This window comes from Phyllobates terribilis, unplaced genomic scaffold, assembly GCF_046119375.1.
Source record: "Phyllobates terribilis strain yellow unplaced genomic scaffold, ASM4611937v1 Scaffold_2__4_contigs__length_985480577, whole genome shotgun sequence".
Classification (NCBI taxonomy): Eukaryota; Metazoa; Chordata; class Amphibia; order Anura; family Dendrobatidae; genus Phyllobates; species Phyllobates terribilis.
The window spans coordinates 667,513,605-667,657,783 of NW_027362762.1; the positions used below are offsets into that span (position 1 = coordinate 667,513,605).

Here is a 144,179-nt window from a genome sequence, read left to right on the forward strand (position 1 = left end):
CAGTGGAATAAAAAGACAATATCAATGCCCCTGGGAAAAGTGGTGGAGGTCGCAGTAGCTTAACAAGACGGTTTTAATGCCCCTTGGAAGAGACGTGGAGGTTGCAGTAGCTTAACAAGACGGTTTTAATGCCCCTTGGAAGAATGGTGGAGGTCGCAGTGGAATAAAAAGACAATATCAATGCCCCTGGGAAAAGTGGTGGAGGTCGCAGTAGCTTAACAAGACGGTTTTAATGCCCCTTGGAAGAGACGTGGAGTTCGCAGTGGAATAAAAAGACAATATCAATGCCCCTTGGAAAAGTGGTGGAGGTCGCAGTAGCTTAATAAGACGGTTTTAATGCCCCTTGGAAGAATGGTGGAGGTCACAGTAGCTTAACAAGACGGTTTTAATGCCCCTTGGAAGAGATGTGGAGGTCGCAGTAGCTTAACAAGACGGTTTTAATGCCCCTTAGAAGAGAGGTGGAGGTTGCAGTAGCTTAACAAGACGGTTTTAATGCCCCTTGGAATAGACGTGGAGGTCGCAGTAGCTTAACAAGACGGTTTTAATGCCCCTGGGGAAAGTGGTTGAGGTCGCAGTAGCTTAACAAGACAGTTTTAATGCCCCTTGTAAGAGACATGGAGGTTGCAGTAGCTTAACAAGATGGTTTTAATGCCCCTTGGAAGAATGGTGGATGTCGCAGTGGAATAAAAATACCATATCAATGCCCCTGGGAAAAGTGGTGGAGGTCGCAGTAGCTTAACAAGACGGTTTTAATACCCCTGGGGAAAGTGGTGGAGGTCGCAGTAGCTTAACAAGACGGTTTTCATGCCCCTTGGAAGAGACGTGGAGGTTGCAGTAGCTTAACAAGACGGTTTTAATGCCCCTTGGAAGAATGGTGGAGGTCACAGTAGCTTAACAAGACGGTTTTAATGCCCCTTGGAAGAGATGTGGAGGTCGCAGTAGCTTAACAAGACTGTTTTAATGCCCCTTGGAAGAGACGTGGAGGTTGCAGTAGCTTACCAAGACGGTTTTAATGCCCCTGGGGAAAGTGGTTGAGGTCGCAGTAGCTTAGCAAGACGGTTTTAATGCCCCTGGGGAAAGTGGTGGAGGTCGCAGTAGCTTAACAAGACGGTTTTAATGCCCCTTAGAAGAGAGGTGGAGGTTGCAGTAGCTTAACAAGACGGTTTTAATGCCCCTTGGAATAGACGTGGAGGTCGCAGTAGCTTAACAAGACGGTTTTAATGCCCCTGGGGAAAGTGGTTGAGGTCGCAGTAGCTTAACAAGACAGTTTTAATGCCCCTTGGAAGAGACATGGAGGTTGCAGTAGCTTAACAAGACGGTTTAAATGCCCCTTGGAAGAGCCATGCAGTACAGCATCTTAAAAACATTATTCCCATTATTGGCGAGTGGGTCTCCCATAGTCTTTGCCTATACCGTCCAAGCAAAAGCTGCCAAAAATTAGGACGGTGGAATTTGCAATGCTGGCAACATGCACGTATACCCATGTGTGGGTGTGAAGCGGTGCATGGGAATACACCTCCCGAAATAACACAGTGGATTTGACTTTATGTTACTCTGCTGTCATTTGGTGGTGATGAGAAGTCTGGCCCAATCCAGACCTTATTCATTTTGATAAGGGTCAGCTTGTCAGCATTGTCAGTTGACAGGAGAGTGCGCTTATCTGTTATAATTCCCCCAGCGGCACTAAAAACACGCTCCGATAACACGCTAGCGGCAGGGCAGGCCAGGACCTCCAAGGCGTACAGAGCGAGTTCTTTCCAAGTGTCCAGCTTGGATACTCAATAATTAAAAGGCACAGAGGAATCACGGAGGACGCTGGTACGGTCAGCAAGATACTCCCTCACCATCTTTTGAAACTTTCCACTCCTTGTTAGAGTACCCCGCGCCTCAGGGCCTGTAAGCTGGGAGGGTCTCAGAAAACTGTCCCAGAACATTGACAGTGTTCCCCTGCCTCTGCTGGATTGGAGTTGCCTCTCTCTCGCCTGTACGCCTTGGTTGGGCAACGAACTGTGACCTCTGCCGCTAGCATGTTCAGATGGGAATTTTTTTAACAGTTCTGCAGCAAGGGCCTTCTGGTACTGCCCCATTTTTGTAGACCTCTCCACCTCAGGAATAAGAGAGTGAAAGTTCTCCTTGTAGCGGGGGTCTAAAAGTGTCACCAACCAGTAACGACTGTCACCCAACATTTTGACAACACGAGGGTCACGGTTAAGGCAGCGTAACATAAAGTCAGCCATGAGTGCCAGACTGGTAACGGGCAAGACTTCCGTGTCCTCACCAAGATGAATGAAACTAACGTGCACGCGTACCCACGTTTTGCCCAGTTCCACCCATTTTGGCGGAACTGCTCAAAAGTAGTGTGAAAACTACAAAAGTCGCAAGATTTTTGCACAACTGCACATTGTGCAACAATTTTGCAACTTTTCAAAGTGTTTTACACTAAAAAACTGGCATAAACACTTTGATGTATTGGTGCCTTAGTATCTGTGTTTGCCATTGTATACCAATAATTTTAATCTATTACATGTCTATTTTGGTGTAGTTAGCTCAGGGTTAAAATAATATTTAGGGGAGTTATATCTATTTTTTATGTGCATTTCTGTTAGTTTTATACAGTTCTATGAAGAAAATTAGCCTCAATTTGTTTGCATGTTAAAGTTTTTGTTAAGTTTTTCATGCAACATCTTAGGGTAGAATCATATGGCTATATAACTCTAACGAGGATCGTAACGTAATGATCTGACTGTCCGTAGGCGCTCTCAATCCAACCATGACAGCTGCATAGAAATACATGCCGTAATGCTTGGGTCATGAGAGCCAATGGCCACTCCAAGCATTACGTTACAATCCTCATCAGAGTTATACGACCATCATACGATAAAAACGCATATAAAAAACGCACTAAGATGCAATAAAAAATAAGGTAACTAAATTTACCTGATAGGTTCTGATGCTGCAGATTTTTCTGCACTATTCCTGCCCTCACCAATTACTCATCCTGGGAATGTCGCCTGGTGATTGTACAGTCATGGCCAAAAGTATTGAGAATGAGACAAATAGTAATTTTTCCAAAGTTTACTGCTTCATTTTTTGTAATGGCAATTTGCATATACTCCTGAATGTCAAAGAGTGATCAGTTTAACAGCAATTACTGTACTTGCAAAGTCGATATTTGCCCAGAAAATGAACTTTAACCCCCAAAACACATTTCAACATCATTGCAGTCCTGCCTTAAAAGGAGCAGCTAACATCGTTTTAGTGATTGATCCATTAACACAGGTGTGGGTGTTGATGAGGACAGGGCTGGCGATCAGTCATGATTAAGTAAGAATGACATCACTGGACACTTTAAAAGGAGGCTGGTTCTTGGTATCATTGTTTCTCTTCAGTTAACCATGGTTATCTCTAAAGAAACACGTGCAGCCATCATTGCACTGCACAAAAATGGCCTAACAGGAAAAAGTATCGCAGCTACAAAGATTGCACCTCAGTCAAGAACTTCATCAAGAAATTCAAGGAGAGAGCTTCCACTGGTATCAAAAAGGCTCCAGGGCGCCCAAGAAAGACCAGCAAGCGCCAGGACCGTATCTTAAAACTGTTTCAGCTGCGGGATCGGACTACCAGCAGTGCCGAGCTTGCTCAGGAATGGCAGCAGGCTGGTGTGAGTGCTTCTGCACGCACTGTGAGGCGGAGACTCTTTGAGCAAGGGCTGGTTTCAAGGAGGGCAGCAAAGAAGCCACTTCTCTCCAGAAAAAACATCAGGGACCGACTGATATTCTGCAAAAGGTACAAGGAGTGGACTGCTGAGGACTGGGGCAAAGTCATTTTCTCTGATGAATCCCCTTTTCGATTGTTTGGGACATCTGGAAAACAGCTTATTCGGAGAAGAAGAGGTGAGCGCTACCACCAGTCTTGTCTCATGCCAACTGTAAAGCATCCTGAAACCATTCATGTGTGGGGTTGCTTCTCAGCCAAGGGAATCGGCTCACTCACAGTCTTGCCTAAAAACACAGCCATGAATAAAGAATGGTACCAGAATGTCCTCCAAGAGCAACTTCTCCCAACCGTCCAAGAGCAGTTTGGCGCCCAACAATGCCTTTTCCAGCATGATGGAGCACCTTGCCATAAAGCAAAGGTGATAACTAAATGGCTAATGGAACAAAACATAGAGATTTTGGGTCCATGGCCTGGAAACTCCCCAGATCTTAATCCCATTGAGAACTTGTGGTCAATCATCAAGAGACGGGTGGACAAACAAAAACCAACAAATTCTGGCAAAATGCAAGCATTGATTATGCAAGAAGGACTGCTATCAGTCAGGATTTGGTCCAAAAGTTGATTGAGAGCATGCCAGGGAGAATTACAGAGGTCTTGAAGAAGAAGGGGCAACACTACAAATATTGACTTGCTGCATTAACTCATTCTAACTGTCAATATAACCTATTGGTACTCATAATATGATTGCAATTATATTTCTGTATATGATATAAACATCAGACAAACACTAATAAAAACCAGAGGCCAGCAGATCATGTGAAAATATAATTTTGGTGTCATTCTCAAAACTTTTGGCCATGACTGTACTGCAACCGCTGCACAGCTTCCACAGGCTGGATTTAGAAGCTTATCAGATGGGAAGGACTTAAAGACTTTACTCATAATTGCAGAAAGGTCTTTGAGATTTCCCACCCTTTCCCCTTCCCTCAGATGCTTCACCTGCTCTGACTCACTCAGGTCACAATCAACATCAAGATATAAAGGAAACCAAATCCAAAAAAATAATAAAAATAAAATGTATTTGTGAACGTGGAATAAAACCCTCTCTTGACATAATCATATTAAAAATGAAAAACTTTAATCAAGACATAAGTATCCCATCACCACATTTACCCCTAATACCTGATGTGTATATCCACTTTTGAGATACTGTACTTTGCAGACTATATTAATCAACTATTTATGATATTTTTCTATTGAGTTGTAAAGTGCTGCGAAATATGTTGGTGCTATAGAAATAAAAATGATAATATTATTATCTCCTTCACAACCTCTGACGTACCTATACGTCATGGTCGGGAAGGGGTTCCCGACCTTTGACGTATAGGTACGTCATGGCAATCGTGTGGGGCACAAGAGCTGTGCCCACGTGATTGCCACCGGGAGCTCGGCTTATGTGATAACCGAGCCCCGGCTGTCACTGCCAGGAGTGGTGTCCACACCGCCCTGGGCCATTTACACACTTGGTCAAAATTGTTGGTACCCCTCGTCTAATGAAAGAAAAACCCACAATGGTCACAGAAATAACTTGAATCTGACAAAAGTAATAATGAATTAAAAATCTATGAAAATGAACAAATGAAAGTCAGACATTGCTTTTCAATTCCGCTTCCACAGAATTAAAAAAAAAATTAAACTCATGAAATAGGCCTGGACAGAAATGATGGAACCCCTGAAAATAATGTGACAAAAGGGCTATTTTAAATCAAGTTGTGTCCACTAATTAGCATCACAGGTGTCTACAATCTTGTAATCAGTCAGTGGATCTGTATATAGGGCTACAGAAACTCACTGTGCTGTTTGGTGACATAGTGTGTACCACACTCAACATGGACCAGAGGAAGCAAAGGAAAGAGTTGTCTCAGGAGATTAGAAAGAAAATTATTGAGAAGCATATTAAAGGTAAAGGTTATAAGACCATCTCCAAGCAGCTTGATGTTCCTGTGATACAGTTGCACATATTATTCAGAAATTTAAGATCCATGGGACTGTAGCCAACCTCACTGGACGTGGCCTCAGGAGGAAAATTGATGACAAATAAAAGAGACGGATAATACGAATGGTAACAAAAGAGCCCAGGATAATTTCTAAAGAGATTAAAGGTGAACTTCAAGCTCAAGGAACATCAGTGTCAGATCGCACCATCCGTCGTTGTTTGATCCAAAGTGGACTTCATGGGAGACGACCAAAGAGAACACCATCGTTGAAAAAAAATCATAAAAAAGCCAGACTGGAATTTGCCAAACTACATGTTGACAAGCCACAAAGCTTCTGGGAGAATGTCCTATGGATAGAGGAGACGAAAATGGAAGCTTTTGGCAAGGCACATCAGCTCTATGTTCACAGACGGAAAAATGAAGCATATGTAGAAAAGAACATTGTCCCTACTGTGAAACATGGAGGAGGCTCTGTTATGTTCTGGGGCTGCTTTGCTGCATCTAGCACAGGGTATCTTGAATCTGTGCAGGGTACAATGAAATCTCAAGACTATCAAGGGATTCTAGAGAGAAGTGTGCTGTCCTGTGTCAGAAAGCTTGGTCTCAGACGCAGGTAATGGGTCTTGCAACAGGATAATGACCCAAAACACACAGCTAAAAACACCCAAGAATGGCTAAGAGGAAAACATTGGACTATTCTGAATGGCCTTCTAAGAACCCTGACCTAAATGCTATTGAGCATCTTTGGAAAGAGCTGAAACATGCAGTCTGGAAAAGGCAACCTTCAAACACGAGACAACTAGATCAGTTTGCTCATGAGGAGTGGGACAAATTTTCTGTCGAGAGGTGCAGAAGTCTCATTGACAGTTACAGAAATCATTTGATTGCCTCAAAAGGTTGATCAACAAAATATTAAGTTAAGAGTACCATCATTTCTGTCCAGTCCTATTTCATGAGTTAAATTTTTTTTTAAATTCTGTGGAAGCAGAGTTGAAAAGCAATGTCTGACTTTCACTTGTTCATTTTCATAGATTTTTAATTTATTATTACTTTTTTCAGATTCAAGTTATTTCTGTGACCATTGTGGGTTTTTCTTTCTTTCTTTAAACGAGGGGTACCAACAATTTTGACCACGTGTGTATCTCCCTAAATGCAGCGATCGATTTCAATCTCAACATTCAGAAGGCTGGGATATGGAGGGGGCCTGTGACGTCAAGCCTGTTAGACCATCCCCTGAGCATGGTCTAAAAGGCTTCTGTCAGTGCAGCACTGACAGGTATAAAGAATTGCAATGCATTATATCAGTGATCAGAGTAATAAAAGTCACATAAATGAACCAAGTAAAAAAGTTAAAAAAAAAGTTAAAACAATGTAAATAAATAAAAAAACAACACCACAAGATAAAGAACAAAAATATGAAAAACAACAAACCAATAAATACAAATATTTTTGTAAAAAAAGTTACACATATTTGGTATCGCTGCGTCTGGAACAACCCGACCTACAAAATTATCACACTAGTTAACCTCTTCAGTGAACACTGTAAAAAAATTAATTAAAAAACGGGGCATTAAACAATGCTGTTTCATCATACCGCTGAAAAAAAAAGTGGAAAAAAACGCAAAGTTAAATGGAAAGAAATATGGTAAAAAGGTTTTATTGTGTAAAATCGCCAAAACATAAAAAGATATAGATGTGGTATCGCTGTAAATTGTACTGACCTGAAGAATAAAGCTGCATTATCAATTTTACTGCTCGCAGAACGACATAAAAAAAAACAATTCCTGAATTTTGTTCATTCTGCCACCCAAAAATGAGAATAGAAAGCGATCAAAAAATGTTATATGCCTGAAAATAGAATAAATTAAAACTTCAACTCGTCCCGCAAAAAAGAAGCCCTCACATGACTCTGTCAGCAGAAATATAGAAAAATTATAGCTCTCAAAATATGGCAATCCAAAAACTTTTTTCTGCAAAAAAAAGCGTCTTCTAGTGTATGACAGCAGCCAAACATATAAACCCGATATAAATCTGGTATCACAGTAATTGCACCGACCTGAAGAATAAAGTCGTCTAATCACTATTGCACGAGAATCGGCGTAAAAAATAAATAAAACCAATTCTTGACCTCCTGTTGATTTGTTCATTCTGCCTCCCAAAGATCGCAGTTAGGCTCAGCTCACATTTATCCTGCGCTCCACACTGAACGCTTACACTGGGGTTTCCATGTAAATCTCTGAAATAAGAGATTCAGACAGAAGATTCCCTATAATGAGGCGGATGGAGGCACTGTGGACTCTGACTGGCCTATGATCCAGCATTGTCCATCTTTTTAAGCGTGCATAAAAGCACGGTCCGCCACAGTTTTTTGTACCTCTAAAAAGAAGGAAACCACCAAACAGAGGCCAGATGGAGTCCATAGTAATTCTGCTGCCTCATTATAGTGAATAAATCCTTCAGGGGTTTCATCTGAATCACATCATTCAGAGACTTGGATGGAAACCCTGATACAAGTGCTCAGCGTAGAGCAGAGGATACACTTGATCCAAAATGTTATGTAAAATGTTCCCAATAAAAGCTTCAACTCAATCCGCAAAAAAAACAAGTCCACACTCAAGTCCGTCATGTGTTATTGGAAGTATATATGGGGCTTCCACGTTACTGGTAGAAAAAAGGCTCCGGAAAAACGCTATGGATCCTCACCCCCCAAAAGAAGTCCAGCGAATTCTCCACTCCCAAATTCTAATGCCTCCCTCACTTCTAAGCCCCACAGTGTGTCTCAGCCACATGTTTGGCATTTCTGTAGCGATGAGAGCCTGCCTAATTTACGGGGTCCTTGTCTCCAGAAGCACAAGATGGGCACTAGAATGTATAGGCACTACAATGTATGGGCACAATATGGGCTACAATAGCAGATTTGCAATTTTCACTCAGCAATATCCACTGCTGCTTGTTTCTGGAAAACACCCATGGAGTCAAAATCATCACTACATCTGTAGATAAATTCCCAGAGGGGTGTAATTTCCAAAATGGGGTCACTTGAGGAGGGATTCTGCTCATCGGGTTATTTAGGGACGTCGTATATGGAGTGCGCAAACTACTCTACGATAATTTGTTCTCCAAGAGTCAACTAGAGCTCCTTCCCTCTCAAGTCTCGCCGTGTGGCTAAACAGTACTGTACAGCCACATATTGGGTATTGCCACGTTCAGCAGAAATTGCGTGACAAATTTTTGTGCCAATTTTACCCATTTCCCAGTGTAAAAATGTAAAATCTGGGGCTAAAACAAAATTTTTGTGGTAAAAATGTAATCATTTTTTTTCTTCACTGCCCAATGGCATAAAATTCTGAGACACACCGGTGGTGTCAATATGATCACTGGACCCTTTGATGAATTCATTGAGAGGTGTAGTTTTTAAAATAGGGTCATTTATGGGGGGGGGGGGTCTGCTGTTCTGGCACCTCAGGGGCTCTTCTAGTGGGTTATGGCATCGGCAAACCATAACAGCCAAATCTGCACAATAATATGGCGCTCCTTTCCTTCTCAGTTTTGCACTGTGCCTGAAAAGTATTTACGGAATTACATGTACAGTATTGGCGCACTCAGGAAAAAATGGACCTTACAGTTTGTTGTGCAATTTCTCCTATTAACCCTTCTAAAAATTAAAAACTTGGGGCTAAAACAACGTTTTAGTGGTAAAAATGCAATTATTCTTTCTACATCACCCAATGGTGTAAAATTCTGCGAGGCATTCATGGTTTCAATATGATCACTGCACCCCTAGATGAATTCATTAAGAGGTGTAGTTTGTAAAATGGGGTCATTTATGGGGGTCCACTGTTCTGGCACCTCAGGGGCTCAAACCATTGCAGCAAAATCTGAACTCCAATATGGCGCTCCTTCCCTTTGGAGCTTTCCACTGTGCTTCAAAAGTTGTTTTTGACCACAAATAAGGTATTGGCATGCTCAGAAGTAATTGCATAGCAAATTGTATGGTCAATTTTCTCCTATTAGCCCTTCTGAAAATTAAAAACTTGTGACCAAAGTAACATTTTAGTGGAAAAAATGTTAATTTTCCATTGACTCAGCCCAATGTTATACAATTCTGTGAATCGCCTGAAGGTTAAAAATGCTCACTACACCCTTAGATGAATTCCATTAGAGGTGTAGTTTCCAAAATGAAGTCACTTGTGGGGGTTTCTGCTGTTTTGGCATGTCAGGGGCATTCAAATGTGACATGGCATCCACAATCTATTCCAGCCAAAATTACGCTTCAGAATTCAATTGGCGCTCCTTCCCTTCTGAGCTCTGCCGTGTGCCCAAACAGTAGTTTTCCACCACATATACGGTATCAGTGTACTCAGGAGAAATAGCACAACATACCTTGGGGTCCATTTTCTCCTGTTACTCTTGTGAAAAGGAAAAATCTGAGGCTAAAGCAACCTTTTTGCAGAAAAAAATTATTCTTTTCATTTTCACGGCTCAATGTTATAAAATTCTGTGAAGCACCTGTTGGCTTATGGTGCTCACCACACCTCTAGATAAGTCCTTGAGGGGTGCAGTTTCCAAAATGGGGTCACTTGTGGGGGGTTTCCACTGTTTAGGCACATCATGGGCTCTGTAAATGTGACATGGCGTCTGCTATCCATTCCAGACAATTTTGAGCTCCAAAAGTCAAATGGTGCATTCCGGCCAATTCTGTACTCCAAAAGTCAAATGGTGCTCCTTCCCTTCTGAGCCCTGCCGTGCGCCCAAACAGTAGTTTTCCACCATATATGGGGTATTGGCGTACTCAGGAGAAATTGCAAAACAAATTTTATAGTCCATTTTCTCCTGTTACCCTTGCTAAAATGAATAATTTGGGGCTAAAGCAACATTTTTGTGGGAATAATGTGATTTTTTATTTTCATAGCTCAATGTTATAAAATTCTGTGAAGCACCAGCAGGTTCAAGGTGCTCACAACACATCAAGATAAATTCCGTGAGGGTTGTACTTTCCAAAATGGGGTCACTTGTTGGGGGGTTTCCATTGTTTAGGCACATCAGGGGCTCCGTGTTTACCACATAAAGTGACACTGGTCAAATTGGCCTGGTCAGGAAGGTGAAAACAGGCTGGGGGGGGGGAGGGTTAAAATAAAGCTTTAAACATTGATCTAAATGTTTGGCCCTGATAAAATAAAGCTTAGCTTATACTCACCTCCCGTGTCGGTGCTGTTCCAGTGGTGTCCGCACTCGCGGTCCTGGGGCTCTCGTGCTGTTGTTGGCTTCACTGTCCCAGTTTTTGGAGAAATCAAACATGAAGAGGAAGTCCGGGCTGTGGCTGCTCTCTGACTTCCTCTTCATGTTAAATTCAACAGGAGACAGTGACGCCAGCGATGATTGGGCGTCAGGGTTACGTGTCACAACAGCACGAGAGCCCCGGAGAGAGCGAGTGTCGACACTCCGGGAACGGCGCCAGCACGGTAGGGGAGTATCAGCTTTTTTATTTTATCGAGGCCAAGCGTGGGGAACGGAAAGGAGTTCCCCAAATAGTGGACAACTTCTTGAATCTCTCATAGACACTTAGACTACTGTCAGAATCAGGAGCAACATAAATCAATGTCTCATTGAAATGGGGGACTATAGGGAAAGACCTGATCTTGCCTGGCGTGCCCACAGCTTGATTCTCCCTGCATGTAACTTTTTATTTTTAAGTATTTTTCTTTTTTTTATGGTGATTACTTGGCAGGATTAATAGCCCGCTCATTTTATAGCTTGAGTCTCTATGGGGATACCACATACGTATAGTTTATTTATTCTTTATGAATTTCTCACAAAATCTCATTTAAAAAGAATGTGTTTTTTTTAGATTATTTGTTTATCTGTTTGAGGGTTTGTTTTTTGCAGGACAAACTGCAGTGTTACTTGGTATAAATTTGGGGCTTGTGACCTTTTGATTGCTTTTTATTAAATTTTTTTCTAAACAAAATGAGCAAAAGAGATACAAAAAAAATAGCAAATCATTATTTATTTTTATTTTTTTTACAGTGTTCACCAGGATGTACACTGTGTGCAGAATTATTAGGCAAGTTGTATTTTAAAGGATTAATTTTATTATTGATCAACAACTATGTTCTCAATCAACCCAAAAGACTCATAACTATCCAAGCTTAATATTTTTGGAAGTTGGAGTGTTTTTTTTTTTAGATTTGGCTATCTTAGGAGGATATCTGTTTGTGCAGGTAACTATTACTGTGCAGAATTATTAGGCAACTTAATAAAAACCAAATATAATCCAATCTCACTTGTTTATTTTCACCAGGTAAACCAATATCAGTGCGCAAAATTTAGAAATAAACATTTCTGACATGCAAAAACAAAAACCAAAAAAATTAGTGATCAATATAGCCACCTTTCTTTATGATGGCACTCAACAGCCTTCCATCCATAGATTTTGTCAGTTGCTTGATCTGTTTTCGATCAACATTGCGTGCAGCAGCCACTACAGCCTCCCAGACACTGTTCCGAGAGGTGTACTGTTTTCCCTCCCTGTAGATCTCACATTTTATGATGGACCACAGGTTCTCTATGGGGTTCAGATCAGGTGAACAATGGGGCCATGTCATTATTTTTTCTTCTTTTAGACCTTTACTGGCCAGCCACGCTGTGGAGTAGTTGGATGTGTGGCACCCCAGGGGTCTGGTTTTCCACAGTAATGTAATGTTATGTCTGAGAGCAGGTGGGAGGTCCTTTGGTCAGGGATCCTGTGCATGCCACACCTCCTGCCCAGTCTTGGGAGGGGAAGAACTTCCCCTGTATAAACCCGGGGCTGAGGCAGGGTGAGTCAGACAAGGAGAGTGGAGACAAGAAGCAGCATAGGAAACAGCAGAGTTACAAGGAGTCAGGGGCTGGCAGCTGCAGAGCTCGCCCTGACTAAGAAGATTCTTTACCGGACCCGGAGTCCGAGGCTGTGGGGACTAACTCCTACCCAGCAGCAGAATCCGTCAGGCAGGGGATTTCAGGTCCTCTGGCCCAGAAGCCCGAAGGCACGGTCACACGCGTGGGACCAGCACCGCCATCGTGGAGCGGAAGCCATTAGAAGGCCCCGAGTCACCGGCCATACGGGTGAGCACCACACGGTACACTCAGGGACGTGGGCTACTTACATCAGCTTCTAGCAAGGTAGCCAGAAGAGTACAGTCAGTTTGGGAGGCCTGCAACTACGCCTGGCCAGGGGAGATCCCATCTGCTCAAAGACTGACCAGGCCCCGTTTGCTAGCAAGTACTCCGGGAGGGTCTGTCGTTGTTACCAGTAAAGACCCTGAACTACACCGTACCGTCTCTGAGTGGTTCCTGCTACCCCCATCATCCACGTCGGCTGCCCTGAGGCCATACCCCTCCCGTTGGGGGTTATACTATCACGCTGCACAATCCTACCACCGGCCTCAGCGGTCTGCCCTGCAGCAGCAGCTTCCTGGCTGCACTCAACGGGTGGCGTAGTCATCAACTATTTACTACTAATAGACTGCCGTCTAGTTTGACTCCCTTGGCACGGACCGGGTCACCGCCACGAGACTACAACCCTCCACTGATCCGGCTCCGGGTAGGCTCCCGCGTGCGCAACGCAGCGCGACACAGGCCCAGGGGCGCGTCAGATGCATGTGATGGAGCATTGTCCTGCATGAAAATCATGTTTTTCTTGAAGGATACCGACTTCTTCCTGTACCACTACTTGAAGAAGTTGTCTACCAGAAACTAGCAGTAGGTCTGGGAGTTGAGCTTCACTCCATCCTCAACCCGAAAAGGTCCCACAAGTTCATCTTTGATGATACCAGCCCATACCAGTACCCCACCTCCACCTTGCTGGCATCTGAGTCAGAGTGGAGCTCTCTGCCCTTTTCTGATCCAGCCTCTGGCCCATCCATCTGGCCCATCAAGAGTCACTCTCATTTCATCAGTCCATAAAACCTTTGAAAAATCAGTCTTAAGATATTTCTTGGCCCATTCTTGACGTTTTATCTTATGTTTCTTGTTCAAAGGTGGTGGTTTTTCAGCCTTCCTTACCTTGGCCATGTCCCTGAGTATCACACACCTTGTGCTTTTTGATACTCCAGTAACGTTGCAGATCTGAAATATGGCAAAACTGGTGGCGAATGGCATCTTGGCAGCTTCACGCTTGATTTTTCTCAATTCATGGGCAGTTATTTTGCGCCTTTTTTGGCCAACACACTTCTTGCGACCCTGTTGGCTATTTGCCATGAAACGCTTGATTGTTCGGTGATCACGCTTCAAAAGTTTGGAAATTTCAAGACTGCTGCATCCCTCTGCAAGACATCTCACAATTTTGGACTTTTCAGAGCCCGGCAAATCTCTCTTCTGACCCATTTTGCCAAAGGAAAGGAAGTTGCCTAATAATTAAGCACACCTTATATAGGATGTTGAGGTCATTAGTCAACACCCCTCCTCATTACAGAGATGCACATCACCAGATTTACTTAATTGGTAGTTGGATCTCAAGCCTATGCAGCTTGGAGTAGGACAGCATGTATAAAAAGTATCATGTGATCAAAATACTCATTTGCCTAATAATTCTGCATACAGTGTATAAATCCATGCCGTTTGCATGGATTTATATAGTGTGACCAAGTTGTCAAGCACTTTCCAAGTGATGCTAAAATCGCCTGGAAAGCGCTTGTCAACCCGCATGCGGAAATGCAAGTGAAGAACGCTTCACATCCGCATGTCCCTGGCAGGAAAAACGCATATACAATCCGAATGTGTTTTTTCTGCCAGGGAGATGAAGACACTCAGGAAAAATCCGGAGCATTTCTGAATCATGGGCACATAGCCTTATAGTTGAGGTCATTACAGATGAAATGATCCTAAATATGTATAGGCTTTTGTTCACTAATAAAAGACAAAAATTAGGAAATTATGCTGTTTTGAATTTTTTTTATCTTCTAAACATTTTTGTTTCAATTTTGCAGGTGCGATACATAAAACTTAAGGCTTGTTCACATGCTGAGTTTTTGCAGTAGTTTTTTCTGTGCATTTTTCAAGTGTAAAAACTGTTCACTTTACACTTTACTTAGATTTCTGAAATCTCATGCACATGCCGCTAATTTTAATTTTGCAGATTTGAACATCAAAGTAATTTTTTTTCCAAATCTGCAGCAAATCAATCAAATTAATGTGAAAAAAACACAAGTAAAATGGATAAAAAATGCATCACAAATGCATGTATTTTGCACAGCGGTTTTCTGCCAACACTCTGGGCTTGGGTGTAAAAAAATCTGCAGCAAATCCTCAAAGTATGCACATGCCATATTGTATACATTATATTAAGGTATGGCATGTTCACATGTTGCTTGACCGATTGCTCCTTTGCCTGAAGTCACACAGCATAGAGCAGGTGGCGCTGGGCGCGGATAGAAGTGAAGTGACTGAAGCTTCGGATCTACAAGTAGTTCTTCAGCCTCATCTGCATATTAATTCAAACACTGATTTCTCAGTAACGAAGGAACGGACTGGTTATGTAAAGGTCTAGTTGGACTTGTCTTTGAAAGAGCTACATGGGTGTATAAATAGGTTGGGGTGTCAAATCCTGTTGACAGATTCCCTTTAAGTGAAAGCAGTGAAAAAGTGCACATTTCTGGCACATATCTAGGCCTGCTATGGTGTAAATTGGATTTTTTGCCAATTTGACAGGTCATAACAGGCCAATCTTAGTAATAATGTTAGCACAAGTCACTTCTCCGCTTCTACTGCCATAAATAAAACCCAACAGGTTTAAAGTGTGTTTATTTTGGTTGACTGCTGACTGTCTTCAGCATCTTGATATTGAAATTTATCAGTCTGCAATTCCACTTTTTAAAAAAAATGTAGACACAGACAAGACATTTGTGGTTATACCAGATGTGCTGTGACAATTAAAGATTTCAAAGTGTAGATTATTTAAGAGATATATAGGAATGAAACATTAAATAAACAGTTTAAAACAATGTCTACCTTTATATACAGTTTTGCAGTTTACATTTCTAGATAGTCTTCATAAAACATTAGGTAACTTTGTAACCACTAAATCTGTCCGTGCATAGAAAACAACGCAGTGATAAATAACAGGAAATTCAATCGTGACTGTGTAGTTTCAACTGCAAAATGTGTTTAGTCTTCGCACTTAGCAAAAACATACAAGTGAGAAAAAGCTCCCAGTGTGATCTATAGGCCCCCATTCACCACCTGGATGCCAAAAAGATTGTCATTTTTGTCTCCTTTGGGCTGCAATGAATAGGCATACAGTTATTTTACTGTAGAGGAAGGCACTTTCCTATATGGGTAGGCGCAACAAAAAAGTGTACCAGACAATATATGTACTTTTACAATAGCGCCCTATGGTGGACAGAGGATGGCACAGCCTCCATCAAGACTGTCGCCACTGTCAGGGAGTATATCTCACGAGCGTATTTGCCAGACAGTAACAGAGAACTGGTATGTGCGCCTAGACTACAAGACACCACAATATATAAAGGGAACCTGTAATGTCCAGAATCACTATTGACTTGCAGATACAGTGGTAATCTGAAGGTAAATAGCATTTATATCCTGTTTAGCCAGCTACAGGGAGAAAATGAAATTATATTCTTCCTGCAGCCGCTCGCTTCAAATCAAATGGGCGGTGCAGGGAGCTGTTACAGATTATGTGAGTGCTCTTTAATCACTTCCCGGAACTTTGATTGACAGCCTTCTACAGCTCCCTGCACAACCCCTTTGATTGGACACGAGCGGCTGCAGGGAAAATATAACTTCATTTTCTACCTGTAGCCGTGCTTCCGATAAGCCAGCAAAACAGAATTTAAACACTATTTACCTGCAAATTAGTAGCGTTTCTTGAAGTGACAGGTTCCCTTTAAGGCTATCAAACTATGCACTGGTTGTACCAGAAAAAAAAGGTGAGCATCTAAGCTGTATTCTGCCAACAAAAATAATGAATAAAAACAGTTTCTTTTCTTTTGCTTGCTGGTCTTCTATGACCATCGTGAAAGGCTGTCAATAACATTCTATTCATAGGTCCCACATATCATACTCTTCTCAAAATATACACAAAAACATAGGCATAAAAACATCTTGTATTATTTGTGGACTGGCATCTTGGTCATTGCAGTGTTTAAAGCTGTGCAAAAGTCTTAAGGAATGGTTACAACTGCGTCACTCCAGTGCATAGAGTTACTTGGAAAGTTTGCTTATTACTCTGATTAAAGCTCCATTTTCATCCTTCAGACGCTGGTTGTCAGATTTAAGGTCCGTGAGTGCCTGTAAAGGACATGCGAGATTCAAAAATTATATTTTTGTGGTTGGAAAGCTAAAGAAAGCAGATCTAGTTTCCTTGGCAGAAAACAATAGTAGGAAAACACAATGGGGCTGATTTACTAAAGCTGTCTTAACTTTTAGACTAGACAGTCTTTAAATGTGCCAAGCCTTTCATGCTGATTTATAAATATGGCGTATTTTCGACTCATCGGATCGCAACCTAGGTAATGCCCTTTCTACACCCACTTTCCAAAAATCATGTTTAAAACATAGAATAAATGTGCTGCAAGACATGAAGGACAGTTTTGTTTGGCAGAAATTAAGCCAAATTTTTGGCTCACTTGGCTATAATTTTTGGGTATAAATCAGCCCCTATGTGTAAAACAGAGTTAAAAGACATACAGTATATATTTTTTTCTCATGTCATGCTCTATCAAAAGACAAACTATGGGACATACAGTGCTCAGCATAAATGAGTATTCCCCGTTGAAAAGTAAGATTTTAATCAATCTCTCACTGAACAATTTCTACAATTTTGACAAAACTGAGTTTCATAGAACATTTTTTTAACCCATAATATAAAGAAAAATGCATGGCGCCTACAGTGAAAAATGGTGGTGGCAGTGTCCTTATGTGGGGCTGCAGGGGAGCTACGGGTGTCAGGGAGCTACATTTCATTGATGGCATCTTGAATTCACAGATGTGCTGCTCTATATTGAAAGAGAAGATACTACCATCACTCCGTGCCCTTGGTAGACATGCACTTTTCCAAGATGACAATGATCCAAACACACAGCTGTTTCATTTCTGAAGAAGAACAGGGTGAAAGTGATTCAGTGGCCAAGTGTGTCTCTTAATCTGAACCTAATCAAACACCTATGGGGAATTCTCAAGAGACAAGTTGAGCATCACTCTCCATCCAGCATCCAGGTTCTAAAAGAGGTCGTTATTGTTGAATGGAACAATACAGATGTTGCAATATGACAACTTGTTCATTCCATGCCTTGAAAATTTGGTGCTGTCCATAAAAATCATGGAGGTCATAAAAAATACTAGATGTAGTAGTTTTTGATGTAGGGTTTATTCATTATTGCATCAACTAATTTGAGTAAAACTGAAGATTTTGTAAAGAAAGTTATATTATTAATCTTACTCTCATGTTATGAGTTAAAAAAAGTTTTAGGAAACTCAGTCTTGTTAGGCCACATGCTCTCTTCTCAGTGAGACCATGCCCCTTTATCAGATAAGGTGCAACTCACTCACCCCCCCCATCCTCCCCAAAGTGACTAAAAGAGAATTCTGGAGCATTTAGCTTGATAAATATACCACAATGGCTTTGATGTAGGAGAATATATGATGTAGGAGTGGTAGCACTCGGAGTTCTAGTGCATTCATAGCATACTTCCACAAGGACTACAAGTGCCTCAATTCAAACAGCTCAGCTGTGTGTGTAACACCAAGAACTCAAAGGTTTTTTTTCCTAGGTTTTTGTACATAATTATTTCAGCCAACTTTAGTCATATTCAACTTTTAGCATCATATTTTCAGGCATCTTTAATCTAGAAGCGAATTGGAAGCAGGCCAATGTCAGTCACATCCCTGGTTCACAGTCCTGTTATACAGGGTCCTTAGTTGTTATAATATGATGTATATATCATCACACAGGTTTTTACCCTTAGGTCATCTTCCATTTCAGACATCTTGCGCTCCAAAACTCTTTTCTCCTACAAGAAGAAATAGTCTTAGTTGTTAACAGGTTTGCATTCAACCTATAAATGTTGTGTGCCGAGAAAAGTAATAGCCACTTACTCTTTTTTCAACCTCCAACAGCCCAACCTGACTTGAAGACTGATCCTGTTTCTAGGATAAAAGGAATATTGAATAAATTATTTTGTAAATGATATTTCTTTATACCTTTTTCTATATGGAGAAATTTTCTAGAGGTAGTCCACTAATCCACTTGAATGTTCTGAGTATTCCAGAATATATACTTCTGTATGGACAGCTGGATTCAATTTGGAGTGGTGGTCGCTATCCCCATTTATTTATTAACAAAAAAAAAAATTAAACTTGGAAAATTCTATCATAATATTGTAAACATATATTTCTATGTTATGTATTGGTATTATACCAATCACATTGTCACTGTTATAGGGTTAGGATATGTTATAATATTGTCAGTGGGTGATATAACTAGTACATCCGGCAATAACTGAGGGCCCTAATGGTGAGCCAGACAGTTGGTCGTCATGATTCACATGTGCCATTGCTGTCATGTCAAATTTCAAGATTTCCCAAACATATTCTTGTGTTTGCTGGAGTATCACGAAACAGAAGAATTAGCTCTCATGCACTCTGCCGTATTATGTGTTATCTGGATCCATTCTGCTGCGCTCATAGCCTTCTACAAGCCCATACTCTACTTTTATGTGCCTCTGATTAAACACAAGTGTTTTTTTTCCAGAGATTCATATGGAATTCACCAGAAAAAAAAAACGTAGACTGGATCTGTGGGGAGCTAAGTGGTTCATAACATGTTGCAAGTTTTTCAACTGATATGTAGAATATATGGCAGTATTTTTATTATTATTGTATTGGAACATTTACACAGCAGAATGTATGGTATCATTATTATTATTATTATTATTATAATAATAATATCAGATCACCTGCTCTACAGTATCAACAAGGGTCTAAAAGGGAGTCTGACGCTTTCAAAACGCTAACTAACCCACTTAAACAGGTATGTAGAGACTTAGCCCCTCTGGAATCATACCTTTTATATAGCTTTTAGTGGTTTAATTGGCAGAAAGAAAACTATTTATTTTGTATGCAAATAAAGTGTTCGGTGCATCCTTGGAGTGGCACCGTTGCGCCCCCTCAATTGGCATACTGAGTACTGTCATATCTTGATTGACAGTGCTCAATCGAGGGCTGCTGGAACTCAATCAGGGGCTCTGCACTGACACTGCAGCAGCACTCACACAGTGTCATTTCCGGCTCTCATTGCTGGCTCCTCTCTGCAGTACGGTACCAAACGGAAGCCACAAACAGGAACCAAAGTTGAAAACCAGTAATTTCACTATGGGATCGGGGCTGCAGTGTCCATGTAGAGTCATTGATTGCTTCAATCAAGATATAACATAGGAAAGGAGAGTTGTGGATGTTCTGTGCTGCTGGTAGTTGAAATGGTAAATCCAGGTCCACACAAAGAGGTTTTACGATTTTTTATTATGTCAACGCGTTTCAAAGTATACCCACTTCTTCATCAGGACACAAAACAATGGATGCTTCTTTGTCCTGATGAAGAAGTGGGTATACTTTGAAACGCGTTGACATAATAAAAAACCGTAAAACCTCTTTGTGTGGACCTGGATTTACCATTTCAACTACCAGCAGCACAGAACATCCAGAACTCTCCTTTTCTTTGTTTTTTCTTTGGTCCTAGGACCTGTGGACCTGCAGCTGCTGGGGTTCTATGCCGTAACATTGTTGTGTGAACACAACCCCACCAGGCTAGCATAACCTTTTATAATATTTAATAGTCAACCTAGATAAGACCCTATTGTGCTTTTTTCTGCTCCCTAGGTTTCTTCTGTCAATCAAGATATGGCAGGGCTCATTCAAATAGTGCACAATCTAGTTCACTGAGCCCTTGGCCATTCCAAGGGTAAACTGAAGCCCCATGTTTGAATCTGAAATAAATCTGTCACAAAATCACTAAAAGCTATACTACACATATGATTTTTTTTTACTGAGGCTAAGTTCCCTACAAGCCTATATAATAAGTTTAGTTAGTGTTTTTGGGGTAACAGATTCCCTTTAAACTAGTGGTCACAAATAATTGAAATATAAAGCTTCCAGAACATGAGTTGCCCCCAATAGTCAACTATTCAGCAAAGATGGCAATGCCAGACGTGTTCTCTGATATTGTGTAGTGTACAAGACGGTGAATGCTAAGTATGAGGACAGTGATTATAGGACCACAGGGTTTCTCGGTTCCTACAGAGGCTCTATTACACTGGATTGTATCCTTACAGCTATATTTGGATGCTAATGTAGTGTGTGATAGTTCTGGGATATAGCTGTATTACCACTTTTAACCACAGAAGGCATCTAATGCTTTCATGTAGACATCAAAGTAAATAAAAACCAAGGTCTAATATAGTTGGAAGTGAAATGACAGCATCTCAAAAATGATACCTTTGGAATAATAGCAGATCTTATGTTTTAATTAAAAAGGACAGCTTTACAGAACATGCAACTAATTTTTACACGTGTACTTGAAAATTTACAAGATCTTAAAATCAACCTCGTCATTTATAATTCTCATAAAAATGTGTATGTTTTTATGAAAAGCAACAAGCAATCATTATGTACAGCTAGGTCCAGAAATATTTGGACAATGACAGACACAAGTTTTGGCATTTTAGCCGTTTACCAAAACATATTCAAGATACAGTTATATAATCAATATGGGCTTAAAGGCAAAAAAGTGGAATATTCAGCAATGGCCAAGTCAATCACCAGATTTCAACCCCATGGTGATGTCCATGGCTTCCAGACTTCAGGCAGTCATTGGCTGCAAAAGATTCTATACAAACTATTAAAAATGAACATTTTATTTATGATGAAGTTAATTTCTCCAATCACTTTTGAGTGCCTGAAATGAGGAGGCTTTGTAGAATAATGGTTGCAATTCCTAAACGTTTCACAGGATATTTTTGTTTAACCCCTTTAATTAAACCTGAAAGTCTACACTTCAATTGTGTCTCTGTGGTTTCATTTTAAATAAAAAGTAGTGGCATGCAGAGCCCAAATCACGAAGATTGGGTCACTGTCCAAATATTTCTGGACCTAACTGTACGTACCTCACATCTGTATGTAGTTACCTTCACAACCCTTTCCAGCTTGGCTTTAATATCTGCAAGCTCTTGCTGGGCCTCGCGTAGGTTGCTTTTAAGCTTCTCATTTTCATTATAGGCACTTTCATACAGCTTGCAGAGAAGAGTAGAAAGAAAAAATATATAACATTTTAATATTTACTGTAAATATGCATCATACAACGGTCAACAATTGTATCCTCCTCCTAACTGTGATTTATAAAATGGACAGTTCTGTGAAAAAGTTTTAGGCAGGTGTGGAAAAAATGCAATAAAACAAGAATGTTTTAAAAAAATAAAAGTGTCACTAGTTTATTTTAATCGTGATTTACCTGCCTTTCAAGTTCCTTCAAAAACTTTGTGCACGTGGATCTAGATGAATTGATGCTGTTTTGAAGGCAAAGGCCGGTCACACCAAATATTGATTTGATTTAGATTTCTCTTTTGTTCATTCACTTTGCATTTTGACAAAAATAAACTATTAATACTTCTATTATTTAAAACATTCTTAAGTTTCAGCATTTTTTCCACACCTGCCTAAAACTTTTGCACTGTATTGTATGTACAAACTACATTTCTAAAGTCGGACCACTTTTATGTATGTAGAGTATGGCACAGAATGTTTATTTTAGCGTACCGCCGTATTGAAGTGTGTAGTAAACTGTGCTTTTCAATGCAGTTGGATCTACAGAATGCTGATTTCCTTTTGGCATACCTTTGCCCATTAAAGTCTATATGGGCACATTGATATATAAAGTGGGATATTTTCCTGGCATACACACCAAGTGCTCTACAAATATGGTGTGAATAGAGCTTAAAGAGGACTTTTCACTATTACTGGCCACATCATGAAATAGTGGATGCAGAGCTAAATAAAACATTTTTATTTTTTTAATTTCTCATCTCTGTTGCAGAGATATTAGCTTGTAAAGTTTAGGTAATAATTTATGATGAGCCAAACTGGGTGTTAGAGATTTGTGTCTGGGGGTGTGTGCGTTTTCCCCTGTATGAGGTTGACTAATCATAAGCTGGCAGCACCATGCAGGGAAAATAAGAACAAACCCTCCTCTGCTCACTGATCTCTGCAGCCACTTTTTATAGATTTACAGCAGAGCTGAGTTATGTATCATTACAAATACGTTCAGATATTATCTCATGACAGTCAGTATGGGAAAGGGTCAGAGCTGCACTGTAAAATAAGTGTTTGTAATGCACTTCTGTATCTCTACACAGTATCTGCAGAGTTATGTATCATTACAAACCCTTTGAGATCTCACCTTACAGCAGTCAGTTTGGGGGGGATCAGAGTTGCACTGTGAGATGAGATCTGGAAGTGTTTGCAATGATGCATGACTGGTGCTTCTTTACACAGTAGCTGCAGAGATCAGTGAGGAGAGGAGGGCATGTTCTTTTATCCCTTGTAAGTTGTTGCCTGTTTATCATTGGTCAACCCCATGCAGGGGAAGAAGTACACGCTCCTGAGGCAAATCTCCGGTAACACCCAGTTAAACTAGAACGTAAATAACCTAAACTTTACAAGCAAATATCTCCACAACAGAGGGGAGAAATTAAAAATTAAAAGCTACATGTTACTCAGCTCTTCAGCCACTATTCCGTGATGTGGCCAGTTTAATTTGCTCAAACTAGTGAAAGGTTCTGTTTAGGCAGGTAGTACATGGATAAATATGGACTTCATATCAGCCTGTAAAATTAGACATAAGACAGGCCTAAAACATAACACTTTCTTAATAACCATTACCACAATTTCTTCTAAATTAATTCAGTTTTTCCATGGATATTACAGTACATGATCGGATCAGTAGAGCAATACATCATATTGCTTATTAGAACGCGAAAAGATATCACCACTTTAAATTACACTATTGAAGAATTACAGTTCATTGCCTTAAGAAGTTATAGGGCCTAAATGTAGGTTTCTTTCTTAAGTAGAATACCCAACCTAAGGATAAGCAACCTTTTTGAAATCTTTGTGTGGCTCCTCATCTGTCTTATTCCCACTGGATGGCAAGCGATTGTCCCGTCGTGAATAGGCACGCGCACGGGTAGATGCACGGTCACTGTCTGTTGATATGAGACTTGAGCCCCCGGAATCTAATCTACAATAAAAACAACAACAAACAACTGCGTGAAAAAATAACCTGTATACCCATACAATTTTGTATGTTCACATTGTAATTTTTTTTTACCAAATATAGGGGTAAGAATATTATTTTCCTATTATTTGCCTATCCTTAGGATAGACCTTCAATATAAGATTAGTGTATGTCCAACTCCAGGCACCACGACCAATCAGCTGATTAAAAGGGCCATGGTACTCCACCAAGCGCAGCATCACCCTTATTTTTGACCAGGCTTACCAAGTTATTTTTGTAATGGCTGGCCTGGTAATGCAGCTCATTGCAATTCCGGACCGTTCTAGTGCAAGAGTACAGACAGATCTATTTCTGGCAAACAATAAATGGGACCTGGCATTCGGTGAAATGGGAGAAAGATATCAATTTGAAAGGCTGGAAGAGGATAACAATTTTTTTTTTATATATAGCGAGTAGATAAGAAAATGAAGATGCAGTCAATGGAGAAGTTTTAGGCATCTTGCCTCTTATTAGTACAGTCCAAAAATTATCAAGGGGACCATACTGTGAAAAAAAATCTACACATGCCACAACACAACATTATGTTATACAATTGTTAAGTATGTATAATTCAGATTTATTTAAAGATGTTGTCGCTTCATATGGTAGGCAGGATCTTGCTAAATTACCTGTTACTTATAAAGGATGGCTACGGTGATGATGCTGGTCTGCAAAGCTCAAGCATGGTACGGATGTCTAAGCAACTTTGCCAGAATTGTCATTGGAGGTACTTTTAAAACCATTTTCAACAAAAACATTTTTCAATAAATGATCTGTGGTTTCAAAAATTGTCGGTAAGGATCTGACGGACATTTCTATCAACTTAAAGGGAAACTTATTACTGTACATACCCGAGTATAAGCCGAGATTTTAAGCCCATTTTTTGTGCTGAAAAAGCCCCCCACGGCTTATGCTCGGGTATATACTCGAGTATATAGAAATTCCATTGGTGGATAGTGGGGGTGGGGAGGTTGCGGCAGAGGAGCGGGGCACATGCAGTAGCCACTGCTGCAGCTACCACGTGTGCCGCTGCTAAAGGGAAATTAATATTCCCTCTTCTCCACTCCCATGGGCGTGGAGAACACTGAATAATCATTCTCTTTCGTAGCGGGCACAGAACAGCGCTGAGCCGCAGCTCCTGCTGACAGTGCCTGCTACTAAAGAGATGCATAGTCGCTCCTCTCCACGCACATAGTCCCGGCGTGGAGAGGAGTGAATATGACGGCAGCTCACATCGGCATCTGAGAGCGCATGGCAGTGATGCCATGCGCTGCTCAGATGCTGACATGAGCAGCTGGCAGACAGGATGCAGCGTTGGAGCAGAGGTGAGGAAGGAAGGTGAGTATAAGTGTTTATTTTTTATGTGTGCAGTGATTGGGCTATACATACCAGGATTGGGGGATGAGGTGGCCATGCATACCAGGATTGGGGGATGAGGAGGCCATGCATACCAGGATTGGGGATGAGGGGCCATACATACAAGGATTGGGGATGAGGAGGCCATGCATACCAGAATTGGGGATGAGGTGGGCCATGCATACCAGGATTGGGGATGAGGTGGCCATACATAACAGGATTGGGGATGAGGGGCCATGCATACCAGGATTGGGGATAAGGTGGCCATACATACCAGGACTGGGGATGAGGGGTGCCATACATACCATGATTGGGGATGAGGGGGCCATGCATAATAGGATTGAGGATGCGGGGACCATGCATACCAGGATTGGGGCTGAGGGAGCTTTGCATAACAGGATTGGGGATGAGGGGGCCATGCATACCAGAATTGGGGATGAGTGGGCAATACTTACTACCAGTAGCTGCTGCATTTCCCACCCTAGGCTTATACTCGAGTCAATAAGTTTTCCCAGTTTTTTGTGGTAAAATTAGGTACCTCGGCTTATACTCGGGTCGGATTATACTCGAGTATATACGGTAACTGATTACGGATTATCAGAAAATTATCTAATGCAAAAATCATGTTTTTGGGTAAAAAAAAAATTCTGTATTTTTTTTTTTTACATATCACAATTAGTGATGAGCGAGCATACTCAGTACTCAAGATGCTCGGAGCTCCCAGAGTACTTGCGAGATGCTCGAGCGGATGCTCGAGCGGATGCTCGGGTCCCCTCCCTGCATGTTTCCCGCTCTTTAGAGCGTCAATCAACATGCAGGGATTGCCTGCCACTCACTGTAATGCCGCAGCCATGGTGGTTGTGGCATTACAGTGATTGGCTGGCTGCACAGCATCATGAGGTCTATATCAGACCTGGAGCCGCTGTGCTTGTCACAGTCACTCCGGATCAGACAGTGTAGGGAGAGGTGCTGCTGCGTTAGGGAGAGATTTGCTTGTGTATTAGGTAGTGTAGGGAGAAAAACCGTACATTACACCTATCCATCTTAACTAACAGTCTATCTGAGGACTAATCCATCTGCAGAGATATCAGGCAGGCAGGGTATATAGGCAGGCAGGGTATATAGCAGACTGCAGTGATATAGCACAAGAGGCTCCATTCCAATTCTGCCTTCTGCTGCTGTTAGATATTTCTAGACAAAGGCCCAGGTGTTAGAACCTTGCTGTTAGGTTTTTTTCCTTTGCTGGTCACATGACCTTGTTGGCCTATTTAATCCTGCTCCGCCCTTCTGGCTTTGCTGGACTTCATTGTATATCTACTTTCTAGCTAGCCTGTGCTCTGTATCTAACTCTGTTAGTTTGCTTGGTCTACGGACCTCTATGTTCTATCTATTTTGTTTGTTCGTCTGTCTGCTACTATTTCTGTTAGGAGGTGTCCCATATTCCTCCCAGTCCTTAGTACTTGTAGGGATTCCCTCCCCACATCTATAGGTCTCCGTACAGACTAGATTAGGACTTTAGCAGGTCTGATCGCAGGATCAGGTTCCCTGTTACATCGTAGGGATTCAGCTGAGTCCTATAGTAGGGACAGATCTCCTCTCTTTCCTTAGCTTTGGTAGCAGAACATAACAGTAAGTCCAGCCTGCAAATTCTCTAAGGAAAGATTTTTTTTGTTCCATCATGGTGTCGGTTCAGGATTTGGCTAAACACCTGCAGGGACTCTCTCTGGAAGTGGCCGAGCTCCATCAGCACGTGAGTAACTGTCCTGGAGCATATTTCTTGGAGCCTAAGGTATGTTTGCCGGATTTATTTTTTGGTGAACATCGAGAATTTTTTTCATTTAAAAATGCTTGCTTATTGTATTTTCGTTTGAGACCCAAGTCCTCTGGGGATGAATCCCAGCGCGTAGGGTTCATAATGTCACTTTTGCGCAAAGAGCCTCAGGAGTGGGCCTTTTCTTTGCAACCTAGTGATACATGCTTCAGATCAGTGGATAGTTTTTTTTCTGCTTTAGGACTATTATATGATGATCCTGACCGTGTGGCATCAGCTGAGACTGAGTTGAGACGTTTAAAACAAGGATCAGGTAATGTGGAAAAATATTGTACTCATTTTCGTCGTTGGTCCACTCAAACAGGGTGGAACGATTCTGCTCTGAAAAGTCTATTTCTTGCTGGGCTCAGTGAAAGGGTTAAAGACCTGCTAATTGCTTATCCTACACCTGAGGATTTGCAACAGGCTATGCAATTAGCTATACGGGTGGATAGAAGACTGCGTGCTAGGGTTAATGAGAGCAAATCCTCTGCTATGTCAGTTTCTGGTTATGATAATGTGTGTACTAACAGTGGTGAACCGATGGAGATTGGATCGGTGGCACCTCGCTCTCAAGAAAAAGACCGTCGTTTTTCGGAAGGCTTGTGTTTCTATTGCGGAAAATCTGGTCATTTGATTAAAGGCTGTGAGCTTCGTATGAAGAAAGAAAAAAAAATGGTCAGTCACGCCCGTATTGCCTGTTTAAATTCCAAGGGTATATTTTTAGCTGCTTTAGACTCCGTTTTGGAAGATGAGATTCTTAAAGCTCAGGAGAATGCCCCATCTAACACTCCTCATGGGAGGTTGTTTGTGCCTGGGACCTTTAGGAGAGATTTGTTTGTTGAGTGTCACGAATCTCGGTTGGCAGGTCATCCCGGAATCTCTGAGACCAAGAGACTGGTGGGTCGCAGTTTTTGGTGGCCTGGATGGCAGAAGGAAGTCATTAAGTGGGTGCGCCAATGTACTATATGTGCTAGATCTAAGTCCTCACATACTCCTGCTGCGGGGTTGCTTTGTTCTTTGGAGGTCCCCAGTGCTCCTTGGACACATTTGGCTATGGACTTTATAACTGACCTTCCCCCCTCTGAGGGTTTTACTGTCATCTGGGTGGTCGTGGACCGTTTTAGCAAGATGTGTCACTTGGTTCCCTTCGTCAAACTGCCCTGCGCTAAAACTCTCGCTAAGGCCTTTGTCAAGGAAATTGTCAGACTTCATGGCGTTCCTACTGACATTGTTTCTGATAGGGGTCCTCAGTTCGTGGCTCGTTTTTGGCGTGCCTTTTGTGACAGGTTGGGAATTCATTTGTCGTTTTCGTCCGGATATCATCCTGAATCTAATGGCCAGACAGAAAAGAAAAACCAGGATGTTGAGCAGTTCTTGCGTTGTTTTGTGGCAGACAATCAAGAGGGGTGGTCTGAGTTTCTGCCACTTGCCGAATTTGCTCTGAACAATCATACATCTTCTTCTGCTGGTTGTTCGCCTTTTTTTTGTTGTTCTGGGAGACATCCGTCGTTTGGGTCGTTCTCCAAGTTGGGATCTGCCGTGCCTGAGGAGGAGAATTTTTCCGGTGATTTGGAAAGAGTTTGGACGGATGTGCGTGGTAATCTTCAGGAGGCCAACAGAAAATCTAAAGACTACTTTGATAGGAAACGACAGGAGGTTTTGTTCGCTGTTGGTGACATGGTTTGGTTGTCCTCTAGGAATCTGCGGTTGAGGATTCCTTCTAAGAAATTGGGTCCCAAGTTTGTAGGGCCCTTTAAGGTGCTTCAGGTTGTCAACCAATCTGCTGTTAGGTTGGAGGTTCCTACCTCCTGGAGAATTAATCCGGTCTTTCATGTCTCTCTGTTAAAAAAAGCTGTTGTGTCGGATGGTGACGCCTCTGCCTCTGTTCCTCCGGTGGTGGAGGACGGGGAGTATGAAATTTCTCGCATCCTTGACTCTAGACGGTATAGAGGTAGTTTGCAGTATCTTGTGGCCTGGAAAGGTTTCGGACCCGAGGATAACTCTTGGGTGAGGTCAAATGATGTTTCCGCGTCCAGACTTATCAGAGCGTTTCACAGGAGATTTCCTGATAAGCCTGGTCCTAGGGGATCCGGAGGATCCTCTTAGAAGGGGGGGTACTGTTAGAACCTTGCTGTTAGGTTTTTTTCCTTTGCTGGTCACATGACCTTGTTGGCCTATTTAATCCTGCTCCGCCCTTCTGGCTTTGCTGGACTTCATTGTATATCTACTTTCTAGCTAGCCTGTGCTCTGTATCTAACTCTGTTAGTTTGCTTGGTCTACGGACCTCTATGTTCTATCTATTTTGTTTGTTCGTCTGTCTGCTACTATTTCTGTTAGGAGGTGTCCCATATTCCTCCCAGTCCTTAGTACTTGTAGGGATTCCCTCCCCACATCTATAGGTCTCCGTACAGACTAGATTAGGACTTTAGCAGGTCTGATCGCAGGATCAGGTTCCCTGTTACATCGTAGGGATTCAGCTGAGTCCTATAGTAGGGACAGATCTCCTCTCTTTCCTTAGCTTTGGTAGCAGAACATAACACCAGGTCTCAGGGGCCAGGAATACTTTCTTTTGGATCTTAATCCTCATTATTTGCTTAAAAAGCAATCCAGAGAACACGGTTTTTCTGTGCCATTTGCTTGTTGGCACTGCAGAATACAGCCAGGTCCTTTCCATATTACAGCGCTAGAAATCCAGCTATTTAAAACTATGTTTTCTCCGTCACACGGATCACATATACGTTTTCAGAAAATACTGCCATTTCTGGCCTCCATTCTAATTTTTTTTCACTGTGTCAGCGAAGTTTTTAACACCGGTTTGCTGTTCAAACTAGTTACCTACAGACCGGCTATTCAAAACTGTGTTTTCTCCGTCACACGGATCACATATACGTTGTCAGAAAATACTGCCATTTCTGGCCTCCATTAAAAATTTCTTTCAGTGTGTCAGTGAAGCAATTCACACCAGCTTGCTGTTCAAACTAGCTAATAAAAGGCCAAGAATTTAAAACTGTGTTTTCTCCATCACAAGGATCACATATAAATTCGCTCCAAACTCAGTCATTTGTAGTGAGCATGGAAGATACTGTCCTCCATTTAAAATGGGCAGGGCACGTGGCAAGGGACGGGGAACTGGACGTGATGGTGATGGTGCATGCAGAGGCTGAGGACAAGGCTGTGGGCAAGCTGAAATTGTGCCATAACAAACACCCACATCTTCTCGCGCGACCTTCCTGTCCCAATTCCTAGGGGACCGCAGCACACCACTATTGAACCCAGAGCAGTGTCAAAAGGTTGTTGGTTGGATAGTGCATAATGCTTCCAGTCACTTAGCCACCACCACCCTGTCTTCCACACGGTCAAGTCTCAGTAGCCGTGAGTCTGGACCGCATATTCCTCACCGTGATCCTCCTTCCTCCCACCATGCCGAGTGCCCGGAGACAACTGATCCCACACTTGGACACTCTGAAGAGCTGTTCACTTTTCCATTTATAGATTCGGGCCTCTCGCACGGTCCACTTGAAGCAGGGCAAGAGGAGATCGCATGTAGCGATGCCCAAATATTTGAGCAGCCAGGGTCACATGAAGGCGACGGTGTGAAAGTGTCACAAGAGGTGAACAATGATGAGACACAATTGCTAGAAAGTCAGGAGGATGACCAGGGTGCGGAAGTGGAAGACGAGGTGGTGGATGATAATAGTAACTGACCCAACATGGCAGGAGGACATGCAGAGCGAGGACAGCAGCACACAGGGGGTGTGGTGGCCGCAGACAGAAGGAAGGCAACCGTTCCCCGTAACACCAACACGAAGGAAGTTGCCAGTACAACTGTTAGGTCTTCCCGAGTCTGGTTGTTTTTTAAAGACTCTGCCAATAACCCCAAAAAGACCATTTGCACCACCTGCCAGGCCAGCATCAGCAGGGGTGGCAAAACGACCAGCCCGACTTTGTGGGCCGAACCCCAGGGTCCAGGAACAGTGTCTGAGGGTGGCACCATTGCTCCTTCCGCTGTTGTGCATGCAAGCCAATCCCCTGTCCATGGTGCATGCGAAGATGCCTCCTGCCCTGCACCTGTCGTTGCACACTCTCAAGTAGCAGCATCAGGAAGCACGTCCATGTCCTTGTCCCAGCGCAGCGTTCAGTTGTCCATACCCCAGTCCTTGGAACGCAAGTGCAAATATGCAGCCAACGCCCCACAGGCCACACTATTAAATTCTCACATTTCACGACTGCTTGCGCTTGAAATGTTGCCTTTTAGGCTCGTGGAGATGGAAGCATTAAGCAACCTGATGGCGGTGGCCGTCCCTCAGTACTCGGTCCCCAGCCGCCACTATTTCTCCTGGTGTGCCGTCCCCGCATTACACAAGTACGTGTCCCAAAACATTAGCTGTGCCCTCAACAACGCAGTTACCGGGAAAGTCCACCTAACCACTGACAAGTGGACAAATGCTTGTGGGCAGGGACGGTACATCTCGCTGACGGCACACTGGGTTAACATATTGGAAGCCAGGACCCAGTTGGACCTTGGGACGGAACACGTCCTCCAGATGCCAAGGATTGCGGGCCCTAGGTCAATCAGGGTTGCCCCCATGGTCTACAGCTCCTGCACCTTATTCTCCTCAGCCTCCTCCTCTTCAGCCTCCATCTCCGAAATGACCACATCAGTCACAAGCTGGAAGCACTGCAGCACTGCCTCGGCCAAGCGGCAACAGGCTGTGCTGAGGCTAATATGCTTAGGTGACAAACCACACAATGCTGAAGAGTTGTGGACAGTTCTAAAAGAGTAGGCAGATCTGTGGCTCACACCGCCGGACCTACAGCCAGGCATGGTTGTGTGTGACAATTGTTGGAACCTGGTGGTGGCTCTGAGGCGAGCTCACACACATACCATGCCTGGCCCATGTGCTTAGCCTCGTGGTTCAGCAGTTTTGCAAATCCTACCCGGAACTGCCGGATCAGCTTGTTAAAGTACGCCGCCTGTGTGCCCATTTTAGAAAGTCACCTACAGCTTCCGCCGCCCTTGCCGTGTTTCAGCAGCGTTTGCAGCTTCCATCTCACAGACTGGTGTGTAATGTCCCCACGCGTTGGAACTCTACACTGCAGATGTTGGGAAGGATTTGTGAGCAGAAGAGGGCAGTTGTTGAGTACCGGCATCAACAAGGCCGTCGGTATTCAGTTCAGACTCCACAGATAAGACCTCGGGAGTGGACATGGATATCCTCCATAACTTTGAGGACTCCACCAAGATGGTGAGCGGCGATAACGCCGTAATTAGCGTCACCATCCCGCTTCTCTGTCTTCTGAAACGCTCTCTGCTCACAATCAAAGAGGATGCATTGCAGGCGCAGCACGATGAGATGGCGCAAGGAACCATACAGGGTGATTACACACAGCCCAGCCTCATCTCATCCTAATTTGGATTGGGTGACAATGAGGAAGAGGAGAAGGAAGGACAGGAGCTAGTTTCATGCGCTATAGACGGTACTACCAGAACAGCTGTCATACCGTCTGTTCAGCGTGGATGGCCAGAGAACAGGGAGGAGAAGGAGGAGAGCATGGTCAGTCATCCTCTTGGTGAGGACATGGAAGTCTTGCCTGCTAGTAGTCTGGCACGCATGGCTGAGTTTATGTTACGCTGCCTTTCCCATGACCCTCGCATTCTCAAAATTTTGGGTGACAGTCATTACTGGTTGGTGACACTTCTAGACCCACGCTACAAGGAGAACTTTATATTTCTTATTCCTGAGGCGGACAGGTCTACAAAAATGGGGCTGTATCAGAAGGCCCTTGTTGCGGAACTATTAAAAAAAATTCCCATCTGAAAATGCTGGCGGCAGAGGGCACACTTCATTGGACAACCAAGGAGTACAGGCGAGAGAGACACAACTTCAATCCAGCAGAGGCAGGGGAACACTGTCAAAGTTCTGGGAGAGTTTTCTCAGCCCCTCCCATCGCACAGGCCCTGAGGCGCGGAGTACTATCACAAGGAGTGCAAAGTTTGGGAAGATGCTGAGGGAGTACCTTGCCGACTGTACCAACGTCCTCCGTGATTCCTCTGTGCCTTATAATTATTGGGTATCCAAGCTGGATACGTGGAATGAACTGGCTCTCTATGCCTTGGAGGTCCGGGCCTGCCCTGCCGACAGGGTTTTATCAGAGCGGGTTTTTAGTGCCGCTGGTGGAATTATAACTGATAAGCGCATCCGCCTGTCAACTGAAAATGCTGTCAGGCTGACTCTTATAAAAATGAACAAGGGCTGGATTGGGCCAGACTTCTCAACACCACCGAATGATAGCAGCGTAACATAAACTCAAATCCAGTGTCTTTTCTTGGGAGGTATATTCCCATGCACCTTTTCACATCCACACATGGGTATACGCTTCCTGATTTTGGCTATTTGCTCTTGTCCTCCTCCTTCTCCTCATCCTCCACCACCATATCACCAGGGTGACCGTGGTCTGTGATGCAACACCCATATCATTTTTTTAAAGGGTGTTTAAGATGGCCATAAAAATTTTTTTTATACAGTATGTTCATGTACAGTCATGGCCAAAAGTTTTGAGAATGACACCAAAATTATATTTTCACATGATCTGCTGGCCTCTGGTTTTTATTAGTGTTTGTCTGATGTTTATATCACATACAGAAATATAATTGCAATCATATTATGAGTACCAATAGGTTATATTGACAGTTAGAATGAGTTAATGCAGCAAGTCAATATTTGCAGTGTTGCCCCTTCTTCTTCAAGACCTCTGTAATTCTCCCTGGCATGCTCTCAATCAACTTTTGGACCAAATCCTGACTGATAGCAGTCCTTCTTGCATAATCAATGCTTGCATTTTGCCAGAATTTGTTGGTTTTTGTTTGTCCACCCGTCTCTTGATGATTGACCACAAGTTCTCAATGGGTTTAAGATCTGGGGAGTTTCCAGGCCATGGACCCAAAATCTCTATGTTTTGTTCCATGAGCCATTTTGTTATCACCTTTGCTTTATGGCAAGGTGCTCCATCATGCTGGAAAAGGCATTTTTGGGCGCCAAACTGCTCTTGGACGGTTGGGAGAAGTTGCTCTTGGAGGACATTCTGGTACCATTCTTTATTCATGGCTGTGTTTTTAGGCAAGACTGTGAGTGAGCCGATTACCTTGGCTGAGAAGCAACCCCACACATGAATGGTTTCAGGATGCTTTACAGTTGGCATGAGACAAGACTGGTGGTAGCGCTCACCTCTTCTTCTCCGAATAAGCTGTTTTCCAGATGTCCCAAACAATCGAAAAGGGGATTCATCAGAGAAAATGACTTTGCCCCAGTCCTCAGCAGTCCACTCCCTGTACCTTTTGCAGAATATCAGTCGGTCCCTGATGTTTTTTCTGGAGAGAAGTGGCTTCTTTGCTGCCCTCCTTGAAACCAGCCCTTGCTCAAAGAGTCTCCACCTCACAGTGCGTGCAGAAGCTCTCACACCAGCCTGCTGCCATTCCTGAGCAAGCTCGGCACTGCTGGTAGTCCGATCCCGCAGCTGAAACAGTTTTAAGATACGGTCCTGGCGCTTGCTGGTCTTTCTTGGGCGCCCTGGAGCCTTTTTGACAACAATGGAAGCTCTCTCCTTGAAGTTCTTGATGATGCGATAGATTGTTGACTGAGGTGCAATCTTTGTAGCTGCGATACTCTTCCCTGTTAGGCCATTTTTGTGCAGTGCAATGATGGCTGCACGTGTTTCTTTAGAGATAACCATGGTTAACTGAAGAGAAACAATGATACCAAGAACCAGCCTCCTTTTAAAGTGTGCAGTGATGTCATTCTTACTTAATCATGACTGATTGATCGCCAAGTCTGTCCTCATCAACACCCACACCTGTGTTAATGGATCAATCACTAAAACGATGTTAGCTGCTCCTTTTAAGGCAGGACTGCAATGATGTTGAAATGTGTTTTGGGGGTTAAAGTTCATTTTCTGGGCAAATATTGACTTTGCAAGTACAGTAATTGCTGTGAAGCTGATCACTCTTTGACATTCAGGAGTATATGCAAATTGCCATTACAAAAAATGAAGCAGTAAACTTTGGAAAAATTACTATTTGTCTCATTCTCAATACTTTTGGCCATGACTGTATACCCCCCAGGGGTAAATGTTTGTCAGCCCATACACTTAGTGCAAGGGCATTACAAGTATAGGAGTCCCGCTCCTTTCTAATGGCAACATTTTTTTATGAGGCCCTCCTCCACGTTTCTTCCAAGGGGCATTGGAGTGACTCCCAATTTTTGGCAGCCCTTGCATTCACTGCATAGGCCAACACTATGGGAGACCTACTTCCTAATATTGGGAATATTTTTTTATGAGGCCCTCTACGTCACTTCCAAGGGGCATTGGAGTGCCTCCAAATTTTTGGCAACCCTTGCATTCACTGCATAGGCAAACACAATGGGAGACCTACTTCCTAATAATAGGAATATTGTTTTCAGGAGGCCCTCCTCTAAGTCTCTTCAAAGGGTTATTGGGGTGCATCCAAATTTTCAAAGTGGTTTTGGGGTGAGTCCAAATTTTGGTCAGCCCTACCACTCACTGAACACGCAATAACAGTATAGGAGACCCACTCTTTAGTAATGGGAACAATGAAACATAGCCGGCTGATGGCTCTCTAAGAATAGTAAAGGCCGCCTGATGGCCCTATAAAAATAGGCTTTGTGACTCTCAGAGTCCCTCCTTCATAAATGAAACACGATGTGTCTGATGATATCTCACACACCACATGGCCAGATAAGGTTGTAAAATGTTAAAATGACATTTCCTGATGAATGCATTTGTCACTGTTGAAAGCAATGCAAAAGTGAAAAAACGCATCAAAAACGCTACGTGTGAACATAGCCCAGGGTGTGGAGGAGCATTTTTGTTTTTTGTTTTTTTATTTTGCTTTATATACAAGTTATTAACCTGGAAAGGATGTTCCTTAACATATTTCCCAGGAAAATCCATATCGGTTTCGTTTTTGTATGTTTCATTGTGAGTCCGTAAAAGTGGCGTAATACCTCTGACAACATTGTTGACAGCAGTGATCTGGGAGTCAGAAATGCTTCCAGGGGTCTTCCCCATGCTGTCTCCATGTCATCTGAGCACTGTTCCCATCGATTTGGGCAATTTTTAGGCCCTCTGCAGACCGACGGGGGGAGCCACCTGAAAAATGCTGGAGTTTCCCATAGACTTACATTGGGCTCGTTGCTCGGGTCGAGCACCCGAGTATTCCAATGTGCTCGACCTGAGCATCAATCACCCGAGCATTTTAGTGCTCGCTCATCACTAATCACAATCTGTATTAAAAATAAAAAAATATATAAAGGCCCCGTCACACTTAGTGACGCTGCAACGATCCCGACAACGATACGACCTGTCAGGGATCATTGCTGCGTCGCTATGTGGTCGCTGGTGAGCTGTCAAACAGGCAGGCTCACCAACGATCAGAGGAGCAGCGACATCGTGGAAAGAATCTATCGACGATGTCCTGCTCCTGGTTACCAGCCTGCTGAAGCAGGAACAGGCTGGTGACCATGATAAACATCGGGTTACTAGGGGCACACGCGCACCTAGTAACCCGTTGTTTATCATGGTTACCACTCTGCTACGGTGAGCGGGAGGTTACCGCTCACTTTAGCAGGCTCGTAACCATGATAAACAGCGGGTTACTAAGTGCGCGTGTGCCCCTAGTAATCCGATGTTTATCATGGTTACCAGCCTGATCGCTGCTCCCGCTGGTCACACACAGCAATGTGTGCTGACCAGCGGGAGAGCAACGACCAAAAAATGGTCCAGGACACTTTGCAGCGATCAGCGACCTCACAGCAGGGGCCTGATCGCTGCAAAGTGTCACACGTAGCGACATCGCTGGTGAGGTCGCTGTTGCGTCACCAAAACCGTGACACAGCAGCGATCTCGCTAGCGATCTCGGTATGTGAGACGGGGGCTTAAGTCTTCCAATTTTCACACTGGCCACTGGGGCTTTTTTAGACTTTAACTTCCTAGTGTTTCAGGAAATAACAAAGTTACAGACAAACAATGATCGAATCCCAACACTATCTTTTGAATTGAAACATCTAATGAGGCTGAGCAAAGATCATTGTGAAATAGGGGGAGCAGAGTCACGTGTGACATCGCCTTTTGTTATTGGTGGATCCTGTGTTATCAGCCATGTATAGAGCTGTTATCAGTTATTGTATTCCTGCCTCTAATAAAGAGCCTGAATGGAAACGCTTCCTGAAAGGACAGGAAGTATGGGTCTAAAAATAAACCAATAGCAACTATAGAAATTGCAAGATTACAAATTTTGTTTGTTTTGTTCAAATAAAAATTGTGATGTGAAAAAAAATTGCCAAACTATGTCGTTTTCTGATGATGGTTCTTATTGAACCATAAAGACTGTTCTTGCAAGCTTGATTCATGGCTATCATGAAACCTATAATGATTTTTTAAGGTGACACAATGAGAGAAGATCAACAATAAAACTGTAGACTGGGTTCACACATTGGGGTACAGAATCAAGCGTTTTGCATTATGGTTATTGGGTCTCCATTTTTACAAGTGAAACACAATTTTACATATGTCACCTGTATAAGCTACGCATCCTGTAACTGCATTGCAAAATCGTGGCAATTCATGATATAAATGCATGCGCTAATTTCCACGCAGCAGACTACCACACAATTTATGAACCCTGTTGACCTTCTCCTACATTCAGAATGGTCACTATCCATTAACAAACTTTGCTTGATAGGATTCTCCAAAAATGTAATAACATTACTCCTGTCATGTAATTCAAACTGCAACCCGTCCTAGTCACGTGTCAGGATGGGCTGCAGTCTGAAGAAAAAGCTCAAGATCAGTGTCTCAACTGACAGAAGTTCAGTATTGTAAAATACCTCAGTGAGCTGTTGGAGCAGCTCTGTGACATGAGAAAAAAATAAATCTTCTTGCTGACTGACTGCACATATTATAGCCATGCTCCGGCATATCACAGAGGTACGCGTGCTTACGATACCGCTCTTCTGTCAAGTTGAGACACTGGTTTCGAAAAGTGTTGTTTCAGACTGCAACCTATGCTGACACGTGACTAGGGTGGGCTGCTGTTTGAATTACGAAAAAGGGGCCATTATATCATATTCTTGGAGAACCCCTGTAAACATGTGAATTGAACCTGTCACTTTATGCTGTCAGGTGACATAGGAAACCATCTGGAAATTAGAAATGTTATGCCATCATCATATGTGACAGATATATTGTGATTTGTGGATTCTACAACAAGCACAGCTCGTGTGTTTACTTCTATGGCTTTGTCACTGATTCACACAAATGAATAAGAAAAGTATCTTACCTTGCTAATCTTTCATGCTGTAAAAAGACATAAAATAGACCTTTTAGCTTTAGGATTTGAGAACACACAATGTAAAAATGACAAGATAACACACATACATATATACCATAAGACTGACGATAATGAACTGTTTATGTCAGTTGTAAACTAAGGTATGTCTTGGAAATCTGACATCTAGTAATTGAAAAAAAAAAAAAGTGAAATAACAGATATAGAAACCAAACATCTGATTCAAATTTCAAGTAAATTAAATTGGTCAATACGCTACTAAAACAAAAGTTTTATCAAATCCTCTCACAAATTGTTATTCTTAATGTAGAATGATGCAAAAACAATTTTTTTTTTAAATTAAATAGTACTGTACAAGTACTGTACTTTTTTAGGAAGAGATTTATTAAAAGGAATCTGTCAGCCGTTTTTTGCTAAGTAATGTTACAGCAGCATGAGGCAGGGACAGAGACCCTGATTCCAGGGATGAATCACTTAGTTTACTGGGTGCAGCAGTTATGATAGAGTCTCAGATTTCTCTGCTGAAGTTAGTACAGCTGAGTATTCCTCGTCCACTTTGCATCCTGGATACAATGTATCGTGACAGAAAGCTGCTAATCAGGGTTGGGGGCCGGGTTGGACAGTTGTCCTGAAGTGAGAATCTTCTGCTGATAAATAACTGATTGGATTGAAATAACTAAACACATCTAAGTAAGTGAAACATCACTGTAACCAGGGTTTCTTCTCCTACATTATGGTGCTCTCAAAGATTACAAAGCAAAAACCTGCCGAGAGACTCCCTTTAAGAATTTTGCATCAGTTGTTTGGAAGAAAAAAAGACACAAATTTTGATGCTTATCTATTTTACTCAGAAACTTTTTTGCAATTATACAGCACTTGTGACACTTTTATAAAAATGGACAGGGCTTGAACCAACAGAAAGTTTAGCAGAAATCCACACCAGCTTAGTTTCCAGTTTGTTGTGCACAGACAGCCCAAAATGTGTCAAACTTACGCAGAGGCGTGCACCTCCTTATAAGTATACTGCATCCTGCTCCAGCAGGCTTCGGGTCATGACTTAGTAATCGCCTTTTTAGACTGCCATGTTGCGGCCATTGAGTGTTTTTTTTGCCTGCGATCGTTTTTTAAAAATCACGGAAACCAGATGTTCTTGAAGTGGCAAAAAAAACCCGGACCACAACCAAATACGTATGAACATAGCTCTAATGAGAGGCACCCAATATTTGTAGGTGAGGCAGGTTTGAATAGAAGTATATGCTGTACAGGCTTTTTGATGACTGCACTGATCTATAGTTATACAATATATTTTTGTTATTTTGTGCTAAATTTATTGCCCTGCAAAGGTCAGGAGATAATTTGAGTCTGTTTTTTTTTTAATGTTGGCATGGATTATAGCCAATCGTGAGACCTGAGCATCATTATGTTATGGCCTATAAGGTCCTTATAGGAAATACATGGTGGGGCAGAATTCTTGTGAAAAATCAATGACACAAAGTTGATTTTTTTTTTGTACAATACATTCATGTTATGATGCTGCTGAAGAATTGCTGTAGTCCAGCTGCCTGAAGAGCATGAGCAGGACAAAGCAAAGTAGTAAATTATGTCCTTGGGGGAAGTAGCTTGAAACAGAAGGAGAAGACCCTGTAAGGAGTAGAAGAGTCCTGGAAGATAGTTTGCAGGAGTTGAAGACTGGATCTAGACAGAGAGCTTCACACAAAACTCAGTGCATTAGTTTCATGTGCTCAAACTAATCAGCCATATTAGAGAAGGGCAAGTCCATGACAGTAGCCACTAATGATCAATCAGCAGAAAGACAGCACAATCCTGACATGTGTCGTTTACAGGATTTCAGAAGGTTTACCATTGATGCAGGCTTATTGGGAATCTGTAACCATGTTATTGCTACATAATCTGAGAGCAGCATGATGTAGGGGTAAGAGATTCCAGTGATGTATCACTTACTGCGCTGCTTGCTGTAATTTAGATAACATTACTATGCTTTCTGCTGCAGTTCTACCAGTTCGCTGAGCTCTGTATAGCCTGGCTTCTTGATGATTTTTGGTGAATATTTTGATGAAATGACATTCTCTCCAATACTAGTCATCATTGCGTCCTGGCCACAGGCTAACTTCTTGGTCTCCCTTCCTACAGATATAATAGCCTTGAACCAATCCTCCATCTCAAATGACTTGTACTGTGGTCTTTATTGCCTTCCATTCCTAAGAACATCTTGTTATCACATTATGGCCACTATTACTATTACATGGTAGTATTTTAATCATTGTTCCGGGTGTAGCATAGGTACAGAACAAGTGCAAGTCTTTACATTATACCTTTTACTATTTGTGCTCCAATCCTGGTTTACATACAAATTCTGATGCAAAATACAAACCAAAACACCGCCATTGGCCTAAGGCATACATGTCAAACTCTGGCCCGTGGACCAAATCTGGCCACCGACACCAGAATCACCAACCTTATGTAAGGCCATTATTCTGTATGGAGGACTATGTGGGCCCATTATTCTGTATGGAGGACTATGTGGGGCCCATTATTCTGTACGGAGGACTATGTGGGGACATTGTTCTGTATGGAGGACTATGTGGGGCCCATTATACTGTATGGAGGACTATGTGTGACCCATTATTCTATATGGAGGACTATGTGGGCCCATTATTCTGTATGGAGGACTATGTGGGGCCATTATTCTGTACGGAGGACTATGTGGGGCCCATTATTCTGTATGGAGAACTATGTGGGGCCCATTATTCTGTATGGAGAACTATGTGGGGCCCATTATTCTGTATGGAGAACTATGTGTGGCCCATTATTCTATATGGAGGACTATGTGGGGCCCATTATTCTGTATGGAGGACTATGGGGGCCCATTATTCTGTATGGAGGACTATGTGGGGCCCATTATTCTGTATGGAGGACTATGGGGGCCCATTATTCTGTATGGAGGACTATGTGGGGCCCATTATTCTGTATGGAGGACTATGTGGAGCACTATGTGAGGCCCATTATTCTGTATGGAGGACTATGTGAGGCCCATTATTCTGTATAGAGAACTATGTGGGGACCGTAATACTGTATGGAGAGCTATGTGGGGCCCATTATTCTGTATGGAGGACTATGTGGGGCCCACTATTCTGTATGGAAGACTATGTGGGGCCCATTATACTGTATGGATCACTATGTGGGGCCCATTATTCTGTATGGAGAACTATGTGGGGCCCATTCTGTATGGAGAACTATGTGTTGCCCATTATTCTGTATGGAGAACTATGTGGAGCCCATTATTCTATATAGAGAACTATGTGTGGCCCATTATTCTGTATGGAGGACTATGTGTGGCCCATTATTCTGTATGGAGAACTATGTGGAGCCCATTATTCTGTATAGAGAACTATGTGTGGCCCATTATTCTGTATGGAGAACTATGTGTGGCCCATTATTCTATATGGAGGACTATGTGGGGCCCATTATTCTGTATGGAGAACTATGTGGAGCCCATTATTCTGTATAGAGAACTATGTGTGGCCCATTATTCTGTATGGAGAACTATGTGTGGCCCATTATTCTGTATAGAGAACTATGTGGAGCCCATTATTCTGTATAGAGAACTATGTGTGGCCCATTATTCTGTATGGAGAACTATGTGTGGCCCATTATTCTATATGGAGGACTATGTGGGGCCCATTATTCTGTATGGAGGACTATGTAAGGCCATTATTCTGTATGGAGGACTATGTGGGGCCCATTATTCTGTATGGAGAACTATGTGTGCCCATTATTCTGTATGGAGGACTATGTGTGGCCCATTATTCTGTATGGAGAACTATGTGAGCCCATTATTCTGTATAGAGAACTATGTGTGGCCCATTATTCTGTATGGAGAACTATGTGTGGCCCATTATTCTATATGGAGGACTATGTGGGGCCCATTATTCTGTATGGAGGACTATGTAAGGCCATTATTCTGTATGGAGGACTATGTGGGGCCCATTATTCTGTATAGAGAACTATGTGGGGACCATAATACTGTATGGAGAGCTATGTGGGGCCCATTATTCTGTATGGAGGACTATGTGGGGCCCACTATTCTGTATGGAGGACTATGTGGGGCCCATTATACTGTATGGATCACTATGTGGGGCCCATTATTCTGTATGGAGAACTATGTGGGGCCCATTCTGTATGGAGAGCTATGTGGGCCCATTATTCTGTATGGAGGACTATGTGGGGCCCACTATTCTGTATGGAGGACTATGTGGGGCCCATTATACTGTATGGATCACTATGTGGGGCCCATTATACTGTATGGAGAACTATGTGGGGCCCATTCTGTATGGAGAACTATGTGTGGCCCATTATTCTGTATGGAGAACTATGTGGAGCCCATTATTCTGTATGGAGAACTATGTGGGGCCCATTATTCTATATGGAGGACTATGTGGGGCCCATTATTCTATATGGAGGACTATGTGGGGCCCATTATACTGTATACTGGTTGGCCCGCAACCTTGTTAAGTTTTTCATTTTGGCCCTTTGTGTGTTTAAGTTTGACATCCCTGGCCTAAGGTCACTCTTGGCTGGTCATAATGTATGTTATCACCCATGCTGCCTTTGACATATCCACTGGACTTAGAGCACCATAGGGTCCTATGTTGATCAAAGACCAGAGGTCTGGATATTGTGACCATAATCCTAAAGCTAAAATATTAGTAATATTGAGAAGTATTATTAGCTGGAAGAGAGGAGTAACTACCTCTACAATATATTATTGCATTACCTTCTGCCCAATCAGCTGATGGTGCCATGATTACTGCCTGAACATTTACATTACCATTCATTGAGACAATTATGGCAATTTTCATCACCATTTATATGCAGTATAGCCTTTCTGATATATCCTTAATTGGCTACTAAGGATTACTGTTGACCCTATTATTGCTCTTATGCTATGCCATGTAAAATTATGTAGTGCTACAGTGGTGGCCAAAAGTATTGGCACCCCTGCAATTCTGTCAGATAATACTCAGTTTCTTCCTGAAAATGATTGCAATCACAAATTCTTTGGTATTATTATCTTCATTTAATTTGCTTGCAAGCAAAAAACGCAAAAGAGAATGAAGCAAAAATCAAATCATTGATCATTTCACACAAAACTGCAAAAATGGGCCAGACAAAAGTATTGGCACCCTCAGCCTAATACTTGGTTGCACAACCTTTAGCCAAAACAACTGCGAACAACCGCTTCCGGTAACCATCAATGAGTTTCTTACAATGCTCTGCTGGAATTGTAGACCATTCTTCTTTGGCAAACTGCTCCAGGTCCCTGATATTTGAAGGGTGCCTTCTCCAAACTGCCATTTTGAGATCTCTCCACAGGAGTTCTATGGGATTCAGGTCTGGACTCATTGCTGGCCACCTTAGAAGTCTCCAGTGCTTTCTCTCAAACCATTTTATAGTGCTTTTGGAAGTGTGTTTTGGGTCATTGTCTTGCTGGAAGACCCATGACCTCTGAGGGAGACCCAGCTTTCTCACACTGGGCCCTACATTATGCTGCAAAATTTGTTGGTAGTCTTCAGACTTCATAAAGCCATGCACACGGTCAAGCAGTCCAGTGCCAGAGGCAGCAAAGCAACCCCAAAACATCAGGGAACCTCCGCCATGTTTGACTGTAGGGACCGTGTTCTTTTCTTTGAATGCCTCTTTTTTTTCCTGTACTCTCTATGTTGATGCTTTTTGCCAAAAAGCTCTACTTTTGTCTCATCTGACCAGAGAACATTCTTCCAAAACGTTTTAGGCTTTCTCAGGTAAGTTTTGGCAAACTCCAGCCTGGCTTTTTTATGTCTCAGGGTAAGAAGTGGGGTCTTCCTGGGTATCCTACCATACAGTTCCTTTTCATTCAGACGCCGACGGATAGTACGGGTTGACACTGTTGTACCCTTGGACTGCAGGGCTGCTTGAACTTGTTTGGATGTTAGTCGAGGCTCTTTATCCACCATCCACACAATCTTGCGTTGAAATCTCTTGTCAATTTTTCTTTTCCGTCCACATCTAGGGAGGTTAGCCACAGTGCCATGGGCTTTAAACTTCTTGATGACACTGCGCACGGAAGACACAGGAACATTCAGGTCTTTGGAGATGGACTTGTAGCCTTGAGATTGCTCATGCTTCCTCACAATTTGGTTTCTCCAGTCCTTAGACAGTTCTTTGGTCTTCTTTCTTTTCTCCATGCTCAATGTGGTACACACAAGGACACAGGACAGAGGTTGAGTCAACTTTAATCCATGTTAACTGGCTGCAAGTGTGATTTAGTTATTGCCAACACCTGTTAGGTGCCACAGGTAAGTTACAGGTGCTGTTAATTACACAAATTAGAGAAGCATCACATGATTTTTCAAACAGTGCCAATACTTTTGTCCACCCCATTTTTTAGGTTTGGTGTGGAATTGTATCCAATTTGGCTTTAGGACAATTCTTTTTGTGTTTTTTCATTGAAGACAAATTAAATGAAGATAATAATACCAAAGAATTTGTGATTGCAATCATTTTCAGGAAGAAACTGAGTATTATCTGACAGAATTGCAAGGGTGCCAATACTTTTGGCCACCTCTGTATATATACTGCGTGCTACCAGGAAGGTGCAATCGCTAGGTAGAATTATGCTCTCGCATACAGTATGTTACAGCAATGCAATTTTATGGCATATTCAGCTTTATTCTTCAGCTACAACATACTAAGGTATGTTTAATGCCATTTCGTTAGTCTTGGTGATGCGATAGATTTGCGGCTGTTATATTGTATGTTGACTGCATGACAAATCCAAGTGACATCCTGAGGGAAATCATTGCCAGACAATATGATAGATTGGGTCACAAAAAGCTAAATTCATTGTGTTGTTGGCTCAGATTAAGTTTCTGCAGTGTTGGCAGTAGTGGGAAAGGATTTTGCAGGTTGGACGGCTGGGTCAGCGCAGCAGGCATGCACATGCCATAGTAACCTATTAGCATAAGAGAGAATGTTACCAATAGACTCACAGAAGAGCTAGGAGGTTGTGCTGGACAAATGTACAGTGTCCATTTTAGGACATGATCAAATATCAAAATCAAACATCAGAATGATGTCAGTTTGAGGCTAAATACCCTGTGTGACAAGTGATTCTGACAAGTGACTTTTACAACTGTAATAATAATAAAAAAATATTCACTGTTCGTTGATGGGACTTGAACCCAGAACTCTACGTCGAGAAGCCAATGCGCCAACCACTGAGCTATAAACTCAGTTCAGTAAAGCTACAGGTGCATCTCACTAAATTAGAATATCATCAAAAAGTTAATTTATTTCAGTTCTTCAATACAAAAAGTGAAACTCATATTATATAGCGTCATTACAGATTGATCTATTTCAAGTGTTTATTTCTGTTAATGTTGATGATTATGGCTTACAGCCAATAAAAACACAAAAGTCATTATCTCAGTAAATTAGAATACTTTAAAACAACAGCTTGAATAATGTTTTTAAAATCTGAAATGTTGGCCTACTGAAATGTATGTTCAGTTAATAAACTCAGTACTTGGTCGGGGCTCCTTTTGAATCAATTACTGCATCAATGTGGCGTGGCATGGAGGTGATCAGCCTGTGGCACTGCTGAGGTGTTATGGAAGCCCAGGTTGCTTTGATAGCAGCCTTCAGCTTGTCTGCATTGTTGGTTCTGGTGTCTCATCTTCCTCTTGACAATACCCCATAGATTCTCTATGGGGTTAAGGTGAGGCGAATTTCCTGGCCAATCAAGCACAGTGATACTGTTGTTTTTAAACCAGGCATTGGTACTTTTGGCAGTGTGGACAGGTGCCAAGTCCTGCTGAAGAATGACATTTCCATCTCCAAAAAGCTTGTCGGCAGAGGGAAGCATGAAGTGCTCTAAAATTTCCTGGTAGACGGCTGCGCTGACTTTGGTCTTGATAAAACACAGTGGACCTCCACCAGCAGATGACATGGCCCCCCAAACCATCACTGATTGTGGAAACTTCACACTAGACCTCAAGCAGCTTGGATTGTGGCCTCTCCACTCTTCCTCCAGACTCTGGGACCTTGATTTTCAAATGAAAATTGGAACTCTGGGACCTTGTGGAGTGTGTCAATGACTGCCGTCTGGACATCTGTCAAGTCAGCAGTTTTCCCCATGATTGTGGAGCCTACTGAAACAGACTAAAGGACCTTTTTAAACAATTAGGAAGCCTTTACAGGTGTTTTTTGTTAATTATTTTAATTTACTGAGATAATGACTTTTGTGTTTTCATTGGCTGTAGCTGTAAGCCATAATCATCAACATTAACAGAAAAAAACTTGATTTTGATGTGTGACTTTCTTCAAACATCAGAATCACAAAGACTTTTAGGCTATGTGCCCACGATGCAGAAATGAAGCAGAAAATTTCTGCAGCATTTCTGCATCTCCCTGGCAGAAAAAACGCATGCAGATTGTGCATGCGTTTTTCCTGCAGAATACATGCGGATCCACATGCGGATTCACATGCGTTTCCGCATGCAGATTGACAAGCGCTTTCCAGGCGATAGCATCACTTGGAAAGTGCTTGACAACTAGGTCACACTGTATAAATCCATGCAAACAGCATGGATTTATATAGTGTGAACCGTAAAAATGAAAACAAATAAAGCTATACTCACCCCCGAGGCCCCGGTGTGTGCTGCAGCGCTCGTTCCTGTCTGGTTCCTGGATGCCGGCATATCGCGAGACAGAGCGGTGAAGGGCCTGCGGTCACATGACTGTGACGTCACCGCAGGTCCTCAAGCGATGCCGGCATTCAGAGAGAAGCCGCCGGGCAGGTGAATATAAACTTTATTTGTTATTTTATTCTTTTTTTACAGGTACACTGGTACCCAGGTCTGGAAGAGAGTCTTCTCTCCTCCAGAACTGGGTACCATCCGCACATAGAAGCCGCTTGTAAAAATGTACAGTCGCGGTTTCTATGCGTCTCAATGCAAGTCAATGGCGGGAGTTCCGCTGCGCTTCCGCAAAATTAAATGACATGCTGCGGATTTTTGTACGCAGCATAAACGCTGCGGAAAAATCCGCAGCATGTGCATAGAACATGCGGAATCCCCTTGGGGACCATGGGGTGCGGATTACCTAGCGTTTAACAAGCGTTTACGCTGCGGAAATTCCGCAGCATAAACGCTTGAAAAACGCTACGTGGGCAGTCAGCCTTAGTCACCCTGAGTATCTTCAATGTTGATCTCATAAGACAAGAAAAGCTATCAGTCAATATCACTTGACTGGATAGCTCAATGGTAAGGCATCAGCCTCTGAAACTACAATGTCTGGGTTCAAATCCCAAATGCCTCTTCCCCTCCCCCCCCCCCCCCAGGTTAGAAATAGCACAACTTGCCAAATAAATTTGAGCAAAATAAGAAGCAATAGATGATTTACCATCAACCATTTGGATAACAGTAATTTCATGTCTATGGCCATGTTCTTTAGATTGGTTTTTTTTTTTATATTTTGTTAAAGAAAATCTGTCAAGAAGATTTCACCCCCTAAACTATTTATATGCACATGTAGATCGTTCAAAGACAAGTCCAGCAATTACTTTATATGGCCAGTTTGTTCCTCCATTACTGAGAAATCAGTGTTTGAAATGATATACAAATGAGGCGAAAGAACTATTTGTACATCTGAAGCCTCTGCCACTCCAGCTCTATTCCCTGCCAGCACCGCCCCGCCTGCTTGATTGACAGCCTGTATGTTGTGGTGGCGAAGGCCAGGGAATAGAGCTGGAGTGACAGAGGATTCAGATCTACAATAGTTCTTCAGACTCATTTGCATATCAATTCAAACGCTGATTTTTCAGTAACAGAAGAATGGACTGGTCATGTAAAGGTCTAGCTAGACTTGTCTTTATATGAGCATGTAGCTCTTTCAAATAGTTTGAGGATGAAATCCTGCTGACAGATTTCCTTTAAAGGGAATCTGTCACCCCCTGGGAAATATCAGACCTCTACTATGGGCATACAGGTTGTAGAAAAGTAAATCTATACCTGTATGGCCCATAGTAGATGTTTGATTGCAGAGAAAAGTGTTTTTATAAACAAGCCAAGAAACCCCCGCCTGTTTATTATACCCCGAAATCCCCGCCTATATGATTAATTACCATATTCCCCCCCCTCCCCTGCACGTCACAGGTTCTATTGCGTAGGCGCCGGATAGTCACTGTCACTTCCCGGCGCCTGCGCAATAAAACCCTGCAGCACAGTGCACCGAGAGACGGGGCCGGTATGAAACAAAGCACGCTCTATGTGAGTGGCGCATTGCGCATGCCTGGGAGGTCAGGGAGCACAGTGCACGTCACAGGGTCCTGTGCCATACAGGGGAGGGGGGATATGGTAACTAAGCATATAGGCGGGAATAATAAACAGGCCGGGATTTCTTGGCGTTCGGGGGACGCCAAGCCTGTAGAAAACAGAGTGGATAAAAACACTTTTCTCTGCAATCAAACCTCTACTATGGGCCATACAGGTATGTATAGATTAACTTTTCTATACCCTGTATGCCCATAGTAAAGGTCTGATATCGCCCAGGGGGTGACACATTCCCTTTAACACTAAATGCTAATGTGAAGGATATCAATAAGTGCTAGAAATCAATATACAGGGCTTACAATTTTGTATCTAGCAAGAAGCCTAAAAGGAGTCAAAAAGCCTAGTAATTTGAAATCTGCCGGAAAGGGACCTACCAGCTCACCTGAGGCATCGGCTTTGTTTCTTTCTGCATTCCCCATATATAACAATTCTAGAGCTTTTTCTCTTAACCACTTCGCACCAGAGCCTGTTTTTGCCTTCGTGACCAGGCCAATTTTTTCAATTCTGACCACTGTCACTTTATGAGGTAATTACTCTGGAACGCTTCAACGGATCCCCCTGATTCTGAGACTGTTTTTTCGTGACATATTGTACTTCATGATTGTGGTAAAATTTATTCGATATCACTTGCGTTTATTTGTGAAAAAAATCGGAAATTTGGCAAAAATTTAGAAAATTTTGCAATTTTCAAACTTTGAATTTTCATGCCCTTAAATCAGAGAGATATGTCACACAAAAGAGTTAATAAATAGCATTTCCCACATTTCTACTTTACATCAGCACAATTTTGGAACCAAAATTTTTTTTTGTTAGGGAGCTATAAGGGTTAAAAGTTGACCAGCGATTTCTCATTTTTCCAACAAAATTTACAAAAACATTTTTTTAGGGACCACATCATATTTGAAGTCACTTTGAGGGGTCTTTATGACAGAAAATACCCCAAAGTGACACCATTCTAAAAACTGCACCCCTCAAGGTGCTCAAAACCACATTCAAGAACTTTATTAACCCTTCAGGTGCTTCACAGGAATTTTTGGAATGTGGAAGAAAAAAATGAACATTTAACTTTTTTCACAAAAATGTTACTTTAGACCCAATTTTTTTTATTTTCACAAGGGTAACAAGAAAAAATGGACCCCAAATTTTTTTGTGCAATTTCTCTTGAGCGCGCTGATACCCCATATGTGAGGGAAAACCACTGTTTGGGCGCAGGGTTCGGAAGGGAAGGAGCGCCATTAGACTTTTTGAATGTAAAATTTGTTTGAATAATTAGCAGACTCCATGTCACATTTGGGGAGCTCCTGATGTTCCTAAACAGTAGAAACCCCCCATATGTGACACCATTTTGGAAACTAGACCCCTTAGGGAACTTATCTAGATGTGTGGTGAGCACCTTGAACCCCAAGGTGCTTCACAGAAGTTTATAATATTGAGTTGTAAAAATAAAATTTTCACATTTTTCCCACAAAAACGTTTTTCATCCCTTAATTTTGCATTATCAAAAGGGTAATAGGAAAAATTGCACCATGAAATTTGTTGTGCAATTTCTCCTGAGTACGCAGATACCCCATATGTGGGGGAAAACCACTGCTTTGGTGTACGGCAGGGTTCGGAAGAGAAAGGAGCGCTATGTTGGCTGGGATAGGCAGCAGACACCATGTCACATTTGAAGAGTCGCTGACATGCCGAAACAGCAGAAACCCCCACAAGTGACCCCATTTTGTAAACTACACCTCTCAAGGAATTCATCTAGGGAAGTAGTGAGTATTTTTTAATTTTTAAATTTATACCATTGGGCAGTGAAAAAAGCATAATTATATTTTTACCACAAAAAAAGGTTTTACCCTCAGATTTTACATTTTCACACAGGGCAATGGGTAAAAATGGTGCCGAAATGTGTCACACAATTTCTTCTAAAAGTGTCAATACCCCATATGTGGCTCAGCCATACGGCGAGATCTGGGGGGGACGGAGCGCTATTTGACAATTGGAGAACAAATTATTGTAGAATAGGCATTTGGATTTGGGAGCACAAAATTTTCTGAATTTCTTTTGGGGGGAAAGGGCCATTTCGCTTTTCCAGAGCCTTTCTGCTACCAGTAACTTGGAAGTCCCTTATATTTTTAACAGATGACGGACCTGAGTGGGGACTAGCTTTTTTGAGGACTGAGTTGAAGCTTTTATTGGGAACATTTTATGTAACATTTATCCGGCGCTCTAGGCTGAGCACTTACATCGGGGTTTCCATCTAAATTTCCAAGTGATGTAATTCAGATGAAACCCCTGCGGGATCCATTCACTGTAATGGGGCAGCAGAGTTAGTCTGGACTCCGTCTGGCCTCTGTTTAGCGGTGTCCTTTTTTTCCAGAAGTGCACAAAACTGTGGCCAACCGCACTTTTATGCACGCCTAAAACAAATGACACCGTGGGATCACAGGCCAGACGGCATCCACAGTGGCCTATATCTGCCTCATTACAGGGAATCTTCCGTCATGGGTTCCGGCTGAATCACATATTTCAGAGATTTACACGGAAACTCTGGGGTAAGTGCTCAGCGCAGAGCGCAGGATAAATGTAAGGCTCTGCGCCTTACTGCGATCTTTGGGAGACATAATAAACTAATCAGTAGCAGGTGAAGAATTGGTTTTATTTATTTTCTACGCCGTTCCTATTGTGATATAACTGATTAGATTACTTTATTCTTCGGGTCGGTGCGATTACAGAGATACCAGATTTATATCGGGTTTTTATGACTGACAGCTGTCACACACTAAAAGACGCTTTTTTTTGCAAAATCTAGTTCTGCATCGCCATATTTTGAGAGCTATAATTTTTCCAGATTTTGGCCGACAGAGTCATGTGACGGCTTGTTTTTTGCGGGACGAGTTGACATTTTTATTAGTACCATTTTTGGGTACGTGACATTTTTTGATCGCTTTCTATTCCGTTTCTTGAGAGGTAAAATTAACAAAAACCAACAATTCAAGAATTGTTTTTTGAGTTTTTTTTTTATGCCGTTCTGCGTGTGTTAAAAGTGATCAGGCAGCGTTATTCTTCGGGTCAGTACGTTTACAGCAATACTACACTTAATGTATATTTTTTTATGTTTTGGCGCTTTTACACAATAAAACCATTTTATATAAAAAATATTTTTTTTGCATTGCTTTATTCTGAGAGGTATAACTTTTTTATTTTTCAGATGATGGAGCAGTATGGTGGCTTGTTTTTTGCGGAACAAGATGACGTTTTCAGTGGTACCATTTTTATTTCCATTTTGCTTTTTGATCGCATTTTTTTCCACTTTTTGTTTGGCGATATGAGGAAAAAGCATAGTTTTTTGCTCCGTTTTTTATTTATTTTTCTTACGGTGTGCACAGAAGGAGTTAATTAGTGTGACAGTTTTATAGCTCGGGTTGTTTCGGACGCGGTGATACCAAATGTGTGTACTTTTTTTTATTTTTGCATAAATATACGGATTTATCGGTTTAATATTTTATTTATTTATTTTGTATTTTTTAACAGTTTAAAAACATTTTTTTTTACATTTTTACTTAGTCCCTGCATGGGACATTAATTTTTATTTTTATCACTGATCTCATGTAATGCAATAGACATGTATTACATTACATGAGATCTTCCCTGACTGTTTCACAGTCAGTCTCCTGCCTGGCTTCAGCTGCAGGCTGAGCCAGGCAGGACACCATATATGGCAGATCTGGAGGCGGTCATGTGACCTCCAGCTGCCATAGCAACGTCAGGTCCTGGAAGGTATAAGGGGGCCGTCGGAGAGGTAAGTGGACGACCCCCTCTCCTCCTGCTGTCTTCTATATGCCGCGATCACTATAGATCGCGGCATATAGAAGACAGCAAAGGGTTAACATCACTGGGACCTAATCCAATCAGGTCCCGATGATGTTCCCTGTCAGAGCTATCGCTCTGCACCGCTCCCGCAGCGCTTGCAAGACCCTGGGGGTCCTTAGCGCTGCGGGACCACCCACCGTTTTTAAACGTCCGCGCTGCACAGAGCCCAGGCAGCGCAGACGTTTATCTACAGTGGGGGGTCGGGAAGCGGTTAAACTATATTTTTCCAATTCTCTGTTACTTCTACTGGAAATCTAAACTGACACTTGAGCGTTTCATTCCAAAGTCAATAGGAATCTGTTAACAGATATTTACAATACCCCCATTTTTACCTTGCTGTGCATATAGAGAAGGACTTCCAAAACCTTACCTGAGCCTTTGTTTCCGTGTTTTACATGGACATACAGGTGCATCTTAATAAATTAGAATAACATCAAAAAGTTAATTGATTTCAGTTCTTCAATACAAAAAAGTGAAACTCATATATTATATAGAGTGATTACAAACAGAGTGATCTATTTCAAGTGTTTATTTCTGTTAATGTTGATGATTATGGCTTACAGCCAATGAAAACACTAAAGTCAGTAAATTAGAATTAATAACAAAAAACACCTGCAATGGCTTTCTACGCATTTACAAAGGTCCCTTAGTCTGTTTCAGTAGGCTGCACAATGAAGGCAGTCAGTGACACACTCCAGACGGCAGTCATTGATACACTCCAGAAGGCCCCAGAGTTCCAATTTTCATTTGGAAATAAAGGTCCCAGAGTCTGGAGGAAGAGTGGAGAGGCCACAATCCAAGCTGCTTGAGGGCTAGTGTGAAGTTTCCACAATCAGTGATGGTTTGGGGAGCCATGTCATCTGCTGGTGTAGGTCCACTGTGTTTTATCAAGACCAATGTCAGCGCAGCCATCTACCAGAAAATTTTAGAGCACTTCATGCTTCCCTCTGCCGACAAGCTTTTTGGAGATGGAAATGTCATTCTCCAGCAGGACTTGGCACCTGTCCACACTGCCAAAAGTACCAATACCTGGTTTACAAACAACAGTATCACTGTGCTTGATTGGCCAGCAAACTCACCTAACCTTAACCCCATAGAGAATCTATGGGGTATTGTCAAGAGGAAGATGAGAGACACCAGACCCAACAATGCAGACGAGCTGAAGGCTGCTATCAAAGCAACCTGGGCTTCCATAACACCTCAGCAGTGCCACAGGCTGATCGCCTCCATGCCACGCTGCATTGATGCAGTAATTGATGCAAAAGAAGTCCCGACCAAGTATTGAGTGCATTTACTGAACATACATTTTAGTAGGACAACATTTCGGATTTTAAAAACATTTTTCAAGCTGTTGTTATAAAGTATTCTAATTTACTGAGATAATGACTTTTGTCTTTTCATTGGCTGTAAGCCATAATCATCAACATTAACAGAAATAAACACTTGAAATAGATCACTCTGTTTGTAATGACTCTATATAATATATGAGTTTCACTTTTTGTATTGAAAAACTGAAATCAATTAACTTTTTGATATTCTAATTTAGTGAGATGCACCTGTGTACTGAAATAACTATATGCAAACAGAGATGAAAGGCTTTGTTTTTTTTAGGACATATTCATGCTATACATTTGTGGCTCTGGTGGCGGTGTTTTTGATCAAGAGCATAAAGGAACAATTTTATGTGTCTCTGCCCACAATCACACACTGGATGTGTGGTGTAGGTGCGTTGAACTTCAAAACCAGTAGGTGGTAAAAGCATTTAATTGATTTTCTATGGCACATGGAAGTTTATAGATGTTATATGCAAGTTGAGTCAGAGAACAAATAACGGAAGTAATTAAGCACATATATGACTAGTGTCTAAATGTTTAGGTAATAAGTCTTTTCAGTCAGCGTCAAGCACTAGAATTTAAAAATCGATTCTCATCTCTTCCTGACATTACTACATTGAAACGGCACCTCAGCCGCTCAAAGGGAATCTGTCACCAGGTTTCCACCACGTAATCTGAAAGCAGCATAACGTAGAAACAGAGACCCAGATTCCAGCAAGGTACCACTTACTGGGCTGTTCGCTGTAATTATGATAAAATCCCTGTTTTTAATCGGTAGGAGACTATAATTATGGGACTAGTAAACCTGCTGCTATATAGCCCTCCATATTATTGAGCTCTGTATAACCCCACCACTGACTGGAAGCTTTCTGCCTATGCACAGAGTACACAGAAAGCTGCCAATCTGTGGTGTGGGCTGGGATTATATAGAGCTCAACATTCAGAGAATGCAGCCCAGTAAGTGATACATGGCTGGAATCAGGGTCTTTGCCCCTACATCAAGCTGCTCTCAGACGGCATACGAAAAACCTGTTGACAAATTTCCTTTAACATATTACAGCCTTGTAAAATCGGTCTCACATGTATGGTTGGTAAACTATTGAAAGGTAATCTGTCAGCAGGTTTTCGCTACATCAACTGAGAGCAGCATAATGTACAGAAAGAGACCCTGAATCCAGTGATGTATCACTTGGTTTACTGGGTGCAGCCGTTCTGGCACAATCAAAGCTTTTAGATTTAGCAAAGGAGCAGAACTGAGAAAGCTATCTCATTGTCTATAGACAGTGAGCTGCTTATCACAGGAGAGTGCAGAGTAGGACTTGTAAACCCGACGCAGCTAGTCACAGCAATGATGTCAGAGTGACAGGACATTCAGTCTAAGTAAACAACAGCACACAGCCTCATATGTGACACATCAGTGAATTCTGTGTTTTAACCCCTACCTTATACGGTCATCAGATTACATAGCAAAACCTGCTGACAAATTCCCTTTAAGCATCAGTAAGGCTCTTTCTATGCATTGTCACCTGCTATTAACTAAAATATCATTTTCACATCATAAGTGAATTTTGGGTAATTTATTGAAGGAAAGGGTGGGGAAACAAAACTCACTTCACAATATTGCATTATCGTAAATGTGGATAAGCACACGTAAACAGGTTTTATTTTTTTGTGAAAATTCACATAATTTTCATTTGATATTTTAAAAACACAATTGAAACCTTTTCTTTGATATACACTCCTAATTCTACCAATTCTTCACTAAACTATTAATGAATTGTACATGAGTTTAGGCCAGGGGTCTGTAGAAATGTTCTCAAGGTAGTTTTCACTTCCCTGCACCCTCATGATGAATAGTGTACTTCTATTCTTCTGGAGAATGAAAAATAACCATTTATTCTATTTATGGAGAAGTATTTTGTTGAGTGGATGTAACAACTTTATGTTACATACAGTAAATCCTGAAATATCTAGTACCCATCCATGCCCATCTTCGTGTCATCTGTGGTCCCTGGTAATTTGGGTCACAAATTAGTTTGTTGCCAAGGTTTAGTTATGGAATTAAAAAAAATGGCAATCCTTGCACAATCAGTCACACATGCATCCTTAAAGGGTTATCCACTTCTTGTACAACCCCTCCTTAAATACTATAAAAATGTAAAATAAAGATAACTGATACTCAACTCCTGCACCATTCCAGCGATGTCGGACCTCCCAGGGCTCACATGACATAGGCCACCCAAATAAAACGTGAGAACTGCAGCCCATTGGCAGCAGCTGATTGGTTATGCCATGTGTGCACTGCAACCATGTCACGTGAGCCCTGGCACAGACATCGCTGGAGCAGCGCCGTTGCGGGAGGCGAGTACATGTTATTTTTAAATTTACACAGGAAAATATAGTATTTAAGAGCTAAGGTTGTCCGAGTAGTGGTCAACCTCCTCTAACAAAAAGAAACACCCTTACAGTGGAGGATAGTGGCCTCAACTGGAAAGACTTGCGTCTTTTTGAAGCTTTACAAACCATGTCAATTTTAGAGAAATTCTTTAGTATCCTGTTTGCAGCTCAGTAAATGGAAACCCTTTGAAAGAAGGGCCAGACAAAACTGGGGCTCAGCGGAGACTAGAAAATTGGGTCCTGGCGCCAGCATCCCCAACCAGCTGACTGCCCCTACAGACACTGAGAGTACCACATGCAACAGCCAACAAAAGGCAAAAGGAAGGGGTATACGTTTTTGGGCAGACGGAGTTAAAGCATATTTTGCATTGCTTAGGACTACTTTGTATGAGTGTGTAAAGAGGGATGGCGGTAGCTTTTGGCTACTGTGCAATTTGAGTCCTACTATTAACAAGAGAAGTGAAGGGAAGTATGGATAAGACAAAAGATGTACTGTATATAGTCACTTAAAGGGAATCGGCACCAGGTTTTCGCTGCCTAATTTGAGAGCAGCATGATGTAGGGGCAGAGACCAAGATTCCAGTGATATGTCACTTACTGGGCTGTTGGTTGTCATTTTGCCAAAAAAACAAAACTTTACTCTGCTGCAGATCTAGCAGTTCTCTGAATGCCGAGCTCTGTATACCCTCGCCCACATCACTGATTGGCAGCTTTCCGCCCATGTACAGTGTAGACAGAAAACCTCCAATCAGTGGGGGGGATATACAGAGCTCATGAATATGAAGGACTACATGGCAGTAGATTTATTTGTCCTCTAGTGATAATATCCTGCTAATAAAACAACAATTTTATGAAAACTACAGCAAGCAGCCCAGTAAGTGACACATCACTGGAACCAGGGTCTCCTTTTCTACATTATGCTGCTCTCAGATTAGGTGGCAAAAACCTGGTGACAGAATCTCTTTAAAATATGATCAACTGGAGAGATTTGTCAAGACTATTACGTAGGGAGAGTGTACCATAACAACTGATTAGGTTGCTGCTTTTATTTACTAAAAGGCCTCTAAAAATGTAAAAGGTAAAATCCTATTGGCTTTTAAAAGGGTTTTGTCATTAATGGGTAACATTTAAATGGCTTCTAAAAAATGAGCAACTTTCCAATTTACCAGTTAATAAAAATCTCCATTCTCATAAATGGAGAGATTTTTTTCCTGGGTATTTTCTGGTTACCTGCCACCATTGCAGCCTGTCAGAGACGGCCGGTTTCCTTGGCAAGGAGGGTGTACTTGTAAGCGATGTTCTCGAGATGGCCAGATTGCTAGATCCGGCCAGCTTCAGTGCCCCTTAGCTCCTCCGATGCTGCAGAGGCCAAGCTGCTCCTGCTGGCAGCATAGTAAAGCGCACCTATAGCCGGCGGCTCTACTATGCAGTTGGCCTGAACTATCAAGCAGGACGTCGGGAGTCAGAGAAGCGTGCTCCTAAATAGAGATATTCCCCTCACAGACATTTATGGCAGAGGAAATGTCCAATCATTGCAGATCCGAAAGATGCAACCCACATTTATCTTGAGAATGGGGATCCTCTATCTCATGAGAGCATTGAATGTGCAAATATCTCTCCATTCACAGCAACACCGGGGTCAGGAGACCACAGCACGTGGTACCCCCCCCTCCAAATGTGGCAAAAGGACTGAATATATGCACTAATGGGTGTCAGCTGGGTGGTGCAGAGTAAGCCTGGACGTAAATCGGCATTGTCAAGTTCATTGTTCAGCATCATTATAGAAGCAGAAAAAAAGACACCAAAGGCAAGTATAATAGGGTCCTCCAGGTTTCATTATGGTGTCTGATGTTTGGAGGTGAAAAATTACACTGCATATTGTGTGAAATATATTGGGATCTGCAAAAGAGCCGCCAACGCAGATGTGGATAGAGCCGGAGGTGTGTTATTACACTGCCAACAGGCAAGAGGGCTTACGTCGGATTCAGACGTCAAATTGCGACAGTTGTGTGCAAATTATGGACATGAATGGCTGTGTGCAGATCAGTGTTTGCCGCCCCTCATTGTGACATGGTGCGGGAGCTGCCTTCTATTGTGTGCAATGTTCTGTAAAATGGACCAGAATCATGCATGCAGTGATGTTATCCACAGGACCATCGACACCTGCCGTTCTCTTTCATCTATCCAATGTGATGGGCTCAGAACAGGGCCTCTAAGGCCTCATATGGAGATTTTTCTCATTTCTACAGTTGAAACCAGAAATTTACATACACTATATGGAAAGACACATATGCATGTTTTTCTCAATATTTGACATGAAATCAGTATAAACCTTTCCTGTTTTAGGTCAATTAGGATTACCATAATTTTTAATATTTGCCATATGCCAGAATAATGAGAGGGAGAGAATGTTTTAAGGCATTTTTATTACTTACGGCAGAGTGAAAAAGTTTACATACACTAAGATTACTATGCTTTTAAACAATTCTGGACTGCCCATATGATGATGTCATGTGTTTGGAAGCCTCTGTGTTTTTGGCAACATCTGAGTTAATTAGAGACACACCTGTAGATGTATTTTAATGCACACCTGAAACACACTGCTTCTTTGTGTAGCATCATGGGAAAGTAAGGACATCAGCCAAGATATCAGGAAGAGAATTGTGGACTTGTACAAGTCTGGCTCATCCTTGGGTACAATTTCAAGATACCTGAAGGTGCCTCGTTCATCTATACAAACAATTATACCCAAGTACAGACCAGATGGGAATGTCCAGCCATCATACAGCTCAGGAAGGAGATGGGTTCTGTGTCCCAGAGATGAACGTGCTTTGGTCCCACATGTGCATATCAACCCAAGGACGAAAGCAAAAGACCTTGTGAAGATGATGGCGGAAGCTGGTAAGATTGTGTCAATATCCACAGTGAAACAAGTACTGTATCAACATGGGCTGAAAGGCCACCCTGCCAGGAAGAAGCCATTACTCCCAAAGAAACATGAAAAAGCCAGATTAATGTTTGCAAATAAATGTACACAGGAACAAATACCTTCATTTTTGGAGACATGTCCTGTGGTCTGATGAAACTAAAATTGAACTTTTTGGGCATAATGACCATCGTTACATTTGGAGGAAAAAGGCAGACGCTTGGAAGCTTAAGAACACCATCCCAACTGTGAAACATGGGGGTAGCAGCATCATGTTGTGGGGTTGTTTTGCTGTAGGAGGGACTGGTGTACTTCAGAAAATAGATGGCATCATGAGAAAAGAAGATTATGTGGCAATAATGAAGCAACATCTCAAGACATCAGCCAGGAAGTAAAAGCTTGGGCGGAAATGGGTCTTCCAAATGGACAATGACCCGAAGCATATTGACAAAATGGTAACAAAGTGGCTTAAGGATAGCAAAGTGAATGTTTTGGAGTGGCCATCACAAAGCCCTGATCTCAATCTTATTGATAATTTTTGGCAACGCTGAAAAGGCCGCGAGCAAGGTGACCTACAAACCTGGATTAGTTACACCAGTTTTGTCAGGGGAATGGGCCCAAATTCCGGCCAACTCTTGTGAGAAGCTTCTGGAAGGATATCCCAAACATTTGACCCAAGTCATTCAGTTTAAGGGCAATGGTACCAAATACTAATGAAATGTATGTAAACTTTTGACTTTGCACTAAGTAATAAAAATGCCTTAAAACTCTCTCTCATTATTATGGCATTGGGCAAATATTAAAAATGATGGTAATTCTAATTGACCTAAAACGGGGAAAGGTTTATTCTGATTTCATGTCAGATATTGAGAAAAACATGTAAGAAAATGCACCAAAATCAGAGTTTTTTGGCAAAAGTAACAACACACTTTATTTAACATATAAGACAAATAACATATAAAAAAGACGACTTAGACAACCAAGCGGGGCAGCTTATCAATATAAAGATGATACAATAGATGATACAAATAGTAATAGGGCTGAAGTGCAAATAGTGCCAGTCTCAAATGAGAAATCATATATGCACGGCACATAACACTTCATTAATGTGTAAAAGGCCTAATAGCCATAACAAGATGGTGATGTGGTATGCATAGATAAGAACTACAGAAAACTCCAGTTCATTATTGTATTTATAGTATTGCACTCTTACCCATAAATAGAAATCAGAGCGCCCAGCATAAGAAATCCCCAACACGCGTTTCGTGTGGTGTATTACAGAAAAACATGCATATGTGTCTTTTTATATAGTGTATGTCAACTTCTGGTTTCAACTGTAAAAACACCGACTGATTTTCACCAGTGTTTGGTCCGTGTGTCAAGTTTTTACCAGCAGTGATTTTCACATATGAAAAAATATCCTATTCTATGCAAAGCTGATCACGGACAGCATACGGACGCCATCCCATAGACTTGTGTGGGTAATTTTTATCATTAACTCAGATCAAAAAACGAACGTCTCTAGGATTTTTTTCTGCACACATGGTCTGCAAAAAGACATGGAACAGCCACATAATGTGGAAGATGGAACACGTATGTGATCCACAGACACCTAAATGAGGCCTAATGCAGATGTGAACCGTGCTCTCAGGGTCACTATGAAGCTATGTCTAACACTGGCTTAACCCTTCATAGGAAATTCTCATTACTCTTGTGGTTATAAACACCAAAGCTATAGCTCTGTGACTAGCTAACTTTTAGAAGATGTTCTTTTCCCTGGACCCCAAACAGCTGTGTTACGTAAAAGGGAAAGCCGAGCCATGAGCAGCCGGGCAGCCTCCAGCACACATTTTGCGCAAGGCTGTGCTTGTAATTCCATATTAGGACAAGACAAGGATGAGCTGTATAAGCGAAGGAATAAAAATAGTATGGAAGTCAAAGCAAATAGAAAATCATTTTCCAGGACCATAAAATGTGAACTCAGCAATGGCTCATATAAGGTGTTAGCCACGCACGGTTCTGAGGAGTAGGAATTCACCATTTTTTATACAAAAGCTCCATGATATTGCTAGCGCTATGAAATGGTCATACAATAACTCAGTGATAGTAAAAGTTGAGCCGTTGTGTCAGACAAATGGATTCCGATTATCGACTGTGTAAACCCAACGAACAAGCAAAGTGCTCAATTTTGGGTTATCACATCGTTAATGCTTGCCAAAAAACCAAAACATCATTATCAGTAGTACATCACCTCATGTGAATGGGGAAGGTACAGATGATTACAGAAAGCTGTAGAGCAGGGATGTCAAACTCAAACACACAGAGGGCCAAAATGAAAAACTTGGGGCAAAGTGACGGGCCAACCAGTATAAAGTATAATGAGCCCCACATAGTCCTCCATACAGAATAATGGGCCCCACATAGTCCTCCGTACAGAATAATGGGCCCCACATAGTCCTCCGTACAGAATAATGGGCCCCACATAGTCCTCCGTACAGAATAATGGGCCCCACATAGTCCTCCATACAGAATAATGGGCCCCACATAGTCCTCCATACAGAATAATGGGCCCCACATAGTCCTCCGTACAGAATAATGGGCCCCACATAGTCCTCCGTACAGAATAATGGGCCCCACATAGTCCTCCGTACAGAATAATGGGCCCCACATAGTCCTCCGTACAGAATAATGGGCCCCACATAGTCCTCCGTACAGAATAATGGGCCCCACATAGTCCTCCGTACAGAATAATGGGCCCCACATAGTCCTCCGTACAGAATAATGGGCCCCACATAGTCCTCCGTACAGAATAATGGGCCCCACATAGTCCTCCGTACAGAATAATGGGCCCCACATAGTCCTCCGTACAGAATAATGGGCCCCACATAGTCCTCCGTACAGAATAATGGGCCCCACATAGTCCTCCGTACAGAATAATGGGCCCCACATAGTCCTCCGTACAGAATAATGGGCCCCACATAGTCCTCCGTACAGAATAATGGGCCCCACATAGTCCTCCGTACAGAATAATGGGCCCCACATAGTCCTCCGTACAGAATAATGGGCCCCACATAGTCCTCCGTACAGAATAATGGGCCCCACATAGTCCTCCGTACAGAATAATGGGCCCCACATAGTCCTCCGTACAGAATAATGGGCCCCACATAGTCCTCCGTACAGAATAATGGGCCCCACATAGTCCTCCGTACAGAATAATGGGCCCCACATAGTCCTCCGTACAGAATAATGGGCCCCACATAGATTTGGCCCACGGGTGGAGTTTGACATGTATGCTGCAGAGGAACAGAGTGATTGTATTAACAAGCGTTCTGTTCGCATCAGTTTTCGTAGTCCCGGGAAAAACAGGCCACGAAACAAGCACAGATTGACTAGTATACGGGCCACCTTCAGCCATCAAATTGCACCTTAAAGGTTTAATCTCATCATCATATATGGTGAAAATTTCAAAGTACTTGTAAAAAACAGGAACTTTGCAATTTACTAGTGATTAAAAATCGATCTCTTTTCACAGTGGAGATTTTTCATTTTATAGTTTACAGCTCATTGCCTAGGTTACTGGCCACTGCTTCAGCCTATCAGCAGTTACCGATCTCCCAGGCAAGGTACACACTGCTTACAAGCGCTTTCCAATAGAGCTTGTAAATGCTCCTGTAAAGCTGAGTGGATCACTGGATCCAGCGAGCTTCAGTGCCCCTGCGCTCCTCCGATGCTGCACAGGCAAAGCTGCCTCTGCTTGTAACATCCTAGAGCGCACAGTCAATCAAGCAGCAGCACCTCCTCTTCCTGACAGACAGGAAGCAGGGGAGTGGCGTGTTACTGCAGATGTAGGGAAAACATTTTTAACTCAGTGATGTTAAAGGTCATGCACAATTGCACAAGCCCAGTGCACGTGTGATACAATAGCTCAGTGATGGTACAAGTCCAGTGCACGTGTGATACAATAGCTCAGTGATGGTACAAGTCCAGTGCACGTGTGATACAATAGCTCAGTGATGGTACAAGTCCAGTGCACGTGTGATACAATAGCTCAATGATGGTACAAGTTCAGTGCACGTGTGATACAATAGCTCAGTGATGGTACAAGTCCAGTGCACGTGTGATACAATAGCTCAGTGATGGTACAAGTCCAGTGCACGTGTGATACAATAGCTCAGTGATGGTACAAGCCCAGTGCACGTGTGATACAATAGCTCAGTGATGGTACAAGTCCAGTGCACGTGTGATACAATAGCTCAGTGATGGTACAAGTCCAGTGCACGTGTGATACAATAGCTCAGTGATGGTACAAGTCCAGTGCACGTGTGATACAATAGCTCAGTGATGGTACAAGCCCAGTGCACGTGTGATACAATAGCTCAGTGATGGTACAAGCCCAGTGCACGTGTGATACAATAGCTCAGTGATGGTACAAGCCCAGTGCACGTGTGATACAATAGCTCAGTGATGGTACAAGCATTGGGCACGTGTGATACAATAGCTCAGTGATGGTACAAGTCCAGTGCACGTGTGATACAATAGCTCAATGATGGTACAAGTTCAGTGCACGTGTGATACAATAGCTCAGTGATGGTACAAGCATTGGGCACGTGTGATACAATAGCTCAGTGATGGTACAAGTCCAGTGCACGTGTGATACAATAGCTCAGTGATGGTACAAGTCCAGTGCACGTGTGATACAATAGCTCAGTGATGGTACAAGTCCAGTGCACGTGTGATACAATAGCTCAGTGATGGTACAAGTCCAGTGCACGTGTGATACAATAGCTCAGTGATGGTACAAGCCCAGTGCACGTGTGATACAATAGCTCAGTGATGGTACAAGCCCAGTGCACGTGTGATACAATAGCTCAGTGATGGTACAAGCCCAGTGCACGTGTGATACAATAGCTCAGTGATGGTACAAGCATTGGGCACGTGTGATACAATAGCTCAGTGATGGTACAAGCCCAGTGCACGTGTGATACAATAGCTCAGTGATGGTACAAGCCCAGTGCACGTGTGATACAATAGCTCAGTGATGGTACAAGCATTGGGCACGTGTGATACAATAGCTCAGTGATGGTACAAGTCCAGTGCACGTGTGATACAATAGCTCAGTGATGGTACAAGTCCAGTGCACGTGTGATACAATAGCTCAGTGATGGTACAAGTCCAGTGCACGTGTGATACAATAGCTCAGTGATGGTACAAGTCCAGTGCACGTGTGATACAATAGCTCAGTGATGGTACAAGTCCAGTGCACGTGTGATACAATAGCTCAGTGATGGTACAAGCCCAGTGCACGTGTGATACAATAGCTCAGTGATGGTACAAGCCCAGTGCACGTGTGATACAATAGCTCAGTGATGGTACAAGCCCAGTGCACGTGTGATACAATAGCTCAATGATGGTACAAGCCCAGTGCACGTGTGATACAATAGCTCAGTGATGGTACAAGCATTGGGCACGTGTGATACAATAGCTCAGTGATGGTACAAGTCCAGTGCACGTGTGATACAATAGCTCAATGATGGTACAAGTTCAGTGCACGTGTGATACAATAGCTCAGTGATGGTACAAGCATTGGGCACGTGTGATACAATAGCTCAGTGATGGTACAAGCCCAGTGCACGTGTGATACAATAGCTCAATGATGGTACAAGCCCAGTGCACATGTGATACAATAGCTCAGTGATGGTACAAGCCCAGTGCACGTGTGATACAATAGCTCAGTGATGGTACAAGCATTGGGCACGTGTGATACAATAGCTCAGTGATGGTACAAGCCCAGTGCACGTGTGATACAATAGCTCAGTGATGGTACAAGCATTGGGCACGTGTGATACAATAGCTCAGTGATGGTACAAGCCCAGTGCACGTGTGATACAATAGCTCAGTGATGGTACAAGTCCAGTGCACGTGTGATACAATAGCTCAATGATGGTACAAGCCCAGTGCACGTGTGATACAATAGCTCAATGATGGTACAAGCCCAGTGCACGTGTGATACAATAGCTCAATGATGGTACAAGCCCAGTGCACGTGTGATACAATAGCTCAGTGATGGTACAAGCATTGGGCACGTGTGATACAATAGCTCAGTGATGGTACAAGCCCAGTGCACGTGTGATACAATAGCTCAATGATGGTACAAGTTCAGTGCACGTGTGATACAATAGCTCAGTGATGGGACAAGCCCTGTGGATTTGTGACACAGTGACAGTGTTAGCCCAAGGCATTTCCGAGCCAATGACTCCATGACAGTGAAAGCCCTGTGCACTTGAGATACTTATGTGTGTTTTTAAAGGGAATTTGCCACCAGGTTTTTGCTACCCCATCTGGGAGCAGCATAGCCCCGATTCTAGTGATGTATCACTTATTAGGCTCTTTCCTACAGATTTGATACAAATCACTGTTTTATCTGCTGAAGATCTAAAAGTTCTGTGCTGAGTTCTGTATAACCCCGGCGCACAGCACTGATTGGCAGCTTGCTGTGTAACTCATCAATATGGAGGACTACATGACAGCACGTTTGTTAGTCCTGTAGTGCTAAAATCTGTTTTAGGCTATGTGCCCACAATGCAGAAATGCTCCGGATTTTTCCTGAGTGTTTCTGCATCTCCCCTGGCAGAAAAAACGCATGCGGATTGTACATGTGGATTGTACATGCGGATTGTACATGCGTTTTTCCTGCCAGGGACATGCGGATGTGAAGATTTCTTCACATGCATTTCCGCATGCGGGTTGACAAGCGATTTTAGCATCACTTGGAAAGTGCTTGACAACTTGGTCACACTATATAAATCCATGCTAACAGCATGGATTTATATAGTGTGACCTTAAAGAATGGTAAAAAATAAATCTATACTTCCCTTCCGATCGCCCCCGCAGTCTTGCTTCACTCCGTCCTGGCTTCCGACAGATCGCGGTAGACTGAAGGACCTGCCGACGTCAGCATTGCGTGACCCGTCACATGACTATGACATCAGCACAGGTCCTTCAGTACATCGCGATCTGCCGGCAAGCACAGACAAGGAGACCGGGGGCCATCAGAAGGTGAGTATAATGTATATTTTTTATTCTATTCTTCTTTTTTTTTTTTTTTTTTTTTTTTACAGTTTCTATGGTACCCGGGTCCGGATGAGAGTCTCCTGTCCTCCACACCTGCGCACATTGAACGCATGTATTCCACATGTGCTTATCTAGTGAAGCAGAATGCACGCGTTCTAATGCAAGTCAATGGCGGCGAAAAAGCAGCACTTCCGCAAAATAATTGGTAGTGCTGCGTTTTTTTCCGCAATGATAACCCGCAGCGGAAATTTCCGCAGCATGTGCACAGCACATGCGGATTATCATTGGAGAACATGGCAGGCCTTCTACCATGCGTTTTTTAAGCGTTTCTGCCACTGCGGAAAAGCTTAAAAAACACATCGTGGGCACACAGGCTTATCAGCAGGAGATTATCAAAACTACAGCAAGCAGCCCAGTAACTGATACATCTTTGGAATTAGGGTCTCTGTCCCTACATTATGCTGCTCTTAGATGAGGTGGCAAAAACCTGGTGACAGATTCCCTTTAATACATTGTCTCATTGACTGTAATACAGTGAGACATGTTTATGATCACTAACACAAAGGTGGCAGTAAAGCTGTGTGATGATGCCAGTCTTGTGTGGATGTGATCTAGTGACTGTGTGAACTCTGGCACCATGTCTGAGCTATTGTACCACACATGCACAATCCCATACATGTTCGATAAAACAGCCAAGCAAGGATGCTAGCCCTGTGCTCAGCAAGGTCCGTGCCACTACCTGCTCAGCAGGTGAAATGCACACGGCTGGCACTCTATCCCATGCACAATACTGTAACTGCCAATCACATGTTCTATGCCCAAGAATAGAAACATCATTCAGCTGGTCGAAGGTGTACTGGATTGTGGTAGACACTGTGCTACTCACTACATTGTGTACATTGTACGCCCTGGCACCATCACTAGGATATTGTATCCCAGAAGCACAGGGCTGGCAATGGAGGGGAGCTTCTATATGGGTTATATAAAAACACCAGGGTATATGTGACCAAATAATTCAGTTAAGAAACCCGCTGTGCCTGTGACACAGCAGCTTGGAGACCATGCTGCACCAGTGATACAAGGTGTGAGCCTGTAAACATGTAGTGCAATAGATCAGTGATGCGCCAGGACCGGGCATGTGTGGTACAATACTATCCCTCTGCACATACAAGACGCGCAGTGCCAGTGACAAGAGCTCAGTATCAGTAGCTCAGTGCCAGTGACAATAGCTGGGTGCTCTGTGCAACACAAAAGCTCATGGCCAGTGATAATAGCTTAGTGCAAGTGACAATAGGTCAACGTCAGCACCAATTGCTCAGAACCAGTAGCTCAGTGCCAGTGAAAGTAACATAGTGCCAGAGCCAATATCCCAGTGCCAGGGACAATACCCCAGTGCCATTAGCTCAGTGCCCGGACAATACCCCAGTGCCATTAGCTCAGTGCCCGGACAATACCCCAGTGCCATTAGCTCAGTGCCCGGACAATACCCCAGTGCCATTAGCTCAGTGCCAGGGACAATATCCCAGTGCCATTAGCTCAGTGCCCGGACAATACCACAGTGCCATTAGCTCAGTGCCCGGACAATACCCCAGTGCCATTAGCTCAGTGCCAGGGACAATATCCCAGTGCCAGGGACAATATCCCAGTGCCATTAGCTCAGTGCCCGGACAATACCCCAGTGCCATTAGCTCAGTGCCCGGACAATACCCCAGTGCCATTAGCTCAGTGCCAGGGACAATATCCCAGTGCCAGGGACAATACCCCAGTGCCATTAGCTCAGTGCCCAGACAATACCACAGTGCCATTAGCTCAGTGCCCGGACAATACCCCAGTGCCATTAGCTCAGTGCCAGGGACAATATCCCAGTGCCAGGGACAATATCCCAGTGCCAGGGACAATACCCCAGTGCCATTAGCTCAGTGCCCGGACAATATCCCAGTGCCAGGGACAATATCCCAGTGCCATTAGCTCAGTGCCCGGACAATACCCCAGTGCCATTAGCTCAGTGCCAGGGACAATATCCCAGTGCCAGGGACAATATCCCAGTGCCAGGGACAATACCCCAGTGCCATTAGCTCAGTGCCCGGACAATATCCCAGTGCCAGGGACAATATCCCAGTGCCATTAGCTCAGTGCCCGGACAATATCCCAGTGCCAGGGACAATATCCCAGTGCCATTAGCTCAGTGCCCGGACAATATCCCAGTGCCAGGGACAATATCCCAGTGCCAATACCCCAGTGCCAGGGACAATATCCCAGTGCCATTAGCTCAGTGCCAGGGACAATATCCCAGTGCCATTAGCTCAGTGCCAGGGACAATATCCCAGTGCCATTAGCTCAGTGCCAGGGACAATATCCCAGTGCCATTAGCCCAGTGCTGGTGCAGCAGTAAGCCCCAAGGTTTCCCTCAGCACGTGCCCCATCCAGGTCTCCCCGGGGGCGTCATCCCTGTGTAGCAGGGCGCCCTCACCTCGGAGCAGGGACCCCGCACTCAGGCACTTATATGCGGTGGGAATCCCCTGGCACAGCGGGTGACCCTTCCCGGGTAGAGCAGTGCGAGGCAGCAGTCGGTGAGCGGCGGGCACAGCCGGGACACACAGCACATAAAACGGAAAGTTTCGTACATAAAACGTCTTTGCCGTCGGTGAAGGGGAGGAGGGCGGAGAGTCCGACTGAGAGATCCTGGATTTCGTGTAGTCCTTGGAGCGGCTGTACAGGGAGGACATCCTGGCTCCTCAGCAGTCCCGGGGATGTGCTGGCGCGGCTCCGAGCTCTCCTCACCACACGCACTGCACACGGGCGCTGCAGGCTCCGGCCGTGAGCGCGATGAGAGCGGAGGACGAGCCCGCGACACTGGAATTACAGGCACGTCCGGAGCTCTGCAGGCGCTCAGCATTTTACTGGAGAACCGGGGACTGGAGAAATAACAACCCACGACATGTAGGCGGCGGGCTCCGCTTATGGGCATGGGGGAGGGGCCGGCACTGCTGGCGGGAGCCGTGTCTGTGCAGGTTGCTGTACTGTACGGCCGTATCCACGGGGTCTGAGCGTGAGAACTGCAGGCCACAGGCTCCACACTGGCCATAGCTCGCCCCTGCGTCCGTAGCTCGCCCCTGCGTCCGTAGCTCGCCCCTGCGTCCGTAGCTCGCCCCTGCGTCCGTAGCTCGCCCCTGCGTCCGTAGCTCGCCCCTGCGTCCGTAGCTCGCCCCTTCATACCTCGCCCCTGCGTCCGTAGCTCGCCCCTTCATACCTCGCCCCTGCGTCCGTAGCTCGCCCCTTCAAAGCTCTCCTCTGCGTCCGTAGCTCGCCCCTTCAAAGCTCTCCCCTGCGTCCGTAGCTCGCCCCTTCAAAGCTCTCCCCTGCGTCCGTAGCTCGCCCCTTCAAAGCTCTCCCCTGCGTCCGTAGCTCGCCCCTTCATACCTCGCCCCTGCGTCTGTAGCTCGCCCCTTCAAAGCTCTCCCCTGCGTCCGTAGCTCGCCCCTTCATACCTCGCCCCTGCGTCTGTAGCTCGCCCCTTCAAAGCTCGCCCCTGCGTCCGTAGCTCGCCCCTTCAAAGCTCTCCCCTGCGTCCGTAGCTCGCCCCTTCATAGCTCGCCCCTGCGTCCGTAGCTCGCCCCTGCGTCTGTAGCTCGCCCCTTCAAAGCTCGCCCCTGTGTCTGTAGCTCGCCCCTTCATAGCTCGCCCCTGCGTCTGTAGCTCGCCCCTTCATAGCTCGCCCCTGCGTCCGTAGCTCGCCCCTGCGTCTGTAGCTCGCCCCTTCAAAGCTCGCCCCTGTGTCTGTAGCTCGCCCCTTCATAGCTCGCCCCTGCGTCTGTAGCTCGCCCCTTCATAGCTCGCCCCTGCGTCCGTAGCTCGCCCCTGCGTCCGTAGCTCGCCCCTGCGTCCGTAGCTCGCCCCTGCGTCTGTAGCTCGCACCTGCGTCCATCACAAGCTCCTTACACCAGGAGAGAATGACGGCCAGTCAGCGGACCTGGGCTTTGTTTATGTCCTTTGTACATCGGATTCATTGTCTACAGTAGTGAACTCCCTAACGTCAGTTTATATCCTCACCCATCCCTTGTAGACTCTGACCCCTCGCAGTCAGGGTCTTCTCTCCTCCTGTACCAGTCACCGTCACGTTTTGTTGAAGATCATTGTAATTGTTTTTGTATGTTTTCCTTTTTCATATGTAAAACGCCATGGAGTAAATGGTGCTATAATGCTAAATAATATCTAACCACCCTGACCACAGACAGTTTAACCCTTTAGTGATGGAGCTAATTTTCACCTTCCTGACCAAGCCAAATTTTACAATTCTGACCACTGTCACTTCATGAGGTAATAACTTCAACGGATCCCCCTGATTCTGAGACTGTTTTTTCGTGACATATTGTACTTCATGATAGTGGTAAATTTTGGTTGATATGATTTGCGTATATTTCTGAAAATATCAAAAATTTATAAAAAAAAAATAAATTAAAATTTTGCAATTTTCAAACTTAACATTTATACGCCCTTAAATCAGAGAGTTCTACCACACAAAATAGTTAATAAATCACATTTTCCATATGTCTACTTTACATCTGCATCATTTTTCAAACGTCATTTTATTTTGTTATGAAGTTAGAAGGGGTTAAAATTTAGCACAAATTTCTCATTTTTTCAACAAATTTACAAAACCTGTTTCCTTAGGGACCTATTCGGCTTTCAGTGGACTTTGATGGGCCTATATATTGGAAACTCCCCAAAAGTGAGACCATTTTAAAAACCACACCCCTCAAAGACTTCAAAACTGTTGTCAGGAAATGTTTTAATCCTTCAGTTGCTACACAAGAATTAATGCAAAGTGGAATAAAAAAAATGTAAATTTTACCTCTAGAATCTTGATTTAGCCCCAAATTTCTCACAATTGCAAGAGGTAACCCCAAAAAGTGGACCCCACAGTTTGTTAGCCCCTTTCTTATGAGCACGGCGATATCTTACATGTAGTCAAAAAGTTCTGTGTGGATAAACCGCCGGGCTCGGAGCGGATGGAGCAATATTTGAATTTTGGAACACAAATTAGCTGAAATGGATTGTGAGCGCCATGTCACATGTGCCGGGCCCCTAAGGTGCCCAAACAGCAGAAACACCGCACAAGTGACCCCATTTTGGAAACTACACCCCTCAAGGATTTTATCAAGGGGTATAGTGAATATTTTGAAGCCAGAGGTACGACACAGAATTTGATAACATTAGGTCATCATATTGAATAAGTTGTCATTAGTCTTGAGTGCTCGCTACTTGAGTTTGCATCAGGTACTCGGGTATGCACCATGTATTGCGGGTGCTCGAGTGACATGCTCTAGTCTCCGACCCTCATGTTTCATGGTTCTTAGACACCCAAAACAACATTCGGGAATTGCTGTGTATAGCAGGCAATCCCCGCGTGTTTTTTTTGGCTGTCTTGTCTAAGTCGCGAAACATATGGGGAGGAGACGCGAGCATGTCACTCGAGCACCCGCGATACTTGGTGCATACCCGAGCACCCGATGCAAACTCAAGTAGCGAGCACTTGCGCTCAACACTGGTCATCCTTTTTTTAAACTTTTTAAAAAAAAGCCCAACCCTAACTGCAAAGAATGAAAGAAATAAAAATTATAAAATAAAAAAAATGTAAGCTGACTAAGGGGATGACACAGTGGGATGATTTACTAATTTTTGGCTTTTGATTACATCGATAGTCTATCACAGTGATCAAAAGGCACCAATAGGAAAAATCCCTACTGTTGCCGGGTGCCTACAGGCAGATCTCGGCGGGTGCACTGGGCTTGTTCCTGCCATTTTTTTTCAGGAAGAGGAGGCTGGGGGATGGAGGAGGTACCAAGGCTTGGGGACATCATTTCTCTCTCCTCTGACTTGTATATCATGTTAGAAGAGAGAGAAATTATTTTAATAGCGGACACACTTTTTTTTTTACTTGATCACTATTATTCATTGAATAAACGTGATTGGGGACCGGAAAATGCAACCCTGATCGTGTTCTCCGGGGTCTCGGCTACCCCTGGAAGCTGAGACCCCAGAGATTTTTGGACTCTGGTGGTGCTATAACCTTATTCCCAATCCCTGTTTTAAAGCAGCGATGAGGGAATAAGGCCCCTTATCAGCCACCGCTTTTATACGTATCGGCAATCGTTAAGGGGTTAATAGTCTGATGAGCACTGAACGTCCCGTACACACAGGCTGCCGTTGAGTCCTGTTTACACAGAATGTTGTGCTGCCGAGAACAATGATTTTTTGTGCAGCTCAAAAGATTATTTTTCGCAGTGAACGAGCGTTTTGCTCATTTACCTGGAGATCGGCTGACTACACAATTATCATGAAATGCATTCAAAAGAACGGCTTGATTACTTTGCAGTAGGACTTTCAGCTACATTATTATTATTATTTTTAGAGCACCATTGATCCCAATGAGAAGGGGTTGCATACAAAATACAAATATAAATGACTGAACAAACTAACAATGACAAGTTGGTACGAAGGGGAGAGGGCCGTGCCCTTGTGGGCTTACAGTCTACAGTTCAGATGAATGGTGCCATCCTCCGACCAGACTGGGTCTGTGTATAACTCCATGCACAAGTCATAAATGGGCTGGCATAAAAACTAATACTGTCTCATCAACAAAATGGACGAGACTGCTGCATGCTGCTAATTTTATCAGCACAAACCTTAGATCTGTGTAGAAAAGAACAATGGCCCCGATTCATCACAACTGACATTGATAAACTGTTTAATTGAATTTGGCACAACTTTCAACAGCCGTGCACCACCTCAAGAGATGTTACCTAGAGCTCTCTCACGCTCCCGTATATTCTCTCATGCGAGACAATCGGCCCGATTATGGTAAGGAGACTCTCGGGGTTTGACCTGAGTGTCATCTGATTCTTTCGCATGAGAGAATCGTAGCACAGGTGCAGAGAAGAACTTAAAGGGAACCTGTCATGTCTTATCTACTATGTAAACTGCACCCATTGCATTGTTAGTGATGCAATGTGCATCACTAACACCCTTTTTTCATTAAAATTGGTGCAAATATAAAACACCGATAATTTTTTATTATATTGTGTTCTATATGTAACAAAATCAAATCCGTTATGTGGTTGTTCTGTTTGCTTTTGACATCCCTATGGCAGACATTTTTTACATTCACCAAACAAGGCCCAATTCTGTTCATTCAGTTTATGACGTCACTTTTGCAATTTATATAAAATGATTGCCATGTCGCTAGTGTCCACACGCTGTGAGGATTCAAACGTTTGCAGTCACTTAGTTACTTCAGACTTTGATCCTAAACCTGGACAGCCCCTTTAATTTGATTCTTCAAAATAAGGCAAATCCGAGTGTGAATTGTGCATAAAAGCTGTTGTATGTGGTATATTTGTATGTGACATTCAGCTGTAGTAAAACAGAGGTTCTCTGGGTGCGTGATGAACATTGTGTAATAAATGGTGCACAATGTGTAATAGTGATTACACTGAACGGAAGACGTGAATGTAGCTATACCAGTAATCAGGATCTGTCATCCCAAGCTTTTATTCCTCCCCTTCTCCACCCTGTAATTATATCATGAAGTACATTATAATATACAGGTGTGAACAGTACATGACCTACTGCCATCACTAGGAGACCTAATAATTCAGCACCTTTAATCTATACTGCCCATCCATACCAGTGATGCCCACAGAGCTCGTATCCCCCTGTTCCAGACAAACTATTCTCAACTTTTTTCCTATTGGAGTAACCCCTGTAAAAAGTGTATTTCCACTCAGGCCCAACCAAGGACTCTGCTACTAAGGCCATGTTCACACTTTCAGTATTTTACCTCAGTATTTGTAAGCCAAAATTAGAAGTGGAACAATCAGAGGAAAAATATAATAGAAACACATCACCACTTCTGTATTTATCACCCACTCCTGGTTTTAGCTTACAAATACTGATGTAAAATACTGATCAAATACTGAACATGTGAGCTTGGCCTAACCGTGAGCAGAAAGGAGCTACCATTTCTGTATAGCGATGGGGCACATTTATCGAGGTTCATGTATCTAGTCTACTACTCACTGTTCTTGGCTTAAGTATGGGGATTAGTCCATGTGTCTTTATTTTCGATGCAGTTAGGCCAGATGTAAGTGCATTTCTAAATCTCCTTAATGTATTTTGCAAATAAACACAAAATCCCAATTAAAAAATGAAATACCAATGTCATCACTCACCTTATCACTCCAACATCGCTCATGCCCAGAACAGTGACCCTGTCTCCAACTGCCATAGTACCCAAATAAAAGAACCAGCCCAAATATCTCCATGGCTGAGAACCATAGTGTTCCCATAAAAGAGCTAATACTTGATCTAGCTAATATTTCTGCTGTCACCTGTCACCTAAAGGATTCCATTAAAAAGCCATTCTGTCTCTAAAAAATACACTGCTCAATTAAAACAGAAGCACTATGATATATAGTGTATTGAGGGAAAAGAGTCCTCTTACAATAAGGAGATCTGCTAAGCATTTTAAGCAAGTCCAATACAAGGTCATATAATTACTTAAAACCATTCAATGCATATCTACTTGCCCAACTGCTCAGCAGGCTTTCAGTGTTGCGTATGGAGGACCTCTCTCTGACAAGTGAACCGAACCTTTCATAAGATGGAGAGGTGATCAACCAGCGGTGTTCTGTCATAACTGAGTGTCTCCTTATTCCCTTTCTGTATCCAAGCTTTCACCTATAAAGACAGTGTAGGGTGGATTTATAATGTGTGAGTAGTTCCTGCGGCAGGTGTGTCTGCCCGTCCACCTCCTCCGCCCATAGGATGCCACTTGTTAAGTAGCTGTCAGTGGATTGTATTTACTATTGAAACAATGTTCTGTAAAGTTAAAGACGCAGCTCATGAGGTTGCAGCCACCATTTCCTTTTAAGTTGTGGTTTTAAGATTGCATGATGAAACAGCTAATTTGTATTTGGTTGATAAGAATGTTCAGTCAATGCCAAGGAGGCAATCACGACCAACCTACTACTGCAGGGGATGCATAAACAATGTTCTCACTCCTGGGAAACCCTTAATGTCATTATCGTCTCCAAAAAGCTTGGTCTATGGGCTGGTAATGCATTCTGTAATTCTTATCCAGTTCTATAATTTGGCTCGTCTTCTTCGGGTAGACTGAAATCAGTTTGCCTTCCCTATTGTTAAAATTTGTTTCTGTGTACAGGGAACCCCTGATTAGTTTTCAAGCATCCCGAGGGTCGAGACACACTTTCATAATGGATACATCATGACTGAGAGTGGGGAATTTTGATAGTATATTATATAATCAGCTATTTTAATGTTTACAATTTCCATCTAGTTTAAGAATTTGCAAGAATTTCACTAGACTACCCATTTAACAAATCACCGTTTTATCTGCTGCAGATCTAGCAGCTCTCTGAATGCTGCGCTCTGTATAGCCCCACCCACACCACTGATTGGCAGCTTTCTGCCCATGCTCAGTGTACACAGAAATCTACTGATCAGTGATGGGGGTGGGGTCCTACAGAACTTACTAGTCATCTAGTGATAATTACCTTCTGACAAATCAATGATTTTATCAAAACAACACTAAGCAGCCCAGTAAGTGACACATTACTGGAATCAGTGCCTCTAACCCTACATTATGCTGCTCTCAGATTAGGTGGCAAAAACCTGATGACAGATTCCCTTTAAAGGAGCTGTAAACACAAAAAGGTTTGTATTAAAAAAAATACAAGCCATTTGTGAAATTAACTTTTTTTCATTGTTAATTCACATTAGACTGTATCTTCAACACTTTTGTCAGCAGGTCTTATTACAGACTCTGAATAGGGCAGCTCTCTCCCTCTCCCTCAGCAGAAAGACACAGCATGGTGAAAAAACGGGATCTTTTATGATTTTCTCATAATAAATAAAAAAGGACATGCAAGTCCTCCAAACTATTTTCCGTTTCTCTATAGGGGAGGTCCTAAATCTTTCTTGTTCTTTAGTTGATCACATGTCAAAAAGGCAAAGCATTTACTATGAACTCGCCTAAAAAATATGCACTTGGAGAGTAATATCATCATCTGCATGTAAATATTCCTTGACTCTAAGGGCTCGCTCACACTGTCGTATAACACGGCTGAATGCTATGTGATGTTTTATCGGATAGGACTCGGCCCTATGTTATACTATGGGACAGTGCAATTATTGGCATGAGAAAATAATCTCATTCGATATTCGGACCATGTGCACCCATACAAGTCTATGGGTGCACATAAAACATTAGACTGCACTCGGATGTCATCCAAGTGCAGTCCGATGAACACTCACAGAGACTATGGAGAAGATGGAGAAAGTAAGTTCTCCATCTTCTCCATATCTGTGCTGCGAGAGAATCGGATCACACTCAGTTGAAGCTCTGACAGAGTTTAAGCCGAGTGTCATTAGCATAATTGGCCCTATTCTCTTGCATGAGAGAATATATGGCTTAGTGAGTGGACCCTAAAACTGAATAGTAGTGATGGACAGGTACCTCACAAGCGGGATCCATGTAGCTCTCAGATGTCATGTAGGTAGGGCTTCATTCCATGGGGTAGGGCTTAATTTCAAGGTATATTAAAAAAAATGGACTTCAAATAAAAATTAAATGAACACAAAAAGCACTAATTGAATTATTTTTTTCGTATTTATGTTTGCAGCCCCTGTAAAAACCCTTTGAGGACCAAGGCACATATATGTCCCATAGTTTTAAACTGGAAAAAAATTTGATAGAATAAAATTTAAGGTCCTCGAAGGTTTAAGTAGGTCATAAATTCGTATGAATACTTGCTCATACAATTGCACATGCCAAAAGATGAAGAAGAACAGAATCAAAAATATGACATTAAGTGGAGCACTTACAGGTATTCAAGGTGAAAGAGACCAGCAAAGGCATCGTCTCGAATGACAGTAAATGAGTTAGAATTCAGCAAGCTGAAAATGAAGACAGCAGGTTAGAAGCGAACCAGACTTTATGGTGCTCAGAATTAGTCAAGCAGAATTTATTGACTGCTCTTGCAAAGCACTGAGACTCCCGCTGTGTATAGATGGCGCTGTGTGGCCTCCCGCTGTGTATAGATGGCGCCGTGCGGCCTCCCGCTGTGTATAGATGGCGCCGTGCGGCGGCCTGCTGTGTATAGATGGCGCCGTGCGGCCTCCTGCTGTGTATAGATGGCGCCGTGCGGCCTCCCGCTGTGTATAGATGGCTACGTGCGGCCTCCTGCTGAGTATACGTGTATAGATGGCTACGTGCGGCCTCCTGCTGAGTATAGATGCCGCACGGCGCCCCCCCCAGAGACAGCAGGAGGCCGCACAGCGCCATCTATACTCAGCGGGAGGCCGCACATAGCCATCTATACACAGCGGGAGGCCGCACGGCACCCCCCCCAGAGACAGGAGGCCGCACAGCGCAATCTATACTCAGCGGGAGGCCGCACGTAGCCATCTATACACAGCGGGAGGCCGCACGGCGCCCCCCCAGAAACAGCAGGAGGCCGCACAGCGCCATCTATACTCAGCGGGAGGCCACACGTAGCCATCTATACACAGCGGGGAGCCGCACGGCGCCATCTCTACACAGCAGGGGGCCGCACGGCGCTATCAATACACGGCGGGGGGGCCGCACGGCGCCATCTATACATAGCGGGGGGCCGCACGTAGCCATCTATACACAGCGGGGGGCCACACGTAGCCATCTATACACAGCGGGGGGCCGCACGTAGCCATCTGTACACAGCGGGGGGCCGCACGGCGCCCCCCCCAGATACAGCAGGAGGCCGCACGGCGCCAACTATACTCAGCAGGAGGCCGCACGCAGTCACGCACACACACAAACCTATACAGACATATACATACACGCATAAACACATTTGAAACACAAAAATACATATAAACAGACATGACACAATGATATCTGCCCACACACACACACATACAAACAGACATCACACAATGACATCTGCCCACACACACAAACAGACATCACACAATGACATCTGCCCACACACACACATCACACAATGACATCTGCCCACACACACAAACAGACATCACACAATGACATCTACCCCCCCACACACTCAAACAGACATCACACAATGACATCTGCCTACACATACACATCACACAATGACATCTGCCCACACACACATCACACAATGACATCTGCCCACACACACAAACAGACATCACACAATGACATCTGCCTACACACACACACATACACATCACACAATGACATCTGCCCACACACACACACACATACACATCACACAATGACATCTGCCCACACACACACACATACACATCACACAATGACATCTGCACACATACACATCACACAATGACATCTGCTCACACACACAGACATACACACACAAACAGACATCACACAATGACATCTGCCCACACACACACATCACACAATGACATCTGCCCACACACAAACAGACATCACACAATGACGTCTGCCCACACACACACACAAACAGACATCACACAATGACATCTGCCTACACACACACACAAACAGACATCACACAATTACATCTGCCCCCCCCACACACAGACATCACACAAACAGACATCACACAATGACATCTGCCCACACACACACATACACATCACACCATGACATCTGCCCACACACACACACACACATCACACAATGACATCTGCCCACACACACAAACAGACATCACACAATGACATCTACCCCCCCCACACACAGACATCACACAATGACATCTGCCTACACACACACACACATACACATCACACAATGACATCTGCCCACACACACACACACACACATATACACATCACACAATGACATCTGCCCACACACACACACATATCACACAATGACATCTGCCCACACACACACACATACACATCACACAATGACATCTGCCCACACACACACACATACACATCACACAGTGACATCTGCCCACACACACACACACACAGACATATACACACACACACACTCACTCACTCACCATCCCCCGGCTCGGCTCCAGTCCTCCTGGCTCCTGCTCCTCTCCCGTGGTAAGTAGCAGTACAGGCCGGGCGCGCACTGCGTGACGTCACAGCTAGGAGACACGGCCGCGCACAGGGCCGTGTCCCCTAGCAGTGATGCGGCCGGGCCAGCACAGGGAAGTTAACTGCTGCAGTGCTGGCCCGGCCGATGAAGAAGTAGTGCCGGCTGCTGCTGGGGGAGCGGTACGGGCCCCCCCACCCGCCACTGCTACCGGTATGTGCCGCGGCGGCCCGCACATATAATGAGGGCAATCCGGCATTAGACACCCCGCCCTGAGCCGCGGGCCCTCTGCCGGCTCGGGGCCCCGGGCGGTCGCCCGGATTGCCCTCATTATAATCCGCCTATGTGGAAGACAGTCACGGCCCATCTTTAATGCTCTTACTGAGGGAAGAAGGATGTTGGCCATGCATAACCCAATCCATCCTCCCTTCAATACACTGCAGTCCCCTATGCAGAAAAGCACCCCCAAAGTATGATGTTTCCCCCACCATTCTTCACAGTTGGCACGGTGTTTTTGGAGTTGTACTCATCCTTCTTCCTCCAAACACGGCAAGTGGAGTTGATACCAAGAAGTTCTATTTTGGTCTCATCTGACCACATGACCTTCTCCCATGCCTCCTCTGGATCATCCAGATGGTCATTGGCAAACTTCAAACAGTCCAGGACATGTGCAAGGGGGACCTTGCGTGCCCTACCGGATTTTAATCCATGACCGCGTAGTGTGTTACTAATGGTAATGTTTGAGACTGTGGTCCCAGCTCTCTTCAGGTCATTGACCAGGTGCTCCCGTGTAGTTCTGGGTTGATTCCTGGCCTTTCTCATAATCATACCACACGAGGCGAGATCCTGCATGGAGCCCCAGACTGAGGAAGATTGACACTCATCTTATGTTTCTTCCATTTTCTAAAAATCGTGCCAACAGTTTTTGCCTTTTCACCAAGCTGCTTCCCTATTGTCCTGTAGCCCATCCCAGCCTTGTGCAGGTCTACAATTTTGTCCCTGGTGTCCTTCGACAGCTCTTTGGTCTTGGCCATGGTGGAGAGTTTGGAGTGTGATTGATTGTGTGTACAGGTGTCTTTTATACAGGTAACAAGGTCAAACAGGTGCAATTAATAAAGGGAATGAGTGCAGAGCAGGGGGGCTTCTTAAAGAAAAACAGGTCTGTGAGAGTCAGAATTCTTGCAGGTTGATAGGTGATCAAATACATGCTATAAAATGCAATTTAATTATTTAAAAATTATACAATGTGATTTTCTGTTTTTACTTTTAGGTTCTGTCTCTCACAGTTGAAGTGTACATGTGAAGCCCAGCTGTGCTTGGTATCACAGATCCTAGAAGGGTGTATCGATGGATTCCTCCACAAGAGGCCCCCATAACCATTCACACATCTCCACCTTCCACCTCAGACCACCAGAGGGAGCCCGTTAGGGAGATATAAAAGGGAAGGTGGAGCCAGGCAGCTCAGTTCCTTTGGAGAGTTCAGCAAGTACAAACCTGAATGCAGAGTCAAGCTCAGTTAGTCTAAGTGAGAGTCTAGTTGGAGTCAGTCTATTCTGGTTTAGCAGTGAGTCCAGTGCAGTCTGAGAAGAGTTACCTCAGAGGACAAAAGCCTGTTCCAGCTCCTGCAATGGCTATCCTGCAGTGGAGCTTATCCAGATCGAGACTCAGTCGTAGCTCAGTGAAGTGAGCTTCAGGTGTTCCGGCGCCATAAGATCGGTGAAGCGCGGCAAGCTGCCGTTAGTGTGAGTAGCCTATTGTGGACCCGAGTAGGCCGAAGGCGAGTAGAGAGAGTTAGTTCATAGGGGGCAGAGGAGCATAACTAGCTCACCCCGAAGAAGCAGTTACCGGACACCGGGTCCGAAGCTTACCGGGATCTCCATGACCCAGTAAGATAAACCGGAATCCCTGGAGAACTACAAGTCCCAGGATCGCTAAAGTGCTGATACGTACCAGAGCCAGGAGACACATAGGCCCCGTAGGTCGGGAGCGTGCACTCCAAGAGAAGGCCCTACCACAAGGTCAGCCAGCGCTGGACAGAGACAAAGTTAGGCCTAGCTCCAGGCAGGTCAGAAACTTACTACGCCGAGTCAAGAAGCAGGAGGCCCAAAACCCGCTCATTGGGGAGGATCCGGACATACACCCTTCACCCTACAGTGCTGCGGGGAGTGCCTGAATTTCCATCAGTAAAAGGTACTGAAGTGACTATCGTGTCTGTCCCTGTTCTTGCTCTGACCCGGCGGAGTCTCTCTGTCCTGCATACTCCATCCGTACCCTGCCCTGAGGCCTAGCTCCACCTGTGGGGAGCTATACCATCCAGCTGCCTTATCACTGGCCTCAGTGGACTGCGCAGCGCTGGTGAATATCATCAGAAACCATAGGTGGCGTCACGAACTTTTATAAACTTGATATCTATCAACGCCTTTTTAAAGAGAGACCCCAGAGTACGGGCCCGGGAGCCGACCACCGCGACCTCCTTAAGGCTAAAGGCCCAGGTAACCGAGTGCTCCCCCATCCCCTGGGCTAGTCATACATACGATACAAACTACAGACCTCTCCATTCTTTGTAGGTGGGAAAACTTGCAAAATAGGCAGTATATCAAATACGTATTTTCCCCACTGTATGTGCATCTAGATCTGCTGTTCCCTCCAGGGCTTCTTACAAAAGTCACTATCTGGAAACCTGCTCTTCTACTAGACCTGATTGTAATGCACAAACCTGGCAGACAGCCGCGAGCTGCACGTCATGAACCCACAAGCCATATGTGGCTCCCGACTCACAGGTTGGGGACCCCATGCTCTAGATAATGATTGGCATTTTCCTTCATGGTGTCATTTTCTTTAGGGTAAGTGTACAGAGACACCCCCAATTAAATAGAATTCAAAAAACAAAATATTTCACATTTGACTGGTTTAGAAATGTTTTAATCTTAATTTACATGTAAATAAATGGAGGAAAACTACATTGTGTACCCAAAATGGAAATTAATCTGGATTCATTCCCAGTAATCATGCTTTAAATTTGGATCTCCAAAAAATGTTCCATAGGTTGCAACATGTTTTATGGTAATTCTGACCTAACCTTACAAGTTAAAGGGGGCAGTAGCCCACAGTAAATCTGAAGAACTTGCCACTCCCTAGTTAAATTGAAAGGATATTCTTTTGCAAACCAATATGCATGTTAATTTTACTTACAACCTTTCGGTCAATAACGTAGACCTTCTTGACGTAAATGGATTGGATTAAGGAGGAGAGTACATGATAGAGAAGCGCTAAAAGAAAGGCGATATGACTGCAGTGGTAAAGCGCATATCCTACCCGTGATCCACATGCAATTGTAGTAGCCCACAGTAAGACATGGTAGAGTCTTTTTTGACCAGTTACACTGCCTGGTCATGAAGCTGTATGAATTGGGAAACAAGCTGCTGGGCAGGTGTTAAGAATCAGCTGCTAAGCGGTAATATTGGAGATTTAGAATTATAACTGTTGGCTGCAATGACATCACTAGTACTGGCCATCTAAAGCAGGTGGCTCAGACTTTTGGCTTGGTGCCCCTGATCCCCAGGTGTCATACAGCTGCAGCCATGCCATTTTCTTCTTGGTCATCATGTACTGTCATAGGTCACAAGCTGTTTGGGCCTGTGTACTATGAGACATCAGGAGCTTGCAAAGGTCATTGGCAACCTCGAACAAGCTTCGGGGTTTGTGACTGTTAAATAAAACTGCAATCTATCTATAGTCACAGCTTGACCTACTTTAAATGTAGTGGTCATTAATTCTAAGGTTCATCACAATCCAGTAGGATGAGCCAATAAAGAAACTCTGAAAGAGCCTTTACCTGGATAAGGAATTCCATCAATGGATGAGCAATATAATCATTTCTACCTTTAATAACAAAATAGGAGCTTCAATAAACATGAACCTTGGGAGCTGTAACAGCAGGTACATGCAACCCTAGAAGAGTCCTGAACTTACGTCTTCTGACTCATGGGTGTCTTGGATTTGGTCTTGAAGGATGTCTCAAGCTTGTCTGTGTTCTTAAAAAGTCTCTGTCTTAGGCCACGGCCCTACTCTCAGTATTTGGTCAGTATTTGGTCAGTATTTTTTCGCAGGAGTGGGAGCTAAAACCATGAGTGGGTGATAAATGCAGAATTGGTGACTTGTTTCTATTATACCTTTTCTCTGATTGTTCCTCACCTGGTTTTGGCTCCCACTCCTGAGAAAAAATACTGACCAAATACTGATAGTGGGGCCATTGACTTACAAGATCACTTAGACCAATGTTTTCCAACTCCAGTCCTCAAGAGCCAAAAACAGATTATGTTTTCAAGATTTCCTTACACGGGTGCTAAAATGATTACCTGGGCAATAATAAGGATATTCTGAAAACATGGTAGCTCTTGAGGACTGGATTGGGGTTGCACTGACTTGGGCCATAGAATCAGTTGAATTTCATGCATCAGGCAAGTGTGGGAGCACCTGGGTAGGGCGCAAATCCCAATCACCAGGGATGATTTTCTAGTTACCATGATGACGAGATTTTTTTTTTTACCCTTCTTTAAACAAGTGTAAGCGCTCTCGTGACTTAAACAAATGTGTAAGGAAACAGCATAAAATGTCCATTGGTACATGTTCCCTTTACATAAGAACTTGTAGAACATATCTTTTAGATATGTATCACTAGGTAGATTTCATGCTTCGTTAAGAGTTTCAGGTGCACAAACCTTTTAATGTTTAATCTGTTCCTAATTTTTTTGAAAGAGTCTGGAATATGTGGCCTCGTCTTTACCTCTTGGGCATAATTTGGGCCAAAGGGGTTGTGAGGATTTCACGCTCTTTTGGAAGCTGTTAGCTTTCACACAGGCAATGTCTCTAGTCCAAGGAAGGGAAGTTTTATTGTTTTCATAAACTTCCAGATAAAGTGTAAGCAGGTGACCGGATGCAACACGTGTGTCATGTGGAGGGAAATTGCTGTAACTGTAGTAACAGTGAATAATGCAAAACAGGGTTATTACAGCATGAAATAAACAAAATCAGAGTGAAACTAAGGATTCATTGTATAACTATTGTAATAGTCTCTTGTTATTTTTATAGCTTCTGATAGGGCGGATAACCCCGATACCATAAAAGTCACCATACGATCTCTTCTTCTTACACAGGCCCTAGCGGGGCTCTCTGGTTCTTTCCGCTAAGCCGCAAGTCCTCCTAACAAAGTCTAGCATAGCTGGCCTTTTCTTCAACCTTCACCCGCCTTGTCTTCTGTACTAGCCCAGACCTACCCCTGTACCATACGTTAGTGCTGGAAGCATCGGCCTGGCTCACTCACGTCTCCCATTCACCACCGCAGGCGTCCACCCCCAAACGGAGTCTCCTCACAGATCTTCGGTGCTTGACCAATGGCAGATGTCTCTCGTACCCGGTTAGAAGAGGGCTGGGACTCGATTGTGGTTTTTGACCGGCGTAGTCTGGGTTCTGGAACTTGCCTGGTGTGGATCGGGTCTTTGGGCCTTGACCGACATCGTCTGAATTCTGGGATCTGCTTTCAGGCTCACCACAACCCGCTGCCTCGGGCCTTACGTCACAGCCTGTCACTTCGGCCTCAGCGTCTCCCTTGACACACGTCCTATCCGTCCCTTTACTTGGCGCCAAATCCTCTCCAGTTTTGAGGTGCCGGCACTTTATATTGGGGAACTGCGTAATCAAGGTCACCTGATCCTCTGCTCCATCCAAACTCTTCCTTCCTGAAACTCTCCCTCTTCTCATCGGTTCCACAGGGTCCGGCTTGGACAGTAGATGGCAGTCTTCTTGCACAAATGCCGCATCTTGCTGGGAATTCTCATTTTTCCAGGACGTCCCCCTGACAGCACCATGGAGGACGTCCTTCTTATCCTTACAGGGACAGGAAACACAGGTTAAAAGCCCTCCCCTCCCACCACCCCTCAGTGTTTTTTCCTGTCCCTGTGAGGATAGGAACAGAGAGGTGTGGTGTGCAGAAGTGCGTACCTGCATGCGGGCTCAGGGGATGGGGCGGCTCAGAACTTCCCTTTCCTCCGGTGAGGGCTCTCGGCTCCAGCGCCTGCCTCCGCACCTGGTTCCGACCACGTGTGCGCGCACTTCCGGTGACGTCACGGGAGTGCGCGTGAGGCAGAGCGCGAAATTTGAAAGCGGCAGTCGGCGTGCGTTCCAGGATGGAACGCAAAAAGCTAGGAAGACTTCAGACCGGTAAGTATAAAAGCGCTTTCCTGTGTCTGGCTTCCCTGCTGTGCTGTAGACTGCATAATGAAGGATTTAGGAAAGTCAGAGACCCCATCTGAACCACCAATGGTACATGTGAGTGGGGCTAGGACTATCTGGGGGGAAGAGGGTAACCCACAAGTATTAGTCAAAAGGTCGCCTCCTAACTTCCACAGTGCTGTTCCCCTATCTTAGGATAAAGGCTCCGCTAGCTCACCAACGACCGTAAAGAAGGATAAAAAGTCGGGGGGGAGATGAAGAGATGCCCCATATGTAATTGAAGGTTGCCTGAAGCATGGCTTAAACAGTTATGCGAAGGCTGCACTGCTAAAATCGTGAAGGATGAACAACCAACCATCCTTTCGGATATGAGGTCAGTCATCAGAGAAGAGGTTTGGGCCTCCATTTCGGGTCTAGTTTCCCCACAGATGTCTCAGCCGGGTCCCCGGGCAAAAAGACCGAGGTGGGAGATGGAGCTATCCTCAGAGGAAGAGTTAGAGCCCTTTGGTTCTGAGGAGGAGGAGGAGGAAGATATTGCTTCAGATCCACCGGAGGAGGGAAAGAGATATCTTTTCTCAGCGGCTGACACAGATGAACTGCTAAAAGCGGTCAGAGACACTATGCAAGTGGAAGACACCCAGCCAGCGCATACAGTGCAGGATGAGATGTTCGGGGGGTTAAGATCCCAGAGACACAGAGTTTTCCCCGTAAATAACCACATCCGTTCCATGATCTTGGAAGAATGGGAAGACGCAGAGAAAAGACTTGTAATTCCACGAGACTTTAGATTACATCTTCCCTTTGAGCCAGAGGACATTAAGCCCTGGGAAGAGATTCCCAGGATTGACGTTCCCATTGCAAAGTTGGTCAAGAAAACCTCAATCCCCTTTGAGGACTCGTCCAGCCTGAAGGATCCCATGGACAGAAAGGCTGATGACCTTCTGAAAAGGGCCTGGGAGATTCTATTGCCTAAATCCGCTAGACAATCCAGAAGGAATAGACGCCCTATCCCAGCAATGGAACAGGGGCCTGTTCCGTTAGCTCTGATACCGAGGGTACTAAGGAAAGTGCAGGAAGACCAGGCAAGGATAATACTGGTAGTATCCTTTTGGCCGAAGAGGAGCTGGTTTCCTCTATTGGCCAAGATGGCACTAGAAGACCCTGTCCAGCTTCCCTTGAGGAAGGACTTTCTCCATCAGGGTCCTGTGTTTTTCCAGGAAGTAGACAGATTTCATCTTACGGCATGGATGCTGAAAGGCAGATCTTGAAGTCCAAGGGTCTTTCTGATCAGGTGATAACAACCCTACAGGCCAGTCGAAAACCGGTGACCTCAGCCATATATAGTAAAATTTGGAGTAGTAATATTAGTAAAATTTTCTTTTCAGAATGTGGGGATTCAGCTATTGATGTTTCTAACCCAAATGTTCCTAAGATTTTGGATTTTTTGCAGGCCGGGTTTAACAGGGGTTTAAAACAAAGTACTCTAAGAGTCCAGGTCTCTGCCCTTAGTGTATTCTTTGATACACAATTGGCAGCGAATCCTTGGATAGCTAGGTTTTCCAAGGCGGTTCAGAGATTGAGACCTTGGGTTAAGAGATCTGTTGCCCCCTGGGACCTCAATCTTGTACTTAATGCTCTTTGTAAACATCCATACGAGCCGTCCAAGGACTTGACTATAGGCAGACTCACCTTTAAGACAGCTTTCCTGGTAGCAATTACAACTGCTAAAAGGGTGGGGGAGATACAGGCCTTATCCACAAAGGACCCGTACTTACAGATTTATGAGGATAAAATAGTTCTTAGATTCGATCCATCCTTTTTACCCAAGGTTGCTTCTACCCATAATATAAATCAGGAAGTGGTACTTCCGTCCTTCTTCCAAAATCCTAAAAATCAAAAGGAAGTCTTCTTCCATTCCCTGGATGTTAGACAAGCAGTCATCACTTATTTAGAGGCCACCCAAGGTTGGAGGAAGGATCACAACTTGTTTGTCCAATTTGGGGGTAGAAATAGAGGTAAAAAAGCGTCAAAAAAGACAATTGCCAGGTGGATTAAGTCTACTATAAGTCTAGCCTATGTGGCAGAAGGAAAGTCTCCTGTCGAATTGAGGGCTCATTTGACTCGATCAATGGCCACTTCTTGGGCAGAGAGAGGGGGGCCTCGGTGGAGCAGATTTGTACGGCCGCAACTTGGTCTAACCTAAGTACACTTTCCAGACATTACAGGCTAGACGTTGTAGCCAGTCAGAGAATGGCGTTTGACAGGAAAGTTCTCCATGCAGTGGTCCCACCCTAAAATCAAAACTTTGATATTCTCCATGGTGCTGTCAGGGGAACGTCCTGGAAAACGGGAATTAGTCTTACCGGTAATTGGATTTCCAGGAGTCCATCCTGACAGCACAGTTAGTTCCCTCCCTTTCATGTTATATACAGTGTGAAGTAACATTGTTATATAGAATTGTAATAAAACATTTTTTTGTTTGTTGCAACTATCCTGGTTTGGTACTTAGAAATAACACTGAGGGGTGGAGGGAGGGGAGAGCTTTTAACCTCTCTGTTTTTCCTGTCTCTGTAAGGATAAGATGGACGTCCTCCATGGTGCTGTCAGGATAGACTCCTGTGTTTAAATATTTTTATTGAAATTTTCCATAAAACGGAAAGAAAGGGAGGAGGGGGTACATAAATAAAAGAGGGAGGGGGGAAGGGGAACAGACATATTAAAACAGAAACATTGGGTTTCACATTTAGAATACAATAGTTTGCAATTCCCATAACACACGGGAACATATATAAAACTAAAAGATTCTCGTATATTAGCATACAATGTTGTTGAGGTTGATAAAATAAAGACAGTATTTTAAAGGAAAGTAGAGTAGAAAATCCGAAATGAAATCCAAGTCAAACTGAGCATAATCCTCATCATCATCTCAAATTAAGATTGTCATAAAAAATGAAGATGAGCTAATAACAAACCTAGGCCGTGTTTGATAACATGGGAGAGTATTTTGAGGTCCAAAGATCCCAACGTTCTAAGTATTTTGAGGAGTTACTCCTAATGGCGGCATTATATTCAAATATGCTATGTTGCGTCACTCTTTCTATCAAGTGTATTAAAGTTGGTGGGTCATCACTTTTCCATCTGGAAGCTATGATGAGTTTTGCTGTCAAGAGTATGTGTGAAATTATGTAACGCAGCTGTTTAGGAAAGTCTTCTATGCCTATGGATAAAAGAGCAAGCTGAGGAGTAATGTCAATTCTCATTCCGGTGATATCTGTTATGAGTTGCTTAATTCCTAGCCAGAAGTTTACCAATTTTTGGCAGCTCCATAGGATAGACTCCTGGAAATACAATTACCGGTAAGACTAATTACCATTTTTATGGCACACCTTCTTACAAAAGTCCAAAGAAAACAACCTCTTCTTGGCACAAAAGGTGTAATAAAAAATAAAATATTTTGCCCAGCAGGTCTATTAATGTCCCTGTTGATTCACCCAAACAGATTAGTGTCCACGCTTCTTGAGACTCTGTCTTCAGACAGAAGCAACACAAGAGATCTTTCCACCCCCACTCACAGACAGAAGGGTGGCAAAGCCTGGATATGAGAATATGGCAATGGCCAGTAACCACCAGCTCTTTTGACCTTACCTAAAACCTGGAACTAAAATCCGGGCCCATTAAAAAAACTCTTAACACCTGTAATGGAGCCTGATTTTCCGGGCTCAGATCACCAAGGCTAACCACCTCAGAGACACATATCTCCTATCCAGGATCTTTCCAGCTGTAAATTCTAGACATTGGGGAATTCATGAAATTTAGGCGCTGATTTAGTCATTGCCAGCCGAATTTAATGATTTGGTCACACAAATGATGTTTGTTAGAATTGAGCAAAATTTGATCCTAAGCAGCAAAATCAGCTCCTAAATTTCATGAATTATTTATACAACTGAAGGGATGGACAGCTGGGAAAAAACTCAAATGCCTGTAAGATGACCCATGTGTACATAAATAATTTTGTAGTCAGCACTTTCCCAGCTAAGCTAGCCATCTGCAGTTCACTCCACTGATCCTCCCTAGTAGAAGCTGCAGGACTTTATGAGTAGAATCCTCGTTTGAGGAGGCTTTTATAGCTGTGATGAGTAGAAAATGATTGGGCAAATATGTTTAGGGGAATAAAAATGGCGTCTAACACTGTATTGATAACTAGAACTGTCATAGAAATGCACCTGGAGTCTTGCGGGTGCTAAACGGCTAGACCCTGCAATATATGTTGAAAACTATAATTTTTCTTATCAATTTCTTTATTTTTACTTATCAAAAGAAGAAGAAAACAGAACAAAGAAAGGAAAATAAAGCTGGCCATTGCAATTAGCTGTTGACTAGGTATTACACGCTTTGCAGAGGGACTCTGCTGGCACCAAACCAGCAAAGGTGCAGCCACAGAAACACTTGGCACAAGCTGCCCAGCTAGATGACCCTTGAGGGCCGGGAATACTCTTTACCCAGCTCCCACTAAATGGTAGGGGGACTTTGGCAGAGCATTTCCCAGGCCCACTGTGGCTGGAGATCTGGTGACGCGGTCAGTGCCGAGTCAAGAACCAGGTGACAAGAACTCCAGGAAGTGAAAGCAAAAGAGAAAACCCCTGAAAACAGCAACACTAATGCTAGCACCACTCATCAAGAGAATGCCAAGAGTGTGCAAAGCAGTCATCAAAGCGGAAGGCGGCTACTGTGAAGAACCTAGAATATAAGACATATTTTCAGTTGTTTCACACTTTTTTGTTAAGTATATAATTCCACATGTGTTAATTCATAGTTTTGATGCCTTCAGTGTGAATGTACAATTTTCATAGTCATGAAAATACAGAAAAATCTTTAAATGAGGTGTGTCCAAACTTTTGGTCTGTACTGTATCTGTTGTTTGAGTTTATGAATTTATATTAAGAAAAGTAGCCTTTGAATTAAGGTTATATTAAAACAGACTTCAAACTTATTATTTCTTCTTGCATCAAGAGCAAATGTGTCAATAATGTTGTGATATCTTTTGGAATTGAAGCATTCAAGCGATCCTCTACCCGTGGACTGAAAATTTGCTATATACAGTATTTTCAATGTATAGTACCCTACCTTGGTGCACTCCATTTGCTTCTTGCTGCCTCCTCTGCTCAGATCTCTATTCCTTTCCTTCTGATTCCAAGATGGCGTCACAGTGGCATGAGGAGTGCAATTATAAGTCTATACCACACCTTCTCTGTCTTCCTTATCTCACAGCACAGGGAGGTTGTGGTTGTGAAATGTATAGTCATGTTTCAATCCCAGAGTAGAATATTGCTTTAACTAACACTGACCAGGGAGCTGACTTGAAGGTACATTTTAGCTAGGACCCATCTTCCCACACATTTCCAACGTGTCTTAGCAGCTGGCTATTCCCACTAAATATTGTAAAATGATCCTGTGATGCTAGTCACTAGCCACGTACAAGCCATGAGGCTGGGTAGTAAAGAGGTCCAAGGTCAAAAGCCGGGAGGGTATGTCATAGGCAGAGGGGTGAGACAAAGGCATAGTCAGGTAACAGTCCGAGGTCAGAATTCCAAGAATGTAGCGGATCAAGACAAAAGGGCAAGGCAAAAGGATGGCTAAGGTAAATCCAAGGTCGAGCAGCATACAAGACTATGAGCACAGAGCAAGCACACACCTCTTGAGCAAATCTACAATAGGCAGCAATCTAAGTCCGAAAGCCAGCTAAATAGCCAGGCAATTACTCTGAACAGGAAACACATGGATGAAGCCCTGGCACACACTGGTCCTGATTGGACGACTAATCTGTCACTCAAGACACTGACCGCTCACACACCCCAGCATCCGATTGGGTAGCTGAGCTGTCAATCTCCATACTGACAGCTCAGCATACCCCTGTCCTGGATTGGACAGTAAAACTGTTATTCACTGCATCCAGATACACTGATAGGCGGAATTGTGACAGATCCTTTGTTTCCTCATCTGTGGAACCGTAGGTTTTGATTTGGAGGGAAATATTTTGACCAGCCATTCAGGGATATGTGACATCTGTAAGGTGGCTAATGTATCACAGAGATGGCTGTCCTCTGTGATGTAACCCGGAGTGTTGCTGTAGTGTACGTAAGCACTAAGAGGACTGATTGGTGCACCTGGGACTGGGTTATGGGTAGTTTGGAGAGTTGGGCGGGTCCAGCTACCCACATACCGCACCTCTGTGTGTGGTGAACAACCTATAAAATGGAGGCCGTTGTTTGACACATAGTCTGTGTGTTTGGAGGGAGAAGGCCTCCTGTGTGTTGTCTCCAGACAGAGCCAGGATACTAGACGCTACACAGCCTGTGTGCCCACAGGACTGGCTAAGCAGACACTTTGCTTAAAGGACACTTTACTTTATTTGCCTGAACTAAAGGCTGTTTGTATTCCTTTTTGTTTTATGAAGTAATAAACCGACAATGGACTTTTAAAGGAACCCGCTTTCTGTTTGCCTCCCGTCGCACCCAAGTGAGTAAAAACCCTACAATTGGCGTTAGACATGCGGGCAGCATTCCCAGCAGATACGTATGACTGCTACAAGATGGTCTGCATGTCCTGGGTAAAGTCTGCCACAAGCCAGCAAGCATCGCCAGACAAAATGGAGGACCCGCGGAAACATCTGGTACAGTCACAGCAGCACCAGCAGGAGACCAACAGACTGTTGTTAGAACAGACTCAACAGCACCAGCAGGAACAGCGGCAGCAGGTGCAGCTTCTGGCAACCGCCATCCAGGGCAGGATGAGCGCCCCAACCCAAGTCCGGCTGATGACTCCCACGTCCGGAAGACGGTAAGACGGGCTTTGCAGAAAATGACCCGGGGGATGACGTAGAGGCCTTCTTGACGGTGTTTGAAAGGGTCGCCGAGAGGGAGAAACTTCCGCCAGAGCAATGGGCAGAGGTACTGGTGCCATACTTGATGGGGGAGCCCCAGATTGCTTACTATCATTTAGCTTTGCAGGACGCTAAAGACTATGGCAAGCTAAAAACCGAGATTCTGGCGCACTTGAGGGTGACAATGACTATCGACGCAGCGGGTCCATCGCTGGGCTTATCACCGGGGCAAACCCCCTCGCTCCCAAATGTTTAACCTTTTGCATCTGGTCCAGAAGTGGCTGCAGCCGGAGTCCTCTATGCCTGCGCAGATGGATCGGTTTGTGCAATCTTTGCCGAGGCCTATACAGACTTGGGTTTCCCAGGGTGATCCCTGGAATGCCGATGAACTGATTGGACTGGTCGAGAGATACCAGGTGGTTGAGGGTTCCTTGGGAAGGCAGTCCACTCCATACTGGGGGTCCCAACAGGGGACGGAGGCCCAAAAGGGTGTGGGGCGTCCAATGTTCAAAGGGGCAGGAGAGGTAATGCCCAAGGTCCCTATGGAGGATGTCATTTGTTGGAGGTGCCACGGCCCAGGACACATAGCCCCCCCGTTGTCCCCTGACCCCCGAACAGATGGACTGCAGCATAGGACGCCGCTGTTCGTATTATGCATATCCGGTCAGCAGTGTGAACTGTCCACCCAGCGAGGGGCCACAAGCATGTCCCGTAAAGGTGAATGGTTGGCAAGTAACAGCACTGCTAGGCTCCAGGAGTCTGGTGACCCTTGTGAGGGCCACACTTCCTCTCCAACTGATCCCGGGGAAAAAAGTCGGCGTACGGTGCATTCATGGTGATGCTAAGGATTACCCCATAGCAAGAGTGGAGATTGAAATGGCCCACGGTACTGAGTCCCACGAGGTCGGCATCATTCAGGACTTGCTGCACCCCATTATTATAGTCTGGGACTTTTGTTTATTTTAGGATCTGTGGGGGAAGGGTTCAGGGTTCACTGGCTTGAATAAGAAACCAGTTAACCCTGAAGAGGTATCACCACACCCAGAGTCAGACGGGTTTCACTTTGGTGTCCTTGTGTGGGATGAGGAGGAAGTGTCCCCTGAGTCTGACATTCCAGAGTTAGGGGTGACCAGCGAGAATTTTGGGTCTGCCCAACATAGGGACCTAACTCTGAGGGAAGCCTTTAATAATGTCACTGTCATAAATGGGGTGGCACAGGAGCCTGGGGCTGACACAAGATTTCCTTATTTTATGTTGAGTAGGGAGTTGTACCGTGTTACGAAAGTGAGGAAGGAGCTTGTGTAACAGGGCCCTATAGACGGAAGGTGTTGGACATGTCCCATTCACACATCTTGGGGGGACATCTGGGAGTGGAAAAAATGCAGGAACGAATCGTGCAGAGGTTCTATTGGCCCAGATGTCACCAGGAAATATTAAAGCTTTGCAGGTCCTGTCCTACATGTCAGTTAACCGCCCCCACCTCTCACTTTCGAAGTCCGCTCGTGCCATTGCCCATCATTGAAGTACTGTTCAAGAGAATTGCTATGGACTTGGTCGGTCCCTTAGTTAAGTCTGCTCGTGGGCATCAATTGTTATGGACTTGGTCGGTCCCTTAGTTAAGTCTGCTTGTGGGCATCAATAAATATTGGTCATCTGGGACTATGCCACCCGCTATTCTGAAGCAATTCCTCTGAGAAACTTCTTCGTCAAGAGTATAGTGCGCAAGTTGGTCCATGGTTTCTCCCTGACAGGGTTACTAAAGGAGATCCTGACCATCAAGGGAACATCCTTTTGAGTAAGGTGATGAGGGAATTGTGAAAGGTCCTGCAAATCTCCCAACTAAGAACATCAGTATACCATCCTCAGACAGATGGCCTGATGGAGAGGTTCAACAGAACTCTGAAGAGTATGTTGAGGAAGGCCATAGAAAAGAACTGGAGAGACTGGGACTGTCTCCTGCCATATCTGTTGTTCTCTATCCAGGAGGTTCCATAGGCCTCTACTGGGTTCTCGCCATTTAAACTCCTGTATGGCCCACATTCCGCGAGGTCTCCTGGACGTAGCATAGGTAACCTGGGAAGCCGAGGTCACACCCCACAGGAGCGTCATCAAGCACATCGCCCTGATGCAGGAGTGGATTGCGAAGGTGATGCCCATTGTAAAAGAACATCTCCAGGCACAGGAGGCTCAGGCCAGGGTCTACAACCGGTCAGCCAGAGTGCGGCAATTCAATCCTGGTAACACTTTCCACGACAGGAATTAACACGAGGACTCTAAGTTCTTGGCCAAGTGGCAAGGGTCGTATGAAGTGGTGGACAAGGTTGGTGAAGTGAATTACAAGATTCATTAACCAGGACGACGTAAGAAATACCAAATATACCACGTCAACCTCATCAAGCCGTGGCAAGACAGGCTGTTGAAGCTCCATGCTTGCTGGTCAAACCAGAAGGTGAGGTTGGAGGATGCAATAGCGGAGACGCCCACGAAGGCCCAAAAACAGCAGTGTTGGGAGTTGCTGCAGAAGAACAGGGATCTGTTCTCAGAATTGCCGGGCTGCACAAGGGTCATAGAACACGATGTTCTGACGGAGCCACATGTGCGGGTAAACTTGAAGCCCTACCTGAGGCCCGACGAGAGTTGATCTCCAAAGAGGTGGCTCGTATGCTGAAACTTGGGGTCATTGATGAATCCAAGAGCGGTTGGTCGAGCCCGATTGTCTTGGTCCCAAAGCCCGATGATGGTGAATGGAGATTCTGTAATCACTATTGGAAGTTGAATGAGGTCCCCAAATTCGACGCATATCCCATGCTACGTGTCAATGAGCTGATCGAGAGACTTGGGCCAGCAAGGTACATAACCACCTTGGATTTGACGAAGGGATATTGGCAGATCCCCATGGCACAGGGAGCCAAGGAAAAGACTGCATTTTCTACGCTGGACGGATGCTTCCAGTATGTCTGGATGCCGTTTGGACTGCAGGGGCCCCTGCCACCTTCCAGAGATCCATGGATTGAATCCTTGCACCCCATAAGAAATATGCCTCGGCATACCTGAATGATATTGTTATCTTCAGCCCGGACTGGGAAGCTAATCTGGAAAAGGTCCAGGCGGTGTTTGATGCACAAAGGAAGGCAGGGTTTTCAATGAACCCAAAGAAATGTGCCACGGGGAAAGAAGCCAAACACATGGGATATGTAGTGGGTAGAGGCGAGATCAAACCCCAAATCAGTAAAGTGGAGGCAATCCAAACCTGGCCGAGACCTCTGTCAAAGAAGCAAATTAGCACCTTCCTAGGGATCGTGGGATACTACCGCAGGTTCATCCCAAACTTCGCCATGATGGCTGCACCCTTGACTGACCTCCTTAAGGGGACAAAATCAGCTATGGCCAAGTGGACTGCAGAGGCGGAGATGGCCTTTCAAGAAATTAATGTAGCTCTGTGTAGGCAACCGGTTCTGGTTGCCTCTGACTTTAAGAAAGAATTTATACTCCAAAGGGATGCCTCAGATGTCGGTTTAGGAGCAGTCCTTTCCCAGAAGATACACGGGGAGGAGCACCCTGTTCTCTACCTGAGTAGGAGCGGTCCTCATGCGAGAGGAATTATTCGGTCATAGAGAAGGAGTGCTTGGCCAAAAAGTGGGGGGTGGACACGTTACGGTACTATCTGTTAGGACGAAAGTTTAGATTGGTATCCGACCATGCCCCACTCAGATGGATGAGGGAAACAAAGGGAAAAATGCTAGGGTCACCCGCTGGTTCTTAGCCTTACAAGATTTCAACTTCCATGTAGAACATAGGGCAAGGAAGCTACATGGTAATGCCGATGCCCTCTCAAGAATCCCCTGTCTGGTAGTAGAAGGTGCCCAGCCCCACGGCTGTAGGCAGAGTGGGGAGGTATGTAAAGTGGCTAATGGTCGCATAGTCGATGGGAGGTATGTATCACAGAGATGGCTGTCCTCTGTGGTGTAACCCGGAGTGTTGCTCTAGTGCACGTAAACGATAAGAGGACTGATTGGTGTGTCTGGGACTGGGTTACGGGTAGTTTGGAGAGTTGGGCGGGTCCAGCTACCTACATACCTCACCTCTGGGTGTGGTTAGCAACCTATAAAATGGAGACCGTTATTTGGCACATGGTCTGTGTACTTGAATTGATGAGTTCTGTTCACAGAACGGGCCAGAATAGGACATGTCTCAATTTGTTTTATGCGATTATAGATAAATATTGAGATTTCAGATGATCAGTAGGGTGTTGCTGTGAAAGGCAATTGAAAACAGACACGTTGTAAAGAAATATTGTACTTTTATTGATGTACAACTATCAATGAAAATACTTTTTTTAAAAAAAATTTAGCTCCAAAAAACCTGAACATGGAACCTTAGCCTTACCAAAGACTTACAGTGGTGGCCAAAAGTATTGGCACCCCTGCAATTCTGTCAGATACAGTAATACTCCGTTTCTTCCTGAAAATGATTGCAATCACACATTCTTTGGTATTATTATCTTCATTTAATTTGCTTGCAAGGAAAAAAACACAAAAGAGAATGAAGTAAAAATCAAATCATTGATCATTTGACACAAAACTCCAAAAATGGTCCAGACAAAAGTATTGGCACCCTCAGCCTAATACTTGGTTGCACAACCTTTAGCCAAAATAACTGCGAACAACCGCTTCCGGTAACCATCAATGAGTTTCTTACAATGCTCTGCTGGAATTGTAGACCATTCTTCTTTGGCAAACTGCTCCAGGTCCCTGATATTTGAAGGGTGCCTTCTCCAAACTGCCATTTTGAGATCTCTCCACAGGTGTTCTATGGGATTCAGGTCTGGACTCATTGCTGGCCACCTTAGAAGTCTCCAGTGCTTTCTCTCAAACCATTTTATAGTGGGTTTTGGAAGTGTGTTTTGGGTCATTGTCCTGCTGGAAGACCCATGACCTCTGAGGGAGACCCAGCTTTCTCACACTGGGCCCTACATTATGCTGCAAAATTTGTTGGTAGTCTTCAGACTTCATAATGCCATGCACATGGTCAAGCAGTCCAGTGCCAGAGGCAGCAAAGCAACCCCAAAACATCAGGGAACCTCCGCCATGTTTGACTGTAGGGACCGTGTTCTTTTCTTTGAATGCCTCTTTTTTTTTCCTGTACACTCTATGTTGATGCTTTTTCCCCAAAAGCTCTACTTTTGTCTCATCTGACCAGAGAACATTCTTCCAAAACGTTTTAGGCTTTCTCAGGTAAGTTTTGGCAAACTCCAGCCTGGCTTTTTTATATCTTGGGGTAAGAAGTGGGGTCTTCCTGGGTATCCTACCATACAGTCCCTTTTCATTCAGACGCCGACAGATAGTATGGGTTGACACTGTTGTACCCTCGGACTGCAGGGCAGCTTGAACTTGTTTGGATGTTAGTCGAGGTTCTTTATCCACCATCCGCACAATGTTGCGTTGAAATCTCTCGTCAATTTTTCTTTTCCGTCCACATCTAGGGAGGTTAGCCACAGTGCCATGGGCTTTAAACTTCTTGATGACACTGCGCACGGAAGACACAGGAACATTCAGGTCTTTGGAGATGGACTTGTAGCCTTGAGATTGCTCATGCTTCCTCACAATTTGGTTTCTCAAGTCCTCAGACAGTTCTTTGGTCTTCTTTCTTTTCTCCATGCTCAATGTGGTACACACAAGGACACAGGACAGAGGTTGAGTCAACTTTAATCCATGTTAACTGGCTGCAAGTGTGATTTAGTTATTGCCAACACCTGTTAGGTGCCACAGGTAAGTTACAGGTGCTGTTAATTACACGAATTAGAGAAGCATCACATGATTTTTCCAACAGTGCCAATACTTTTCTCCACCCCCTTTTTTAGGTTTGGTGTGGAATTATATCCAATTTGGCTTTAGGGCAATTCTTTTTGTGTTTTTTCATTGAAGACAAATTAAATGAAGATAATAATACCAAAGAATTTGTGATTGCAATCATTTTCAGGAAGAAACTGAGTATTATCTGACAGAATTGCAGGGGTGCCAATACTTTTGGCCACCACTGTAAGTCAAATCAATCAAATTTTCTACTAATCATGACTGCAAGGGTGTTAAAGGATCAACCCTCTTAAGCCGTTTATATGGCCATGTTGGTCATAGAAAGTTGAATAAAATATTTTCGATCTGATGTCTTATTCTTACAAATCGACATTTCTTAATATATAAATGAGCAGTTAAGATCTATGGGCTGAATATAAATCTCCTGAGAGTGTGCCTCCATAGCTTATTTTAAATGAAAGGGGACATTACCAGTGTAAGACATCAATAGCGGACACAGACAGAAGAGGGACAAGCGATGTATGGGCCCTTTGCAGTCCAATAGCTCATTCTAGTTCACAATTCCACCTGCTTTGGAGGTGGAAATGGTCCCTCTTACCACTTGGGCCCCTGAGCAGCTGCAAAGTCTTCTCTCCTGATCTACATGGCTCACAATGGTAATGCTCCCTTTCATTTAAAATAAGCTCTGGAGGCAGATTCTCAGGGAGATCTATGTTCAGCCCATAGACCTTAACAGCTATTTTACAAAATGTGGATTTCTCTGGAATAAGACATTGTATTACAGAAATCAAGATATTTTAATTAACTTTCAATGACCTGCATGCCCTGATAGATGGCGTAGGATGGTTGATCCTACTAACAGATTCCCTTTAAACTGACCAAACAAGTTTGATATTTTTGTGTGAATCCCAATTATTTCAGTAAGACCCTACAGCAGTCTTATATGTATAAGTATAAGGCTATATTCACACACGTTGGGTTTTTCAGCGTATTTTGCTGCAGATTTGTATGCAAATTTTCAGCTCCGTTTTGCCAGCCAATGGCAAAATAGAATGGGGTTCTTTTTTTCACAGAACTTTATGTACATGCATAAATAGAGACAGAAGTACTGTGAAAAAAAATTCTGAAAAAGCGCGTCAAAAACGCAGCAACTGCGTTTTTGATGCAGCTGATTTCCTGCCAGAGATCAGTTTTGCTGCAGAGACATATTACTGAGTAATAGCTGGAAGTGGAAATATCCTTGATGTGTTGCACCAGGTTACTGAGGGGAGCTTGCCTCTGTGACTGTTCCTGGTGCGGAGAGTGAGAGGTAACAAATATCTGTGTGAATATGGGTCTCACTGGAATCGAATCAGAAATGAGTGATTGCCTATGACAGGATGGGTGTGGTGTATGGGTAGAAAGACCAGAGATTTATACCGCGTGCAGAATTATTAGGCAAATGAGTATTTTGATCACTTTGATACTTTTTATACATGTTTTCCTACTGCAAGCTGCATAGGCTTGAGAGCCAACTACCAATTAAGTAAATCTGGTGATGTGCATCTGTGTAATGAGGAGGGGTGTTGACTAATGACATCAACAACCTATATAAGGTGTGCATAATTATTAGGCAACTTCCTTTCCTTTGGAAAAATGGGTCAGAAGAGAGATTTGCCGGGCTCTGAAAAGTCCAAAATTGTGAAATGTCTTGCAGAGGGATGCAGCAGTCTTGAAATTTCCAAACTTTTGAAGCGTGATCACCGAACAATCAAGCTTTTCATGGCAAATAGCCAACAGGGTCGCAAGAAGCGTGTTGGCCAAAAAAGGCGCAAAATAACTGTCCATGAATTGAGGAAAATCAAGCGTGAAGCTGCCAAGATGCCATTCCCCACAAGTTTTGCCATATTTCAGAGCTGCAACATTACTGGAGTATCAAAAAGCACAAGGTGTGCGATACTCAGGGACATGGCCAAGGTAAGGAAGGCTGAAAAACGACCACCTTTAAACAAGAAACATAAGATAAAATGTCAAGAATGGGTCAAGAAATATCTTAAGACTGATTCTTCAAAGGTTTTTTGGACTGATGAAATGAGAGTGACTCTTGATGGGCCAGATGGATGGGCCAGAGGCTGGATCAGTAAAGGGCAGAGAGCTCCACTCCGACTCAGACGCCAGCAAGGTGGAGGTGGGGTACTGGTATGGGCTGGTATCATCAAAGATGAACTTGTGGGACCTTTTCGGGTTGAGGATGGAGTGAAGCTCAACTCCAAGACCTACTGCCAGTTTCTGGAAGACAACTTCTTCAAGCAGTGGTACAGGAAGAAGTCGGTATCGTTCAAGAAAAACATGATTTTCATGCAGGACAATGCTCCATCACATGCATCCAACTTACTCCACAGCGTGGCTGGCCAGTAAAGGTCTAAAAGAAGAAAAAATAATGACATGGCCCCCTTGTTCACCCGATCTGAACCCCATAGAGAACCTGTGGTCCATCATAAAATGTGAGATCTTCAGGGAGGGAAAACAGTACACCTCTTGGAACAGTGTCTGGGAGACTGTGGTGGCTGCTGCACGCAATGTTAATCGAAAACAGATCAAGCAACTGACAGAGTCTATGGATGGAAGGCTGTTGAGTGTCATCATAAAGAAAGGTGGCTATATTGATCACTAATTTTTTTAGTTTTTGATGTCGCATGTCAGAAATGTTTATTTCTAAATTTTGTGCACTGATATTGGTTTACCTGGTGAAAATAAACAAGTGAGATGGGATTATATTTGGTTTATATTAAGTTGCCTAATAATTCTGCACAGCAATAGTTACCTGCACAAACAGATATCCTCCTAAGATAGCTAAAGCTAAAAAAAAACCACTCCAACTTCCAAAAATATTAAGCTTGGATATTTATGAGGCTTTTGGGTTGATTGAGAACATAGTTGTTGATCAATAATAAAAATAATCCTCTAAAATACAACTTGCCTAATAATTCTGCACACAGTGTATATATTTTTGGAAAAGTTGTGCAACATTAAAAGTGCAAGTACCTATAGATAACTCAACGTTGAACTGTTCAAATCATTTGGTTTCTTGTAGCGGAGACACAGGTGCATCTCACAAAATTAGAATATCATCAAAAATGTAATTTATTTCAGTTCTTCAATACAAAAAGTGAAACTCATATTATATAGAGTCATTACAAACAGAGTGATCTATTTCAAGTGTTTATTTCTGTTAATGTTGATGATTATGGCTTACAGCCAATGAAAACACAAAAGTCTTTATCTCGGTAAACCAGAATAATTAACAAAAAACACCTGCAAAGGCTTCCTAAGCATTTTAAAAGGTCCCTTAGTCTGTTTCAGTAGGCTCCACAATCATGGGGAAGACTGCTGACTTGACAGATGTTCAGAAGGCAGTCATTGTCACTAATTAAATGCAAAGTAAACTTTGCATTTCATTTGGAAATCAAGGTCCCAGAGTCTGGAGGAAGAGTGGAGAGGCACACAATCCAAGCTGCTTGAGGTCTAGTGTGAAGTTTTCACAATCAGTGATGGTTTGGGGAGCCATGTCATCTGCTGGTGTAGGTCCACTGTGTTTTATCAAGCCCAAAGTCGCAAGTAAAAAGAGAAAAGAACCACATGCACGGAGCAGCACACTTCTATATATAAAAGGTATAATTTTATTTCAGAAACTTTGTAGACAAAACATTTAAAAAGTATATAGACACAAAGGGGTCTGGCCCTCATGACTGCTCAGGTTAATAGATGGTCACCAATACAGATAGTGCAATAAATAGACAATACTTTGTATATCATGCAATAAACACATGCGTATATAACATATCAATAGTCTTACAAGGTATTCTTATATAAATTCCCAATAATGCAAAAGGTCTCTTATTATCAATATACAGGGATAAATGTCCGAAATAAATGTTATCTATAGCCTACATTCAGCATTAGGTAAGTATATCACTTGATCCGACCCATCTGCATCTATCTAGATATAACACATCCGCATATACAGTATGTAGTGCCTGGCAGAAAGAGATGTAGATGGGTGTACCCTGTCAGTGTGGCTAGTGCTAAAGTGTACCAGTCATGTGGAAAGGATGAAGGACCAGAGCCCCATGCCCCACGCGTATCGCCGTGTCTCCGCGCAGCTTTTTTGGTTTATCCTTTACAGTGTTCATGGTCTCTCTTTTGTAAATTCTATCTGTGTATTTTGATATGTTATATACGCATGTATTTATTGCATGATATACAAAGTATTGTCTATCTGTATTGGTGACCATCTATTAACCTGAGCAGTCATGAGGGCCAGACCCCTTTGTGTCTATATACTTTTTAAATGTTTTGTCTACGAAGTTTCTGGAATAAAATTATACCTTTTATATATAGAAGTGTGCTGCTCCGTGCATGTGGTTCTTTTCTCTTTTACTTGCATTCTTGGTTATACCACATGGATTAGCACCTTCTTTAATATTATTGGACTCCATACTTGCTGTGCACTCCTGTATCCATATATATATTATCAAGACCAAAGTCAGCGCAGCCGTCTACCAGGAAATTTTAGAGCACTTCATGCTTCCCTCTGCCGACAAGCTTTTTGGAGATGGAAATGTCATTCTCCAGCAGGACTTGGCACCTGTCCACACTGCCAAAAGTACCAATACCTGGTTTACAAACAACAGTATCACTGTGCTTGATTGGCCAGCAAACTCACCTAACCTTAACCCCATAGAGAATCTATGGGGTATTGTCAAGACGAAGATAAGAGACACCAGACCCAACAATGCAGATGAGCTGAAGGCTGCTATCAAAGGAACCTGGGCTTCCATAACACCTCAGCAGTGCCACAGGCTGATCGCCTCCATGCCACGCAACATTGATGCAGTAATTGATGCAAAAGGAATATATGATATATGAGTTTCACTTTTTGTATTGAAGAACTGCAATAAATTAACTTTTTGATGATATTCTAATTTTATGAGATGCCCCTGTACTTGGTACACACTATAGAAGGCACAGTGTCTTCCGGTCCAACCCTAAGGGTATGTGCGCACGATGAGTATTTTGTGCAGAAATTTCTGCGTTTCTGCACATTTTGGCAGCAAAAACGCTGCGGAAATTCCGCACATTTGTGTGTTTTTGTCAACGCATTCAATGGGAAAAACGCAGGCAAAGAATTGACATGCTGCAGATTTAAACGCACATGAAATCCTGTTAGGAAAATCCCTGATCATGTGCACAGATCTTCAAAATTCTCATAGAAAAGGCTGGGATAAGGATTACAAACAATGCATTTTTGGGGCCATTTCCGCGCTGAAAAATTGCATCAAAAACGCATCGTGTGCACATAGTCTTACACTAGGACAACTAATCGGAAAACAACAGTGAGGTACAAAGTTGAATTTGTACCTGTTTGATCCATTGTAATTGCCAACTGAAATTACCAGATGAATGTTCATTTTTGGAGAATGTGGAGATGTTGTTCAATCTGTGGCATTGCCTGTCATCATTGCTGTGTTCATGGTCAGATTTGGGGGTTATCTTGGTCCACTGCACATTATAAAATAATTTTAGGTGCTCTAGATTTTTTAGATTTCTTTATAATGAGCCCTCTGCAGCTTCCACCTCAATACTTTAGTAGGGTGAGGCCAGGACTGAGCAAGCTTCACATTTAGTTAACTATTATGAGTCACCTTATTTTGAAGTTTAGATCACAAAAAAAGTGTCACAATGTTTTGCATTGAAATTTCCTAATACAATTTAAAATTTAATCCTTTTAAAATACTGGAAGCCCGCCTAGGCCTGAGAAAACATAATACTCCCACACCATTATCCTCCCAGTTGAGACAAGTTTGAACTAATGTTTCATCTGTTAACAGAGCATTGCTCTTTTAGTGCTGCAGAAATTACTGGTGGTCTTTAAAGAAGTATTCTTAAGTTATTAAATTGCTTTATTGAGATTGACAGCATGAAAATAAGCAAGTTTGCAATTGACTTGCTTTTCCTATCTGCTGTCATTCTCTCCAGTGAGAGCTTTTATCTTTCATAGTGTACAGCATGTTTCCATCGAACTCGGCCACTAGTGGTTGCCCAAACCCTGGCAGAATATGTACAGTAGTTATATTCCAGTAGAGAGGTTAACTCCTAACACACCAGTCAGCTCTCTCCAGCCCATTGATTTCTATACAGCAGTAAGCTGCTCATCTCCCTTCACCAACCCTGTCAGCTTCTGACAAGCTGCTGTTATCAGTGTTGCAAAATCACCAGCCTCTGGCAATGGCTTCTTCCAGAGCACAATTCAAATGTCCTGTTATCTCTATAAGCAAGCCAGGCCCGTGTTTGCCATTAGGCATCGGGGGTCCGGTGCCTAGGGCAGCGCCAGGCTTGGGATTTCCAAAAATATATCTATATATTTTTTAAATCTACCCTCTCCTCCCCACACTCCATAAGAAAACCGGAGTCTTTGTGGGGGGGTAGGTGTCCCTGTATTTATTTGTATTAGCGTTTTTAAGACCCTTATACAAATGAAAGTCAATGTGCTTCAGCACTTCCGGGGTCATGAGGAACTCCAATCAAGTCCCTGACCCCAAGTGCTGCTGCGTGCGCATGCTGCTGACGTCACGGCAGCGCGATGAGGAGACCTCATCACGCTGCCGACATTAATGCAGACATGGCGCCGCGCAGGAGATCAAGCTGGTAAGCGCTCACAGAGCCGAAGATGTAGCTGGAAGACGGAGGGAGGAGCTATATGAAGAACCTGTGGGGGGGGGGAAGCTATATGGAGAACCTGGGAAGGAAGCTGCATGAAGAACCTGGGGAGGGGGGGGGAGCTATATTGAGAACCTGCGGAAGAGGGGGAGAGCCATATGGAGAACCTGGGGAGGGGGGGAGAAGCTATATGGAGAAACTGGGGAGGGGGGTAGAGAAGCTATATGGAGAACCTGGGGATGGGGGGAGAAGCTATATGGAGAACCTCTGGAGGGGGGAGAAGCTACATGGAGAAAGTGGGGAAGGCTGGAAAGCTATAAGGAAAAACTGGGGAGGAGGGGAAGTATATGGAGAAACTTTGGAGGGTGGGAAGCTACAGTTAGGTCCATATATATTTGGACAGAGACAACATTTTTCTCATTTTGGTTCTAGACATTACCACAATGAATTTTAAACAAAACAATTCAGATGCAGTTGAAGTTCAGACTTTCAGCTTTCATTTGAGGGTATCCACGTTAAAATTGGATGAAGGGTTTAGGAGTTTCAGCAACTTAACATGTGCCACCCTGTTTTTAAAGGGACCAAAAGTAATTGGACAGATTAAATAATTGTAAATAAAATGTTCATTTCTAGTATTTGGTTGAAAACCCTTTATTGGCAATGACTGCCTGAAGTCTTGAACTCATGGACATTGCCAGATGCTGTGTTTACTCCTTTTTGATGCTCTGCCAGGCCTTCACTGCGGTAGTTTTCAGTTGCTGTTTGTTTGTGGGCCTTTCTGTCTGAAGTTTAGTCTTTAACAAGTGAAATGCATGCTCAATTTGGTTGAGATCAGGTGACTGACTTGGTCATTCAAGAATATTCCACTTCTTTGCTTTAATAAACTCCTGGGTTGCTTTGGCTTTATGTTTTGGGTCATTGTCCATCTGTAGTATAAAACGACGACCAATCAGTTTGGCTGCATTTGGCTGGATCTGAGCACGCAGTATGGCTCTGAATACATCAGAATTCATTCGGCTGCTTCTGTCCTGTGTCACATCATCAATAAACACTAGTGACCCAGTGCCACTGGCAGCCATGCATGCCCAAGCCATCACACTGCCTCCGCCGTGTTTTACAGATGATGTGGTAAGCTTTGGATCATGAGCTGTACCACGCCTTCGCCATACTTTTCTCTTTCCATCATTCTGGTAGAGGTTGATTTTGGTTTCATCTGTCCAACGAATGTTCTTCCATAACTGTGCTGGCTTTTTTAGATGTTTTTTAGCAAAGTCCAGTCTAGCCTTTTTATTCTTGATGCTTATGAGTGGCTTGCACCGTGCAGTGAACCCTCTGTATTTACTTTCATGCAGTCTTCTCCTTATGGTAGATTTGGATATTGATACGCCTACCTCCTGGAGAGTGTTCTTCACTTGGTTGGCTGTTGTGAAGAGGTTTCTCTTCACCATGGAGATTATTCTGTGATCATCCACCACTGTTGTCTTCCGTGGGCGCCCAGGTTTTTTTGCATTGATGAGTTCACCAGTGCTTTCTTTCTTTCTCAGGATGTACCAAACTGTAGATTTTGCCACTCCTAATATTGTAGCAATTTCTCAGATGGGTTTTTTCTGTTTTTGCAGCTTAAGGATGGCTTGTTTCACCTGCATGGAGAGCTCCTTTGACCGCATGTTTACTTCACAGCAAAACCTTCCAAATGCAAGCACCACACCTCGAATCAACTCCAGGTCTTTTATCTGCTTAATTGAGAATGACATAACGAAGGGATTGCCCACACCTGTCCATGAAATAGCCTTGGAGTCAATTGTCCAATTACTTTTGGTCCCTTTAAAAACAGGGTGGCAGATGTTAAGGAGCTGAAACTCGTAAACCCTTCATCCAATTTTAATGTGGATACCCTCAAATGAAAGCTGAAAGTCTGAACTTCAACTGCATCTGAATTGTTTTGTTTAAAATTCATTGTGGTAATGTCTACACTGTGTTCCAAATTATTATGCAAATAATATTTTCTCAGATTTTCCCAAATTACCTATATGAATTGCAGTCATTGTAATTTTCCAGTCAAATAACTATTAGAGTACAATTGAAAGGTTTTTGTACAAACTGCCTATGATAACAGTATATTTTTTAAAAAATAAAAAACTCAAACTGCACTCAAAATGCATGTTCCAAATTATTATGCACAGCAGAGTTTTCAACCTTTTCATTTTAATAAAGAACAAAAAAATGGTCATTTTGAAATTATAAGCATTAGCAGGTTATTACAAACTGAAATCAAACAGTATTCAACTCAAAACTTTATTCTAGGTGATGTTACATTTGCACATAGGACCCCTTGTTTTTAAAGGAGCTTCTGAACTCTCTCATCCATTGAATTTGTCAGGTTTTGGATGGTTTCTGCTTCAATTGTTTTGCATGAGGACAGAATACCCTCCCAGAGCTGTTGCTTAGATGTGAACTGCCTCCCTCCATCATAGACACTCCTTTTGATGATGCTCCAGAGGTTCTCAATGGGGTTGAGGTCAGGGGAGCTTGGGTGCCACACCATAAGTTTGTCCCCTTTTATGCCCATAGCAGCCAGAGATGCAGATGTGTTATGTGCAGCATGAGACTTGGCATTATCATGCATGAAAATGATCTTGCTGCGGAATGCACGGTTCTTCTTCTTGAACCATGGAAGGAAGTGCTGTTTGAGAAACTCAACATACATTATGGAGTTCATCTTTACCCCTTCAGGGATCCTAAAAGGGCCGACAATCTCTCTCCCAATGACTCCAGCCCAAAACATTACTCCACCTCCTCCTTGTTAGCGCCGTAGCCGTGTTTCCATGGGGTGTCCATCAACCAGCCATCCTCCTCTCCATCCATCTGGACCATCGAGATCATTTCATGCATGATAATGCCCCGTCTCATGCTGCACATAACACATCTGCATCTCTGGCTGCTATGGGCATAAAAGGGGACAAACTTATGGTGTGGCACCCATGCTCCCCTGACCTCAACCCCATTGAGAACCTCTGGAGCATCATCAAAAGGAGTGTCTATGATGGCGGGAGGCAGTTCACATCTAAGCAACAGCTCTGGGAGGGTATTCTGTCCTCATGCAAAACAATTAAAGCAGAAACCATCCAAAACCTGACAAATTCAATGGACGAGAGAGTTCAGAAGCTCCTTTCGAAGAAGGGGTCCTATGTGCAAATGTAACATCACCTAGAATAAAGTTTTGAGTTGAAAACTGTTTGATTTCAGTTTGTAATAACCTGCTAATGCTTATAATTTCAAAAATGACCATTTTTTTGTTCTTTATTAAAATGAAAAGGTTGAAAACTCTGCTGTGCATAATATTTGGAACATGCATTTTGAGTGCAGTTTGAGTTTTTTATTTTTTTAAAAATATACTGTTATCATAGGCAGTTTGTACAAAAACCTTTCAATTGTACTCGAATAGTTATTTGACTGGAAAATTACAATGACTGCAATTCATATAGGTAATTTGGGAAAATCTGAGAAAATATTATTTGCATAATAATTTGGAACACAGTGTAGAACCAAAATAGAAAAATGTTGTCTCTGTCCAAATATATATGGACCTAACTGTATATGTTACTGTAAAAGTCAGAAGGCCGGTAAAACCTAGGATTTACCGGTCAATCTGGACATTTACCGAGGCCGTCGGTAAAAGCTCAAAATGAAAAGTAAAATTGGACTTTTACCTGTGAAGTCTTGGTAAATGTTAACATTTACCGTCGAGCGTGGTAAAAGTCAGAAATATCAGGTGTGAAGATGGAACATCTGACTTTAACCAAGCGCAGTTGGTAAATGTGAACATTTACCACGGCTTCTTGGTAAATGTAGCTGAGAAGGGTGTAATAAAAAGTGTAAGCCACCGCGGGAAAGGTGTCTGATTAGGCAGATACGGCGAGGAAATGGAGGACACAGTGGGTAAGGTGTCTGATTTGGCAGATACGGCGAGGAAATGGAGGACACAGTGTTCAAAGTTTTAATAAATGTAATAAGAGTAAATGGGGAAAATATGGTAATAACAATGAACAAAATCTGCTACCCTGTAAGGTATCTGCTACCCTGTAACGTATGTACGTTCTATATATACAGATGTCAATCCTGATTATCCTTAACGTATGTACGTTCTATATATACAGATGTCAATCCTGACTATCCTATGATTATTGTTCCGATCATACAAAAAGTGCCCACTTCCCGCTAACATACAACCACTAACCCCACACTAAAATATGCAAAAGAGAACTTCCTATGAATCTTAGGGTATCAGTGTTCCGCAGCACCCTCTCACAAAAAGTTACAAGAATTCCAGATGTCGACCGTTCAAAAATGGACCCTAAGTCGATCATTGCGATTATTATAAAAAAAGATGACTTCTACCAAGTAGGGACTATTTAGCTTTATACCTGTCTGCCCTGCACACTCGCACCATCCATGCTTTCCGATGATGCATGAAACATGCATTATCGGAAGGCACGGATATGACGCGCCCCTGGGCCTGTGTCGCGCTGCGTTGCGCACGCGGGAGCTTACCCGGAGCCGGATCTCTTGAGGGTTGTAGTCTCGTGGCGGCGACCCGGTCCGTGCCCAGGGAGTCAAACTGAGCGGCGATGTACTAGCAGTAGATGGTTGGTGACTACGCCACCCGTTGAATGCAGCTATGGAGCTGCCGCTGCGGGGCAGACCGCTGAGGCCGGTGGAAGGATGGTGCAGCGTGGATGGTATAACCCCCAACGGGAGGGGTATGGCCTCAGGGCAGCCGACGTGGATGATGGGGGTAGCAGGAACCACTCAGAGACGGTGCGGTGTAGTTCAGGGTCTTTACTGGTGACAAAGATAGACCCTCCCGGAGTACTGGCTAGTGATAGGGGCCTGGTCAGTCCTTGAGCAGATGGGATTTCCCCTGGCCAGGCGGAGTTGTAGGCCTTCCCAACTAACTGAACTCTTCTGGCTACCTTGCTAGAGGCGGGAATAAGTAGCCCACGTCCCTGAGTGTACCGTGTGGTGCTCACCCGTATGGCCGGTGACTCGGGGCCTTCTAATGGCTTCCGCTCCACGATGGCGGTGCTGGTCCCACGCGTGTGACCGTGCCTTCGGGCTTCTGGGCCAGAGGACCTGAAATCCTCTGCCGGACGGTTTCTGCTGCTGGGTAGGAGTTAGTCCCCACAGCCTCGGACTCCGGGTCCGGTTAGAAATCTTCTCAGTCAGGGCGAGCTCTGTAGCTGCCAGCCCCTGACTCGTTGTAACACTGCTCCCCACAGAGCTCCTGATGTTTCTTGCTATGCTGCTTCTCTTCTCTACTCTTGTTCTGTCTTCTTTCTCACTCACTCTGCCTCAGCCCCGGGTTTATATAGGGGAAGTCCTTCCCCTCCCAAGACTGGGCAGGAGGTGTGGCATGCACAAGATCCCTGACCAAAGGACCTCCCACCTGCTCTCAGACGTAATATCTCTATCACTGTGGCAACCAGACCCCTGGGGTGTCACAGATATATCCGACAGATATCGGGATTATCCGTATCCGTACAGCCCGTTATCCGCTCGGATAACTGGTCTGGACGGATCTATCCGCTTATCCCTAGTCACAATTACAGAATTACATAGTTTTGAAGTTGTGTTATTCTTGTATTTGCGTTAATTTGACATTTTTGAGAAGTATTTTCCTACATAAATGTTTCCTATTTGAATTCAGAATTACATAGTTTTTTAGTTGCGTTATTCTTGTATTTGCGGTAATTTGTCATTTTTGAGAAGTATTTTCCTACATAAATGTTTTCTATTTGCATTTTCCTATTTGTATTTGTTCATTTGCATTTGCATTTTGAAGAATAAAAATATTTCTAACGATTAAGGCCTTCATCAGAGTCGAAAATTGCGTTTAGTTAACTTTTACCACCATCATCTGCTGGTAAGAGTCAGAATTCTGTGACTCAAAGTTACTTTTACCAACACATGCTGGTAGTTACTTTTACCAACACATGCTGGTAAATGTAAAGATTTACCAATTCGCCCAGGTAAAAGTCCAAAATTGTTTGTTTATATGGAATACATCTGACTTTTACCAACGCTGTTGAGAAATGTTAAGATTTACCAAGACTTCACCGGTAAAAGTCCAATTTTACTTTTCATTTTGAGCTTTTACCGACGGCCTCGGTAAATGTCCAGATTGACCGGTAAATCCTAGGTTTTACCGGCCTTCTGACTTTTACAGTAACATATATATGGAAAACCTGGGGAGGGGTGGAGAAACTACATGGAGAACATGGGGAGGGGGAGCTGCATGAAGAACCTGGATGAAAAACCTGGGGAGTGGGGAGAAGCTGTATTGAGAACTGTGGAGGGGGGAGAAGCTATATGGAGAAACTGGGGAGGGGAGGGAGAACTTGGCAATGTATTCATGTACTGATGGAGGTTCTGATGTTTTACTGCACTGACAGAGGTTCTGGTGATGTATTACTGTACTGACTTGTTCTAGTGATGTATAACTGACTGATGGAGGTTCTGGTGATGTGTTACTGACTGACAGAGGTTCTGGTGATGTTTTACTGCACTGACGGAGGTTCTGGTGATGTATTACTATATTGACTGTGGTTATGGTAATGTAGTCATGTAAATGTTGTAGTCTTTAATTTATGAGACTTGATACTAAAAAATTTATAAGGTCAGTGTGTGCTGGACTAAAAAGAATACAACTTTCTGAATGCCTGTCAGCTGAACAAGAAATTGACTAAAGCCCCCATACACTATAGATAGCTGTCCGATCATTTAGGTGGCAGCTATCTTGCCCGGCTCTCCCATATACAGGATTACTCACTCTGCCGATCGTTCCTGTGTTCTTTATCAGAGCCACTGTTAGATATCTCTGGCAGCAGCTTATCACTTAGAGAACAAAAGGATCTACAGGCCGAAATCGGACATGCTAGATTCGTATCTCAACTGACAATCCGTCAGAGCCACCCATACACATTGGAATGTCAGCATAACCCGTTGATATCAGCGGGTTTGGCCAAATATAGTCTAATATGTATGGGGTACTAACTCCTATCTGAACGGTATGGGCATGCAACTTCTTTTAGACTTCTGCGAATCTGTTAGCTCCACGCCGGATCTCTGCGCTGACAGGCTGGGTCTCCGGCGTGTCACTTCACTCACCCACCCTGCAGTCGGTGCTTCCCTTCCCCATGCTCTGCCTGCTTCTAGCAGGGCTTCCAGCCATGTCTTTAAGGCATGCCTGCGCGCTCCCGCCCTCTTAAAGGGCCAGCGTATGCACTTGCTATTTCCTCCCCAGCCAATGGCTGTGGGGCATTATGTATATATTGCTTCCTCCCCACTGGGGGAGGTGCCTGAGCAACCTTCCTGTTATTCAGTCTAAGTTTTTAAGGTTGCGTACCAGTCCCTGCTGCACTCTGGTGCAGATCCTGCCTGCTGCACTCTGGTGCAAATCCTGCCTGCTGCACTCTGATGCAAACTCAGCCTGCTGCTCCATCCAGTCTGTCCTACTGGTCCAGCTGCTTCAGGTCCGTTGGTCTGTCCTAGACCTGGCGTTCATCGGGAGCCAAGTCTAACCTCACCATCAGAGGCTCTAGTGAACAGTCCGGTGCTCGCTTAGTCACGCCCCTCCAGGCTCTCCGGGGTCCGTGGTACAGTGGTTCCACAAACCACGTCCGTAACAGAATCAGTGGAGTTTGAGACGGAAGACTCTTCAGGACACATAATTGTCATTTTGCTTCTTTTTGGCCGTCTTTTAGCCATCAGCTTTTTTTTTTTTTAAATGGACCAGTCACTTGTTTTATACTATATCTTAGGAAACCTGAAGTGGTTAAAAAAACAAAAAACCCTCAAGACTGAAGATATTGTGGCACCCCAGAGGGTCTGGTTGCCACAGTGGTAGTAATACCATGTCTGGGAGCAAAACCGGGGTTTCCTGGCCAGGAACACATTACATGCAACACCTCCTGCTCCAGATCAGAAAGGGGAGGATCCTGCCCTGTATAACTGGATCTGGCGGCGGGGTTAGTCAGTTTTGAGTCTAGTGAGGAGTCAAGTAGGACACAAAGGAGCAAGGAGCTGGGGACTGAAGCTGGCAGAGCTCGTCCTGGCCAAAGTATATCCAAAGAATCGGACACCGGAGTCCGAGGCTGTGGGAATTGTATATCCAGCAGCAGAAACCGCACGGCAGGAGATTGTAGCTCTCCTGGCCCATCAGAAGCCCGGAGGCTCAGCCACACGAGAGGATCAGTGCCGCCACAGAGGAGCGAGGAATACACGGGATCCGAGTCGCTAGCCATACGGGTGAGCGCAGCACGTTACACTCAGGGACGTGGGCTACCACACGACTATAAGCGGGATAGCCAAAGAGTACAGTCAGAACGGCAGGCCTACAACTCCACCTGGCCAGGAGGATTCTAGGATTGCTCCCAGACTGACCAGGCCCTCATCCCTAGCAAGTACTCCTGTTGGGGCCTATATAATTGCCACCAGTAAAAACCCTAGGACTGCACTGCAACGACTCCGTGTTGTCATTACTGATCCCGGCACTATCACCACCATCATCCATACACGCTGCCCTGAAGCTCCACTCTTCCTGTGGGGAGTCACATCACCTTTCTGTACACACCATCAGCTTCAGTGGACTGCTCCGCAGCGGCGGTTCCCAATAACCGCATCCCACAGGTGGCGTAGTCGGACTATATATAACAGACACCCATAGACTACCCTGGTTTGACCGCCCTGAGTCACGGACCGGGTCACCGCCACGGTGACTACAACCCCCAGCATCTACAAGGCCCGGCTCCGGGTACCCCCATGGCCCAGGGGGCGCGTCAACTTTGACGTAGTCGGCAGGATTGCGTGCCCGCTACCACCGGGTGCTGCGCGCCTTCACAGACTGTGTTGCATACCGTGGTGAAGATTTCCCGCCATTTGTCGCCGTTTTCCCGCCATTGTTCGCAATTTTCGGGTCGCCGCGAAGGAAGAAGAGGGGCGTGATCGCTGAAAACGCGCGAAGTCCAAATCCCCGCCCCATGCACGAACGCAGCGCCAGGTCCTGGAAGGAGCCACCGTGAATGCTGACGTCAGACGCGTGCGACGCCAGGTCCTCGATGGAGACCATCACCTGCGGAACTGCGGCCTACGGAAGAAAAGAGAAGGAAGGTAGGCCACGGTTCACTAGGGGGGAGGAAGACACCAGATCTGGAGGGAACTTCAACCACCGGCGCTGCTGCGCTAATGCCATTCTCCATGCCATATATACCAGGGGCGGCGTGGTTGCCCCAGTACTCAGGAGAGTCGCACACCCCTCAAGGAGAGACTAAGCAGTTTATTTAAAGTATACCCCCTGTCCGAGGAGCAGAAAGTGAGCATCCTTATAGGCCAGTTGATTGGTGCAGCCCAGAGAGAAGTAAAGTCCTGGTCAACCAGGGAGAAAGGGACTGTAAAAGAGATACTGGCCCGCCTAAAGGACACTTTTGACACCCGTACTACAGCAGAGATAAAGATGAAGTTTTATGGGTGCAAACAACGGGCACAAGACAGTGTACGGGACTATGCTTTAAACCTGCAGGAGGCGCTGAGGGCCATCAAACAGGTAGACCCTGACAGTGTGAGTGATGAAAACAGACTGTTAACTGAGCAATTTATTGAGGGTTTACTGTCCAGCGCCCACCGAACCCAGCTGCGCATAATGGCTCTGCAAAACCCTGATTTGGACTTTGCTCAATTTAAGGACAGGGCCATCTGGGTGCTACGAGAACCAGCACCAGGTGGCGCTACAGCTCACCGTCGCCCAGCTATCACCTACCACCAGGAGGTGGCACCCTTTTCCCCCGGAGCCTGCAGGAGCTGATGCACAAACTCTGGACAGTGCCCCATCAACAGACCTGCGCCATCAGGTCCAAGAGCTAACTAAAAGTGTAGCAGCACTAACCAAAACTGTGCAGTCCTTGCAGGTGTCTCCCAAAGGAAAGATCCAGCTGGCTTCCAGTCCGGAGGACGTCCCGTGACAGAAGAGGATTCTACCATCCCGAGGGAGGAACATCGACCACTACGACCAGGACGGACAACCCATCTGCCGCCGCTGCAACCAGCCAGGACATTATGCAAGGTACTGTCATTTAAACGAGCAAAACCTGGGGCAGAGGGCCAACCCCCAGGCATAAGACCACCAGGCCCATCAAGCTGGCGAGACAAATATGTGGGAGGACGACCGGTCCTACCTGTTGTGCTGGACGGCTTTCCAATGAGCGCGTTGCCGGACACTGGATCGCAGGTGACCACCATCCCCTACATTCTTTTCAAACGGTACTGGACTGACTTTGACATTACCCGCCATCCAGATGAACATTTGAGCATTTATGCCAGCAATGGTCAACCCGTACCTCAGGTGGGGTTCAAAGAAGTGACCATAAAGGTTGGCAAAGTCGAACTGCCAGCACAATGACTGATTATTGTCGACATTGATTGCCGAGAAAGTCATCCTATGATAACTTTAGGCACTAATGTCATTGAAAATTGTCTTGCAGAAATAATTGTCTTGTTACAGCAGGTTGCGGAGACCGCCAGTTCCAGCCAGCAGCGGGTTCTGCAAAGAGAGATCAGAGCCCTGATGAAAAGACAACAGGTAGAATTGTCTGGTGGTGAGATTGGCAGTGTTAGGATGAGTGACCCATTCCCTATTGCCATGCCCCCAAGAAGTGAAATGCTGATATGGTGCCGGCAGCCATAGGTCTAAGGGGTAGAGATTACCAGGCCCTGGTAGAGCCCTTCTACTCTGACAGTAGGCCCACCATTTTGACAGCTAGGTGGGTGGTTGATGTCCGCCATGGGAGAGTGCCAGTCCGCATCCTGAACATTGGGGAAAAAGAAGTCCATTTGCCCCGGTATGCCACCCTAGCCAAGCTATTCACCGTCAATCAAAATACTATAAAGACAGTGGAACCCTTACCTCCATCCAAACAGGCGGAGGATAATGGCTCCAAGGGACAGATGGAAGACTGGTGTCAGAAGCTGCATGTGGGCACTGACTCCACCGCTCAACACCAAAAACAAGGCATATACCGGGTGGTCCAGGAGTATGAGAGGGTCTTCAGTAAACACCCACTCGACTTCGGGCAGGTGAAGGGGGTTCAACACCATATCCCCACGGGAGACCATCCACCCATTAAAGAAAGGTACCGGCCTGTACCACCAGCACACTATCAAAATGCCAAAGGGATGTTACGAGAGATGAAGGAGGCTGGGGTAATAAGAGACAGTTGTAGCCCCTGGGCAGCTCCATTAGTTCTTTAAAGAAAAAGGATGGCACAATGAGAATGTGTGTAGACTATAGGCAAATTAACCGCATAACACATAAAGATGCATACCCGCTACCCAGGATAGAGGAGTCACTAGCTGCATTAAAATCTGCTAATTATTTCTCTACTTTGGATCTTACTAGTGGGTATTGGCAGGTTCCTGTAGCAGAGGCGGATAAGGAAAAGACCGCATTCACCACCCCGATGGGCCTCAGCGAGTTCAACTGCATGCCATTCGGGCTCTGCAACGCCCCAGGAACCTTCCAGCGGTTGATGGAGTGCTGTCTAGGACATAAGAATTTCGAGACAGTCCTCCTGTACCTGGATGACGTCATAGTATACTCCAAGACATATGAGGATCATCTGAAGCACCTGGCGGAAGTGTTTGAAGCCCTGGCTGGCTTTGGCCTGAAGGTGAAGCCATCAAAGTGCCACCTGCTGAAACCCAAAGTACAGTACTTAGGACATGTGGTAAGCGCTGACGGTGTAGCACCAGACCCCGACAAGATCACCGTAATCAAGGACTGGCCGAGACATTCCACCATTAAAGAAGTGCAGCAGTTCCTCGGGTTGGTAGGCTACTACCGAAGGTTTATACCAGGCTTCACCAAGATGGCGGCACCTATGCAGGACCTCCTGATAGGCCAGTCCAGAAATGCCAAGAACCAGAAACCACCATTCAAATGGGACAATCTGGAAGATGAGTCCTTCATCAGGCTGAAGATGGCTCTCACAGGAGACGAGGTCCTGGCCTACCCTGATTATGGACAGCCCTTCATCCTTCACACGGACGCGAGTAACGTGGGACTAGCGGTGCTGTCCCAGATCCAACAAGGCAGAGAAAGGGTAATAGCCTACGCTAGCAGGAAGGTCCGGCCCACAGAAAGGAACCCAGAAAACTACAGCTCCTTCAAGTTGGAGTTCCTCACCGTGGTCTGGGCCGTGACCGAGCGCTTCAAGCATTATCTCGCCTCCTCCAAATTCACTGTCTTCACGGATAATAACCCGCTGACACACCTGGACACTGCAAAACTTGGTGCCCTGGAACAAAGATGGATGGCCCGACTGTCTAATTACGAATTCACCATCAAGTACCGGGCTGGGCACAAGAATGCAAACGCAGATGCGCTGTCCAGAATGCCTAACTTGCCAGACGGGGGAGAAGACCCAGAGGAGCTGGAAGAGATAGAGAGCCCCGCTTTCCACCGCCATGGGATAAAGCAGTGTTCCCATTGTCTGAAGAACAGGTGCTCTGCCAACAGAGAAGCCACGTTCAATCCGTTGCCCCACCATGGATGGGCAGAAACACAAGACAGTGACCAGGCTGTTTGCCTAGTCAAAGAGTTGCTGACACAAGCTGACTCATACCCTGATTCAGATGCTCCAGAAGAGACGAAACAGCTGTGGAAAGAAAAGAGCAAGCTGTTCATCTATGAAGGGAAGCTGTGTCGAAGAACTGTCAACTCCCGGACACATGAGCTGGTCTGGCAGGTGGTAGTCCCGAGGCGAGTTGCGTCTATGGTCCTGGAAGCATACCACGATGGAGCGGGACACTTTGGATGGAAGAAGCTGGAAGTCCTGCTACGTGAATGGTTCTATTGGGCTGGCATAAGGAAAGCAATCGAGAGGTGGTGTCGAAAATGCGGACCATGCAACCTGAGAAGAAAAGACCGTGACAGCCAGAGGGCTCCCCTGCAGCCCATCATCACTAAGCAGCTACTCGAACTGGTAGCCCTGGACCATGTGAAGCTATCCCCGAGCAGGTCAGGCTATGTCTACGCTCTCACCATCGTAGACCACTACTCCCGGTTCCTGGTAGTAGTGCCAGTCAAGGACCAGACGGCTCAGACAGCAGCCAGAGCTTTCCAACAGCAATACCGTAAGGTACAAGAAAGTGTTGAAAGAAGTCTGTCCCAAGCAAGAGAAAGGCAAGAGAAGACTTACAATCAACATGCACCTGCTGTTCCCCTGTCACCTGCAGAGCAAGTCCTAAAGAGGAAGAGGCGACTCTACAAGTTGGATGACCAGTGGGAGGAAGAGCCGTACACCATTCTACCCTCAAACAATGATAACACCAAGGTGTGCCTCACAAGTAAGGACGGAGGTGAGACAACAGCAACAGTTTCCAGAGACCACCTGAAGAAATGTCCCGAGCAGCTGCAACACGCTAAAGAAGACCAAGATATCCCTCAACCCGCAGAGGAAGTGGAAGAAATGGTCAGCGCGGTACTCGGAGAATTTCCACGGTCGTGGACGCAAGTAAATAATGCAATAGTTGTGCCAGTCCTTACATTTCTACAACCAGCCCCTCAAGAAGCTACGGAAGTCCCAGTAGAGTTGGAAGAACCATTGGCCCTGGAGACAGAAGAGTCCTCATCAGCAGACCAGGAGAATCTACCCTCTGCTAGTAGCGAGCCTGTCGTACCCACGGTAAGCCAAAGGATCCGTAGGAAGCTGCCCAACCTACCAGAGACACCTCCAAACACCTGTAGTGAGGTGAACATTGCGCCCACCACACCAGGGGTAGATACAGGGGACCAAGATAGAACACAGACAAGTAGTGAACTACGTAGATCTACCAGATGCACCAAAGGTCAAATCCCTGCCCGATGCGGATCTTATGCGATCCAATGCAAGTCAATGGCAGTGATTTTGAAGCAAAATCGCACTAGAATTGGTCTTGCTGCGGGATTTACCGCAATGCGAATTCGCAGCGGAAATTTCCGCATGATGTGCACAGCACATGCGGATTTGCATTACAGTAAATGGAAGACCTATTACAAGCGATTTTAATGCGTTTTCGCAGCGAAAATACACTGCAAAAATGCATTAAAATCGCTTTGTGTACACATAGCCTAAGACTATGCAGGCTGCTCACAGTAGTTTGAGCAACATGTAACCTGGCATTGCTTGGAAGAACGGCTTCTGGGACACTGGAGAAATGGCCGTACAACTGGTTCCACAAGCAAATCAATTTAATGGTGCACCAATAATCTACTTGAAATGAAGTGTGGAGGGGTCCAATTACTATATATTATGCCACGCCATAATAATGGGAGTAGGAGTGGTCTGACATTACCTTGTGAAGGCCTTTACATGCCATTGCCCACTTGGTTTACAGACAAATCTCTGTCTATTATTGCATCCAAGACAAAGGTGGGATTCATCGCAGAAGAGGATAGACCTCCACTGCCATCTTGCTTTGCTCCATAATAGCCATTGAGAGAGGAGGTGTAAATATGAAAGGAACACCTGTAGCTGGACGTCTGGTTCGCAGCCCAATGTTGTGCAGATGGCTTCTGATGTTTTGTGTAGACTCTGACACTTTATGCTTGGCATGTGACGTTCTATTTCACTTGCAGTACAGAATGGATTAATGGCCATTTCTCCATAGTGTCCAATGCAGGAGCTGTTTTTCTCGTGCTACTGTGAGCAGCCTGCGTGGGCTAAATGTGATGCCATGGCCTGTAGCATCTCTGTGCTCTTTGTCCCATTGAGCACATCTGGGATGTCATTGGTCTGCAATTGCAGAGGGAGCTGCCAGCAGCAGATCTTGATGATTTTCATGCCCAAGTGCACCCAGAGTGACAGAACATTCCTCACACCACCATTAATAACCTCATTCATAGCACCCAAGCTATCTAAGTGTCTGTATTTCTTTGCGTGTTGCTCATACTCAATACTGAATAAATCGGGGTGTTTTCAAAATTTTGTTTCTATTTCTTCATTATTTGCATATCATTAACATGCAATGATCCTCTGATTTCAATAACTCCATGACTTTTGCTTTTTGGTGTTGCGGTTTCAATACTTAGGAGTGTGTTGGATGTGTTAATGAGACCTGCATGTTGTACTTGCACGTCAATCTTTTTGTTTTTTTGTTTTGAAATAGCATTGGAACATTTCAGAGAAAAGTATGAAAATCTTAAGAGATGTCTAATATTTTTTCTTCAGGAGTGCAGCACTCCTATAACTCCCGGCTTTCTGTTTGCCTGGTGATGGCGCACTCCTGAAGAATGACAGTGCACGCCAATGGCATGGTTGCCCACAGCTTTGCCTTTGCGACTGTGATCCAACCATATTCAGTACCTTGCCTAGGAAATCGGCCACCTGTGGTGGACTCCAGGGGTAGCCGGTAACATAGGCAACAAGCAGGAAACTATTAGATTAAAATTTTGAGAACGGAGAGAGGAACAAGAGGTAAATTACAAAATTGCTTGTTTTTACAAGCACTTTCCAATTTGACCTTTTAAGAAGTTGTGACAACCCCATTTAATTGCTAAATGTAAAGAAAATATTTAAATGCATCTTTTATATGATCAATTAATGGAAAACGATGAAGATATCAAGGCATTTTAACTTTTTCTATTGCTTCTCATATGGCATACAAAAACATCACAAAAGACGGGAGATGCAATGAGGAGACAGCCATTTTACATCTGTTGACTCTTCTGATCTCTGATTTATATGATTAATGTAGAAAGATAATTCATGGAAAGAATAATATTTTTCAAAATGGTTGATAAAAAAACTTATTTTCTTAATTAAGGCCGTGTTCAGATAGCATAAATAGTGCATTTTTTTTCTGCTGCTTTTTACCCACATGTTTTTTCAAGGTGTCCTCTCCAAAATAAGCAATAACAATCTTCTCTGATCAATGTGTTTTTGTTGCGTTTTTTTATTGCATTTTTCCATTTCATTGATGCATTTTTGGTGCAGATTTGAAGCAGTGTTTGTAAATGCATTTTTTTTAGTACAAAGAAGTTTTGATTCTGCGCTTAAAAAAGCAGGGGTCATGTTTTTACATGTGTTTTTCAAACACCTCATAGAAAAAAAACCCACCCAATTCAATGTTATCTTTGAACGTGTGACGCCTCGCCCTCCCTGAGCGGTGGGGTTGCTCGGAGCCGGGTCGGTGTAGATGTTGCGAGGATGCAGTCGTGGCCTGGACCCGTTCCGTGCCCAGGGCTGTCACATAAAAAATAATGGGCTTTCAAGTAAGAGTGGTATTTCGACTACGCCACCTGCGGTTTCCAGTGATGGACACCAGCGCTGCAACAGTCCACTGAGGCTGGTGTTACGGGCAGCTAAGATGGGACGGCTCCCCGCAGGCAGAGAAGGCCTCAGGGCAGTGTGAGAAGGGATGGTGGGTGCAGTGCCACGCAGGAAATAACAAGCTGAGGCGGTGAATGAAGTCATCCGGATCTTTACTCACTTTAGATGAACTTTCAGCCGCAAAGCTTCTCTCTGCTACACACGGCGTACTGCGGCCACCGGGAAGGGGGTTCAGCACTTCCCAGGTAGATCAGGAGCACCTGTCGAGACCCCTCTGGTGTGTGTTCCTCTCCTTGGTAAGTTCTCCCACTAAGTCTTCTCCTGACTGTGTGTGGTACGAACGTGGTGTAAGGCCGGGTCCCACTGGGTAAACGCAGTGTGAGAGATACAGGTGGCGACTCCGCTCCGTCCGTATCCCCCTGGGATCCACTAAGCCTCCGGGCTTTTCTGACTGAGACGTGAAGTAACAAAGTCAGATATCGGGGGCTGGTCACCCCTCTTGCAGCAGGAATCCCTCTGACTAGGCCAGAGTAAAGAATACAGGTGGCGACTCCGCTCCGTCCGTATCCCCCTGGGATCCTTTTGCCTGTGGAGCCTATCTCCTCTGCTGCCCTCCTAGGCCTTCTTAGAACAGGACCCTGACCGGGTAGAGACAGTGGTTAACTCTGACCCGCTCCTCTTCTCAAGGCCAGAGTACGAGGACCGCGAACCTTCAGCCCGCTACAGCCTCTTGCTGGACCCTGACAGAAGACCCTCAATCAAAGACTTTGAACTTAAGATGGCTGTAGATTAAATATGAATCAATAAGTGTTTCTTAAAAGTGTGTCCTCCACCCTCACCCACTACATGGTTCCCCCTAACTTTGGTTCCCCCCATCTCCTCTATCCCCGGCCGGGGCTGCACCCTGGTGCATTTAGGCCCCCTACAGGACAGGAGTGGTGTAGTGTTGAGTGTGAAGTGGGGTCCTGAGAGATGCTCCATCCTTACCTGGAAGAGGAGATACCACACCTCAAGCTGAGGTGCAGTACCCCTGTGGCGACTGAACCCTCAGGGGCGCCACAAATGCACAGTGGGCAGGAGTTTTTATGAAATCTCATCCACTTTCTTTGGACAGTTAAATGCAGTAGATTTGCTGTTCAAAAAATGCAGCAGACAAAAATGCAATATTTATCCTGTGTGAACACAGCCTAACAGCTCTTCTACTAGGAAAATACTGCTATACTTCATTGCGGACTAAGTATATTTCGCATAATAAAATTACCTAACTGCTAAGAAGCCATACTATGCTTTAGGGTATGTTCAAATGTTGCTTTTTTGCTGCATTTTTTTTTTCTGCAGCCAAAACATGCTCTCTTAGCAGTAAAAAAGCTGCTTACAAAATGCTGGTATTGCTGCGTTTTTGGTGCAGATTATATATGTCATTTGTCTACAGTACATGGTTTATAAAGTTAGTTTCATTCACCAAAAAAGCAGCAAAAATGCATGGTTGCAAGGTTTCGCAGTTTCTCATTGCTTTCTATGGGTGAAAAAACGCTGTAAAAACACTAAAAAAATTGCCATTATTATTTATTATAGAGCTATTTATTCTGCAGTTTTCAACAAAGCAGCAGTTTACCAATTTAGTCAGAAAAAAAAAGCGATTGTGTGCCGGAGATTTCTTAAATCTCATAGCTTTTGCTGGTACTGTAAAAATCAGATTTTAAATTGCATAGAAAAACGCTGCAAAAACACAATGTGTGAACATACCCTAAAGCTGCATTCAGACGTCTGTTTTTCATGTACATGTTCGATCCATGGTTTTCGCTGATTGAAAACGTAGCCAATATAGTCGATGGGACTGTTCACGTCTGTGTTTTTTTGCAGAATAAGACATCGAATCACAGATATCAAGGTATCATGTTATTCAGCTTCCTATGACCTACATGCCCATATAGACGGCTAAGGAGCCCTTTCCTGAAGCAGCTTCGCCTGGGAAAACTCAGCGGCTGAGCCAGCATCTAAAAGACGCTGTGTGCAAATAGCTCGAAAGTAGTAAGTCCATATTCTTAGATATTTGGGTGACCAATAAGCTATACCCAAGGTTTAATGTGTATTGCTACCTCTGTGTACATGGAGTTTTTTTTTAAAGCTGTCAAAATTGATGAGTTTTCTGATGGAAACTGCTACTTTTTTAGGAATTTTTTAAAGTTAAAAAAGTTTTTAACCCCTAAAGGACGAGGCAATTTTTTTTTCGTTTTTACATTTTCATTTTTTTGCTCCCCTTGTTTGAAGACCCATACTTTTTTTTATTTTTTCGTCAACGGAGCCGTGTGAGGGCTTGTTTTTTGCAGGACGTGTTGAACTTTTGAATGACGCCATCCATTTTATCAAGTGGTGAACTGAAAGGCAGGAAAAAAAATTGTAAGTGTAGCAAAAAACAGCGCCGTTACGCAATTGTTTTGTTTTGTTTTATTTACAGTGTTTATTTTAGAGTGAAAATTACCTGGCAATATGACTCTCCAGGTCACTGTGATTGTGGAGATAACAAACACATAAAATGTTTATTTTATTTAAGTTGTGAAACAAAAATTCAGAAGTTTGCAAAAAAAAAACAAACAATTGCTTGTGATACCATTTTCCGAGAGCCGTCACAGATTGTTTTTTGCACTCTGTGCTGATGCTTTTATTGGTTTCATTTTGGGGTAGATACAATGTTTTCATCACACCCCTTGAAAAAACGCAATTTTGGCATTTTAATTTTTTTCTCTCATTGCACTGGTTGCGGATCAGATTAATTTATTTAGTATTTTGATAAATCAGACTTTTATGAACACAGCAATATCAAATTTGTGTATTTTTTATTATTAGATTATTATAATTTCTTCATTTTTAATGGGGGAAAAGGGTGGGTATTTGAAATTTTAATTTTCTTTTTTCATATTTGTTTTTATTTTTTTTTTTACTTTTTACTGTATTTATCAGTACCCTTTGGGGACTTGAAGCTGCGATCATCTGATCAGTTGTGCTACATACAACAATGCCGCAGTATTGTGGTATATAGCAAAAATCGCAGACTGGCTTTCACAGGAATACTGTTATGACAGGCACAGGGTCTTCAGCAGACTCCCGGCCATCATGTCAACCCAACGACATGGATGGGTGCATAGAACAGTGCGCCCCCTGCTGGGGCGCTGTAAATGCCGCTGTCACAGATTGACAGTAACATTTGACAAGTTAACAGCCAAGGGCAGAGCACCGCTCGCTATAGTTTATGGAATTGCTCTATACAAATATTGCTACATAATCAGTACAGTAGACACAAGTGAGAACATCTGAATAATAAAAATAATAAATACACAACGGGAACATTCAGAAGGTTAAGGACACACCCTGCATTTAGGGATGTAGGCAGGCTAATATCTCTGTGTAATAAATTAAATGCAAGGCAGATGGTGGAGTTTTTCCATGCTATTTTTGTCATGCTTTTTCACTGTTTTTTTTTCAAGTACTATAGACGCCTATAATAAAGCACTAGAAAAGCTAGAAAAAATGCTACAAAACATTGTGGGTAAACCAGCCAAAGGGTCTCTGAGAGGTGATAATACATTTAGGCTGAGATCACACGATGCGTTTTTCATGCGTTTCCGCGGCGTTTTTGCAGTTGCGTAAACGCCACGGAAAAGCATGAAAAACGCATGGTAGAAGGGCAGCAATGTTCCCCAATTGAAATCCGCATGTGCTGTGCCCATGATGCGGATTTTTCCGCAGCGTAAACGCTGCAGTCAAAAATCCGCAGCATGTCAATTAATTTTGCGGAAACGCTGCTCTTTTGCCGCCATTGACTTGCATTAGACCGCATGGAATCCGCATCACTGTATATGTTGATGCGCTTTTCATGCGGTCTAATGTGCGGATGGTACCCGGGTGTGGATGAGAGGACTCGCATCCAGACCCAGGTACCATTAAAAAAAAAGAATAAAATAAAAAATACATATTATTCTCACCTTCTGACGGCCCGCGCTGCGTCCTGCCGGCTTCCCGCGCACTTCGCGGTTGAATGAAGGACCTTCGCTGACGTCAGAGTCATGTGACGGGTCACGTGACGCTGACGTCGGAAGGTCCTACAGTCTTCACTGCCGGCAGCCGGGACCGATGAAGCCGGACACCGGGGGCCATCAGAGGGTAAAGTATAGATTTATTTTTTATTTTTTGACATCACACACTATATAAATCCATGCCGGTTGCATGGATTTATATAGTGTGAAGTTGACAAGCACTTTCCAAGTGATGCTAAAATCGCTTGGGAAGCGCTTGTCAACCCGCATGCGGAAATGAAAGTGAAGAACGCTTCATTTCCGCATGTCCCTGGCAGGAAACCGCATGTACAATCCGCATGCGTTTTTTCCTGCCAGAGAGATGCAGAAACGCTCAGGAAAAAATCCTGAGCATTTCTGCATCGTGTGCACATACCCTTAAGCATTTTTAGACACTATTGTGCATATTTACACCAAAAAGCAAAAATTCTAAAACTGGGCGCACCAGGGACAAATTAGAACAGTAAGGCCACGGCCCCACTATCAGTATTTGGTCAGTATTTTTTCTCAGGAGTGGACCCAAAACCAGGTGAGGAACAATCAGAGAAAAGGTATAATAGAAACAAGTCACCAATTCTGCATTTATCACCCACTCCTGGTTTTGGCTCCCACTCCTGAGAAAAAATACTGACCGAATACTGATAGTGGGGCCGTGGCCTAAGCAAAGAGTTTCAGAGTTAAAATTACCGATACATAAAAATGACATTGAAAACACTTTAAAAACAGATGTAAAGTCCCAAAAGCACTTTCTGTGGAGCAGATCACCCTTTGAAGCTGAAGACCCACAAAGTTCCTCTGAAACAAAATATTTTTTTTGTTATTTTTTTAAACACTCCATAGGACACCGACTGAATATGTTTCAATTTGCAAAAGTGAGTGATCAGTTGGTTTCCAAGATGAATTCCCAAAGGCTCTGGTATTTGTGAATTGAAACCCATTCAGGCTATGTGCGCACGATCAGGATTTGAAGCAGAAATTTTCTGAGCGTTTCAGCATCTCCCTGGCAGGAAAAATGTTGCAGAAAAACCGAGCGATTTTGCGATGATTTTGATGCGTTTTTTTTAAGAGTTTTTGTACATCAATGAATGCTTTTTGGAGCTAAATAAAGTTATTTGGTGGGACATTGCTTAAACTCTTGGATTACCGTCACAACTGCGATGAGTATATTGGTTAATTTAACTGATGTAAAAATATGTCTGTTGTATATCAAATAAAGTGTTTGCTCTGTGTCTTTGTGTTTATTTAACTCTTTACTTTACTTGAATTAGGTATAATCATGAAAAGGTCTCATTGAAACCTTGTCATCACGAAACAAAAGAGCTAGGTGTCAGCTAGTCCCATTCACCCAATCTTCATGAGCATTTCTATTCATGTAATTTATGCGGCAGCTGTGAGCTGCTATTTTTAACCTGGGAAGGTACCATTTGCAAACATGGTCCCTGGCCATTATTAACAGCTCACAGCTGTTTCGTTAGCCACTAAGTCCCCCCGATCAGCACTCAGCAGGCTTTGGACGCAGCGTATTTTTTGGTGCGTCCAAAACGTGGTGTTCTAATGCCGCACTTTTGTTGTTGGTACATGTGAATCCACCGCATATAATGACACTTCAATCAATCAAAATTTGCAGCGGAGACTAGCGTGTCCGCTACACAAATTGACATACTGCGGGTGAGTTTGGGTATGTGGCCACGATCAGGAGCCGCTGCAGGTTTGACGCTGCATGTTTATACAGCGTCAAACCCGCAGCGTCCAGATGTTACAGCTTAGTGGATGGGATCTCTAGAAATCCCATTTCCGCTATGTGTGCATCAGAGGCTGCGAATCACCCGTGGACACTGATATGCCGCACAAATTCTCTTGCGGAGTCGCTAGTCTCCGCAACAGAAATTTGACCACTAGAATGTATTGAATGCGATAAAGCCGCATGGTTCAGTGAACACATGTGGATTTACCTGCGTTCAATAGAATGCAACGTTTTGGATGCAGGAAAAAATATGCGTCCAAAGCGCTGCTACGTCCGGATCGTGGGCACAGAGCCTAAATTTAAAAAAAAAAAATGGCTTGGGCTCCACCGTCATTTTTGTAACCAGCAGAGTGAAAGCCGACCACTGGGGGCTGATATTAGTAGCCGGGAAAGGGGCCATTAGCCAACAATGTTCCCTGACTATTAATATAAGCAAACAGCTGTCTGTTTAGCCTTTACTGGCTAGATTACAGGGGGACCCCAGAAAAAAATTGACCTGGGGTCCCCCTATAAAATCTTTCCAGTAAAGGCTAAACAGACAGCTGCGGGCTGATATTAATAGCCAGGGAAGGGGCCATGGATACTAGCCCCCTCCGTGGCTATAAGATGTGCCAAATCTGGCGCTTAGCCTCCGCTCTTCCCTTGGGGTTCACGTCAGCCTTGTATTGGCGGCTGACGTGAAGCCCAGGTTAGTAATGGAGGCCCCCATTACTAACCGTGTAGTAAAATGGTCGCTGCTTTTTCAATAAAAACACGGCCAGAATAAAGTATTTTAATGAAATAAAAAAGTACATGATTCTAAAAAATTTTTTTTTACCTTCAGCCCCCAAATCCCTCCTCTCCTGAAAAAAAAGTAAAATAACAAACAACCATATTCCTCACCTGTCCGCCGTCAACGACGCAGTCCACGATTACAGCCGATTGTCCCTCGGTGATCCGAGTCACTTCTACAGCAGTGACATCAGCAATAACTGATGTTACTGCTGTAAAAGACAGCAGTGTATACTGACAGGAGTGTAAAATTACTCCTGTCAGTATACTTGCTGCTGCAGGAGGTCACTGGGGTTCATCAGCTGAAGATGAGCTGATGAGCCCCGGTGAGCTTAACACCATGGGAACATTCTTGAGAATGTTCCCTTGGGGAGGTCATGTGAGCGTAGGTCCTGGCAGCACATCGCTCACGTGACCGTAGGTCCTGGAAGCACAGTACACTGCTGGGAGCGAGCGCGCTCCCAGCAGTATACCGCCGACCGCCGGGGAGAGAACATCGCTGGGGACCAGAAGGACACCGGGGGCCGCTGGACAGGTGAGTAAATGGATTTTATTTTTATTATTTACTTTTTTTTTTTCTTTTTTCACTGCCAGTGGTTCTCGGCTCTGCTGAGGAGAACTACTGCTCCCCTCAGCAGCGCCGCTCTCGCTGTTATCAGTGGGAGCGGCGGTCGGATGAGAGGAGTTGTAGTCCCCCTCTGCCGACCGGGTACCACCCGCAGCGCATTTCCGGAGCATTTCCTGCCCATTGCATTTAATGGAAACGTAGCAAATCCGCAGGTATAAATATACTTGCAGATTTTCTGCGTTTCAATTAAAGTCAATGGGCAGGAAACGCTTCGGAAATGCTGGGCTTAATGGTCATGCTGCAGTTTTTTCCGCAATGCTATAGCTGGCAGACCTATTAACAAGCGTTTTTGCGGAAAAACCGCCGTGAAAATGCATCAAAAACGCTTCGTGTGCACATAGCCTCAGACTGCGTCTTCAGTGTTGAGCGGTCATGTACATTTGCACCACTTATTGGTTGGCTTAGTTTACACTAAAATTTAGAGACAAAATTTTGGCATACTGTGTTGCATCTCAAAATATTGCAAAACTTTCCCAGTACTGCTCATGAGGAGAACATAATTTTACCTCTATACAAGTCATTAGTGCGACCACACTTAGAATACTGTGTACAGTTCTGGTCTCTGGTGTATAAGAAAGACATAGCTGAACTAGAGCGGGTGCAGAGAAGAGCGACCAAGGTTATTAGAGGACTGGGGGGTCTGCAATACCAAGACAGGTTATTAGAGGACTGGGGGGTCTGCAATACCAAGACAGGTTATTACACTTGGGGTTATTTACTGTGGAAAAACGAAGGTTTAGGGGTGATCTTATTACTATGTACAAGTATATGAGGGGACAGTACAAAGACCTTTCTACTGATCTTTTTACTCTGAGGCCTGAGACGGGGACAAGGGGGCATCTTCTACGTCTGGAGGAAAGAAGGTTTTATCATAATCTCAGATGGGGATTCTTTACTGTAAGAGCAGTGAGACTATGGAACTCTCTGCCGCATGATGTTGTAATGAGTGATTCACTATTAAAATTTAAGAAGGGCATGGATGCCTTTCTTGAAAAGTATAATATTACAGGTTATATATACTAGATTCCTTGATAGGGCGTTGATCCAGGGAACAAGTCTGATTGTCGTATGGAGCCGGGAAGGAATTTTTTTCCCCAATGTGGAGCTTAGTATTTGCCACATGTTTTTTTTTTGCCTTCCTCTGTATCAACATGTTAGGCTATGGGTTGAACTAGATGGACTTAGTTTTTAAGGTTGAAGGAAGACTATGTTACTGTGCAAAAGTTTTAGGCAGATGTGGAAAAAATGATGGAAAGTAAGAATGTCTTAATAGTGTATTTTTTATCAATTACCAAAATGCAAAGTGAATGAACAAAAGAGAAATCTAAATCACATTAGTATTTGGTGTGACCGCTCTTTGCCTTCAAAACAGCATCAGTTCTTCTAGGTTCACTTGTACCTAATGTCACTCAGTGTCGGGGCATGGTTACAGCGGACTCTTACTATGCACTGAGTGTTTATATATCCTACTGCTAGATCCACTTTTGGCTTTGTGTCGAAAACCAACAGAAAAACTGAAGTGTTTTTTTCAAGTAAATATTGGTGAAACCAACTTTAATTTATGTTTCTCAAATTCATATGAAAACTACTCATAAACCTCCTCCTGTTGTGTCTAAGGGTAAATCCATGTTGCTGTTCATAAAACTTGGATTTTTTCCTACACAGAATTGAACGTCCTTTCATGGACAGGCAATTTTTCAGTTTTCTGCTTTCCATTTTACTCTCCTTCCAAGAACCAAAACATTTTTAAAACATCTTTATTTTTCCATCGACATAGAGATTATTTTGGCAGAATGAGTTGTAGTTTTGAATGACACCACTGATTTTACCATATAATGTAATGGAAAATGCTGTGGTGTAACCAGAGACCGATGGGCCCCAGTTCAAAATTTGGAGCTGGGCCCCCACCTGCATGTTGGTCAGATGTATGGGCCCTTGTAGCATTCTAGATCCTATAAAGACATGCGTTTTTGACCCCTCCCCACCCATGTAATAATGTTCCCCGGCCTGGAGCCTTCCTGTAATAATGCCCCCCAACCTGGGCCCCTTCTAATAAAAATGTCCCCATCTGACCCCTTCCATTAATAATACCCCCCCATTCCGAACCGTTCAAGTAATAATGCCCCCCATCCTGGGTCCCAAGCTATGACAATGTCCCCCTTTTGGGTTTCCTTCCTGGTATAATGTTCCCCATCATGTAATAATGCACCCTGCCTGGGCCCTTTCCTATAATAAAGCCCCCCATCCTGGGCTCCTTAGAGTAATAATGACCCGCATACTATAACAATGTATAATATCCTCCATCCTAGGCCTCTTCCTGGTATAATGCCCCCTTCCTGGTACAATGCCTTCCATCCTTGGCCCCTTCCTGGTATAATACTTCTTTCCTGGTCCAATGTCTTCCATCCTGGGCCCCTTCCTGGTATAATACCTCTTTCCTGGTCCAATATCCCCCCATCATGGGCCCCTTCCTGGTATCATGTCTCCCATCCTGGGCCCCTTCCTGGTATAATTCCCCCATCCTGGTACAATTCCTCCCATCCTGAGCGAGCCCTTTCCTAGTATAATGCCCCGAATCCTGATATAAAGCCCCCATCTTTGGCACCTTCCCAATATAATGCCCACATCCTGGAACAATGCCCCCATCGTGGGCCCCTTCTGTTCTTTTCCAGCACATTTTAAAAATCAACAATTATTCTTACCTTTCCCAGCTCCCACAATATGTGCCGTCCTCCTCTATAGCCGGTGCAGAAGCTGACAGCTGACTTTGTTGTTCTGGCACAGTCAGAGCATGACGTGACTACCATGCGCTGCCCGCCACTGGCAAGCTGACGTCTGCTGCTAGCCTCTGATGGGAGAGCAGGGAAATGGCGGGTCTCTGTGCAGCAATACATTTCAGCTGAATGTGCGTCCGGAACCTGAAGGACTTAAGTGACATACGACAGAACATGTGCACAGCAATGTTGTGTGCACATAGCCTTCAGGCGACTTTCGCTGGTAAGCCACCTGCACTCTATACTGAGAATACTGAGCAAAAGATGTTGCCAGCGTAGTAGCTGCAAGAATAATGGCAAATCTGCTGCTGAAGCCGCTTCAGGAAAACGACTGCTTGCATTTTTCAAAGCGGCTTGACCTGGGAAAACCCTTCGGCTGTGCCAGCGTCTAAATAACTCCAGGGCCGGCGTTAGGGACAGGCAAACTAGGCTGATAGCGACATACCACGTGGCTGCCATGGGGCCTGTGAGTCAGGGGGAACTGGCGCAGGCGCCCGGTCCGCCCACCCCTCGCATCGCGCCTTCAACTGTATCGGCATCATACAGTCATGTCCAGTGGCTCCCCGGACAGCACTGGGAGGCATGCATCACATGATTGTTATCTTTAGTTTTGGGCTGGCTAGTTTTGTTTTTTCAGTTCCCCTGCGTAGGTGTATGGTGAGTGCTTCCTGACTGAGCTCTGGTTGCTTCTCAGTGGTTGCTAATGGTCATTATTGGTTCTTTTTTATCAGCTATTGTCCCAGGGTTTCCTTTGGTTTTCAGTTGGGTTTTTTGCTAGCTGGGATTTACTCTTGTACCTGACTCCACATTGTCCACGTCACCAGACACCAGCTATCCTACGACAGCAGTCTGGGAAGGGCTCTGTAAAGCCCTCCTCCCTTTTGGGAGTGGGTGAAGAATATCCTGGCCCTAAAGGACTTGTCTAGCAGAGGTGGCTTGCGCAAAGTGTGTCTGTGACTGCGCTTTTGCTGGTCCGATGCGAGTCGCTCCAGAGTATCTATTCCTTCGCATAACACTATGGGGTGCTTTATACTATATCGAGGACTAGGGGTGTGCAATATAGTATATTTAGGATTATGGGGAGTATATTATAGTATATGGAGGACTATGGGGAGTGAGTATATTATAGTATATGGAGGACTATGGGGAGTGAGTGTATTATAGTATATGGAGGACTATGGGGAGTGTATTATACTATATGGAGGACTATGGGGAGTGTATTATACTATATGGAGGACTATGGGGAGTGTATTATACTATATGGAGGACTATGGGGAGTGTATTATACTATATGGAGGACTATGGAGAGTGTATTATACTATATTTAGGAATATGCGGATGGTATTATACTATATTGGGGACTATGGGGAGTGTATTATACTATATGGAGGACTATGGAGAGTGTATTATACTATATTGAGGACTATGCGGATGGTATTATACTATATTGGGGACTATGGGGAGTGTATTAAACTATATGGAGGACTATGGGGAGTGTATTATACTATAGGGAGGACTATGGGTAGTGTATTATACTATACAGAGGACTATGGGGCACTTTATATTATATGGAGGACTATGGGGTGTGCATTATACAATATGGAGGACTGTGAGGTACATTATACTAAATGAGCAAAATGCTGCCTATTCATCGAGTGATTGGATTATTTATGCCAAACAAAAATTATTGTTCTCAGCAGCACATCGCCTTTGAAAACTACAGATATGCTGCTGATAACATGATACTGTATGGGGACAGATTGATCTACTAGTAATCGTTCTGTGTCCATCATTCTTCCTCAGCTGGTGTGAAGAGGCCGGGAAACAAGTGTCGAGGGACTTCAATATTGTCGATCACGCTCGTTAAACGGCCTGAACTCAGCAAATGTAAATACAACCGAAATGTTTCTGTGTGATGGTGTAATATGTTAGCATTTAGGTATTGTGCATTTAGGTATTGGGTGCACATACCCTCACTGACCCTAAAATGAATCAAAAGGTATTTTTTATTTTAAATATTGGAAATAATGCTGCAAGACATAGGCTGGAGACATCCATACATGTTTTTTTAACAATTTCTTGAGCCAAAGCCAGGAGTGTATCCAGCAGAAATTAGAACTTGAAGTCATTTCTTTATATTTCTCATGTGTTTTGAATTCACTTATAAAAACAACAATAAAGCAACATTTAAACCGGATCAGAATAACCTGGTAGAAGTCCCATGTCACCTAGTGTGATGTGACCCAGCAGCAGTGACAAATGGGATAGTTACAGAGACAGAAGGATATAGTAGACTAGCTATTGAACCCGCCCTGCGCCCGGGTGGCGAGCATTTTTCTTGGTATATGGTCCCCTATCCTGGTATATGCTCCCACATCCTGGTATATGCTCCCCCATCCTGGTCCCCTTTCCTGGTGTATACTCCCCCATCCTGGTCACCCATCCTGATATATGCTGCCCCATTCTGGTCCCCCATCCTGGTATATACTCCCCCATCCTGGTATATGCTCACCAATCCTGGTCCCCTATCCTGGTATATGCTCCCCAATCCTGGTCCCCCATCTTGGTATATGCTCCCCCATCCTGGTCCCCTATCCTGGTATATGCTCCCTCATCCTTGTCCCCCATCCTGGAATATGGTTCCCTATCCTGGAATATGCTCCCCCATCCTGGTATATGCTACCCCATCCTGGTATATGCGCATACATCCTGGTATATGCTCCCCAATCCTGGTCCCCCATCCTGGTATATGCTCCCCCATCCTGGTGTATGCTCCCCAATCCTTGTCCCCCATCCTGGTATATGGTCCTGACGCGCCCCCTGGGCCAGTGCTGTAGTGCGGCGCGCGTGCGCGCGGGGAATACCCGGAGCCGGATCCGATGGGGGTAGTAGTCTTCGTGTGGCGGTGACCCGGTCCGTGCCCAGGGTGGTCAAACTAAGTGGCAGTTATTGGTATGATGGTATTAGTGTCCGACTACGCCACCCGTTGAATGCGGTTATGAAACCGCCGCTGCAGGGCAGACCGCTGAGGCCGGTGGTATGGTTGTGCAGCGTGGATGGTATAACCCCCAACGGGAGGGGTATAGCCTCAGGGCAGCTGGTGAAGCAGGAAATGATGATAGTGGTAGTGGTGGTGTGACAAGGAATCGCAGAGACGTGCATTGCAGTTTTCACAGCTTTACTCACAGTTGGTGTTCAGATCACTTCGGCCAAGAGTGACCACCCGAGCCGTGTTGCGTCCACCAGGTGCGGGGCTCGGCCAACTCCCAGGCAGTTCCAGAGCGTGGTCCTGAGCTCCCCTCTCTTCCTTCCTACTGGCCGTCCCCACCAGGGATCCACCTTTGTCCAGCTCCCTTGGGCCTTCTGGTGGTGAAACCTCTCCCGGCTTCCCTGACCCTATACGTGGTATGCCTTCCTGGTGGATATGGCGAGGGGTCGCGCCAAAACTTGTCCACGACCTCCGGTTCCTGGCTGAGGATAATTGGCCTCCACCAGTTTGGGATCCGGTACCCTGTTCTGCCAACCCTTCACCCGTTAACTCGTGGGATCTCAGGGTTCCCTCTTCTCTTGCGTCTCTGGGCCCCTCCTGGTGTTTCTGTTCCTCCTTCTTCTCCTTTCTCTCTCTCTCTGCTTCAGGCCTCCTCTCCAGGCCTGGCTCTGGAGCTGGGCCCAGACTGAGCCACAGCTCCCTGTCAGCCCTCTCTGGCTGAGCTCCTCTCTGCACAGAGCAGACCAAAAAGACCCTGTCCTAAGATGGTGCCCACCTTATATACTCCCTCTGACACCCGAGCCCAGGTGACGAGCAACCAATGGGCTCCTACCTCTGCCCAGAGTCCCTCCCCTATCTGCTCCTACACCACTGGGATGTTCCTCCCCCCTCCCCACTCCAGCCAGGGACAGACGCTGTCGTACCTGCACATCTATCTGGTGGGAGTACCGTTGATCTGTCCCCCGGAAATGGGGTGAGTGTAGTGCATGCAGCTAACTGAGCCCAGTTCCACACTCCATCCTTACCCGGGAGTGGAATACCACACCTCTGGTCTGAGGTGCAATACCCCTGTAGCAGCCGAGTCCTCGGGGTGCTACAGTCCCCCATCCTGGTATATGCTCCCCAATCCTGGTCCCCCATCCTGGTATATGCTCCCCCATCCTGGTTCTCCATCCTGGAATATGCTTCCCCATCTTTGTATATGCTCCCCCCATCTTGGTATATATGCCTATATCCTCGTATATGCTCCCCAATCCTGGTCCCTTATCCTGGTATATGCTCCCCAATCCTGGACACCCATCCTGGTATGTGCTCCCCAATCCTGGTCTCCCATCCTGGTATATTATGCTCCCCTATCCTGGTATATGCTCCCCCATCCTGCTCCCCCATCCTGGAATATGCTCCCCCATCCTGGTATATGTGCCTACTAGGATATGCGCCTACATCCGAGTATATGCTCCTCAATCCTGGTCCCCCATCCTGGTATATGCTCCCCCATCCTCGTCCCCTATCCTGGTATATGCTCCCCCATCCTGGAATATGCTCCCCCATCTTTGTATATGCTCCCCCATCTTGGTATATGCACCTATATCCTGGTATATGCTCTCCAATCCTGGTCCCCCATCCTGGTATATGCTCCCCAATCCTGGTCCCCCATCCTGGTATATGCTCCTCCATCCTGGTCCCCTATCCTGGTATATGCTCCCTCATGCTTGTCCCCCATCCTGGAATATGTTCCCCCATCCTCGTCCCCTATCCTGGTATATGCTCCCCCATCCTGGTCCCCCGTCCTGGAATATGCTCCCCCATCTTTGTATATGCTCCCCCAACTGGGTATATGCGCCTATATCCTGGTATATGCTCCCCAATCCTGGTCCCCTATCCTGGTATATGCTCCCCAATCCTGGTCCCCCATCCTGGTATATGCTCCCTCATCCTTTTCCCCCATCCTGGAATATGGTTCCCTATCCTGGAATATGCTCCCCCATCCTGGTATATGCTCCCCCATCCTGGTATATGCTCCCCCATCCTGGTATATGCGCCTACATCCTGGTATATGCTCTCCAATCCTGGTCCCCCATCCTGGTATATGCTCCCCCATCCTGGTATATGCTCCCCAATCCTTGTCCACCATCCTGGTATATGGTCCCCCATCCTGGTATATGCTCCCCAATCCTGGTCCCCCATCCTGGTATATGCTCCCCCATCCTCATCCCTTATCCTGGTATATGCTCCCCCATCCTGGTCCCCCATCCTGGAATATGCTCTCCCATCTTTGTATATGCTCCCCCATCTTGGTATATGCGCCTATATCCTGGTATATGCTCCCCAATCCTGGTCCCCTATCCTGGTATATGCTCCCCAATCCTGGACACCCATCCTGGTATATGCTCCCGAATCCTGGTCTCCCATCCTGGTATATGCTCCCCTATCCTGGTATATGCTCCCGCATCCTGCTCCCCCATCCTGGAATATGCTCCCCCATCCTGGTATATGCGCCTACTAGGAGCGCCTACATCCTACTATATGCTCCCCCATCCTCGTCCCCTATCCTGGTATATGCTCCCCCATCCTGGTCCCCCATCCTGGAATATGCTTTCCCATCTTTGTATATGCTCCCACATCTTGGTATATGCGCCTATATCCTGGTATATGCTCCCCCATCCTCGTCCCCCATCCTGGTATACGCTCCCCCATCCTGTCCTGGAATAAGGTCCCCCATCCTGGTCCATGCTCCCCCATCCTGGTATATGCTCCCTCATCCTGGTCCCTCATCCTGGTATATGCTCCCCAATCCTGGCCCCCCATCCTGGTATATGCTCCCCCATCCTCGTCCCCTATCCTGGTATATGCTCCCCCATCCTGGCCCCCCATCCTGGAAAATGCTCCCCCATCCTGGGAAATGCTCCCCCATCCTGGTATATGATTTCCTCTATCCTGGTCCCTCATCCTGGTATATGCTCCCCAATCCTGGCCCCCCATCCTGGTATATGCTCCCCCATCCTCGTCCCCTATCCTGGTATATGCTCCCCCATCCTGGTCCCCCATCCTGGAATATGCTCTCCCATCTTTGTATATGCACCCCCATCTTTGTATATGCTCCCCAATCCTGGTCCCTTATCCTGGTATATGCTCCCCAATCCTGGACACCCATCCTGGTATGTGCTCCCCAATCCTGGTCTCCCATCTTGGTATATGCGCCTATATCCTGGTATATGCTCCCCAATCCTGGTCTCCCATCCTGGTATATGCTCCCCTATCCTGGTATATGCTCCCCCCATCCTGAAATATGCTCCCCCATCCTGGTATATGCGCCTACATCCTATTATATGCTCCCCTATCCTGGTCCCCCATCCTGGTATATGCTCCCCCATCCTGTCATGGAATATGGTCCCCCATCCTGGAAAATGCTCCCCCATCCTGGTATATGCTTCCCCATCCTGGCCCCCCATCCTGGAAAATGCTCCCCCATCCTGGTATATGCTTCCCCATCCTGGAAAATGCTCGCCCATCCTGGTATATGATTTCCTCTATCCTGGTCCCTCATCCTGGTATATGTTCCCAATCCAGGTCCCCCATCCTGATATATGCTTCCATCCATCCTGGTCCCTCATCCTGGTATATGCTCCCCAATCGTGGTCTCCCATCCTGGTATGTGCTCCCCAATCCTGGTCTCCCATCCTGGTATATTATGCTCCCCTATCCTGGTATATGCTCCCCCATCCTGCTCCCCCATCCTGGAATATGCTCCCCCATCCTGGTATATGTGCCTACTAGGATATGCGCCTACATCCGAGTATATGCTCCTCAATCCTGGTCCCCCATCCTGGTATATGCTCCCCCATCCTCGTCCCCTATCCTGGTATATGCTCCCCCATCCTGGAATATGCTCCCCCATCTTTGTATATGCTCCCCCATCTTGGTATATGCACCTATATCCTGGTATATGCTCTCCAATCCTGGTCCCCCATCCTGGTATATGCTCCCCAATCCTGGTCCCCCATCCTGGTATATGCTCCTCCATCCTGGTCCCCTATCCTGGTATATGCTCCCTCATGCTTGTCCCCCATCCTGGAATATGTTCCCCCATCCTCGTCCCCTATCCTGGTATATGCTCCCCCATCCTGGTCCCCCGTCCTGGAATATGCTCCCCCATCTTTGTATATGCTCCCCCAACTGGGTATATGCGCCTATATCCTGGTATATGCTCCCCAATCCTGGTCCCCTATCCTGGTATATGCTCCCCAATCCTGGTCCCCCATCCTGGTATATGCTCCCTCATCCTTTTCCCCCATCCTGGAATATGGTTCCCTATCCTGGAATATGCTCCCCCATCCTGGTATATGCTCCCCCATCCTGGTATATGCTCCCCCATCCTGGTATATGCGCCTACATCCTGGTATATGCTCTCCAATCCTGGTCCCCCATCCTGGTATATGCTCCCCCATCCTGGTATATGCTCCCCAATCCTTGTCCACCATCCTGGTATATGGTCCCCCATCCTGGTATATGCTCCCCAATCCTGGTCCCCCATCCTGGTATATGCTCCCCCATCCTCATCCCTTATCCTGGTATATGCTCCCCCATCCTGGTCCCCCATCCTGGAATATGCTCTCCCATCTTTGTATATGCTCCCCCATCTTGGTATATGCGCCTATATCCTGGTATATGCTCCCCAATCCTGGTCCCCTATCCTGGTATATGCTCCCCAATCCTGGACACCCATCCTGGTATATGCTCCCGAATCCTGGTCTCCCATCCTGGTATATGCTCCCCTATCCTGGTATATGCTCCCGCATCCTGCTCCCCCATCCTGGAATATGCTCCCCCATCCTGGTATATGCGCCTACTAGGAGCGCCTACATCCTACTATATGCTCCCCCATCCTCGTCCCCTATCCTGGTATATGCTCCCCCATCCTGGTCCCCCATCCTGGAATATGCTTTCCCATCTTTGTATATGCTCCCACATCTTGGTATATGCGCCTATATCCTGGTATATGCTCCCCCATCCTCGTCCCCCATCCTGGTATACGCTCCCCCATCCTGTCCTGGAATAAGGTCCCCCATCCTGGTCCATGCTCCCCCATCCTGGTATATGCTCCCTCATCCTGGTCCCTCATCCTGGTATATGCTCCCCAATCCTGGCCCCCCATCCTGGTATATGCTCCCCCATCCTCGTCCCCTATCCTGGTATATGCTCCCCCATCCTGGCCCCCCATCCTGGAAAATGCTCCCCCATCCTGGGAAATGCTCCCCCATCCTGGTATATGATTTCCTCTATCCTGGTCCCTCATCCTGGTATATGCTCCCCAATCCTGGCCCCCCATCCTGGTATATGCTCCCCCATCCTCGTCCCCTATCCTGGTATATGCTCCCCCATCCTGGTCCCCCATCCTGGAATATGCTCTCCCATCTTTGTATATGCACCCCCATCTTTGTATATGCTCCCCAATCCTGGTCCCTTATCCTGGTATATGCTCCCCAATCCTGGACACCCATCCTGGTATGTGCTCCCCAATCCTGGTCTCCCATCTTGGTATATGCGCCTATATCCTGGTATATGCTCCCCAATCCTGGTCTCCCATCCTGGTATATGCTCCCCTATCCTGGTATATGCTCCCCCCATCCTGAAATATGCTCCCCCATCCTGGTATATGCGCCTACATCCTATTATATGCTCCCCTATCCTGGTCCCCCATCCTGGTATATGCTCCCCCATCCTGTCATGGAATATGGTCCCCCATCCTGGAAAATGCTCCCCCATCCTGGTATATGCTTCCCCATCCTGGCCCCCCATCCTGGAAAATGCTCCCCCATCCTGGTATATGCTTCCCCATCCTGGAAAATGCTCGCCCATCCTGGTATATGATTTCCTCTATCCTGGTCCCTCATCCTGGTATATGTTCCCAATCCAGGTCCCCCATCCTGATATATGCTTCCATCCATCCTGGTCCCTCATCCTGGTATATGCTCCCCAATCGTGGTCTCCCATCCTGGTATATGCTCCCCCATCCATCCGTAAATAAAAAAACACTCCTGCTCACCTTTCCATCGCTCCCCTGCAGCGCATCGCCTGCGTTATATTACTAAAATGCCACCGGAATCAGCGCATATCTCCGGTGCCACACTCCTCATCCCTCTCTGGAATGTGTATGTGTTGTTCTGTTTGCGGCCAGAGTACACAGGTGCAGTGTGCTTGCGCAGTCTATAGAGACTTTGGACAGAAGGACACATTCCTGATTATATTATAGATACTTAAAGGTAGATAAATGGATGGATGAAAGGATAGATAATCTTTTTTTTTTCTTCTTACAAAAAGGCTAGGATCACACGACAGCATAAAAAAATTGGTCCAATTTTCATCCAGAAAAGTAGTACGATATTTTTCTCACCTGTCATTTGTTCTGTGTCCATGTGCAATCCCATTTTTTTCACAGCAGCAGCTATTAATCTTTTACATGACCATATACAGTTTCCTTTGTTACAGAATTACAATGTATCCATAGGAATCGGATACCATGCTGTGACATCCAATTTTTTTTCTCGCACCCATAGACTTGAGTGGGTGGGTCCCATCTGATTTCTGAGTGAAATTGCAACATGCTGCGATTTATTTCACAGACCCATGTTAGTGTGCTATCCAATAAAAAATCGGATAGTACTAATCCAATTTATACGCTTGTGTGCATGAGCCTTAAAGAGGGTGGCAAGGGTGTGGGGGGGTGCCAAAAGAAAAATCCACAGTGTGGCATCCTACCAAAGACCAGCTCTCAGGGTAATTTCCTATTGCTGATTCTATTAATGATTCACAAGAAAAAAATTTGTCTAATCCCTGGATTGTAAACATGTTGTCTGGAATGTGTAGCTGTGACCATTCGCAGTATAATGTGATGTCTCACAGCAGGAGCAAGTCTGCTTCATTTTAATGCAGCTTTTCCTATGCCACTGCTATTTATTTTATGCAAATAATTTTTTTATGCTATATAGACAATAAAAGTGTGTAACAGATTCCATGGGATGCGGTCGCTGTGCCATCCCGCCTGCCGTTATGCGTTGAATGCATTGCCTGGTGCTGGCAGTGGCTGCGGGCTGTCGGGACATACCTTACCATATATGGTTCTTGGCGATGACATAGACTGGATTTATATCGCCAGACTTTTACCTAATACAGGAAATCTCAGCTTCTCTCTGCAAATTCAGGGATTACATAATAACTGCTGCAAGCAGTGACAATATATTTACTAAACACTGGACGGAGATTATTCTACAGCTAGGCAGAAATAATGCTGCTTCTTACTGAGCTGTGTCATCTCTTAAATTATAGGTTAGTCATCATTGTACACACAGATCCTTGTGTTCTTTGCATGGTGGTGTTAGTATTCATAATAAGCATAATTATCATCATCATAATGAACAAATTAACCCCTTCCTGAATAGAAGAGTATGCCTTTTGATGGCAAAAGGGAACCTGTCATACCATAGATCCCTACTAAACTGCCCCCACTGCCACTGTAGAGTAGGTGACATTCATCACAAACATGTCTTTCCAAAGCGTAACGTCTTCCAAAAACATTTTTATTGTGTACGCACCTCCCCTGCTTCCAATCAAATGGGTGGTGCAGGATACTACTTCACTCAGGGGGGTTTACATAGAAATCATGGGGTCCCGTAACAGAAGTTCTAATTGCCCCCCCCCCAAAAAAAATAATAATAATAACGGGGTCACACAAGAACATATCTCACAACTTTCCAGCCTCTACATCAGGGGTCTCAAACTCGGCTGGGTATATGGGCCGCACATGGAAAAAATTTGAATTTGGGGGGCCGCATTCTTTGTTCAATGTGACATTTTTAGTGATACCATTTTTTTTTGTATACACCTTTTGAACATTTTTTCCGTGTTTATTTTTTTATAGCTTGGGTCGTTATGGATGTGGCGATAATAAACGTGCACTTTTTTGTGTTTACTTTAGTTTACATATAAAACAGCATTTTTAGTGCCCAATATTTTTTCAGGCTTTATTTTTATTTTTTTGATTTTTACAATTTTGTTTCCCCCAATTGGCCACATACAGTAATATTGTCTTACAATTAGCATCATATAGTAATAATGGCAAACATCTTGTAGTAATGTTCCCCATCCAAGTCCCCATCTTGTACTAATGTGCCCCATCCAGGTCCCCATCCTGTGGCTATGTGCCTCATCCAGGTCCCCATCTTGTGGCTATGTGCCCCATCCAGGTCCCCATCTTGTGGCTATGTGCCCCATCCAGGTCCCCATCTTGTGGCTATGTGCCCCATCCAGGTCCCCATCTTGTGGCTATGTGCCCCATCCAGGTCCCCATCCTGTGGCTATGTGCCCCATCCAGGTCCCCATCTTGTGGCTATGTGCCCCATCCAGGTCCCCATCTTGTGGCTATGTGCCCCATCCAGGTCCCCATCTTGTGGCTATGTGCCCCATCCAGATCCCCATCTTGTGGCTATGTGCCCCATCCAGGTCCCCATCTTGTGGCTATGTGCCCCATCCAGGTCCCCATCTTGTGGCTATGTGCCCCATCCAGGTCCCCATCTTGTGGCTATGTGCCCCATCCAGGTCCCCATCCTGTGGCTATGTGCCCCATCCAGGTCCCCATCTTGTGGCTATGTGCCCCATCCAGGTCCCCATCTTGTGGCTATGTGCCCCATCCAGGTCCCCATCTTGTGGCTATGTGCCCCATCCAGATCCCCATCTTGTGGCTATGTGCCCCATCCAGATCCCCATCTTGTGGCTATGTGCCCCATCCAGGTCCCCATCTTGTGGCTATGTGCCCCATCCAGGTCCCCTCTTGTGGCTATGTGCCCCATCCAGGTCCCCATGCTGTGGCTATGTGCCCCATCCAGGTCCCCTCTTGTGGCTATGTGCCCCATCCAGGTCCCCATGTTGTGGCTATGTGCCCCCTGTGTTGTTCTTCACACACATAAAAAAAAAAAAAAGATGATTCTCACCTGTCCTCCGTTCCCTCGGCGGCCTTCCTGCAGATGTGGCCCGCAGGCACCACAGAGTCCGACCCCTTGACGATCCCGACCTGGTCCAGGAGGAGCCGCCGACAGCAGCGCTGCATTGCCGCACAGAGACTGTCTCCCAGCACAGCATTTTCAATGTCAGCCGCCGGCCAATCAGAGGCCAGCAGCTGACATCTGCATATGGCAATGACGTCATACTCGCTGCGCCGACACGCAGATATCAGCTGCTGGCCTCTGATTGGCCAGCGGCTGGCATTGGAAATGCAGTGCTGGGAAACAGTCTCTGTGTGGCAATGCAGCGCTGCTGTCGGCGGCTCCTCCTGGACCAGGTCGGGATCGTCAAGGGGTCTGTGCCTGCGGGCCGCATAAAGCAGCCTCAGGGGCCGCATGCGGCCCGCGGGCCGCGTGTTTGAGACCCCTGCTCTACATAGTACGGTAATTTTCCTCCTGCTGAAGTCCTAGATTCCTCTTTCATTACCCCTGTAAAGTATTATGCAAACAAAAGTGCCCCCCCAAACACACTATGATACCCACATGGTGAATTCCTCCACATGAACAGTAAAATGACCCTACT

The 144,179-nt window shown here is 44.6% G+C and overlaps 1 protein-coding gene across 5 annotated transcripts; it reads right to left on the reverse strand.

Annotated features, from left to right (window-relative positions):
* Nucleotides 1-15,479: 15,479 nt before the first annotated feature.
* Nucleotides 15,480-75,318, reverse strand: PPP1R12B (protein phosphatase 1 regulatory subunit 12B). Of its 5 annotated transcripts, none has more exons than XM_073666851.1 (7): nt 75,139-75,318; nt 38,562-38,578; nt 23,859-24,000; nt 21,872-21,997; nt 18,810-18,860; nt 18,674-18,724; nt 15,480-17,003 (listed from the first exon to the last, which is right to left on the reverse strand). In XM_073666851.1, the coding sequence occupies exons 1-7, from the start codon at nt 75,244-75,246 to the stop codon at nt 16,917-16,919; spliced, it is 582 nt and encodes a 193-aa protein (XP_073522952.1). In that variant the 5' UTR covers nt 75,247-75,318; the 3' UTR covers nt 15,480-16,916. The 5 variants fall into 5 exon arrangements, with proteins under 5 accessions (XP_073522952.1, XP_073522953.1, XP_073522950.1 ...); XM_073666852.1 differs by lacking the exon at nt 75,139-75,318 and adding an exon at nt 69,175-69,486; XM_073666853.1 differs by lacking the exon at nt 75,139-75,318 and adding an exon at nt 69,175-69,482 and having other exon boundaries at nt 15,680-17,003; nt 21,893-21,997.
* Nucleotides 75,319-144,179: the final 68,861 nt, after the last annotated feature.

Bases quoted from the DNA above. Each gene is read 5' to 3' on its own strand.
- PPP1R12B (XM_073666849.1), bottom strand. From the start codon at position 69,446: ATGCTGAGCGCCTGCAGAGCTCCGGACGTGCCTGTAATTCCAGTGTCG. The intron at 24,001-69,174 runs GTACGAAACTTT...TTTTTATTGTAG, and splicing joins CGACGGCAAAGACGTTTTAT to ATTAGATTCCGGGGGCTCAA. The intron at 18,861-21,871 runs GTACGTACAGTT...CTTTTATCCTAG, and splicing joins TAACTACATACAGATGTGAG to AAACAGGATCAGTCTTCAAG.